This window comes from Manis javanica, chromosome 2, assembly GCF_040802235.1.
Source record: "Manis javanica isolate MJ-LG chromosome 2, MJ_LKY, whole genome shotgun sequence".
NCBI lineage: Eukaryota > Metazoa > Chordata > Mammalia > Pholidota > Manidae > Manis > Manis javanica.
In genome coordinates this window covers 1,863,553-1,998,752 of record NC_133157.1, presented here as the reverse complement: position 1 = coordinate 1,998,752, position 135,200 = coordinate 1,863,553, and the positions used below count along the sequence as shown (strand labels likewise).

The window sequence follows — 135,200 nt, the reverse complement described above, 5'->3', positions numbered from 1 at the left end:
CCCATCCCTGCCCGCCACTTGGAGAACTTAGGCCCCAAGCCAGCGGCTCAGCCACGTGCTCGGTGCTCGGCCCCAGGCCCCACTGGAAGGGCACCCCTGCTGGCCTCCTACTGGGGGAGCTGAGCGGTCAGAGGTGTGACCCCAGGCCCATCTCCCATGAGGACCCCACAGCCCACTACACCCCAACTATGCACCCACTGCCGACCCCTCGCCCAGCATCTCCCTCGCACCCCAACCCTTCCCTCTCCTCCCCAAGAGCAGCAACCATGACCCCCCCGTTTTCTCTGCCTCTAGAGGACTTTCAACACAGCCTCTGAAAGATGCCCGCGCAGCCTCCTCCTCCAACCACCACCCAGCCCTGGGCTGGACCACCTCCAGGGGCCGCTCTCTACACCTCAGCACAGACCCCCCACACCACGGCCCCACTGTCCCCCTCCTGGCCTGCACCCTGGCCCCCTCTGCACACAGTGGATATATGTGGGGCCCAGCAGGACCTCATGGGGTGACCACATGCTTGCCAACAAGCCCCCAACACAGAGGCAGGTGTCGGGGCGCCCAGCGCCCAGGTCATCCCCCCAGTGCTGAAGCTGAGCAGGCTGAGTGGGAGACTGGGGCCCAGCAGGAAGCCACCCAGAGGGCTCACAGCCCTGGGCTCCCCCCTCCAACCCTCCGGGGCCTGCCCCACTTCTGCCCCGGCCCGCGGCCCCCGGGGCCCTGACACCTGTGCAGACGAGCACCTGCAGGCACTGGCTCACCCCACCTGGCCTCCGGTAGTCCCACACCCTCCCCCCTGCTCCCCACCACCCAGCCCCCTGGGCAGGCCCCCAGCGCCCTCTCGCGTCACTGGCTGGCCTGGTACCACTGATCCTGGGTGGCACAGGGCAGCTCCCCCTCCCTGCCCACATGGCAATGGGTGGGCGCCCGAAGAAGCCAGCTCTGAGGGCAGGTCTGAAAGAGGGCAGCCCTGGGCTGAGAAGCCTTCGGTGCGGGTGGAGGGGCCTCCCGGGGAAGGGAAGTTGTGGGGAGGGGCCTTGAATCGAGGTCTCCGTCTGTGGGCAGCCATGAGTCTGACCTCAGGGTCACGGCCCCACATCTGTTCAACCCTCATCACTGAGCCGACTGTGTGCCAGGGCCCCGCCAGGAGCCAGGCTAGGGGGCCAGCTCGCTGGGGACATGATCCCCTAGGGGCTGAGGGTGGGCAGGGACACCAAGGGTGGCTTTTCCAGAATGCGCTCCCGTGAAGCACTCCTTCGGTCAAATGAGTTTGAGGAAGTGCAGGCTCAGCCCCTACAGCGACTCACAGAGCGCAGGCGCGCAGAGGGCCCAGGAAGCAGGAACCGCATCTAAAACATGGTTCCCAAACTTTTTTGGCCAGAATTCCTCTCTTCACTTCATGCTCCTTCACATCCCCTGGAGTGGGTGTTCCGAGGAGCCTGCTTGGCCAGTTCTGTCGTGTCTCCCGGGAGGTCAGAGTGTGGCCCGTCCCCTCCCAGCCCCACGCGGCGCTCATCGCAGGAAAGAGCCGAGTGCCCACGGCTGCAGCCTCACAACCTCTTTCCTCTGCAGCCCATTCAGGACAAGAAATCATTAAACTAACGAAGCTGCTCACACTGTGTCCACGAACAGGTCAGAACCAGACGCAACACCAAATGGATTTTACAGAAAATCAGAAATCGGCGGTCTTCCCTCCAACTCGTCCTGGGCGGGGAGACCCATGAGTGGTTTAAATAATGACAGAAAAGGAAACTCACCGCTGCTGCGGACTCCCCTCTTCAAACAGGGGCCTGCAGAATCCCAGGAAAATTTTTCGACTCTCCGCCAAAGCCTCCTGCCCATGAAGTCACTTCCACCTTGTGAACCGGCGAGGCGGCCTGGAGGGGCAGGTGGGGACCTGCCGGGTGCTGCCACCAGACTGCCCCGTGGCCTCTGCCAGCTCCCCCACACTGTGCCCAGGTCCTTAGCCATGGACACTGAGCTGGACTCCAGGAAAACCTGCAAAAGAAACACTCAGCAGGTGACCCCACTACCTGCAGTCGGTATTTCCTGCTGTATTACATTGCTCTGCATTTTCAACCCTAAGCAGGTATTAGGTCTCAGTGTGGGTGTGGGTGGGTTGGGGGAACACTTGCTTCCATTTGCCATCTGGACACATACCCATCACTCGCTCACCCATGGCTTCCTCTATTCTGCTTAGAGATTTCTCCATGTGTCTATTATCTGTGTATTAGCAATCACGAGCCCCTAAGCCCCCACACCCAGGATGAAGGCATTAGCTTATGGGCTCTCTCCACCCTCCTCCCTGCCCTCCTCCCGGCTAGTTCATTCAGCTGCCTAACTGCTCAATCTTCCACCCTCCCGGCCATTCCAGTCCTCAAGCTGATGCTCCTCAAGGCTGCAAAGTGGCTGCCACAGTCCCAGGAATCACGCCCAGACAGTCTTTTCCTTGAATCTCTTCTCCAGGAAGTGCCGGACTGGTGCCCAAAGCCAGTGGGAGCCGTGCGGAGGAGCTGCAGCCTGGCAGAGGGCCACAGAGTGCCCGCTGAGGACTGACCGACCCACCCACCTGGCGGCCCCCAGGCCCTGCACACCCTGGGGAAGCCGGAGGGTAAGGGGTGGCACTGGCCTCCCTGACTCCCAGAGGAGTCAGGAAAAGTTCTGGAGGGGTGCAAGCACCATGAAGTCCCCTACCATGGGTAGGAAGGGGGCTTCAGAGCCCAGTCCTTGCACACCAATCAGAAGGCAAGCCCTTTCCCTGCTTCCTGCCCCCAGGGAGGGCCATGCAGCCCACAGCAAGCAGCACAGGGAGTGGGCGTGTGGGGACCTGCACAGGAGGCCCCTGCTGGCTTTAGAGACCCCACGTGCTAGGCTGCCGAGGGTCCGGATTTCAGTCCCGACTCGGGGCCACACTTCCTCCTGGGCCCATCTGCCCCCTGGGGCAGGAAGGGACCAGCTATCTACGTTTCCCATATGCAGTGAGAACCAGAGCCGGTTGGTGCCACCAGGCTGGCAGCCGAGCAGCAGGCATAGCCAGACTCCCACCGCCAGGCGTGGCTCTGGCAACCAGCCCTGCAGCCAGGGCAGGAGGCCCAAGGACCCATCGAGCACACAGACTGCCAGCCCCGCAGTTCTGCCACACTGCACGGCCGGCCGAGGAGCAGCTGAGACTCACGGTGCCCGCCGCTCCCACACTGAGAAAGCGCCACACTGAGGGCACAGGGTCCGGCCTCCGGCAGGACACATGAGCAGGCCAAGGGACAGCCCCAGCCTGACTTCCTGTCCACATCCTGCAGGGGTGCTGATGGCCAGCCCTCCTCCCCAAGGTGGTCCCCACACTTGCTTCCAGCTTTTCCTGCTTCTCTTCCATCTTGCTGCCCTGGGACACCCCTCCTGTTATGGGCTGGACTGTGCCCCCCAAATTCATGTGGAAGCCCTGACCCCCAGGACCTCAGAGCACTATTTGGAAGTAGGGTCTTAAAGAGGTGATTAAGGTAAAACGGGGTGACTGGGGGGCCCTGATCCAATCTGCCTGCTGCCCTTAGGACAAGAGGGCATCAAGGCTCAGACACGCACAGTGATGGCCACGTGAGGACGCAGGCAGGGGACGGCGTCTCCACGCCCACGGAGGGGCCCCGCGGCACCCAGCTCTCCAGGCCTCGGCCTCCCAGCACAGAGAGGACGCATCTCTGCCACTGAGGCCCCGTCTGCAGTGCCTGTTACAGTGGCTGAGCAGACGCATGCCCTTCCCAAGGCCTCGTCTCTGGCTGTTTTCTAGGGAACCCCTGTGCCTTGACAGTGAGGCATCCAAGAGGCCCCAGGAGTTTCCTCCCAGATCCTTCTGAGATGGGCCTGGGCCACGCACGAGGCAAGTCCTTTGGAACCGAGAGCCCCTGCCCTGAGCTGGGGATGCCGGCGCTCAGTCCTCGTGGCCTAGAACCAGAGCCCCTCCTCGGGGCCCCCTGCAGCAGAGCAGAGCCCTCCAGCTCCTGCAAGAGGCTTGTCCCAAGTCCCCAGGAAGCCAGCCTTGTTAGTGGCCCTGGCTTCAGCCCCCACATTTCCTGTCCTCTAGTTTTTGTTTGCCCCGAGTCCTGCCCACGTGGGCTTCCTGAGGGGTCAGCTTGGTGGGAAGGAGCTTTATTTCTCAGCCCAGGCCCAGATGCAGCCAGGGGCACAGAGGGCCTTGAGCGGCGTGTGAGGTGGGGACGAGGCAGCCGGCCCGGGGCAGTGTCCCCTGTGCGGGAGCCCAGAGCTGATCCATTCCCGGCTGCACAGCCCCTGAGCCAGAAAGGTCCTGGGTGGACACCTACTGCCCATGGGACATCCCTCCATGGCTCCCTTCCCTCCCCAAAAGCCCACCATCCTTTGCACGTCACCCAAGGTCCCAGAAGTCCAGCTTCCTCCCGGGGATGGAACAGACGGCAGAGAAGGCTGCACGGAGTCTGGGCCATGCAGCAGATGCTAGCCAGCTCAGCCCATCACTGACTCTGCGGCCTCTGGCTCTCCAGCCCCAGGCCCACCCATGGGGTGAGCTCTCCCTCCCAACCCCCAGCACGTGGCACCTGGAAGCTCTGCCTCCTGCCCCTCCCCCATGGCAACCTCCAGTTCCTCGACCACCTTAAGACCTCGCTTTGACATCACCTCCTCTGTGAGTCCGTCCTACCCTGGCCCTCTCGTCCACATCCCTAGGCTGGGCCGGCTGCCCCCAGTCTCATCCCCACAGCTCACCCCATATCACTAGGGTTCCCCCTCCACCCTGGTTGCTGGCCAAAGGCCAGGCTGAGCCCTGGGACCCTCTGTGAGCCTGAAGCCCAGCACTGGACCAGAGCAGCTGCAGTGCCCACAGCCTGGGCTGCAGCTCGCTGGGCAGGCATCCCCCCACCCCACCCCGGGACTGGCTACAAGCCAGACTCACATAGCACGAAGGGCTGTCTGGGGAGCAGAGGTCAAAGAGCAGGTGCTGGCACCTGCCTCTGTGCACCAGGGACACATCGCTGTTCCTCCCCACCCACCCCAAGGGCCACTGCTCCAGGAAGGGACCCGTGCAGAAGGCAGGGAGTGGCAGTGACCTGCCCTGGGGACACTGAGGGCCAAGTCCCCCGGGATGGTGAGCCCAAGCCCTCCCCACTCCGCGAGGCAGATAAAACACAGCCTGTGCCCCCCACCTTCCGTGGCACTGTCCCCCAGAGATGGACCGGGGCCGCCCTTCAATGGCAAAAGGAAGCTGGTGAAATGAATTCTGAGACTAGATTTTATTTAGCCCAGTATATGCAAGTTGTCCACCCCAAAGTGTGATCAATATAAAAATTACTAAATTACTGCTCTGCATTTTTTTCTACTAAGTCGGCATCAGAAATGGGGGTGTTCTGGGCACTTACAGAAGGCCCCTCCCAATTTGGACCAGCCACATCTCAGTGTCCAGCTGCCGCATGGGCAGAAAGGGCGAAAGGCCTCCCGCCCCTGCCAAGGACGGGCAGCGAGGACAAGGAACACGGCAGACGTGCTTTCTTGACAAGACAGGCCAGTGGTCAGTACGAGGGCAGCCAGGAAAGGGGGTGCAGGGCTTCACATGGCCCAGCACTGCCCCTCTCCCCGGGCAGCTGAACACAGATTTCCAGGCTTTTAAAATCAGCAACCTGCTGCCCTGGAGCCCATCAGAGGAAGGCCGAGACTGCCCCCTGCTGGACATGCTGCTCCCTGCACCCCAACCTCTACCGTGGGGGAGTCCTGGCACCCAGTGGGCACGGCTGGCGTTTCTGCCAGGTGAGCTCAGTCTCTGCAGGAAGGTGGCTCCTGCCGCCGGGCTGGGGGCGCGGAAAGAACAGGAGCTACGGGGTGGAAAGTGTCAGACCTCCGGCTATAACACAAGCCCTGGGGATGTGACATGTGTCACGGTGACAACAGTTAATATACCCTACTGCCTTATTTGAGAGTTGCTAAGAAAATTTTAAAGGTTGTTATCACAAGGAAATTAAAATTTTGTAACTATGTACGGTGACAGATTTAACTACACTTACTGTGTGATCGCTCCACAGTACTGACGAGTAATCAAAGCATCACACTGAATGCCTGAGACTAACGTAGTATCATTTGTCAACTACACCTCGATTTCTTTAAAGCCAAAAAAAGGAAGGAGCCCCCGAGGCCTAGTTTGCCAACACAGCAGCAGCACACTGGGACTGCGGTGAGGTCAGTGAGAAGCGTGCTTTTAAAATATTCAATGTAACTTTTCATCAGAATTAATGCAAGAAAACCTACAATGAACAAAATATCACACATTAAATGAATACAGGAGGACCCTTGCCTCCCAGCTCGCCCAGCCCTGGTGGCGAGGCAGTGTCCTCATGAGGGGAAACCACCCTCAGCCGGCCAGGGGCTCCCCCAGATGCCAAGCGTTTTTTTGTGGAAGAGGGTGGGGGTACCAATAGCACAGACAGGGGGCCTCAACAAATGAAGTCCATTTCCCCAGAGTTCTGGGGCTTGAAGACCCAGATCGAGGGGCTGACCAGTTTGGTTCCTGGGGAGCTTCTCCTGGGGTGGAGATGCCACCTCTGCCCTGGGTCCTCACGTGGCCTGTTCCCATGCACGTGGAGAGAGGGCTGTGGAGTGCCCTCTTTTTCCTATACGGGCACCAGCCCTATGACCTCATTTACCTTCCTAATGACCCATCTCCACACACAGACACCTCGGGCTCAGGGCTTCAGCACGGGACTGCTGGGACGCAGCTGCGTCCACGGTGGTGAGCTATAGATACACGAGGCAAGCAAAGGCCTTCTGCTGCCCTCCCTCTCCCCCCATGGTCCCCCTCAGCCACCGGTAGGGTGACTGTAGGCTGGCAGCTGGACCTCAGAACCTTACACCCCCAGAACCTGGCCTGCACCCTCTAACCCTTTGGCAAAAAGTGGGTTAAGCATGGGGCCAATATTGGCACATGCCACCTGCCAACAGGATCCTGGCATCTCCCCAGCTCAGACCAGGCTTCCCGGCCTCTCTGCAGAAGCCAGGCCACAGGGCCACTGGCATGGCCACCCCCCAGCCCACAGGGTCTTCTGGACTCAGGGCTGACCATGGGAGGGGCAGGAGGCCCCTCTCCCCAAGGGCTCTTTCTGCTCCCCTGAGAACCGCAACAGCAGCCAATGGTGTTCAGTGGCCAAGCAGCAGTAACCCCAGGATGGCCCCGATCATGTGACTGGCAGCCTCCATCCTTGCCTGTCCGCGCCCTGCCCCAAAGGCAAGACAGAAAATCGACCTCGGCTCCTCCGGGCACCTCCTGCCAAACCAAACAAGTTTCTGGGGAGATTTCGCAAGAGGATCTCATCTTCTCGCACAGAAGTGGCCTGGGCAGTGCTGGGAGGACTCAGGTCAAGGCTTTCCCTCGGGGAGGCCCAACAGCACCAGGCTGAGGGCAGCTGTGCAGAAACAAGCCCCCCTTCGCAGCCAGGCCCTGCACTGACCGCGTGGGACAGGGGCGGGCCACCCCTGAACACAAACCCCTGACCCCCGGGCTCCATGAACATAATGAAACTGTTCTATCTTCAGCAGCTAAGGCTGAGGGGAGGGGGGGTTTCACAGAAACAGAAACCACATCAGGCAAGGAGTTCTCTGACAACTTCACATCAAGTCATGTCCAGTTTGAACAACCTAAAATTGGTATCATTTTCTACTTAAAAACTCCTATTTTGCCAACTGAGCTCACAGGTAAAGGCTTGGTGGACAGCATTATTCTCAGGAAATAGGGAACCTGCTGGAAAGCTTCAGCGGTCAGAACGTTCCTTCACAAGGGACAGAAACGTGACCCGCACCAGTCCACTCCAGGCATACATGCACCGGAGTGTGTGACCTTTCCCCCCCCACCCTGCTGGCCACCTGCTGTCCCCTCTGCCCAGGCCCTGTGTGGATAAAGTGAAGGTTCCTGTGGCCAGGATTCTCACCTGGCCCTGGTTGGCTTGCTCACTGTACACGTGTGGGCAATGCATCATTACTGACTCTATATAAAGAGCCCTGCCCAGTGCTCTGGGCAACACAGTGGCACGGCTGCAGGAGAGCAGGGCAGAGGCTAGAGTGGTGGCAGCACCGAGAACAGAGGCCCAGAGGCAGAGACCAGCCTGCTGCGTGCAGACTTGCTCTGAGTGGACAGGATTCTAGTGATTGACCTGCCACCGTGGGAATAATGCTGGGTATAACCCTTTCACCCCAAGACATTCTACTGTCGTTTCTTTGGTCACATCGAATCTATAGTGAACTTGCCCAGGGCTGAAACCCATTGGCAAGACACAGGGTGGATTCAGTTCAAGGCTTTCCCTTGGGGAGGCCCAACAGCACAGGGCATCTTGCCAGTGGGTTTCAGCCCCAGTTCACTATGGATTCACAGAGACTGAAGAGTAACAGTGGAATGTTCTTGGGGTAAAAGGGTTTACACCCAACTTTATTCCCATGGTGGCAGGACAATCACTAGAATCCCATCCACTCAGAGCGAGTCTGCATGCAGCAAGACGGTCTCTGCCTCTGGGCCCTTCTGCCCACACAGCCGTCCTCTGGGCCTCTGTCCTTGGCACTGCCCCCCACTCCAGCCTCTGCACTCCTGCGGCCATGCAGCTATGCCAGCATGTTGCCCAGGGCACTGAGCAGAGCTCTTTATATAAAGTCAATAGCAATGTATTGCCCATATGTGTGTAGTGAGCAGCTGACCAGGGCCAGGGGAGAATCCTGGCCCCAGGAACCTTCACTTTATCCGCACTCCACCCCTCCAGGATTCTTGCCCCTCAACCTACGTGCCCTCAATCCTCTGCAATGGTCTCTGAAAAAGGAAGCTGGAACATTGTAACCAAATTCCATAACATCAGAGGCTACAATAGACAAATAACAAAAATCACAACAAATTATAATAACCTTCCAGCCTGAGGAGATCCATTGCCACCAAGTGGTCATCCCGGCTGTAGTCAAACCAGTTCTACTCAGATGAGTTACCCAGAAGGACCACGGGTGGGCCTGACAGTACCCACCTCCTCCAGCCTCTCCAGCGGAAGGTCCTGCAGACACACAGGCCGATCTGGTTGCTTTATCTGCGGCTCTGCTTCGCCCTCAGCGGGCCGGAACCGCGGCTCTGGTCTCAATTGCTGCCGCAGCTCCAGTGAGATTCTATCTGACTTTCCATCCAGTTTCTCTGTCTGCTCCCGCCTTTACCAGATCAACCACATCTGGGCCCTCATGACCCTCATGGGCCCTTTAAATCCCTCCTTTGAGTGGCAGACCGAATTTCCTTTTGCGCTTCCATTGCTTGCGCCCGAGGACAGGAGCTGAGCACGGAGCACTCCCCGACCTGGGGAGGGGGCTGCACCTCTCCTGGAGGAGCCCGCGGTTGCCGAGTCTTTTTTGGGGGGCTTTCCACCAGCTTTCAACCAGGTGGAGTTTCAACCAAGGAGAGGCTGATGCCTCTGGCACTGGCAGGGCCTCCACTCCTCCATTTCTGGGGCCGACGGTCCCACTACACCCTTCACCTGCCGCACGGCACCTGGCAGCCTGCGTGCTCCCTCTCGGGCCACCACACCCTTTGCCATCTCCACAGCACCTCATAGTGACACCATTTCAGTCACCAACAAGTTTTTTACCTCCTCACTGGCGCCTCGCACCTCCCTTGTGCTTCCTGCAGGAGGACGTCTTTCTCCCAGCTTTTCTCACTACTGTGAGACAAAAACTCCCCACCGTCCCCCCAGCCTCAAGGGCACTCTGTGTCTCCAAGGAATTCCCTCTGTTGCGGAGGGCCGACTTCACTGCCACAGGGGCTGCCTCCACCCCTTCCCAGTCTTGGGGTGGGGTCCAGTCCTGTCTGAGGCAAGCCGCGTCAGACCACATGTCCACGGGGGCACACTCGGGGGTCTCCTCGTCCACAGGTGCAGCCGCTGAAGCACTCATCCCATGAGGACAGCCTGTTCTTCTCCTTGGTCAACAGTGAATCCTGCCGATGTTGCCAATTGTCTTGCCAATGGGTTTCAGACCCAGACAAGTTCACTATGGATTCAATAAGATAATGGCAACGGAACATTCTTGGGGTGAAAGGGTTTATACCCAACTTTATGCCCACGGTGGCAGGTCAAGCACTAGAATCCCCTCCACACAGAGCAAGTCTGCACGCAGCAAGCCGGTCTCCACCTCTGCTCTCCTGCAGCCCTGCCGCCATGCCACTGCGTCTCCCAGAGGCCTGGGCGGAGCTCTTTATATAGAGTCAGGAATGATGCATTGCCCACACGTGTGCAGTGAGCCAGCCAACCAGGGCCAGGTGAGAATCCTGGCCACAGGTACCCTCACTTTAATCACACCCTGGCTCCCTCGTGAGGTTTCACCACCCCAGGCAGACAGTCTTGATGCCGGGGTTCTTGTTTGCAGAGTCAAACTTGAACTTCACAAACACTCAAGATAGGAGAAAGCAGAGGCTTTTATTTAGAGAGAAAGTGAGAGGACAGAGCTCCTGGCTCAGGCCAGGAGGGGTCAAGAGGCCCTGGGTGGTGGTTGTCTAGGGGTTTTATAGGCGGTTGAGAGACAAAGGGCTGGGGATGCACAGCTGCTCAGTTGTCTCAAAATGTTTATCTTTAAAGAGACATTAAGTTTCTAATTTCTCTTCCTGGTTATTTACAAGAAATTTACTGCTCTGATTTCCTCCCAGCATAGCAGCTTCCTGGTCTGGGGGCCTATCACTCAGGACTGCCTGCCTTGCTTCCAAGGTGGGCTGAATTATTGTCTGTTAAAGAGTGTTAAGAAAGTTACTTTTTAACAAATTGGGTTTTTAAATGCAATCTTATTTTCAAGATGGAAGCTTTCCTGTTTGTTTTGTGCTTGCTTGTTAAATTGTCCAGGTGGCAAATCACTTTTGCAGGAAGAAAAGCAGCCCCTGGGTAAAGTCCGTAAACTAAGCTGGGCCCCCCAGCAGGCCAAAGGCCATCTCACAATGGATTATCTTGCTCTGTTTTCTCCAGAGGCCCTCCCCCTACGCTAAGCCCAGGGTCCCTTGTCTCAGTCTATCATTTCCCAGTGACACCTTCTGTGAGGGAAGACACCAACCTTTTTAAAAGACGTCTAACAGGGAATTAGTTGCACTGAAATATAAAAATTGCTACTCCTAAAAGCATTTTCAATGATTGCTTAAAAGCTTGAACGTGTGTCGGGAGGGCTTGGGACCGGGGAGACCGGTATTCTTACTTCTCGCTGCATCACCCTCCCCTGGGAGGGGCCCCGAGGGGCTGGCATCGCTGTCCTGGGCCCTGAATGCTGACCCCGGCTTTCTCAAGAGGCCCTGGCTGAGAACCACAGAAACACTCGACCTCGAAGCCGTACTCCAGCCACACGAAGGAAACAGGGGCTCCTGGCTGGGAGGTCGGTCTTCAGACCCCTCCCTAGTCCCCCTACCCAGCTTGCACGCTGCCCTTGTTTACCCTACAAATATTTACTGAGCATCTTCTGGGCGCCAGACGTGGGCACCCATCAGCTGAAACTAGCCTCCAGGTTGGAACATTTAAACCAATTCATTCTCCAGGTGCCTGAAATCAATCATGACTGAGTGCGAACTCCTGAGTCGTGGGATGGGCTAAGAACCGCAGCTCTGTGCGGAGGGCTTTATAATAAACACTTACCTTCCCTTACAGGGAAAACACTTTTACGCCAAAATTGTAATTGCTTTCCCTCCTACGTTACTTCCTGCCGAAATTCAAGTGCCTGCCTCCCTTTTCCTGAGTCATTTCAAGGTGGGCCCCCCAGCCCCCCGCCGCCCCAGCAGCACTGGGTTGGTGCTCTGTGGCCTCTGGTCATGGGCCACCAGTCCGCACCCCCAGCTGTGACGACCCACAGCGCCTCCCGACAGGACCACGTGCCCCCCGGGGGCCTCTTCCCCGGGGAGAATCGCTGGGCGTCACCCCGGCGCCTGGCGGGAGCACCTCACCCGCCTGCCGTGGGAAGGGCGTGGGAAGGGCGTGGGAAGTCATGCGACACGAGCATTTTCTTCAGGGAGGGTCCTGTCCAGCAGGGTGGGTCCCCATGGGGATTTTCTAGTAGCACGTGCTGACAGACGTGGCCCCCATCCTGTTTTCTCATAATTACTCGATGTTCTTCCAGGCTTCTAGTTTTGACAGGCTCCATGATCTCTGACACTTTTGCAACAGCCTCTTGCACTGACCAGTTTGGAGGAATGTGCTGTGAGGGATGCTTTAACTCCGGGCCTTTCACCTACAATATAAGAGGCACGGGCAGGGCACTCGGGACAGGCGTCGCCTCCACACCAGGAGGCCCTGGAGGCCGGGCTGGCACCAGGCTTCATTCTGGACATGCCATCCCGGGTCGCGGCGACTCTTTGTGAAGTTCAGCCGCCTGTGAGTTCCCCCTGCCTTCCAAAGTCCCCTCTTCATCTTGAATTTCCTCCCATCCAACATCTCAGGGTCCAGGGAGTCAGCACCAGGGACCCCAATATAGGGATAAATGACCTTTATAGTCCTTTCCTTTTGTGAAGTACCAGAAAGCGAAAATCATTATTTCTCCCTCCAGGCTTTTACACAAATCAGCATAATTCTTAGCAGCAAGAATGAGAAAGACAAATGCCCCGTTCTTTTCTAAAATAAAATCTAGAGAAATTTGTCCTCTTAGTTTATTCTACTGGGAGTTTGTTTAAATTACTTGAACTTAATAAATCTTCACTATATGTACTTTTTTAAAATGAAAATGCTATCAAAGATACTCCTAAAAACAAGATAACCTCAAAAATTTCTCTCAGGAAAAAAATGGTGGTTGTCTTTAGCTAAAAAAATAAGCCTGAACAGTCTCCCAAAGGGAAGCCATTGTGCTTCTTAAAAACCTTAAATATTCACTTGAAAGGCGTGAGTTTGGGCCTTCTTGGCATGAGCACGGCTGTGTAAACCAGATACCTTCGTCCACCTGGGTGTCCTATAAAGACAACAAGGAGAGTCTTTAAAACTCCACTTATAGAGAAGGTAGGAGACAAGTTTAAACTGCAGGCTGAAAATACACAGAAGGCAGGGGCCTAACTCGGCTCAGGGAAAAAGAGAAAAGCAGCTCAGAGAGGGTGTGGCTGCAGGGCTGGCAAGCTCACGGGGCCCGGGCAGAAGGCGTCTCTCGTAGGTGAAGGAGAGGCTTCAAGGCGAAACACTTGATGGTAACAGACGAGGGGCTGCAGGAAGAGAAGGGGGTACACGGCTGGCAAAAGCGAGCCCGGGCCTGTGCAGCTCCACGAATCAGAGAAGCGGGGGACACACACCATGACACGTCCAGCTGCACTCGCGGGAAGCAGCCCCTCGGCGGCCCAGGGGAGAGCAGCCTTCAGGTTGAGAAGGCGGGAGGGCACCCCAAGCCCCTACAGACGGTCGCACAGAGGCAACAAAGGCGAAAATCAGCAAGCGGGACCGCGGCAAACCAGAGCTCGGCCCCGCAGAAGAAGCCATCAGCAAAACGGAAAGGCGACCCACTGAGTGGGAGCGAACACTTGCAAACATACCTGATCAAGGGGTTAGTATCCAACATATATAAGGAACTCCAAAATGACTCAGCGCAACTCCATAACAAAAAAAGTTGATTAAAAAATGGGCAAAGGATCTGAATAGACTTTTTCCAAAGGAGACATGCAGATGGCCAATAGGTACACAGAAACAGCGCTCTACATTGCCAATCGTCAGGGAAATGCAAATCACAGTGAGATACGATACACTTCACACCTGTTCAAAAGGCTGTCATCTTCAAGACAAGAAATCGCAAGTGTTGGAGAGGATTGTGGAGAGAAGGGAGCCCTTGGGCACTATTGGTAGGAATGCAAACTGGGGCAGCCACTGTGGAAAACAGTATAGAGGTTCCTGAAAAAATTTAAAATGGAACTACTATAGGACCCAGTAATTCCACTTCTGGTTATTTATTAAGAGGAAATGAAAACAGGCTCTCAAAGAGATATCTGCCCTCCCATGTTTACTTCAACATCATTAACAATAGCCATAGACATAGAAACAACCCAGGTGCCCCCGGATGGAGGAACGAACAAAGATGATGTGGTACATATGCAGTGGAATATTATTTGGCCATGATAAAGAAGGAAATCCCGCCATTTCAACAACATGGATGGACCTAGATGGCATTCTGCTAAGATATTATGTTCAGAGAAAAACAAATAATTTATGATATTGCTTATATATGGAATCTAAAATAGCCAAAATCACAGAAACAGAAAGCAGAGTGGTGGTTGGCAGAGGCGGGGAGTGGGGGAAATGGAGAGATGCTGGTCAAAAGGTACAAACTTCCCATTAGAAGATGAATAAGTCCTGGGGATTGGATGTACAGTGTGGCGATTACAGTCAACAATAGTGTGCTATATACTTGAAAGATGCTAAGAAAATAGATCACAAATGTTCTCACCCCAAAAAAGAAATGGTGATTGTGTGACATGAAGGTGTTAGCTAACACCACGGTGATAATCATATTGTAATATACAAGTGTACCAAACCAGTGGTGTACACCTTAAATTTACACGATGTTATATGCCAGTAAAAGCAATGGCTTGCAGGAGAGCTGACACACTCAATGATCAGTAAAGAGAAACAGAGACAGCAGTGGCACAAAGATGCTATTACAAATGTGAAAACAGCACCAAAACTTACTAACAAATGAAGAATGCTCCCCAGACATAGGCTCAATGACAGCATTTAAAAGGATCACAGAGAAACGCAGAGCCAGATAAAGCCAGGAAGACCCAGGGCACATGTTGGAGGGCCAGACAGAGGGAAAGCAAGACGGCGGGAGGGAACACCTCTAAAGATCTGTTTGAAGAAAGATAAGGAAAGGCTCTTTGGGGAAGGTCTAGCGAAATGGCCAAGTCCCTTAATAGACACAGAGAACTCAGGCTGGCCTCCAATTCCTGCACAGCTTACATTCAATACACGAAGACACAGAAAAGCATTGACAGCATCGCCAAGGAGAGAACGGCAGCCTACATCTGTGTGCGTGGCCACAGTGCCAACGCCCTAGAGGCTGGGCCTGGCCTGCGTGTGCAAGAACTCAGGGGCTGTGGAGCCCGTGGGCCCTCGAGGAAACAGCTGGAGGAGAAGCAAAATTCAAAGAGGCAGTGGTTGAGAATTTGGTGGCATTGATGATAGACATCAGTCTATAGATTCAAGAAGGCTTTGTTAGGGTCCAGGACTCCGGGGTTTCCCCAGAGAACAAGCCACACGGACACGGAGATGAAAATCCAAGCAAAGTCTTTATTCAGCCAGCAAGCTGGGGCCGACAGCACCTCCCCTGACACGCGGGCCGAGTCCGAGCTGCCGACCCCCAGGCAACTTTAGGTATTGCTTATATAGGATTTTCACAGCCGTTACACCGCGCATTTCTACAACCAATAATTTTAAAGCACATTCTATATTGTAACCAATGGGAAACATTGTAACCTTTTAGGGAACACGCCAGCCAGTTGCCTGCCCGCTTCAATTGTTATCTCTTGCTTACCCAAGCATGTCTACGTGACTTATCACGGATCATGGTCCCCAGGCTGTTGCCCACCTCTAGTTATCTAACTTAAAGCAGGCGCATTTCTAATAAATAAAAATAAATCTATAGCTAAACATTCACTGTAGTATAATCTCTTTTAAAATCTACAATAAAGAGAATCTCTTAAACAGATGAAGAAATCAAGGTTATTGACTTTTCATGAAAAACAGTGAAATGATATTTTGGAAATGCAAAAAGAAATGAATAGTCAGCCTGGTATTATCAAACGGATGGGGCGGAGGGTGGGAAACTAGACAGTCTTCACAAGAAAGATGCCTAGAACACAGTTATACTAAAAGATTGAAGGGAGAAGAAGAAGAAAAGATAGCATAAAATATTAATCAAAGTAGGTGTAGCTATATTCATATTAGAAAAATTAACTTTAAAACAAAACCATTCCTAGAGATAAAAGAAACTCTTTATATTGATAGATCGATCCTACCAATTTGTCAGGAATATGCAACAACTCCAAATTTGTGTGTACCTGATAAAAAGTCTCAAAATACACAAAGCAAACACTTTTGAATAAACAAAGAGAACAGACAAATTCATGACCTTAGTGGGAAATGTTAACACACCCTCTCTATATAAATAGAACGACCAGACAGGAAATCAGTGTGGATATAAAAATCAGAATATTTGCTCCAATACGGTGAACAAAATTGACTGAGATTTTGTTCCTTCATACAACTACAGAATGCACACCCTTCTCACACACCCTCAGAGTCTAAAAAAACTAACAACAAAGTCTTGAAAACTTTGAAAGAACCAATACCCTGTAGAGTACAGTGAACGCAGGACATTGTATTTTCCAAAAATGGCTACAACCGTATTTCTGTGTCAAGGTCTTCCAGATCCTTGGCCTCCCCAGTAAGAGATGAAGTCTAATTTCCCTTGATCTGAGCCAGGCAGGTCTTTGTCACTGCCTCGAGGACTAGAATCCAGTGGAGTTCGTGCTGTGAGATATCGAAGGCTGCCTCTAAAATGGTGATAACACATCCCACTGGATATCTCTCTCTCTCTCCTCTCTCTCCCTCTCTCTCTCTCTCTCTCTTCTCTCTCTCTCTCTCTCTCTCTCTCAGAAAGGTCGTGCCCTTAAAACCAAGCCATAAAGTCATGAGGACGCTGAGGACACATGGAGAGGTTCTGGCCGAAAGCCCCTGGTAAGGTCCCAGCCGATGGACAGAATCAATTGCTGGGCAGGTGAACAGATGAACTTTCAGGTAATTCCAGCTTCCAGCCTTTGAGACATGCCCACAGAGCCCTACCTAACTTCAAGTCATAAGCAAAATAAATGCCATCACTGTTGTCATTTTAAACCACCATTTTAGGGCAGTTTGTCACAAAGCAGTACGTACCCGAAACAATGAAATCAAACTAGAAATCAATTTTTATAAGTAGGAAATTTGCCCATGCTTGAAAATTACTATAAAACTACATTAACTGAATGAAAAAAATTTAATATATCAAAACTTGTGAGCTGCAGCTTAAGTCATGCTTAGAAATTTATAGCAATAAAAGGTATGTAAAAATAAGTAAGAAATGCTAAATATCAATAGCTAAGCTTTCATCTAAAAGAAATAACTCGGCAAAGAATAGTAAGAAAAGAAAATGGAAGGAATAACACAGGTAATAACAGAAATTAATGAAATACAAAAGCACTTAATTGAAAATTTCAACAAAGTCCAAAATTGGTTCTTTGAAAAAACCAATACCATTGATAAATCCATAGTGAAAAGATGAATACCCGAAAAAAGAGGCAAAGAAAAGGGTACAAGGTAACCAATACCAACAATGAAGGGGGGCATCACTACAGATCTGGCACACATACATGCCAAAGAGAGCAAAGCGACATCCGTACCACTCCACACAAATAAGCTTGAAAACTTTATTAACTGGACAAAGTCTGAGAAAAATACAACTTACCAAAATTTATATATTGATACAAATATATAGAGATTCTAAATATTCCTCAAATCAGTAAAGAGCAAACCCAATAATACATACAAGGAATAATGTAAGACAACCAAATGTGTTCCAGGGATCCCGGGTTGTTGACATTTGAGAAATCTATCCCTGTCCCTCACGACAGTGACAAAATAGAAATGAAAAACCATCTGATCATCTTAATAGTGAAGAAAAGGCATTCAACATAATTCAACATCTATTCATGATAAAAAGTTCATAACAAACTAGGAATCGAATAGAGCCAGACAAAGATCAAAGATTCTCTACCAAAAAATCATACCACAAATATCCCATTGAAAGGTGACATCCTTGGAGAGCAAGAAGAAGACACGGAAGTCTAGTTAACACCATACTTACCCCCAAAAAAGAATTAAATTTACAAGGGAAAAAGAAATTCAACTTCTTTATATATATATATATATATATATATATATATATATATATATATACAGTGCACATAGAAAATCCAAAATAATATGCAGATACTTTATTTGAATTAATAAACAATCTTAGTAACATTGCTGGAAATACATTTGAAAAACAAATCATTGTGTTTCAAATACCAATAACACACAAAAAGTTAAAAATTTTTAATTATACTATTAGAATTCCACGTCCAGAAAGAGGAAGCTCTCAACAAATCAACCGTCCGGCTGATAACAGCTATAAACTCTACAGAACAAACAAAGACAATTAATTACCTGGCGGCTCTGCGGAGAGAACAGTACCAAGGGTTGGTGAGGATGTGGAAAAACTGGAACCTTCACACACTGCTGGTAGGAATATAAAAGGCCACAACCCCTTTAGAAAACAGCTGGTAGTTCCGTAAGTTAAATATTGACTTAAAAAAAGGCGTATCTCTCCAATTTAACAATAAACCCGAGGTCCTAACCAGTGGAATAACACACAAAGGGGATATAAAAGACGTACAGAACAGAAATGGAGAAATAAAATGGTTTCTGTTGGTAGACAACATGATTGTCCAGATGGAAAATTGCCAAGGGCCTCTGTAAAAGAACTACTAGAATTAATAAATGATTCAGCAAGGTCAGAGGACATAAAGTCAGTCAAGAACTGATTTTATTTCCACTTACTAGCAATGAGCAATTGGAATTTGAATTTTTTTCTAAAAAGCAGTGTGATATAGAGCAGCACAAACAACCATGAAATTCTTGGGTATATATCAGACAAATTATGTTCAAGATTTGTATGCTGAAAATACGAAGTACGATGAGAAAAATCAAGGAATGCAGAGATATACCATGTTCATGAATTGGAAGACTTGGTATTGTTAAGATGGCCTTTCTCCCCAAATCGATCTACATGCAATTCCAAACAAATCTCAATGGGCTTTTTTTTTTTTTTAATGGACAAGCTGTTTTGAAGATATACAAGTATAAATAAAGGGTCTGGAATACCCAAACCATTTTTTAAAAGGAAAACAAAGTTGGAGAATTCACACTAAACTTTCGAGACTTACCACTACACTAAACAAGACGATATGGCATTGATGAAATGATGGACATATGTATCGATGGGTCACAACAGAGAATCCAGAAGTAGGCATAAACACACAAAGATATACAATCAATTGATTTTTAGCATTAATGGCAATTTAATGGAGAAAAGACAGTATTTTCCACAAGTAGTCTTAGCACAGTTAGCTAGCCATATGCCAAAAGAAAGGAAGGAAGGAGGGAGGGGGAGAGGTGGAGGGGGGGAGGGGGGGAGACAGACAGGCAGGCAGACCGACAGAGAGACAAACTTGACCTATACCTTGAACCATGCATAGAAGTTAACTTGAAATGGATCAGAGACCTAAACATATATTTTAAAGCTATAAAACTTCTTAAAGAAAATATTACTGGCTTTGAGTTAGGTAAAGATTTCTTACATATGACATCAAAAGTATAAATCATGAAAGAAAAATATTGCAAATTAAAATTTATCAAAAATAAAAAACATCTGCTCTTCTAGCAACACTGTTAAGAAAGTGAAAAGATAATCCACAGACCGGGAAAAAAATATTTGCAAACACGTATCTGATAAAAGACTCATATCTAAAATATAAAGGAATTCCATAGTAAGAACAAAGACGTTTTTTTTAATTAGGTAAAATATTTGAACAGATACTTCACTAAAGAAGATACTCAAAATCTTGTGTCATTAGGAAAAGCACATTAAAACCACAATGACGTACTACTACATGTCAGTGAGAATTATTATAATTCACACACACACACACACACACACACACACACACACACACACACCCTGACAACACTGAGAACAGAGAAGGATGTGGAGACTGGGACTCACTCATCGCTGGCAGGAATGCAGAATGGTTCAGCCACTTCAGAAAACAATTCGGCAATTTTGCATAAACCTACCGTACAACCCAATGATTCCATTCCTTGATATCTACCTGAGAAAAAGAAATACATATTTCCATACAAAGACTTGTACACTATTTATAGCAGCCTTATTTATAATAGCCTAAAACTGAAAACAACCCAAATGCCCAACCGCTGGTGAATGAAAAACTAACTGGTATATCCAACTGCTGAATGAATAAGACATAATTGCCCCAAATTAGAATGTCCACCAACTGCTGAATTAATAAGACAGTAATCAAGAAAGTAAGACAGTGTGGTCGGGCAAATTTGTTTCTGGGAGTACAGAACAAATGTTCCCGTAAATGGACACCTGATTTATGACGAAGGTGGCACTGCAGAGCATTGATGAGGGAATTATTTCGATTAATGATTCTGGGCAAAATAAATGTTCGTATTTTTTAGAGTTACACTATGCAAGATATCAATCCCATGTGGATTGTAGAACTAAATGTGAAAAGCAAAAATATAAAGATTTTAAAAGATAACATTAAAAAAAAATTTTTTTTAACCTCAGAGTGGGCAAAGGAAAAAAAGTTAACCATAAAGGAAAATGTTGGAAACTTTAGCTACCTTAAAACTGAGAGCTTCTCTTCATCAAAAGTTGCCCTGCAAAGGATGAAAGGCAAGCTAGAGAGCAGGATATAGTTGCAATGTATGTAACCAAAAAATAGTCATTTCCAGATTACTATTTTTTAATCTGTTAATAAGAAAAAGATAGTTAACACCATGAAAAAAACACACAAGAGACTTGGACAGGAACTTCACCAAAGAGTGTATCCAGTGACCACTAACCATGGGAAAAAACACTCAGCATCTTTGGTAGTCATGGAAATGAAAATTAAATATATAATGAAATACACCTCACATCCGGTTAATGACTGAAAGTAAGAAAAACTAACAATAGCAATGTTGACAACAGTGTGGGTGAGCTCAGCCCCACAGGCACTGCTGGGGGGAACCTGATGGTAGAACCCCTTTGGAAAACTGGTGGTGTCTCGTAACAGTGAAAAGATGCCCACCATATATGCCCCCAAAAATGCATGGACAAGTTTACTGGCACTCATGCACAAGAACATGCATAATAGTCCATCAGGACAACAACCAATAAATTGTGATGTTCTTAAAGCAGAACTTGACAGAATTTAACAACTAATCCTTAAAAAAAAAACTTGATAAGAGAACAGTTGGATGCTGCATACCTGTCTTCCAGCATCATGCTTTTTTTCATGGAAAGCAGACTTTTATTGAAAGTTTAGGGAAATGGCAGGAGGTGGCACTACTGTATAGGCAACAATTTTTAAGCACTGAATTAGACACCACGGCCCGAGGGCACCAGTGCTGTGTCCTACCCGACTTCCTCACTGGCCAGGACCCTCAAAGGACTCCTCAGCTTTTCCCTGCACATCTCCTCTCACCAGGCGCAGGGTTGCTCTAAGGAGAAATTACCCAGCATCATACAAGCTGGAAAACACTAGAGGACTTTCCACTAAGGTCAAGGACGAAATAAGGGCACCCAGCATCATAGTCTGGTTTTTCCAAAATCAGACCCTGGGAGAAGGACTTGGATGTGGGGAACGTATGTGGGGGCCACCTGAGGGAGCGCACATGGGGCGGGGGGTGAGAACACACCGAGTAGGCGGACTGCAGCGCACTGCCACTGAGGAGCCCGAGGAGTCCGTGCGGGCCCACGGGAAACAGCCCCTGGCAGCCGCCGGTGTTCCCCCGCTTGGTGCTGCTCAGAGAGCAGGGCCTCTGGATGCCCTGTGCGTTTCACACTGCGGTGCTTCTAGTAGAACTCTTTAAAACTGCGTTGGTTTCTTATCAATCTGAGTTTAGTCCTTTCCATTCAGCAGCAGTCACACCCACAGTTCTCTAGATGGGCCTCTCTCTGCTTTGGGCAGGATGGGAAGGGCCCACGGGACAGCGCTGTTGGGATTCTTAGAAGCTCTCCCGTCCATCTGGGAGGATGTCCTAGCCAGTGCCTGGAATCTTTCTGAGGTCTTGACAAAGGAGCTTAAGCTGCCTGTTTGATGTGATCTTTATCCTGTGGCCATTTCTTACTATTATCATCTTTTGCCAGGTGGAGAGATTTGAGATGGGAAATGTTTATAGTTTTTAATCCAGGTGCCTGTTTTCCCTAAATTATGCTTGCAAACAGAGAGGCTCTCATTTTAGCCCATGTGCCTCTTCCTGGCTCTCACAGAGCTAAAAGAAGCCACCTGACAATTTCAGATGCTACCTTGAAATCTTCTTGGCTGGGTCCACAAATTTACCACGTGTATTTTCCATCTTCTCAGTTACAACAGACAACATTTTGGCAATTGTCTAGTGATTGTGTAATACCATTTTTCCCTCAGCTATAGCATTTTTTTACTGTCTTCCCAGACCCCACTAACAATTCGCCATTTTTCCAGCTTTTGCTGATCGATTCCCTGCCACCTTTCTATTTATTCCCAGGGCCTGGTCCCAAAACTAAGGCCACATGCTTTAGGTTTGTGGACAGAAGCCCCCCACTCCGCATCCAGGTTCTGTGTCAGTCAGTTTTTAACTGCATCACAAACCAACCCCAAACCAGTGGCTGAAAACCACCACCATTTCATTTGCTCATCCTTCTCTAGGTCAGCAGTTCAGAGTGGGCTCGGCTGGACTGTTCTCCTAACAGGCTCAGCTGGTCTCATGCACCTGCAGTTAGCGGTTGGCTGGTGGCCGGATGATCAAGATGAGGACCTCGGCTGGGAAGGCTCGTTCCTGCCCCGGGGGCCCGTCGGTCTCCATTCTGCTAGCCTGGACTTCTTCACATGGTCGTCTCAGGGCTCCAAAGATCAGCAAACCCCGATGTGCAAGGACATTGAAGTGCCTTCTTACATCATGCTTGCTGATGTCCAGTTGGCCAAAGCAAGTCACAAGGTCAAGGGGTGGAAATCAACCCCCTGCCTGACTGGACGAGCAGCAAAGTCACTTTGCAAAGGTGCAGGCATGTGGGGTAGAAACCGCTTACTGCCATTGTTTGCAATCTAGCACCCCAGGTTTCCGGCTCAGGGTCAGTGTGGCCACCTCTATGGGATTTGTGAACGGTGGAGGACAAGAAGCTGGCCCAGTTAGGACCATTTTCAGCCCCAGGTACCTATTGGGTATCTAATACTCAACTTTGTAGGGATCTATACCCCCTCCAGCCTGCTGCCCACGTTGCATCACCAAGCTGGCTCCCTCCGGCCTTGGCTTACGTATGTCAGCACCAGGACCCAGACACCCCCACGCTGGAAACAGCAGGCAGGACCAGGGTCCTTCCTCCACAGATGGCCAATGGCCCCCATGGGGCAGGGTGGCAATGAGCCACCATCCCCGGAGCAGCTCCCTCCCCAGGAGATCACGTGTGAACGTTCCAGCGGGGGCTGCAGAGGCCTGCAGTGATGCTCCAGTGTTCGCACCCGTCTCCATGACGGGAGCCTGCCACCAGCTGGCCCTTTGCCGCGGCCCCTCAGGGGGAGCCTGCGGTCATCCTGTTCTTGGAGGGTCTCGTCAACTTCCAAGCCAGTCCTGGGAAAGGAGGGGGTGCGGCTCCACACCAGGAAGCAGTTTGGAAAGAAGAGCGCGCTGGCAGAAGGCTGACAGGCCAGTGCCCGGTGCCACTCCTATTATCCGAAACAGGAACGACAGATCTGGTGGAGACTCATGCTTACCGCATGCCTTATGAAAGGAACCCGTTGATCAGTTTACTGCCCAGTGGAGAGAAGGGTGTCTCCTCTAGTACGCCTCTAACCAATGACAACAGGAGACCAGGAAGCCTCCTACCCTGCAGGGCCCTTTTTCCCGGGGCGCCTCCTCACCTGCACCCCCACTGGACAAGAACCAGGAGGGCAGGGCTGGGTCTCACTGACCAGCTGCCCGCACACCTGCACGCTGCAGGGCCTGCCTGGCAGGGCAGGTGCTCAGCAGGGAGACGTGCTCTGTGGAGAGAAAGGCTGCCTGGGGCTTTGGGGTGCTCGGGGGAGTCTCTCCTATTTTCCTACCTGCACAGTAGGACAGCCGGATGGGCAGCCTGGCCATGGTCCAGATGCTTCCGAACAGCACCTCCAAGATCCACAGTCACATGGACCCAACTTTCCAGAGGGTCCTCGGGACGCGTGTGTGACCAGGGAATGGGGACTGCCCCAGAAGGCCTGGCAGGCATGGTTGTGTCCCCTCAGTCATGTGGCCCCTGCATCCTGAGGGAGGTGCCCACTGAGGCTGTGAACGCTGGTTACCTCCATCATGCCCAAGGGTGGCAAGCACCCTTTAGATTTTGAAAGGTGGAGAGTGGATGTTGTCATTGATTAGAGGCTTACTATGAACCATAATGTCACACGGTTGCCTCAATAACCGTTGGTGGCAGGAACCGTTGCCTTGTTGTACCTATAGGGAAGCTGAGACAACTTCCCATGGCCCCTCAGCCACTGGGCAGCAGGGCCATGACCTAAACCCATGACCAGCTGGTTGAGGGATCCGGGCCTGTCCCAGATTCTTGCACTGTGTCCCCACAACCAGCCCCGCCCTGTGTGGCTTTTCCCTACTTCCAGGTGACAGTTTCATTATAGAAAAGCTCAGGCCTTCGGGGAATACAAATAAGTTAGAAATGGTTGCCCGCCATGGGTGCTTTTAAATTTTTTTTTGTAATTTCAGCTTCCAAGTTTTCCCCAATATGCTGGGGACAGCACTAGAAATGTTTTAATAGACCAGAGATTAAATCACTTCCTGCCCTAGAAAGATGCCCACAGTGGAGCAGGGCCTGCTCCCCTCCGCACCTGTCAGGTGTCCCCACACAGCCATGCAGGATTGTTTTCTTGCAAATATGAAAAGTGACCTAGGAAGACTGGAGAGGACACGGGGGGACACCAGACGGACAGCTGGCGTCGTGCTGGATGGGGGTTGAAGAAGTCGCCCCAGGACTGATAGACTCGAGTGAGCTGGACTGTGGCTCCCGGCCACGGAAGGCTGTTTTGTGTTGTGAGAAGGTGAGTTTGGGGCTTTCAACACAGCCCGCTTGCGTGAATAGGGTCCAGTCTGCAGGGCGGGGCAGAAGTGCAGACCTCAGGTATGTTCGTATGGACGGCAAGTTGTTTACAGAGCTGGGGGCCGGACGGGATGAAGAGGTCAGGCTGCAGGCTTCCCGACAGCTGCCCGGCCCCTCCCTGGTGCCCACTGCACACCACCTGCTGGGCAAAAGAATGAAGGAAGGGCAAACAGTTGTCCCAGAGTGGGTGGCTCTGTCCCTGGCTCTGACCCCCAGGGTCACGATTCAAGACAAGCTGCAGAACGACTGGCCAGACGGCTTCAACACCGTCAAGGTAATGGAGACAAACTCAACTGAATCAAAGTAGGCTGAAAGCCACGGGCAACCTCTGAGGGCATCCTGGCCAGGACACAGAGGACATCACTATGGGGCTGGGCGCTCTGAATGAGTTCTGCAGACTAGGTAACAATGGTGTCATTAATTTCCCGAGTTCTATAACTGCTCTGTGCTGAGGTAGGAGAATGATCCTGTTTTTAGGAAATGCACACAAAACTATTTAAAGAGCATCGTGTCTGCAACTTACTCTTGACTGTTTCGTGGAAAAAATCAAAGCCAGGCCCCGATCTGGGGCCCCAGCCATCTGTCCTGCCGCCTGCCTCCCACCTCCCGCCACCGGCTCCTTGCATTCAGGCTCCAGCTCCTCTGTCCCCTTCCAGACCTCTGTCCTGACGTCACCCTCCCCAAGGGGGCCCCCTTAAGCAAGCCCCGTCCCTCCCACCATGGCGCCCGCCCTTGCCATTTCCCTCAGCACAGGGCTCATGACCTCTCCCTCAGATGGTGTCTCTTCACTCCTTGTTCTTCTGCTCCACTCCCACAGGGGCCACCACTGTGCATTCCTGAGGGATCGCCCCGCCCCCCATTATCTGACTAGGGGCCACCCTCTCCACCAGTCTATGGCTCCCATTCCTTCCCAGCAGGGCCACCATTCATCCATAAGGGCCATTGGGTGCATCGGCCTCCCTTGTGCAGTGAGCACCCCACACACCTCAATGTGGCCCTCCAGCACGAGGGCAGTGGCATGCGGGTCCTACCCCACTACTACTCAACGCCCTTCTGTGGCTCCCCACTGCATTCTGACTCAGACCCAATGGGGCCCCAGCTCCCCAGCCTACCTCACCTCATCTGTAGTGGCCAATTCTCACCGGACTAGCTCCCCACTCCCCGTGGTCTTGGAAGCAGGGCTGGACTCACATTTCAGTGTCACCGAGATCAGGCACATGAAGGCATGAGGCAAACACTCCGTAAGTTCTCTTGCGCTTTCTGTTGGTATCTGTTAGCTCCCCGCTCCCCTCAAGGGCCTGGGTGAGGTTCCGAGGATGGGTCCACACCCATGAGCCTCCCCAGAGGTGGGCATCCGGTGGTCACGCACCTGCCCCGTGCCTGCCGCCACAGTAAGGAAAAGACCAGAAGGAAAAGGCCCCTCCGAGCCGAGCCAAGTGGGTCACGAAGGCCTCTCCTAGGACGGAACCACAGAACGGGCAGGGGGGTGATACAGAAGCCACACGCCTCGGCTCTCCCCACCCCACTCCTCAGTGAGGGCCTGGCACTGCCTTGTGCCCCCCGCACTCCAGGAAAGGCCTGACCAGCCTCTCCCAGGCCCAGGGCACAGGGGGTGAACAGAGGCACCCCTCCAGTGCCAGCCTGGAGAATCTACTTGTTTGGGTATTTTAAACAGCTCTTTGTGGTACAAGTTACCTATCTGGTGTACGCTACAGCCACTTTTACATTCACCACACACACAACCGTCACCTCAGTGATTTTAGAGCCTCTTCATCACCAGAGGAACACCCGGTGCCCTTCATAGCCGTGACCTCCCTAAACCCCACCTGCACCCCAGCCCTGAAAACCTTGAATCTCCCCGTCTCTGGACATGTCCCTACAGATTCTGGATGCCCATCCTTGCACGTCACTCTGGAAGGAGAGCACGCTGCCACCTGGCCTCCCCCACCCCAACCCCGGCTGCAAACATGGAAGGCTGGAACTAGGGTGGGACAAAGCATGCCAAGAGTTACCTGACCAGGCAAAGGTCAATGCTGGCCATGCGGCAGCGGCTGCCAGGAGGAGCCGGCAAGTCCTGGGTGGGCACGAAGCTCTGCTGAGATCAGTGGAGATGTCCTGTCTGCAGGGAACCCAGCTCCGTGGCCTCGGCGCTTTGGGTGCAGCGGAAGAGAATTTCCCAAGGGGAGGACCTTGCCCCTTTAGATGTCAAATCTCCTTGGCTTTTTCTTCTTGACTTTTACTGCTTTTAAAGGAAACCCAATTCTTTCCCAACTCAGCAAATATTGCACTGATTAAATCTAAGACACAAGTCTATGATGGTGACCTTGAATCTGAATATCAAGGACATTGCCGTTATGTGCATAGACTTGAGTTAGGACATGTTTTGTCCAACTTATGAGGGTGCTTAAGGCCCTCCTCATAAGAGGAGGGGCTCCCAGAGGGTCTGTGAAGCCCCCCACAGTACTGAGGACTCTCCTTGAATGCATCAGCATTTACTTCAGCGCTCCTGCCTGCCTCCCTCTCAGACCCCCTCCCAGCAGCAGAGCTGGGTGGGCAGCACACCCTGGGCTCAGAGCCCCATTCGTTCTTAAATAGCTGGCAGGGAAGAGCCCAAAACCAAAGGAAACATAAGAAAGGAAACGGTAGGCAGAGGGGAAATAGGAGGGGAAACGTCTAAGATCCAGAAGGCGCAGCACGGGGCGGAGAGCAGACCTTTCTGGTCCCAGCCCACACGCTCGGGGTGAGGAACAGCTGCACAACACAACAGCGCCTCTTCTTAGGCCCCTCGGAGCGCTGAGGTTGCAGGGCAAGCTGCCCCCACAAACGCGGGAGATGGGATTGGGGAGTCCAGCCCAGCCGGGACCCACCCGGAGGGGAGCCCCGCAGTGTGAGTGGCAGGGACACAGAGGGGCTCTGAGGAGCTGCCACAGGCCATTGTGGGGCAGTGAGTGAGAAGTCCTGGGGTATGGTGGGCAGGCTTCCCATCCAGGAACCCCACCAGGTGCTCCTGGGGAGACCTGCAAAGACACCCGGTGTCCCTGGTTGGGGAGAGGAGGGTAGCCCTGGTGATACACCTGCAAAGCCATCTCCATCCCTGGTGAGGACCCGGCCGTCAACCTGCCAAGCAGCCCTGGGTCTGGGTGCCACTGGCTGCCTCCCCTGCATGCGGCTCAACACAGCCTGTCAGCCGGTGGGCACCCCACAGGTGGCAGCTGGGCCAGGGGCTCCCCCACATGCAGACCCCGTCCCCCGGCCAGTCCTCGGAGCCGCCGTGTCCTCTGCCGGGTGCAGGGTGGCCAGATGGCCCTCTGCGGGAGCCAGCAGCCACCGCCCTACGGCTGGAAACCCCGGGAGGTGCGGGCTGGTAGGATTCTCTTGTCTCCTTCCATTTACATGTGTGAGTCGGAATAGGTTAATACAAGGCCTCCTCGCGGCACAGTCCCCGCAGAAAAGGCAGGGAAGGCAGCAGCCTCTTCTTCACCTGCCTGCCTTCAGGATGAGAAATGTCCCCCCAAAGGGGACCCTCAAAGCTGGGGTTTTAAGTGTCATAGTAAACCATGGGTTTAAACTGTGTGTGAGCCGTGAGCCATTGCAGTTGTCTTTGCTGCTGCTCAAGCCCTCATACCTCATGCGTGTGGCGAGTTCCCCTCATTTTTTTTTTCTTTTTTCTATTTTTGTGAGTGGCCAGCTGGAGGGTACCTGCAGCCTGTCTCTCCCGTGAAGGCAGGTGCAGCTCCACCTCCCCGGAGGTCTGATGTGTTTCCACGCATGAGGGTGAACTAAGGCACTCGGGCACTCTGTAAAGTGAGCGGGCCCCGCCAAGTACGACAGGCCATCCGGCCCAGCCGCTAACCTAACTGAGCGGTAAGTCACGCAGTGGGCCACTGAAATGCCCGGTGGGCCCATGTGGCCCAGGTCATAGCTTCTCCCCCTCTGGGAATGACGGCTGGGTTTGCAGTGGTTCTTGCTGGTCAACCTCCTCACCTTTCAGGACTGGGAGTGTACAGACCGTCTTTGCTGTGCCCAGGGAACAGGGTTTCTGAATGCAGGGCCAAAGTCCAGCAGCTGGTTCCCATCCCAGGGCGCCCCCAGCTGGGCCGCACCTCCACCACACCCGCCAGCTCTCCCCGTGCGCACACCGTCTCGCCAGGGGCCTGGGAGCAGCTCAACCACTCCCCTCCATCCCGGCCCTGGGGTGGGTCATGCGACCTCACTGTACCCCTGGGTCTGAAGAATGAGCACACACACACTCGCCACACTCAGGGGAGTGAAACACGGTCAATCAAAAGCTCACCAAGGAAAACCTGGGGAAACTGTGTGACTCTCTGGTTTAAGGGAGGGGAACCCCCACTTCACCTGGCTCTGTGCCCCAACAAGTTCATCCCTCACCTCAGCTTTTGGCCCCACCACCATGGAAGACAGGTCCTCTGGGCCATGAGCCCCCACCCCAGGACAGGTCCTAGCTCCGGCCCACACACGGTGCCTCCCACCGGCCCCCTCCCTCCCTAACGCGGCCCAGGGCTCTGACCCCTCAGCTCTGAGTCCCGAGTTCCTGACAGGGCTGAGAGGGCGGTGCAGTGCAAATATTACCAGGACAGAACAGAAAACATTCTGAGGTTTGTTTTAGTTTGAAGCTAGGCCCTTGGCACCAAGAGGGGCTTGGCCCTGGCTTCTCTGCTCCCAATGGTCATGTCTCAGCTCCTGTCTTGCAGGGTCCTTGGGTGAGGGACCTCGCATCCCTACCTTCCCCCAAAGGCACCAAACGAACTGCCACTCAAGGAAGCCACAGCCTGGTATCGATCCCTGAGACTTTAGACCATCTGTACCTCTCACAGCAAATATGACTCAGGATTTAAGTAGAGTTCTGTACAAAAATATAAAATTTTCTACATCACCTTTCCAAAACTCAGAGGATATGCAGTAGATCCCCCCCTGCCTTCTGCCAAAGGAAAATGGAAACAGAATTTGGGGACATTTTTCGAGACTGAAGTGTGAACTTTCTCATTTCTATTTCTGCACCAATTCATTCCCCAGGACCCCGGGGGCTAACTCAGGACGGCTCTGGGCAGAACATGTTTCCTGCATCTCATCTGCCATCGCCTTAATCCTGGGGGCTAAAACTCCATTTCAGATTTTCATAACTATGTCTTGTAATCTTGTAATTTCACGACACATTTTCAGGAGCCTCTTCCACTGAATGTTTTGTATGAAATTTCTGAGACGGTTTGAAATAAGTTAACTCTGTGCCTGAAATCTGGGGACAGAGCTGCTGGCAGAGTTTCCAAAGGACAAGGTTCAAGTAGTTGCATCCAAAACAGTGGTGTCCTAGATGGCTTATGGTGGGCACAGGGCAGCTGCCCAGGGCCCCCCGGCGAGGCAACTGTGCTGGCCACAGCTGAGGCCCCTTCAGGCTGCACCCCAGCCCGAAGGACACTCCTGAGCTGAGGTCACCCCCTTCCAGGGGCAGCCCATGTTCAGTGGCCTCTGCACATAAGATGTAAGGCACTTGCCTCGACCAGGACAATCTGAGGAGCCATCTCAGCCTCGACTCCCACGTCCACACCACAGCCAATGCCGCTCTGCGCAGTCGTGGGCCCTGAAGGTGCTCCTGACTCCCGCATGCACTAGTCCTCAAATCCACGCAGGACTAACCTGGGCTCATCTGGGTCCAAGACGTCCGATGCCTGCTGGCTGTTGTCACTTTTGCCTTCTCTCAGTATGTTTTCCCTACTCTTAAGCGGGCTCCCCATCCCAGCCCTGAACCCCCAGATGCCACCAGGCCCTCCAAGGAGAGGACAGGAGCAAATGCCCCCAGTCACCTGATAAGCATAAGGGCCTTCCTTAGTCCCATTCATTTTCTGCAAGGAAAGAGTAAAAATCATTGTACTCTCAAATGAGTTGGAAACCATCCTGCTCTTCCCCAAAAAAAACTCTCTTTCCATTTGTGATGCACGCTGGCTGCACACTGGACCCTCCTGACTCGTCCCAAGGGGCTTTAGTTTAGAATGCTACCTTAAAAATAGTCTTAAAGAAGATATGTCAAAGAAATAATCAATCCTCCCATGTTTTCTTCCGTCTGCTACCTCTATAGCTTTTCTTCTTTCTTCCTAATTACAACCCTTAAATAGAATTCGTGCCTCATATCGAATTTACCGAGTATCATAATTCCTCCAGGTGGTAAAGATGCCTCGAGACAAGTGCTGGGCATAGAAGCCACAGGGCATAAATCTGCAAAGAAGTAAAAAGCTAACCTTTTCAAACAATATGGCTTCTCTCTCACTTACCAACTTTAGATCTCCCTGTATGGCCCCGGAAGATGACTGGTTAGCCAGAGACGGGTAAGATTCCTCAAGGGAGGAACAACCTAAGACAGGCACAGTCGCAGGGGGGCCATCAGGTGAGAATTTGGGGATCAACAGAGGTGAGGCTCAGAACCTCACCCCCCCTGCTTTGAGAGAAATCTTCTGCATCCGTGGATGTCTTGCTGCCCTTGTCTAGCCTGGATTAATACTTAGTCCATAGGCACACACCTGATCATCTGATCATCTACATTTGCCTTCTTACAGCACTAAACTATGTTTTCTACCTTTATCTTGCATCTACCTACCACTTCAGCATTTTATTAAAAATAAAAATAATAATAATAATAAAGGGAGAAATGTGGGATCAACATATAAATCAAGTACAAAAATCAAACGAATATTCATATTTGACCTGATTGTTTATAGTTCATAATGCGTGATCAAAACCGAAAGTTTCTGTGATGACTGCCCTTGCACTGTTCACCATGTAAGAACTTATTCACTATGTAAGAATTCGTCCACCATGTAAGAACTTGTTCGTTATGCTTCAGAAGATTGGAGACTGACGAGAATTAGACTTGAGATGGATTAATGATTGTACATTGAGCATTGACCCCCCTATACTGAATTTTATTGTTGTTAACAACCATTTGATCAATAAATATGAGAGATGCCCTCTCAAAAAAAAAATAGTCTTAAAGTCAAGGTGTCCCCTAAAATGGCAAGTAACAAACTGGGTAAAATTCATGCCAGGAGAATTCTAAGAACCTGACACTCAAGAAATGAAACTGAATAGAGCCATTTAAAGTCATTTCTGAGGTAAGAGATTTTAAAAATTACTGTGCAGATAGAGAATTTCCAAAGCTGAATGCAGTCAGCAGAGCTCCTTCAACTGGCGCTGGGTGGAGCGCATATGGGATGCTCTTTGCATGCGATGACATCCAGACATTTCTATTGTATGTGTCCTAGGAGCTAACTTTTGTATATATGGAAGCAATGTTCACAACTTCAAAAATTGAAACTGTATGAAAGGAATCAGCGGGAAAAATAAAACCTCTCGTGCCAGCCCCCAGCCCGTGATGGAGAGGTGTGTGTGTGCATCCACTCGGCTGGCAGCAGCCACCACCTGCTTCTGCAGCACACCTGGAGGGGACTTCCCACTGCCTGGCTCCCGGGGTGCACACGGACCGCCCCATTCTCTCCCACAGAGGCTGGAGCATATGCATGCCCATCATTTGCTCATTGTCCCACTCCTGCTAGTCAAGCAGGGGTTTTTTGCTTTGAAAAGCCAAGAAGAGTCTTTGCAGAGATGCACCTAGACAAACCGGGTGAGTACAATCTCAGGTCAGACCCTTTACAGAGGGGTCAGTGCACCTGACATTTCCCAGCCTGCAGGGACACCACCAAGTCGGTGCCTGCATCCCTCATTTTCTCCCCAGGGACTGTGACACTTCCACACGTGGAGGGATGATGCCTAGTTTGAGCATAATTATGACAGCATCACTAACTCTTTAAAGGGAAATAGATTGGAATACAGGGCCCACTGGTCTCTCTCAGGCACCAACTCTGGTCCAGGTGTCTCCCAGGTCTCCCTACTTTCCGGAGAGTAATAAGGAGAAGGTCCTTAGGGAGTCTCTGCTCCCTTGACAGGAAGCACGGAGGTCCAGAGGGGGCCAATGGCCCACAAAGGGCCTCAGAGCCGTCAGGAGGACCAGCCACTGCCCTTGTCCCTGTTCCCACCGCTCGTCCTCCTAGGAAAGCAGAGTTACTAACTGTGGTTCTGGAAGTGTCAGGCCTGAACAAAGGGATGTCAGGGGCTCTCCTCCCTCGGGGAGAGAAGAATCCCCCATTTCCGAGTGGCAGGTGAGTCTATTGCAAGAACACTGGGAAGGCAGCCTGGGATACTGGGAGCCTGGGAACCTGCAGGCAGGAGCCTGAGTAAAGACTCAAGGTCCCTATGCCAAAGCCGGGGCCTCTCCCAACAGGAAGGTTTTGATATCACAAGGGGCAGGAGGTGGCCTCCTAAAAGTTAGTGTGTGTGTGTGTGTGTGTGTGTGTGTGTGTGTGTCATTTATCTCTGAGAGAGAGGGGGGGCATTTATTTCTGAGGGTTGCTAGCTTCAAAAAGGAGTGAAGAAGTCAGCTCTCCCTTTTGAGAAACTGTCACCTGCCACACACTTCGGCATTTGATTTCCACAGAAAGCCTTACCTCCTGTCCCCCGCCGTGCATTAAATTATTCTTTTATTTTGAAATTTATCCATTAAATTGACAAACACATATGAAACCACAGCATGGTAAAAGCTACCCTTGGCTTTACCACAAAGCCAGAAACCATGAACGAAAATTTGATAGATTTGGTTACATACAAATTTAAAACTTGTACATCACAAACAAAACGCTAAATCTAAAGTTAAAGGAAAAAATGACAAACTGAAACACAAATGTGATGCATGCGGAGAATATGGTAGGCACAGGCTAAAATCCTGTATCGCAAAAGCCCTGGAGGGAGAAAAAGACACACAGCCCAAGAGAAAAACAAAAAACATGCAAAGAACACAAATGGGCAATTTTCCAAATGGCCAACAGTAAAATGACAAGATGTCCAACATCTCACCAGCAGCCAAAGAAATTAAAAGTAACGTGATGATGAAAGGCGTGTTTTCCCTGAGACTGAAACGGGCTGACACCTGCTAGTCGGCTGGCAGGATGAGAATGGGTCTGCTCACCCAGCCAGTGGGAACGTGCATCAGCCGGGCATCTCTGGAGGGCATTTTGGCAATGCCCAGGGGTGTCTCTTCTAGGAATTTATCCAGAGGAAACAGGCCGCTTCCAAGAGCAATCATCAGAGATGCTCGTCACAGCACTATTTAACAACTATTAAGAAACATGCCAAGATACTTACAGTCTATAAACCTGGATGGTTAGGTTATTAATTGTTTTCCCAAACTTTTGGTAATATTACTCTTATAATGAGTAACACTGTTTATTAAAACAACTCACTGAAGCATTAAAACAATGTTTTGAAGGGTTTCTTGACACTGGGCTCCCAAATCCATAGACTGGTTAAGACTGGGCAATGTGTCCCCCTCTCATTCCGTCAGGAAAAGCCTCTGGTTGCTTGATCCTATGGGACCTCTGGCACTTTTCCAGTCAGGAAATGAGCCCCAGTTCACCTCCCGGGCACATCTAGATCAGAGCCAAGCAGGCCAGCAGGCAGGGTGACCAGCACCTGGTTTCCCTCCCCCTCTTCCACCAGTTTAGCTGGATCCCCACCCGCCCCAGGACCCTGAGCAGCACCTGGGACACCACAGGCCTTGGGCGGAGATCTCCAGACGATTTGAACATAAAATGGAACTGGGAAGACGTGCAAGGTCACAGGGTCAGTGAAGTGAGCAGAAATAGAACATGACTTGCCCTCCAGGGCTGGTCCCGAGAAGGCAGGGTTCCTCCAGCCCTTCCCGAACAGGCTCCTGGTCCCGCAGCCCCTGCAGACCCCAGGCGCTGGTGGCCATTTCCGGAAAGCCTAGGGATGCTCTCCCGGGCCCCGAGGCTCTGGAGCTCTGCGTGCCTGCGGGAGGCCCCGGCACGGCTGCCCGCCCGTTCCCACCTCTGGCTCCGCCGCTAAGTCTGCGGGGCGGGAGGCGCGGGCACACAGCGGCCCTCCGCAGAACCCAACGCAAAGGCCGCTGGAGGCCTGGGCAGCTCTCCTGGACGGAAGGCTGCGGCGGCCCGCAGCTGGCGGGGGGCGCGCAGGGCCCCGCGGCTTCCCGGGCTGCCAGGCTGCGCTCCACCTCGTGCAGACTCGAGGCCGGAACCTGGCCTCGCTCGCCAGGAGGAGGAGGTGCAGGCCTGGCGCCGGGCGCAGTGTCCCCGGACAGTCGGGAACTCCAGGCGCCCGCGGCTCCCGTCGAAGAAACAAGCGGGGCCCGCCGGCGCGCGCCCCCGCGCCCACCTCCCCGCCCGCCCGGGGCTCCAGCTCCGCGGCCGCCGAGCAGGGGGCTTCTGCCGGCCGCCGGCACTTACGCGGCGCGCCGCGGGGCAGGAGCTCTGCAGGCCCGACCCCGCCTCCTGCCGGGGGCGGCGGGGCTCAGACCACGCCGGGGGCGAGGCCGGGGGCGGCCCCGCGGCGCGGCCAGCAGGTGGGCGCGCGCCCGCCGGGCGGGGGTCCGGCCGGGCCGCGCGCCTCCCCCGGAACTCGGCCGTGCCATTCCCATGATGCCCAGCCACCGGGCACGGCTTCCGGAGCGCGGCCGCCGCCGCCGGTAGGTCCTGGGAGGGGGCCGGGGCCGCCCCGCCGCGCCCCGCCCCGCCGCGCCCCGCCTCCCGCGCTGCCCGCCGCGCGGCGCCCTCCCCGGGCCGCCGGGACCCGCGCGCGGCCGGCGCCGAGGCGGCGGCGGGGGGGGGGGGGGGGGGGGGGGGGGGGGCGCGCGGGCGAGGTGAGCGCGGGCGGCGGGAGGCCGGGGGGGCGCCGGCCGCGGCCGAGGGGTCGGGGTGGCAGCCGGCCGCGCGGGGCTGCAGCCGAGCCGGGCGGAGAGGCGGCCCCCACGCCGGGGCTGCGCGCCGCGGGAGGGCGGGCGGGGCGCCCAGGTGAGGCGCAGGTGAGGCCGCGGGGGCTTCCGGCGGGCCTGCGCCCCCGCGGCAAGGCCGAGGGCCGGGCCGCCTCCGAGGGCGGGACCCCCCGGCGCCCGGCAGGCTTCCGGGAGGGGCGGGAGCTGAGCGGCCGAGCCCGAAAACAAGCCCGGGGCGCAGAGCCCCTGGGGGTCGGACCCCTTCCCCGCGGGAGGGGCTCGCGCTTACCTGGCGGCCGAGAACCTGGTGGCAGCTCCGGACGCAGGGACGCCTCCTGGCAGAGGCTGTGTGGGGTGGGCGCCCCGGGTTCGGGCCTGGAGCCGGGAAGCGCCAGAGCCCCGTGAAAGGCCAGGGTCAGCCGTGAGGGGCTCCCCAGCACCGGCAGTGGCGCCGCCGCCTTGCTGGGGGGCACGTCCTGGAGACCTTGTAAAGCCTCGCCTCCCGGCAGGAATGCCAGCCCACGCCCACATCAGGTGGGCTGGAGAGGCATGTGTGCTGCCGCCGGCCGTCCTAACCGGCCTCATACCCTGACCCCGACCCCCTCACCCTGGGGGAGAGCCGCCAGCCGGGAGGTAAGAACAGGAGCTGAACCGTTCTTTGGTGAGCAGAGCAGAGCATTTGGGGCCTTTGGTGCAAGGAGGATGAGCGGCTTTGTCCTCCCTAGATTGGTGTCTAGACTGAGACGCCTGGGTGCCCGCAGTACTTTTTAAATTCTGGCACAATGAGGCTTTAAGGTGCAGGGCTAGGTGTCCCTGGAGGCCGAGTCCTGGGCTCCCGGGTGCAGGTGGCAGTGAAGCCGAGCCCCTCAGCTCACAGTTTTCTGCACACACTGTTGGGGGGGGGGGCTCTGAATGATTCAGCTCATGTAGTTGATTGTTTGAAAGCTGCAAGCTGTCGCTGGAGAGTCCCTCTGAAAGTTTAACCTCATTCTTGCGCTAGTTAATTTGACAATTCGGAAAACTGTTCACTGGGAGTCAGAGCTCTTGTCTACAATCGTCTGACAGTGGTGAACACGGTAAACACGATTCGTAGAGATCAGCGTTTTCCCTTCCCTCGAGTTTGCTACCTAGTGTAGATATCGCTGCCGCCCAGGGCTTTGGGGCTTATCCCTGGGCCCATTTTTAAAGATAGTATTTATTCTTGGTTTAAACTCTTCACAGCCCAAGGCCTGTGTGACCCTCTCATAAATCTCTGCAGTTTTGCAGAGGCAGCTTCACTAACGACCAAGGCAAGGTGGTAACAGCCTCCTCGCCAGTGAAAGAGCCCCCCACCCACTGTTGGTCCCCACTTCTTGGCAGCTATAGGGGGACCTCCCCGGAGGGTGATGCTCTGGGAAAGGGAGATCAGGGCTGCAGTGACCTAGGGACTGGCAGACAGCTCACCTGCTTCCCCATCACCATCCTATGGTGTCCCATCTATGGCCCAGGATAGGTGAGAGTAACAGTGACAAACTGTAGTTATCTCAGGATGAGTGCTCCCAGAAATTAATATGGAGCCCTTAAAGTAGTGCTGTTTCACTCCAAGTAAATAATTTCCTATCTGCAGCTTCAACCTGTGAGTTAGGTATCCCTGGTTGTCTTTCACCCCTACAAAGTCTGTTTAAATAGTGGGCAAGGTGCTACACAGCAGAGGACACCTAATCCCCGAGATGCTTTGCAAACATTGGCTGCTGTGTCACCACACCGAACCTGGCCTTAAAGAGAATTTCAGGTAATTGCAAGAAACTCTTATTTTAGTTTCTCTTTTTGAGCACAAATCAGCAAAAGCAAATGGCTCACTTCTGAAGTTGTTGCAACCACTGGTCAGCTGCTTGTCTTACCTGTTTGGGCATGTCTGTGCCTCGGTGTCCTTGCCATGCTTTCCTGGAAAGCGCTATGGTAGCTTTCCAAGATGTGCTTGTCAGGAAGGAAACTCCAGGCAAAGAAGGATCAACCTCTGAAGCAAAGCACACACACGGGCCAGTTTCAGCCCACCCACCCAGGTTCCCAGGGTTGTGACAGCCTGGCCCAGCTCCATTTCTGGGACAGAACTCAATTTTCCTGTTTCTGTAAGTGCTGCAGAGCTCTCCTCTCGCATCTTGGCAGCTTTGCATTCATTCCAACTTTGGCAGGGGGGGTGGTCAGGAGAGGTCAGAGAAACATGTTAAGAATTAACAGTTGTGTGATGGATCTTGTATTTGCTAATTGACTACTTGCAGCCTGTTTTGTAGCCCTCTCTGCAGCAATGCCCCAGACCTCTAGTGTAAAGGCTGTTTGCAAGCAGGTCTTCAAAGCGCTCCCCAGACTGGCCCAGCAGTTCTGACACAACCAATTAGGTCTGAGGTTTGGAAGCTGTGGTGTAACCACACAGGATGAAAAGCGGTGCATTACTATGTTTGGGGCAACTTCCGTGCTAATTAGCTAAAAATCATGACACGGTCCCATGAAACCATCTGGCAAATACACACTTGATGTTTTCAAACAAAAAGGCTTCAGTGTACATGACTCTTTAAGGACATTTGGAGAGGTAGCTTTGGAATTGCTCACCACGTGACTTTGTGTTTCAGGAGCTTGTTGTTCACGCCAAGAATGAACCTACCCATGAAGTCTCACTGAGCCTGGAGCCCTAAGCTGTTCTTTGTAACCTACAAAGAAGCGTTCGCCCAAAGTGAGAATGGCGGGATGGGGAAAGTGACCCCGTATGTGCTCCTGGGGGCACTGTGGGGGGTGGCCCAGATGCCTTCTCTTGTTGAATCTTCACAGCAGGCCTCCCTCTGCAGCTGAGCACACGAAGGCCCAGGAGGCTGGAGGAACTTCCCAAGCACCCCTAGCCAGCGGGTCGGCGGGTCCTGGGGGCGCTCTCGACTCTCCCGGGCATGCCGTTTTCCTGTGGCCATATGCACTAACAGAGTGGCAGTGTCCTCTCTGCTCCCAGGATGTGAAACAGGCAGAAGAATAAGGAGTCGCCTCTCTGCACATCTCTCCCTGTCTGCTAGAATGTTCCTCATGAACGCCCCTCCTGTGGTCGCTCTCCAGTCGAAATGGGAGGCCTTTGGCCCACCAGGGAGCTTTAGGTTTCCTGGGTGCTTCTCAGAGCCAAAAGAGGGTGTCTCGAGAGCTTCCGTGAGTGCCAAGGTGCAGATGGTCATCAGCACGCTTCAGAGCGACAAGGCTGCTATGGGCATGAGCTGTGATCGTGCTCTGCAGAGAAGCCAAAGGGCAGACAGAGCCCGCGACGCCGCAGTCTCAGCCTGTGGTCCTGCCCCTGACTTCGACACCCCGGGGGACAAAGAAGCTGCAGGCTTTCGCCCCTTGGTGCTGGATTCGGACAGCGACGATTCCGTGGACCGGGACATTGAAGAAGCGATTCAAGAGTATCTGAAGGCCAAGAGTGGAACTGCCCAGCCGGCTGGGGCCACAGGCAGGGACAGCCGGGGCGGATTAGGGGCTCCACAGAGCAGCACCACTTCTGGCCTGTGTCCCCTGAGACCTGCTCCCGGCTCCAGCGCTGTCCCCGGTCGCCGTGCGGGAGCTGCCGAGGACCAGGGCTCCGCTTCCCCAGTCAGTGTGAGCAGTGACGACTCCGTGGACCAGAGCATCCGGGCGGAAATAGAGCAGTTCCTGAATGAGAAGAGACAACAGGAGACCCCCAAGTGTGAAGTCTCTGCAGATAGAGAACCAGACCCCAGCAACAACTTGGCCAAATCGGCGCTTAGATCCAGCAAAGAGCCGGTCATCAAGGCACATCGGCAGGATTTGCCAGGGGCCTGCAAGGAGTTTGTCTTCCGGAAACCTCCCAGGTTGGTAAAGGCCAACACCCAGCCCAGAGGCCTCCGGTCTAAGGTTGCCACCGAACCGAAGAGCTTGGGCAGCACGAAGCCAGCCTCCACCTGCCGTCCTGCAGAAGTTGCCCAGAATAAAGGTGGAATCAAGAGGAACATCGGCCCCGGGAGGAGGGCAAAGCGAGTCAAGAGCACGGCCCTGGGACACGAGGCGTCTGACTCCAGCAGCGATGACGGCATTGAGGAGGCCATCCAGCTATACCAGCTGGAGAAGAGAAGGGAGGCAAGCGGGGACCCTGCACAGAAAACCCTGCCCGGGGAGAGAGGGCCTGACTCCCCTGCGCACAGCACAAGCCACTCCGCAAAAAGTGCCTGGCCCGAAGCCCACGGGAAAACGCCAAACAAGAAGAAGCCAGTGGCCATGAAGGCCATGGACCTCGGCCTCGGTGGCCTTGACCCTGACCATCCCTCCAAGCCACCCAAGGAAACCAAAGCTTCTGCCCCTCCAGGAAATGCAGCTGCCAAAAGCGAGCCTGTGGAACGGGCCTCACGCCAGGCAGACACTTCTGCCGAGCTGATGTGCGCGGAAGCAATCCTGGACATTTCCAAGGCGATCCTGCCGGCCCCCGAGGAGGGCAGTGACAGACCCCTGTCCACTGGCCCGCTCTTTTATCCCGCAAACGTGCCTTCCCACTCTGATGGTGACAGCAGTTCCGTGGACAGCGATGACAGCATAGAGCAGGAAATCCGGACATTCCTGGCTCTGAAGGCACAGTCAGGGAGTTTGCTGTCCAGAACAGAGACCTGCCTGCCTTCTGCCCAGAGCCCACAGCTGTCGCCTAACCCCAGCAGCCCTGCTGGTGGCCTCAAGGCTCCTGTCTCTAAAACCCTGGATCTATCGCTGAGCTGCAGGAGGAAACGCAGTGGAGGTGGCCACCCTGTACAGCCGTCCACACCCAAGAAAACAAGACAGGTGGCAAAGGATGGTGCCCGGGATGCTGAGCACAGCCAGGCGAAAGTGCACCCTGGCCAGGGAAAAGCCAGCGAGCCCTCCCCAAGGGAGGGCGAGATCAGAGGCCAGCCTCTCCCCTGCAGGACGGCCAGGCTAGGTGATGAGCTCAGCGCCCCGGACACGAGGGATGGTGTGTCCCCAGGCCCCGGGAAGGCAGCAGAGTTGAGGAGCATCGACGAGAGCTCTGACGACAAGAGCAGCTCATTGGACAGCGACGAGGACCTGGACACCGCCATCAAGGACCTGTTGCGATCCAAGCGACAGCTCAAGAGGTTTCAGGAACCCAGAGCCGTGTGCAGGAAGAAGGTCCGGTTCAGCACCACCGAAACACAGTTCTTGGATAAGCCTGGCGGCCTCCAGAAAGACTGGAAAGACAGAAGCCCACATATGTTGAAAAGCTGCCTCTCCAAGTCCAAGAAAGACAGCAGGGAGAACACGGTGAAAAAGCCTCTGAGCACGTTCTGCAGAGAGGCAGAGAGAGCAAAGCCAGACGGCAGGCCCCGGGCTGTGCCCCCGGCCCTCTGCCCGTGGAGCAGAGCCTTGGAAGGGAGCTTGCTCCCCAGTGAACTGGACGCCCATGACCTCGAAGGTGCCGCCCCGAGCCCCAGATCCCCGTCCGAGGACAGCAGCTCTGTGGACAGCGATGACAGCATCGAACTGGAGATCAGGAAGTTTTTAGCTGAGAAGGCCAAAGAGTCTGTGAACAGTTCAGAAATTCCAGGAGGGTGCCCCACCACTCTTGGGGCAGGGAGCGCACCCAGGCCAGAGCTGCCAGGGCGGAAGATGCCATCCCCCGCCCTGGCCCTCCAGCCCGGCGTGTGTACTCGGAGCCACTGTGGACGGGGCACTACTCAGCTGCCAGGTGAAGGTCTGAGGTGCACAGGGAGAGCCCTTGTCCCTGGCGGGGGCCCTGAGAAAAACAGCCCCTGCATCGAGCAGGCCTGCATCCCTGCCGCTCTGGCCAGATGGGAGCTGGCACCCCCCAGAAGTGGCACTGCCTCTGCCAGAGGGTCGCCAGCGGGGAGGAGAAGTGTCTGTACTCCCAAAGACCAGAGCCCCCGGCAGGCAGAGCCTGCTGCTGGGGAGCATGGTTTGGGTCTGCGTCCCAGCTGCACTCATGCCAGCACCCTGCCTGTGAGTGCCCAGGGCCAGAGCCCTCAGACTCGGATCCCGGGACCAGACAGGCAGGGAACACCCCAGGCCGGCCTGGCCCTCCCGTGGGCTGACTTCGCCCACCAGGGTTGGCTGCAGAGCCCGTGGGCACCAAGTGCAGACAGTGGGGATGTGGGATGGAAAGGAGGCCTCAGCAATGAGAGGGAGAAGAGGCCGGAGGAGGGCCAGGCCCGGTGCTCGCCCGGCCTGGCCACAGACTCCAGGAAAGGCCTGCCCTTCACAGGCTTCTCCTCACTGCTGTCCACACAGCTGTTCCACTTTGGAAAGAGCGTCTCCTGGGGGGGCAGGCAGGCTGGCCTCTTCAGTGGCCCCCTAAGTCTGCCTCTGCAAGGCCCATCCTTTGCGGCCTTCGGGGAGAGCCCAGCCAGCCACGGGCCAGTGTTCGGAAGCTCACACCTGCTCACCAAGGAGGGTGGCCACTGGCCAAGCCACAAGCTGCAGGCAGCACACAGTTTGCACAACAGGGGCCGCCCAGGCCCCGAGGAAAGCATTTTAGACCTGCGGTATAGACCAAGGTCAGTGGACAGAGATGAGCAGGACCAAGAGGCCTTGGGCAGTGGTGCCAGCGAGCTCAGCGACACATCCGTGGAAGAGGGTGGCAGCAGCCCCTCGGCCAAGGGCAGGGCCCTCAAGCTGTGAGTCGCACCCACATCCTTGTGGGGAGCACATGTGCGTGCGTGTGTCTGCGTGTGTAGGTAATGTCCATGACCAAGGGAGGAAGTGGGAAGCCACTCTGCATAGCCCTGCACATACGTGCCCCAGCGTGAATGCCCTTGTTGCTTAACAGACGTGTCCTGGTAAATATGATTTTTGTAGCTTTTTTGTAAATTATTTAAAGTGTTGTAAAGGATATTTTTGGAAAATGTAGTTGTCAGGTTTGTAAGGGCATTCCTAGCTGCAGGTGTCTGTGGTCCCCGACTAGTCTAGATTAGCCAACACTTTAGGGGACCACCACAGCCAGGGGACCGTGATAGCCCAGGGCCTGCCGGTGGACTGCTGGGAGGCGGCAACTGATGCCTCCACCGAGGATCCTGAAAAAAATGCCCACAGTCCCCGCGGGGAAGCTCCTAGTTAGCACTTGCTACGTGAAGGGCCCCGGTCCCAGGAGGCCAGAGCATGTCTTCTGAACACTACAGTCTCACCTCCAATGGGAAAACCACTTCAAAGCACAAAGGCCCATGAGCAAGTTGAGGTGCGTGGAGAAACCCCCGCGAGGTGTCAGCAGCAGGTCCCTTGGTTCCCGCCTGAGCCTGCGTCGTGCAATGTCCAGTCTGTTTGGTCCTAACAGTTCAATAAACCTCTTTTTATATGGGAGCTGCTGTTCATTTTTGGTCATGGTTGTGAAGGGTAACAGACAGCTTGTGCATTCTGCATGTCTTTTCCTCGATCTGTGCCAGAGAGGAAGCCCTGTCAGAGCAGCTTTATGGGTTTTGGTGCGTGGGCACCTTGGCAACCAGCCACAACACCAGCTCCCTCCAGGGCATGGTGCCTAGTCCAGGGTGTGCTCACGCAGCTGAGCAGATGTTTCTGACACCTGAGGCCTGCCTGTCTGAGGGGGTGAGGACTGTACCCTGCACCGTGGCGCACTCGCAGGCAGGCCCCGGCCTCTGCCAGCACTCACTGTGTGTTTGAGCCTAGCCTGGTGGAACAGGGAAGAACGTGGCACCCTGGGCCTCCTACTTAAGGCTGCTGTAGAGACGGGAGGGCAGCTGTGTCACGTGGGGCTGGGCACTGACTGGTCACATCATGTACGTGCTCTTGTCTGGCACACTGGCGTCGGCTGCCCCAGGTTTCACAACTCACCCCTGGGATTCAGCTGGGATGGACCTGACGCTTACTTTGCAGCAGAATTGAGTAGGTGTTCCAAGATGCAAGGGAACTGTCCACACACAGCCCCAACCTGGGTTTTAGCAGCGATTCACCTCTGCACCCGAACACGGACATTCACTGGCACCCCCAGTCCAGACCTGTCGCGCAGATGCTGTGACGAGGGCCCTGTGGACGCGAGGCTGCTGGGCACCTGTATGGTGTGCATGTGGTGGGTCCACTGTCAAAACATTCACTTAAGTGCTTCCAGGACAACAATTCATGTAATCTATACTTCAAATTTTATTTAATTTTTAGGAGTGCTTTTAACACTCAAAAAAAATTTCTCTTTTTTTGTATAGAAGAGCCTTTTTAATGCTAATAAATCAGTGCTGCTTGTGAATCCGTTTGTCCTCTGCAGGGTGACTGTGCGGGCTGTTGTCATGAGGCCCCCACCCTCAGTGAGTGTGCTTAGCTCCAAGCACCTCTCTGCTGCTGGCCATCCCTGGCTCCCCCAGACCTGGGACCCTTCACACCTTCCTCCCTTCCTGCCTCCAAGCCCCTGCAGCCTCTGCAACACTGCGTTCTGTGTGGCTACTGGGCAGTGCAGACCACAGCCATTTACACATGCTTTGTTTGCACAGACTGGACATAAACCTGATCATGCCAGCCCGTCCCTGGGGCTGCCGACAGACCACGCCAGGAACGCTTTTGCATCCACACGCACACCCTAGGTGGATTCTGGCGCATGCAAGGGCACAGGTCAGAGGGTCCCCGCAGCCTGTCCGGATTGGAGTGAGGCAGGAAAATGGTCAAGGAGGCACCTGGCTGTGTGCCAAAGCTCTGCAGAACCTCCACGGCCCTGGGCCTGACCACGCAGCCACATCTGGCAGAATCTGGGAGCTGCTGCGTGAGATGCAGAGTGTGCACTGCCTGTGCAGGGCGGGGGCACGTGTTACCAGGTCAAGCTGCAGCCACCCAGACCTGCAGACCAGTCCGGCAAGCTGCTCTCTCACTTCCTGGGCAACCATCCGTGCCTGGGACCAGGTATTCATTTCATCTAATGCAGAGAAGGGGAGAGGCCTGATTTTAAGTGTCCAGCGCTCCAGGCTGTGTCACGGTGGTGTAACTGTCTGCAGGAACTACCCCCTTTCCTGGAAAAAATGGGCACATTTCAGAAATCCCAGTCGGGATAGGAATGGGGGCTGGAGAAACAAAGCCCTAGGGGTAGGGGCTGCTGTTCCCAGGAGGGAGGAGAGGGTCTTCCTCTGGAGAATCTGCTCTTACTCCACGCTGCTCAGAATCTGAATAGTCAGCAAGTTCCCCCAAGCTGATGTATACTCGCGTTGGGCCATGAGGCCCCAAATTTAAATACCAGCACTTATCTGCTTATGTAAAAATATGAACAGTATTGCCGCTTTGATCTCCCCCCCCCAGATTCACGTAAGGGCTTGTTTAGAGGGGGGAAAACAGCACAGATTCCACCATCCACATCTGTAAACCACAGCCAGGTCCGTACCAGGCAAGGCTGCTGGGGTCCAGGGGTTGGGGTGGGGGGTGGGGGTGCGGGAACAGTACCTTACTTGTAGAATCTTTGAGGCTTCTGGTATTTGTGTGCTGGACATAGAGGTCTTTTTCCCAAAGTCAATCATATGTTCATATGTATTTGAAACCATTTGTTCTAATTGACTCTAGTTAAAAGATAAAATGGGTGACTAAAGAAATACATAAATATAAATTAAAACACACGGTTAGAGTAAGAAGTTAATGGTTTTAGCCCAAACTGGCAGCTCAGTTAAGTGACTGGTAAAGTGTTATGAGAACTTATTTCTCACTGTTTCCTCTCAGAGTGGAATAAAAAGGCCCAATCAAGTCCAGATCCGCCCGTGGGGGAGGAGGGGTCTCTAGGAACCCCCAGCACCCGGAAGGGTGGCGGGAGCTGGCTTGGCTGCCCTCAGTGTTCCCATCCCCACCCCCTTTTCTGGAATTGCCCTGACTGGATCTAAGATTCGAAAGAACCCCATCCGGAGGTCGGGGGACTGAGAGAGATGCATCTTCCTTTTGTCAGCCATCAACCACGCAAAACACACATCCTCACAGCGTTTGTCAGTCCCGTCCGTCTGGACTCTGCTTTTCCCCTCAACACATAAACATTCCAGTGTGAAAATATGTTTGAAAGTTCACGAAAGGTACCATCACTGGTGTTCTTGTACGACTCGTATGGAGAGCTAGGGGCCAGGTCTGTGGGGTCAGGTGCCCATGACCGCATCCCTCCCAGGTCCCGCCCAGAGCAGGTTCAAGCCCAGGGCCTGCGGCACACCTCGTTCGGACCCTGGTTTTTCCATCTGAAAATGAAGGTACAGAAGGAAGACTTGGCCCAGTGTGAGTGCCAGACGGGGTGATGACATCCAAGTCCCCGAGACAGCAAACCAGTGGAGAGGGACCTGGGCACCGGCACGTGGGTATTAGGGCCTAAGCTGGAGACACTGAGTTTTCCAGAGGACGGGTGTGTGTGTCCTCTCAAAGGCGTTTGTTTTCCATCTTTCCAGACATTTGTTCTTTGAATGAAGCGCAGAGTCTAACTTAATGCTAAGTTGTTCTCCTTAGACTGAATGCACAGAGTCAAGCTTTACGTGTACTCCGTAGCTGCTGTTGCACAAATGGCAGTGTCCTGGCTGGGACCCACTACACCCCCAGGGCCCAATCACAGGCCTTTAGCGCTGGAAGCCCGTGGGCAAGCTCGCGTCTCTTTTTCAGCATCAGCTCAGCCGATGCTCAGCCTGAGCCCTGATGCGGCCTTTGGCTGAGATCTGAGGACTCGGTCCGAGTGAGGTGGCCTCACATGTGTTTGGCTTGGATGAAGCTGTCCTGCTACGTGACTCACCAGCTCTAAGCTGGGAGAAAAAAGTTATTTTGCCCAATGGCTTTTTTTCTCCCCTGGAGTTCCGTGCTTTGCGTAGCCGGCTGCCAGGCAGGAAAGGGTTTCATTCTTCCGGTGGGCTTAGAAACTTGGTTGATATGCATTTTTCCTTTTTTTCTTTCAACAGAGGCTAAACACAGAAGTGTTCTCAGTATTTTGATATTTTTAATGAAGGGTTGTAAGAACTAACTCAGTGTGATGCCTGGAGTGGCCACTGGTTTTCCAGCGAAAGGACATGACAGACATCCTGGCTTCAGGCTCAGCTTGGTATCTTTTCATTACATTTACTGATTTTCCTCTGGAAACAGTTTCCATTCCAAATTGGACACTAAGAATGTTGCCAAAAAGTTTACTTTGGTGTATTAATAATAAAAAGTTTTTAATGAAGAAATGGCCAGTTATAGTGTTTAATTTCTTCCCAATTCTTATGTAAGTAAAATCTCTTTGGGTAAAAATCTCTGTAGACAAGATGTTACCAGTGGCAGGTAATGGTTTCTCCTGCCCAGCTTCATTTCTTCCTAGATTCCCTCTAACGGGCACGTCTGCTCTTATGAACTGAGGGAGGGAAATCTGTCCTGAACAGACACACCATCACACAGAATGTCTCTCTTATTCAGGACCCTCTAGGTCACAGTCAATGGTGGTCGGGGACCAACCACATAGAGATAAAAACCCACTTCACGCAGGTCTTACCCACACCTAAGAAAAATATGTCCTGCCATGGCCTTTTTTTTTTTAACCTTTTTATTGAACATTGTAAGTGAACACCAAGTAGAGAACTCCCGGGTACAAATCATTCCCTTGCCAACCTTGCTTCAATATTTTTTTTTTTAATCTAGAGAGGAAAACATTTTCAGATAGAGCCGTGAGGTCTCTGCCTTTACAACTGGGCACATTCCCGAGGACAAAGGGCGACAGCAGCTCCCGCTCCGCTGGGTGGGTCGGCTGCTGGAGTCAGGATACCCTGGAGGGCCTCAGTCGCAGATGGACGGCTTGTGGACATTGTAACTGGGGTGGAAGTCACGTCGGTCATAGCGGGTGATGTAGTTGTCGGGACCTGTCACCATGCTCTTCTCCACGTGGACGTTGAAAGTATTGTTCTGGAACATTCCTCCAGCTGCGAGTTGTCTGGAAAATTTACTCGAATTTGGATAGAATACCTTCTGGAAGTGAAAAGGGAATGCTAGGGTTAATGACGCATAACAACACTCTTGAGCAATCAGTCCTTAGGTATTTTGGAAAGAAAAAGAATAATTTGTAAGCAAGTGTCCCTGTTCCTAAGCGGCAGAGAGGCTGAAGTGGGCAGGGTGGCCTAGTCTGTCCCAGATCATCCCGATGCACGCCTGATGTCCCGGAGAAACTAATAATGGTGCCTCCTTTCACGATTACATGGCTACCAGAAGGATCGATTATGGGGCCACCTGGGCGAGGCATTTCCACACCTGGGTGTGGTCACAAGCATTACCTTGGGGGTCAGACCCCAAGCGGCCCTACTTCTACTTTTACCAACTGCACCACTAAGGCAAATTACTGGGCCTCTCTGACCTTCAGTCTTCTCTTCTGTAGAAGAGAGACAACATGTACGACAGTGGGCTTCAACCTGGGCTGTGTGTTGGAATCTCTTGTAGAGCTTTAAAAAGATTCCAGTGCCCACACTGCGGCAGGCGAGAGGTCTAGGAGGAGCTGCCCGAGCAACTGGGGTGGCGGTGCTGAGGAACAGTGAGGCGCCCAGGGGTGGCAGTTGCTCCAGCCACACAGCTTAGCAGGTGACCTTGAGGTTTCTGACGTAAGTGGCCAGGACCCCTGCCAGGTGTGTTCCACTGGATGACGGCCATTCTGCAGCAGTGTGTCAAGCGGCTCACCGGATGTTGTCTCCTCGGCAGGAAGCAAGTGCAAAGAGAAATGGCTTTGGTGCATTACTTTTTTAATAGACTTTATTTTTAGGGCAACTTTAGGTCTACAGGAAACTGAGCAGGGTGGATGGAGCTCCCACGTGGCCGCACCTTGCCTCACACCTGCAGCTTCCCCTGCTGGCCACACCTTGGGTTCTGGTGGGTGGCTATGCTACCTCTGGGCCAACACTGATGACTTAGCATCAGTGGAGCCCACAGACACTCAGGGTCACTTTTTGTGTCATCAAGTTCCATGGGTTTCACAAATCCTTATGCAAAGAAAGCATTTTTATTTTCTGTTCCCACCTGGGAAGTAAGCAGCACCGAGAGCTGCTCCCTGGATCCAGTCCACACTCACGTCAAGAATCAGAAAAACGGGCTGCAGACAGAGCAGGTGGGTAAGTGGCGTGAAAAACCTCCTGTCCTCTCGCCTTGACAGTAGCCTGGGGCTTCGCGTCCCACAGCCCAGCCACGAGCTTACAGGATGTACATTTGCACCTGTCAGTGTGTTCATCTTTTTCATGGAAATACCTGATCCCTGGGGAAAACCTGAAATTACTGGATTCTGGGAAAGTGACTGTCAAATGCTCTAGAAACTTTCTAAACAAGTAATCTCCTAGGAGCTCTATGCCCCCTGCAAAACGCAGTTCAGCAGTCATCCAGATCTTTTCAAATGATGAATATTTTGGAAGAAAAACCAACATTGTCATCCCAAATGGGTGGCCCTACTGTCCTGCTTTCCAGTGGATGCTTATGCTGGTACATCTGGCCCTTCCACCTGGACCCAGCAGGGGCAGTGTGGGTTCTAGGAGGCCCCATGGAATGAGGTCAATCTCCAAATGGGGTTGGGGTTCCCCAAAGGCACAGATCCCCCAGTCCACCAACATCCCTCGTCCTCCTGCAACCTAGGCTTCTGGCCGGTATTTCCTCTTAAGGCCATAAGTACCTACCTTATAAAACAGAGTATTATTCCAGAAAGCAAGCAGTTCTTCATTTATTTGCCTCAAAACCTCCTGCCTTAAGTTGCAAGAGTCAGTGTGTGTGTGTGAGTGGGTCCCCTCCTTGAAGGCATCTTGGACAAGCATATGTGGACTTTCTTCATCCTCTACACATCTCATTGCTAAGTTCAGTCGTGTGTGTGTTTCTACCCTCCCTGTTCCTCACACTGTGTGATACTGGAGCTTTGTGCCCCCTCACGTGTGGCCCTTTTGGGGAGCCTGGGGGTTGGCTCCTCCTGCAGACGCCCACCGGCACACACCCTTCCTCGCTCCCCACTTACCGGCATCTCATGAACACTGGGGGCTCTGCTCCCGTAAGCTTGGTTACTGGTCCTGTACACTGAGGCGGGCTCCTTGGTCCTGGGAGATGAGAAACACGCTCTAGTTTCCATTCATTTATTCTAATTCGGCCCAAATCACAGCTGTTTACTATTTGATGGAGATTGGCTGGAAATGCCCCAGGTTGGCAATGCAGCCATGAAGGTGGGCTCCTGTGGACGGCAGGGTTGACATTCCTGGTAGGCTCAGCCCCCTGACCTCTCTGCTCAGTTCTGTATTTCCCAAGGCAGGCCAAAGCCCCAAGTAACTCCCAGGTGGCAAGTGTTGGCCCTCGGGTAGCTGGGTGGGTCAGGAGCGCAGCCTCCAGACGCTGTCACCCGGAGAGGGGTCCCTCCACTTCTGAGTCTCCAGGAGAGAACACACCTGCAGTCTCCACTATGGTCACTGGTTGAACTGGGTGGGCTGTGGGTTCAGACTGCCCATCTCTGCCTCACGTTAACCAGATGTCAGGCAGGGATAACACCTTCTACAACCCTGTCTCTCCTGAAGAAGGAGCCTAATAATAGACCCTGCTCTACAGGGTTGTAGGCAGGACCAGGTGAGGAGGGTAGGGAGGTCCTCACCCCTGCCTGGCTGTGGTTAAGGATTTCCTAGCATGCCCTGGGGGTTGCACTGCACCCTAACAGCTCCAGGTCGCTGACTCGGCAGCATGGTGATGGGAGTGTGGCAGATTCATTTTGCCCAGGGCGTCCTCTTGGCTGTAGCGAGCTGAGGCTTACTCAGCAGGAGAGACGGAGCTGGCACCAGAACCGGGCTTGGGGACTTCCCCGGGGCACCCCTGTTCCTGTGCTGACTGGAGGCCCACTCGTTTGTGCCTCGAGAGCTTTAAGCTGTGCTTTCGCTACCCACTCAGTGGCTCACAGCTGCCGGTGCTTTCGCCTTAGTTAGCCGGGCAGGCTGGGGGCCGGGCGCTCGCGGCCAGGACTGGGCAGAGCGCAGGACCAAGGGGGCACCTGGCTGCCCACAGCACCAGGTGGCCACTCGCCCCTGCGCAAGTCAGGTGTGCCGGGACCGGATCCCACCGTCCTCACCTATAGCCCCGAAACCACGCCGGATTGTTGAACCGGACGGGCAGGTCCGCGTCCACGCGGTAGTAGTCGCTGGTTTTCTCCGGGGGATCCCTGGCCGTGGGCTCCGAGCACTCTGGGGGCCTCTGTTCCGACATGTCTCCAGGCCAACTCTGCTGCAAGCCAGAGGAGGGGCCTCGGCGGCGCGGCGTCCTGTTGCTGGGCGACGGTCGGGTCACCTGACGGGAGGTCCGGGTCCACCCTTAAAGGAGCCGCGCCTTGCGGGCCAGCAGTGCGGGCCGCTGGGCTGCCGAGAGAGGTCTGGAACCTTTGGGCCGAGGAAGCAGGCCTGCGCTTGGCCAGGGCCTAGGGGTCACTTCCTGGGCTGTGTGCCGAGGGTAGAGCCGCCTGCACGCTGCGCTCGAAGGTCGCGCGGGGCGCCCCCATCGCTTCCCCAGATGCAGGGAAGCGGATTTCGGGGCCCAAGAAACCGGTTCGCAGACCACATCAGCCGGAGTTGAGTGCCCCAAGGCCGCTCTGCGAACAAAAGCTCTGACACTTGCTGTGGCCCCAGGGGAGCCCCGTGGCCCTGTGACGGCATGCCCCCCAGAACCCCGTCCAAACGTGGCCTGGATTTGCCTAAGTTTATGGAATCTTTCTATGTCAGTGTTTCAAAATTAAAACGACTTTGGAGAGCGAGAGGTTTTTGGACCGGCCGGAGGTGAGAACGCCTCGCGCTGCAGGGCGAGCCGCCCGACCCCAGTGCCGGACCGGAGTGGTGGCCAGGCCTCCGGGAGGGAGGGCAGGGTGAGCGGATGAGCTCCTCCAGACCGCATTCGCCCGACCCCCGACCCCCGACCCCCGACCCGGGCTGGCACTCGCTCCTCGGCCCTCGCGCGTCCGCGGCGCCCAGCCTGGTTGGGGGCGGGGTGGGGGGAGGCGGGGCACCGAGGTCAGACTCGGGGGCGCGCCGGACCTGGGCGGGGTCCGGGAGCTCGGCGGCGGGGAGCGCAGTGGCCCCTCCGCGCCTGCAGGCGGCGCTGCGGCGAGGAGGCGGGCCGGCACGCGGCGGAAGGAAAGGCGCCCGGGCCCGGGATCGGCAGCATCCGGATCCGCACCATGGCGGCCGCCCCAGCCCTGCCGCGGCTTCTTGGCGCTGGTGAGTGCTTGGGACCCGGAGTCGCGGGCTGGGGCGCGGGGCTGGGCCACCCAGGGCTGCGGGGCCGGCCCAGGTGGGCGCCCGGGGGCGCGGGCACCCTCCTCTGCAGGCCTGCGTGGGACCGCGCGCCACGGGGCTGCTCTCTCCGCAGGTGTCTGGCTCCGGCCGCTGCGGCCGCATCTCAGGACCGCGCCCCCAAGGCCGGCCCGGCCGGGCGGCAGGACGCTGGGAAACGCCGCCGTCCCCGCCGTCAGCCCGCCCGAGGGCAGCAGCGGTAACGCCTGCCCCTGGGCAGGCCGGAGGGGGCCGAGGGGGCCGCTCAGGGCCCCGGGTCGGGGAAGGAATCGTCTGCTGCCGGGAGCCCTGAGTGCCCTGAGCTTAGATGTGGAGCCCTGAAGGATTCGGGCCAAGCGGGGATATAAGGGGCGACCCCAGGAGCCCCGCGGGCTGGGCCTTAGAGTCATTCCCACCCACTTCTGAGCGGGTGGCTCTCCGCAGCTCAGTCAGGCGCCCACATCCGAGAAGGAGCTAAGGCCAGCACGTCCCCCTGGGTGGGCGGGAGGGAGAAGGGGGTCCAGCGGTTAAGGCAGGGCTTGGCTTCTTGGGGCGTATCACTGGACTTCTGAGACACAGAGCCCTCCCCGGACTCTTGGTGGGGAGTGTCCCCTGTTGACTGGGGGGTAGCAGAGCCCCCAAAAGCTGGCTGAGCCCCTCTTCGGAGTGAGGGCTTGGCCAGGTTGACCCAGAAGCAAAGCCATGGTCAGGGCTGGGCTTCACTGCCTCTCCCCCGGAGCCGCTGGGAGTGGGTCTGGCGACCAGGGGTCCTCTCCTCCCCACCCTAGATCTCCACCACAGCATTCTCAGTGAGCCCCTCAAGCACGCCGACTTCTTCAACGTCAAGGAGCTGTTTTCCGTGAGAAGTCTCTTCGATGCGCGGGTGCACCTGGGACACAAAGCCGGCTGCCGGCACAGGTAGCTGACACCCCAGGCTGAGTGTGCCAGTTCCCAGGGGGCTTGGGACCCTCCTGCCTTGGGGTCCAGGACCCTTTTTGTACTGGTGTGTGTCAGTGTGCTTGAGTATGCACCCCCCCAAATGTGATCGCTGAGCCCCCCGCACCAGACTTTGTACCGTGGGGCTCACGGCCCTAGGTGGGGAAGGACCCACTGTTAGTAGGTTCACAGACAGAAGGGTCAGCGGGCAGGCCCTGTGGGCCAGGAGAGGGTTGCCAAGGCCATGCATGTTGCAAGGGGTCCTAATGGCTAACCTTTGCACATGGTCTTTTGACAGCTGTACTGAGAATGAGCTGGAGAGGGAGGTGGGAGGCCAGGGAGGGATGTAGTTGTGCACATCCAGGGAAGGGTGGGCCTGACTCTTGGGGCAGGAGAGCAGGGGCAGCAGCGGGGTCGGGGACAGAAGTGGGGGGAAGCTGCAGAGTACTGCGAGGGTGTTGGTGTCCTTCACTGAGGTGACCAAAGTGAGGGGCAGCCCCAGAGACTCTCCAGCCTGGGTCCTGTGAGGGGGGGCCCCTTGTCCACCGCAGTGCAGAGACCACTCAGGTACTAGGAGGGAGTAGCCTCAGCCCAGGGGCCACCCCAGCAGGACCTTTTAAGAGCATTTGGAGAGGAGCACCTTGGGGGTTCCAGCACTGTGGGAGTTGGAAACAGGCAGTGTGGCTGGAGGGCAGGTGCAGGCGCCACCGTGGGGTGCTGCTGAGACTTCAGGATGGAGGACGCAGGTGGGGTTGGCTGCTCGGCTGCTGACTCACCTTGGTGGGCTCTCGGGCAGGTTTATGGAGCCATACATCTTTGGGAGCCGCCTTGACCAGGACATCATTGACTTGGACCAGACAGCCACGCATCTGCAGCTGGCCCTGAATTTCACGGCCCACGTGGCCTATCGTAAGGGCATCATCTTGTTTGTGGGCCGTAACCGGCAGTTCTCATACCTGATTGAGACCACGGCCCGCAGCTGTGGCGAATATGCCCACACCCGCTACTTCAAGGGCGGCCTGCTGACCAACGCTCCCCTCCTCCTGGGCCCCCTGGTCCGCCTGCCAGACCTCATCATCTTCCTGCACACGCTTAACAACGTCTTTGAGCCCCACGTGGCCGTGAGAGACGCAGCCAAGATGAGTATCCCCACTGTGGGCATCGTGGACACCAACTGCAACCCCTGCCTCATCACGTACCCCATCCCCGGCAATGACGACTCGCCCCCCTCCATCCAGCTCTTCTGCAGGCTCTTCCAGACCACCATCAACCGTGCCAAGGAGAAGCGGAGGCAGGTCGAGGCCCTCTATCGACTGCAGGGCCAGGAGGGGGCTAAGGGCCTGGGTGCAGCTGACGCTCCTTCCCCGGGAGCAGAGGCCAGGCCGGGCTCAAGTCATTCCCCTTGACGCACTCACTCCTCCAGATAGCAACAGCAGCCAGGGCTGTTCTAGGCTGGGGACCCTGCCCCTCCCTGGCCACGGTCCTTAGAAGGCTAGTCATTCTGGGCATTGGGTCCCTGCTACCAGTCATGGTTCCTGGCAGCCAACTGCCCAGGGCTGCACTTGCCTGTGGGACCCAGCAGGTGCAGAGGCACCCTGTCCAGAAAAGTCCCTTCCGGAAGTGCTTGATCCCTGGAGTCTGAGCAGCCTCCCTTCTGCCTTGACATTAGCCTTTTGTATATTAGGAAGGTTCTTACACCAGATTGACTTTTATTTTAAAGTGTAGTAACCCTAGATAGGGCTGCTTACCCCACTACATGGTTTCAGAGGCTGTTTTACAACTTCAGGCTGCAGAGTGAGCCACTCGAAAGGTGATCCCACCTGGGGTGGAGACGGGCCGGGCAGAGCAGGCGGCACAATTCCAACAGGAATAAACAGGTTTGGCCAAACGGCCTGGCCCTTCGGATCCCAGTGTGGTCTCTGCACCTTTGTTTCTGATGCCCGTGGGGCACACAAAATGTGTGTATGCCCTTAGGGTCCTCCGGCTGCCCCTGAGGGTGCCGTCTGCAGTGCTAGGGCTCAGCACTCCTTGATGCGCCCACACCCTAAGCCGACCATCTCCCCTAGCAGTCAGGAATGACAAGGCACTTGCTCAAAGGGGCTTCTGACTCGATGGTGGGCCTCCCCTGGTAGCACACATTTTCCTGGGATGAGGTCTGGGGCCCTTTTCCAGGAACCCCTCCCCATGGCTCCCAGCATTTCTGCTCTTGGTGAATCTGACCGCCCCAAGGGACCTGTCAGTTGGGACATGTCGGGGCAGCAGGGCCTGATGGGGTCTGGAATAGAGTGGGTGGACACATGCCCACTTGTACCACCCTCTCTGTCCTGCAGAAGCACACAGGCCACGAGACAAGTCCAAGTGTGCACCCAGGCTCTCCTTTCAGGGCTGGGTGGGGGCGCCCTGGGTTCCTGGTTCAGAAAGTGCAGAGAACAGTGCCAGTTTGAAACCGATCCATCAGCATCACTTTGATTTGGAAGCCTAAAGTATGAAAGTACAAGTACGGGCAGGTAATCTGAGGGCCTCCCGGGGCTCCCCCCACAGAACATTTCCTGCGTGCAGAGGAGAGGCTCTGATGGAGAGAACACTGGCAGGAGCCGAGACCCTTGGAATCTGAACACAGTCCTGAAGCTGAGGGCTGTAGAGGGCCCACACCAGCCTTCAGAAGCAGGCCATTGGGTGGGATGCATCCTGGGAGCTCCAGGGCTGTTAAGGCCTGGACAGGGCACTGAGACTTGCAAGGAGGCACGGAGCTGATGGTCCAATGGGAGGAGCCAGGCAGAGAACTGTGCCAGGCTTCCCCGAGGAAGGGAGAGGTGGTGTCACCACTGGTGGAGGACTCCCTCCTGTGGGGACTCCCAGCATGCCTGCTGACCAGGCCTGACCCTGCTGGACAGCCAAGGGACCCCGGAAGGGTGGGGTGGGCCCAGGAGCCCAGCCTCACAGGGCCACTATGAGAGGGCCACATGGAGGGAGAGGCCAGGCCTCTGACTCTGCTGCCCACCCCCTACCTCCAATGCCATCTCCTCCATCCTGGGCACCTGGCTGGACCAGTCCTCAGAGGACTTCTGTCAGCCCCCAGACAGGTCTGTGCTTGATCCGGCAGCAGAATGCCAAGTGCGCAGCAGCAGCGAGGTGGGCTGGGTGGGGCTCATGGTTCCGGGCCGGTGCTGGGCCCTGTCTTTGCTATTGGCCCAGGAGCCAAGACTGGCCCCAGACCGCCCACTGCTGGACGCAGCTGGGAGATGTCCCGTGTGGGCTCCTGTGTGGGCTTCTGTAAAAGGCCGTGGGATGGTTCTGTCTTTGGAAAGGCGTGTTAGGAAGGCAGGCATGCTGATCTCTGGCAGTGTCCCTGCCATCTCAGGATCTAGCAGTGCCTACAGTGCCAGTTCCCATACAATCTGAAGATCTAGATCGGTTGCAGAAGGAAAGCCAGGTCCAGAGCTGCTGTTCCCGTCAGCGGCCGAGGTCCCACCCCCAGCAGCAGCCCCCGTGCCATGCCCAGCGCCACCAGGTCCAGTCGCAGCTCTGCATCTAGGACATGATGCGGCAGCTCCATGGGGAGACCAGGGCCGTTTGGGGCCCTGCAGCCCTGCGGGGAGAGCCGGCTGGGGAGCCACCTCAGCACCAGCTCGGAACCACTCGGCCCGCCTCCAGCCCCATCAGAACTCACCTTCCCCTCCCGTCTGTGTGTTCATCTGGAGTTCTTTTTTTTCATCTTACATAGTTTTTTATGTTTTATCATTTAAAATGTAAATAAAACAAAATAAAATTTATGCCTTGCCATTTAAACTGCACACATCACAGACACTACATATAGTGCCGTGTGTGCGACCATCACCACCGGCCAGGTCAGAGCACGTCATTCCCGAGAATCAGCCCTGTCCCGGGGCGCTTGCCCCCCAGTGACCCTCCTCCAGCCCCAGCAGCCCCCATCTGCTCGCTCTCTCTTGCTCCATCCTCTATTCTGGATGTTTCCTGTCAATGGAATCAAACAACAGGCGCTTTTTGTGTCTGCCTGAATATAGGAGGGGACTACTTAATTTCTGTTTGTATTTGAACTAGCATTTTACTTATTAGAAAGGGAAATCCCAGATGAATTAAAGATTAGGCATCTAAAATGAAGCCCTCTTAGTAAATCCCTGCCTAATCTGGGGGTGCAAACCCTGGTCTAAGTGTGACATCAGAGCCAGAAGCCAGAAGGGAAAACGGCTGGCCGTTCCTGTGGCCAAAACAAAAACAAGAAAAATGTATAAAGCTGGAAAAACAACCCAGAAACTGCAAAAGCCATTCCCCAGCCCAAGACCAGAGCAGGTGGGACACGCCAGGTCACCTTCCCCGGACCAGCCCGAGGGACCCCGGCGGCTGCTGGCGGGCTGGGAGCAGAGACGGGCCTCACACCGCCCACTGCCGGATGCAGCTGGAAGGGCCCTGTGTGGGCCCCTGGGCCGGGCTTCTCTAGAAGCCTCCGGGATGGTTTTGGGTCTGGGAAGGCACGCGCCAGGGCAGGCTTGGGGGTGATCTTCTGTCCTCTGGCAGCTCCGGAGCCTCCCTGCCCTCGCCTCTGGCTGCAGAGACTGGCCTGCGTGAGCTGAAGCGTCAGGCCCCGCACTCCCCGCCCAGTCGCAGGAGATGGAATGCGGGAGGGGCAGGGTGGGTCAGGGAGGCACATGCCGAGGGGAGACTGGGCGCCTCCCAACCCTGGCAGAGGAGAGGGGGTGCAGATTCAGGGAGGCCTGACGACACAGCTGGGCGGGGCCTGGCCACTGGCTCGGGGAGTTTGCTCACTGAGGGACTGCAGGCCGCCTGCCCAAGGAGTTCTACAGCCCTTACTAGGCAGCTGGCTGCTTAGGAGACATGCGGCTGCCATGGGGACGTGCCTCTGAACAGGGATTTCAGACAGGATGGGTGGCAGATGCCCCCTTGGATAGGCAAGTGTGAGCTGCTTTCCAGTGCCTGGAGTGAGGCTGGATGAATGAAAAGGCCCCTCTTGTGCCAGTGTCCAGTGCTGGGCCCCCATGCAGGGCACTCACAGTGGACAGAGAAACCTACAACTCCCACAGGCTCAAGCCACATCTCAGCATCCTAAGCTCCAGCTCTGACCCACGGCCCTCCCTGCGACTGGGGGACAGTGGACACTTGAGCCCAGGGTGTGTCCGGGCCAGCTGACACTGTCCTTCTCCAAGAAGGTGCTACTCTGTCATTGCCTGGACTCCATCTGGTCCTAGGGGCACAAGAAGGGCAAGGAGCACCTGGTGCCCACCGTCCACACCACTGTCACCCAGTTCAACAGTGTGGTCAACTGCTCCAAGGACCAGAGCATGACAGGCCAGGACCAGGGTGGTGGCCCAGTGGATCCAGGTGGCCAAAGGAGGTTGTCATAGGGCCAGGGGAGTCCCTCTCCAGAGTTCTGGAAACCATCTCTTCTTTGGGAATTAGGTCTTCGGCCTCCTGGCTGGTCTCCCCTGCTGGGACTAGCTTCCTCTGGGCTGTTGTGTGGATGTGGGGGGAGGGGTTGTTCCTTCCCCAAACCAGCCTAGCCTGTCCTCAAAAAGCCCGGCGCCGCTGTTACTCCTGTCTACACTGCACTTCCCTCCTGTCCAGGACAGGGTGCCGCAGGCAGTGCTCACAGCCAGGTGGTCAAGGAGCCTCCCAGCATTTACGGCCCCAATGGCCAGAGCCAGGAGGCAGGTCTGGACGCACTGTGGGACTCACCGCTCTACCCTCAGGGTGGACGCTGCTGATCACAGAGAACCCTGCAGGATTCTCACGGGGTGCCCCGGCTCTGCGGGCAGCCAGCCCATTTGCCCAAGTTAGCAGTAAACTTGTCAGCTTGTGTGAAGTATCCTGGCCCAGCGTCAGAAGCTTCCCTGTGCAAGAGGGAGTACAGTGCGCTGCCCAGCGCCCCAGCTGCCCCACCCTGTCCATCAGAGGCATCATTTGGGAGGCCCTCCTGGGCAGGGAAGGCACAGTTCCGGGTGGGGATCTTCCAGAGGGGCTCCAGGAGGCTGGCACAGAGGGGAGCAGGTCAACTGGGGCTCCCCAAAGAGCAGGAGGCCCTTCTGCATGGAAAAAAGGGGTGGCCCCAGCTTCATAGACACTCATGGCGGGGAGGTGGGGGATAGGGGTGGGTGAGGGCCAGTAACTATGGAAGACACCGTCCAGTGCTAACCCCCTGGGCACTGTCCTAATTGCCCTGCATCTCATTCAGGCCTGCCACCTACGGGACTAGGTCCCACCGGGATTTCCATTTTGCAGTGTCGGCACCGTGGCTGCGCGGCCTCGGGCACGAGAACGCAGGTTCCCGCTGGCTCTGGGAAGGGCCCCGAGGGCGGGGGCGACAGGTGAGCCGGGGCGGCGCAGCAGCTGGGAACCGGCGCCCGCCGAAGCCCGGAGGCGCCGCCGCGCGTGGCTGGGCCGGCAGGGTTCGCTAGAGGGCGCTGCGTGGGCGGGCTGGGGTGGCCGTGGTTTGGCCCGCGCGGCCACCGTACGCCCTATAAAGGGCGCGGTGCGCGCTGCGCGCTCTTTTCGGACGGCGGCGGTCATGGCGCTCCCTGCGGCAGCGGCTTGGGTCCCCGGGCTGCCTGGACCCAGCAGAGCACATCGCGGGCGCGCCGCCCCTGCGTCCGATCGGTGCGCCCTCCCTCCGCGGCTGCAGGGGCCCCGGGCCCGGCGCCGTCCGCCTGCGCTTCCCCCAGCGCGTCTCTGACCCACTGGCTGCGACCTTGAGGAAGTCGCCTCGTATTTCTGGTCATTTGTTTTTTTGTTTTTTTTTTTGAAGGAAGGGACGGATTGTCACTGCCCATTGGGCCTTGTCTGAAGACCGGGCGATTCCCGAGTACAGTGGGCGGTGGCGTCCCGGTTCAGGGCTCGGCGCGGGCGCCGTCGGGTCCCCGGACTGCCCCGCCGCGGGGGTTCAGCGGCCAGGACGCCATTATTCTGTGCAGCGCCGGCACGCTGGACCCCGCGTGTTTCATGTGCCCCAGTTAGACAAGGAATAAAGGGAAAGGGAAGCGGGTTTCGTGTTTTCTAGAAATAAGTAAACCTGGTGGCAGAGCCCTTGGGAAACCAAGTGTAGCAAACGCTGGCCTGGTCCAGTACCTCTTTGTGGACTCCTGGTTCTTAACGACGTGTGGGTTTCTTTTCCGCTAGGGAGCTTGCCTGTGGGAAACCGGGTGCATGGAAGGGCATGCTGGGCCCTCGGGTGAGTTGGCACCTGGGACGCTGGAACAGATTAGCCCCCAGAGCATGACCTTTTCTTATGAACTAAACCCCTCCTGTGACATCCTAAGGGACTGTCAGGGCCAGCGACCTGCACTGACGTGGAGGGGGCCAAAATCTTGAATCAGTCTCCCACATTCCCTGCCTCCAGAGGCGTTGCAGGTGCGGCTGCCGTGCCACATTTGTGTCATTAGGTGGCAGAGAGAAAAGAGGCTTGTCTACGCTCAGTGTTCTGGCTGGTGAACATCTGGATGATTAATGGTCTGACACGACGCCACATGTACTTCATCACTGGTGTGCGTTTATGGCAACTTGCAGCCTATTATGTAAAAGCTTTTTTGATTCTTTCCTAGCGCTTGGCTGGCCTCATGAGGAGGTTCTGCATTGGACAGCAGGACGTGGGAGAGGACCACTGGAGGGTCAGTGAGTGGAAAATGGGAGCAGATTGCAGTTGGCTAACGTGCTGAAGAGCAGAGCATTGCTTATCTCTCAACGTTGGATCAAAAAAATCGTGGTCCCCAGATTTTCCTTTGGGGTATAGAATAATGCCACCTGACAATCTGAAATGATTTAGGTGCGTTAAATGTTAAGAGTATTCTCAGGTAGCTACTCTGCTCCTTCCAAAACAGCAGCCAGAAGCTCTAGAAGTAGAATTGCGGGATTTTAACGTTACCGAAATGGTTCAGCGTGCCCACTGCTTTCTCCTTCACAGGAGGCGTAAGTCCCAGAGCATCACTAACTGTCACCGTGTGTGGACTTGGCAGTCCGCCCATCAGTACCCCACTAGTGGCTTGCGGAGAGGGTGCAGAACTTCTGAGGAAGGTCCCTCTTGCTGCACTGGGATCCTCCAGTTCAGTAAACGGTGCAAGCACCCCTGGCTTTCTTAATCTCAGGTTGTCGGTGGGAGGTTTGACTTGACGGAGGAAAAGGGAAAGGGGTCCCCTTGTTAGAACAGCCTTCACTTAAGTAGAGCTGTAGATGGCTCGTTTGTGCTACAGTTGCCAAAGTGGTAGGGTTTTTTCAGAATCATCTGTAAGGCGTAGGAAGGTTTGCTGGTTATTCTAATTGTGGACATTTTTGTTATTTGATACAGGAGAAGCCCCTTACCGCTCCCTGAACATCAGCTCACAGTGTGGACACTGGCCAGAAGAACCGTCACAGTCCAGACCAAGGTAAGAGGAGAGGTGAAGGCTGGCATGACCTTCACCTCGGGTGGGGGTGGTGCTTCTCGCCTCCAGGATTGCTGGCTGTGTGGGATTGGCTGCCCCACAGGTGCTGGCCTGGCCAGCACCCCAGGGGCAGCTGCTTGCTGCACCTGTGATGTCAGGGCAGAGAAGAAGTGGCTATTTCTACGCTCAGTGCCCAGATCCGTGAGCACTAAGAATGGTTTGTAGCCTGACAGTCCTCAGCTCTCAGCAAGGCAGCTGCCGTCCCATGAGGGCTGCCTGACATCTGGGAACCCCCGGGGTGACACCATTTTGGTGTTCTTTATCTGTAAAATGAGACCTGTGTGTATAAGCACAAGGTGAGCTGTGGGCACAGTGGAATTAACCAGGAGAGGGTCTCTGCAGAAATGGTTGGCACGGGGTCTGTCTGGGAGGGCTTCTTTCAGGGCCCTTGGGCAGGTGTGACATGCATCTGTGGCCAAGAGCTGCTGAGCTGGGATGAAGAGCTCGTGTCCCGTCCGCTTGTTGCTCTCTGTGAGGCCTCTAGGTCCTGTGCCCGCAGCCCCTGCTGTACAGAGACCCTGGAGACCAGCAGAGCACGTTCAAGGGGCAGGAGGTGATTTGGTCAGGCTGGGAATGGAGAGAATGCAGAGGTCACTCCTGGCACTGTCCTGTTAAGGGAACAAGTTGGGGCCTGTGTGCAGCCCCTTATGACCCTAACTGTAAGTGACGGTCCAGACTAAGGCACTGGGGAGTGAAAGGGCTCAGTTCTTGGGCTCAGGACAGCAGGGCATTCATTTCCTAAATGCTAAGTTTGAGGGTCAAACAAAAGTTATAGATCCATGGTTCTCAATCGAGGGCAATTTGTGTCCCTCCACCCCAGCATGTGGCAGTGTCTGAAGACTAATAGGGAGGAGGGAGGTGGAGGCCAGGGATGCTGCAGCGCCCTTCAGCACACAGCGCAGCTGCTGCAACTGGCACACATGATGGGGCATCCATGGACGGCTTCCCTGGAGTGAGTGTGGGGAATCCAGTCCAGGTTAAAGGTGAGAGGCCTGCCAGGCCCACTGTCCTTACTTAATTCCTCAGGTCCAGGGGCCCAGCCTGGCACCCCATAGGTGACCCTGGAGTAGACCTCCAGATGCAAGCTCGGTCACTCCAGGACCTGCCTCAGGATGGTAGGTTGGCAGGGGTGGCTGGCTGAGGTTCTGGGCCCTCACGCTGGATGTGGGTCTGCTGGGGTCGGGTGGCAGTGCAGGGGATTTTCCTTACTGGTGGCATTGCTTGGTGCCCTCTACTGATTGGGCAGCCAGTTGGCCACCTGGAAAATGAAAGAGAGCCTTTGAAGGCACTGTCTGGGCAAAGGCTGGTGGACCATCAAGGCTCTACCCTGCCACCAATAGGGGGCATTGTGCTGCCCCCCAAAAACAACACTCAGGAGATGCCGCTCCTCGGCTTGTCTGCTGTCTGCAGTATACAGCAGCAGCCTCCAGAATCCAGGCCTCGCAAAGTGCACGCATTGAAAGTTAAACTGGTCCTGAAGCACCTTCTGTATGCACATAGGGGGTACACATGGGTGGCCCTTTAATAAAGGCACATCTTACTTTCTGGGCACATGCATGTGCCTTTGAGAGAAGAGGTAAGAATGTTAGCACGTTGACATTCAAGTAGCTGACAGGGAAGCCACCCTCGGCCTCCGGGCAGTGAAGGTGGGGCAAAGCACCAGTCTCTTGGGGTGGCAGGATGACATTTCAGCTGACCCTGCCGCCTCGCCTGCTAGATATGACTTAGTTAATGCTGCATAAGAAATCGCCCAGAAACTTGATGCCCTCAAAGTTTCTGGGGGTCCGGAGTGGCCTGCCTGGGCAGTTCTGGCTGGATTTCTCCCGCCAGATAGGGTGCAGTATCTGGATGCGTGCCGGGGCAGCATGCTCTGGCTGTTGGCAGGAAGCCTTGGTTACTTGCCACGGGGCCTCCCCGAAGACAGCCCAGGGGTCCTTACAACTTGGTTGCTCCCCCAGAGGGCCCAGGGCCAGCTCAGTGTGGGAGAGCTGGAGGCTGTGGGATATAGAACGGGCTTGTGGCGCCTTTGCCAGCCGGTCCTTGGGGTCGGGTAGGAGCTCACTTGAGGCAGAAAACTGCTCAGGTGTCCTGCGGTCTTAGAGTTGAGGATGTCTTCTCAGTCTTCAAACGTCCACAGGACAGGGTCCATTTGATGTGAGGTCCATCAGAGGCCGGGTGGTGAGCGGAACTCTCAGAAGAGTGGGAGCTGGGCTCAGCGTGTCCCAGGGAGGCTGAGGACTCAGCAGCCATGTGTTTGCATTGCAGAGACCTCTGACCTTCCGGCTCCAACTGAGACCCAAGGTGTTGACCAGGGAGTGTGGCGACCCATCCTGCCAGCCCATGAGGTGCTGCTTGTGGGTTATCTCAGACATGGCTGGTTTCTGTTCACAGATGAGGCCCCTGCTGGAGAAGCCTGGGGCAGCGTCCTCAGGCCCCTGGGAACGCACGCACGGTACCGCAGTGGGGAGACAGAACATGGCTTTGGGGCACTTGTCCACACCCTGCTGCGAGGGCACACAGGACAGGACTGGGGAAACCGGCTCTAAGAAGTGTCTCTGGAGGAACAGAACCACAGGCTTATAATAGCTGAGCAGCGCATCCGCGTTGGAAAGCAGCCCGGGTGCCCAGCCAGCAGATTCTACGCCAACATGGTGGCTTTGCAGGCTGAGGGCGCTGCTGCCTAAGTGTCAGCTGAGACGGCTCAGGATCTGAGAGACCGAGGGAAAGCCGGTGACGGGGACACAGTGGACTGGGGGACATACAGTGCACGTTTGCAGAAGGCCCCAAGGTGCTGCAGCCCAGCTCTGCTTTTCAAAAATGAGTGGGCAGACAGAAGGTCTCCCTGCCGGGCAGGGTTAGTACATCCACCGCGCCTCACGGGTCAGCAGGGGACCCCTGTGTGTGTGACACTGCAGTGGGTAAAGGACACGGCACCCATCTGAAACCCCCGACTCATGTCTGGGGAACACGGTCATGGCCAGCTGCAGGGTCCAAGTGCCCAGTCCCAAGCTTTCACTGTATTCAGATACCTTTCCCTCAAGAGGAAAACTAGATGGGAAAATCATTTTAATATATTTGGAGTTTAGGAATACTGGGAATATGGTGTAATAGTTGAGATTTTACAGTGTGTGTTTTAGGCAAAAGGTTTTTAGAGAAGCCATGTGGGGGGTTGTGCACCTCATTGGGCAGGGCAGGTTGGAATGTGGGCACTCTCAACGTGCCAGCTCCAGGAAAGGGGGCCAGGCTCCAGGGAGCACAGCTTCCTGTTGTGGGTTCGGGCAGAAGAGAGGAAATGCTTGGCTCTTTCCCAAATAACAGACTGTACCTAGAAGTTCATTAAAATGAGTTAAAGAACAAGGTCAGCCTGGATGGTTTTGTGCAGAGGCACTCCACTGTCCTGCTGGCCCACAGCCAGCACACGGTCACGGGACCCTGCTGCAGTCCGGGTGTGGCTGCTCGTCGGTCACTGCAGAAACCAGGGATGAAGGCTGGCACCCACACCCTGTCTCCCGCCTCCATCCACCAGAATGGCTCTGGGAGCCGGAGGGTCAGGCGAGGCTCTCCAGAATGCCTGCTGAGGGCCTCGCCACTGAGCAGTGTGGATGGCAGGGCTGGGCAAGGCACTTGGCACTCACAGAAAAGCTGTTTATTTACATCGTAAGTTCCTCAGTAGTAGAACCCAGCTTGGCAGGGTGGGCACCTGGCCAGCCCTTGGTGTTGAGGCCCAGATCCTTGCCTCTTTCCAGAGAAGGGTCCAGTTGTTGGGAGTGCTTGGGGGGACAGGGACACAAAGGCAAGAGCCTCCAGGCACGGGCAGCCCACAGGGCTGGGGTCAGGAGTACTGGGTGTGGGAGATCTTCTTCCAGAGCAGGGCCTTGAGCTGGCTCAGCACCAGGGCGTGGTGGGCCTCCACCTGGTTGGCCCGCCCACTCAGCGTGGTGCAGGTACGCAGCTGCCTGCCCAGCTCCTCCTGCAGTTCGGTGGGGGCGCCGGGCAGCAGGTAGTCCCGCAGCAGCTCACACACCTTGGCCAGATTTGGCTGGATGAGGTCACCCTTGCACTGCCGCAGGAGCTTGTCGCAGGGGGCCCGGCAGTCGCGGCCAAACGTGCAGTCGGCACTGTGCTCGCAGCGGCGGCCCCGCAGGAAGCGGCGCACTGTGGCCTCAGGTGCCACCTGCTGCAGGTCAGCCATCCTGAAGTCGTGCTTGGCCGTGTAGCCCACATTGGCCAGCGTGGTCTCACACATGTAAAAGTTCCCGTAGGAGCCGTGGAAGAGCTCCTCCACAAACTCCAGCAGCCCCAAGGTGATCTTGGCCCGCCAGGGCCACGCAGGCCCCAGCCACTGCTGGAGGGCTGGGGGCAGCAGTGGGCGCAGGAGGGGTGGCAGCGCAGCCCCGGGCCAGGAGCTGTGCGGGACAGCCTCGGTGACATACAGGTCACCACAGTAGCCCAGCAGCCTGGGGGCATGGTCCTTCTGCAGAGACAGTAATAGCAGGAACTCCGTGCGCTGCAGCAGGGCCCACACCGACTTGGCCTCCGCCAGGGACACCCTGCCATCCTTGTTGACATCAGCCATGAGCAGGACCTGTCCAACCAGAGCAGGCAGGGAGGGCAGGTCTCCCAGGTTCACCTGATGTTTGGAGCCAAGAGAAAGGGGACCGTGTCAGGTGAGAGCCAGCGGGAGATCAGCCTCGCTGTGAGTTACAAGTTGGCAGGGCGCCAGCCTTGTCCTCAGGTCCGTGAGCACAGCTAGGCGAAGAATCCCACACAACTACCAGCTTGGGGGAGCCCAGCCTCCAACTGCATGGGTGGAGAGGACTAGGCCCATGGGAAGCCCCCCTGCCACCTGTGGATGCCCTGCCTGACCACCCCCAGCCCCACTCCCCCCACCAGCGTGGCTCCTGTGGCTTCCCATGGCCAAGTGTCCTCCAGGGTCCGGGAGCCTGGCGGGGGCACCTCAGCACAGGGCCCAGAGCAGGGCAGGTAAGGCCATCTTTCATGTGCCCCCATCCCACTCCCATGTACCTGCAGCTCTCTGCTCTTCAACAGATGCCACCAGGGGCAGGGCCCTCCCTGCCTAGTGGGTGCTCAGTGAAGGTCTGCTTGGAGGTGGGGAGCTAGCCAGACACCTGCTGGCCTGTATGGCCCCACTCAGCCTCCCTCCCGCCTTGGGCACACATCCCTAGATGTGAACTTGACACAGCCACCCAGAGAGACAGCTGACCTTGAGAAAGCTGAGGGTCATCTCCCGGAACTCCTTAATCGAGGTGCCCCGAGTAGGCTTGTCAAACAGCACCAGCTCCCTCCCGGGGACGGTGTCTGAGCCAGCCTGGGATCGCAGGCCCTCCTCGATGCCGCACTTGATGGTCACCGCCTTGCCCTGCCAGAGCCCGCTGTACACCTGGATGGGCCACAGGGATCCTCCGTGCACATGGTCCCCCCCACTACACCTCCACGTCCAGCTCCAGGCCCTCCCCCAGCCTGCATGCTGGGCTCACCTGCTGGCCTGGGACAGAGGAAAGGCAGGCCCCCCATTCCACCTGGCGCAGGCGGCACAGGTCCTGGCAGATGGACCCGGAGATGATGCCCTTGTGGTACTGGTCACACTGAGGACAGGAGGAAGACACCTGGGGAGTGGTGCTGGGGGTTCCTCCCCCACCCTTCACATGTTGCGCCCCTTGGTGGGGGCAGGCTGAGGCTCCCATCAGCATCTGCCAGTTGCCCTGGTTCTTAGACCACACTGCTCAGAGGGGCCCCCAGACCAGACCACTGCAGCTGGTGATGACCAGGCAGCCTCGGGGCACCCCTGAGATACCCTGGAGGGCCAGGGCACCCCCAGCTGGCAGGCACCTTCTGCTCCCTGTGTCTGAAAGCCCCCAGCCCCTCCTAGAGTCCACGGCTACCTTCACCAGCCTATCCCCCACAGTCCTGCGATGCTGCTGAGCTTATCGGCACCACTGCCTCTGAGCAGATGCCCGGTTCACCCTGGCTTTGTGTCTTCCCCCGGCCCTTCTCTGCGGCCCGAAGCAGGAGCAATAGGGCCAGTGACGCCCCGGTGGTGGTGTGGAAGCCCACCCCGTGGCTGCCTATCCTCTGTGCAGGTCACACCTGCAGCTGCCGGAGGGAGCATACCAGCTGAGTGCCGTGGTCGACCTCCTGTAACACGGGGAGGCTGCTCCCAGGCCTTCCAGCCATGGGCATGGGGTGTATGAGGTCTGTCACTCCTGTCCTGCCCCACCCTGGGCCACCTCATTAACCAGACTCAGTAGGAGAAGCTTTGAGCAGTGATTAGGTCGGCTCCAGAAGAGCTGCCACCTCCTGGCCGGTCCCTGACTCGCAGGGGTCGGGGCTGACCTGAGCAGGACAGCAGGGAAGCCTGAGGTGGAGTCGAGCCCCTGCCTGTTGGGAGCTGTGGCACCTGGAGCGCGTGGGGTGAATTCCTGTGTGTGTGCATCACTGTTGCCGCGGAGCCCAGGCCTTGCTGGGGCCAGGCTGGGAGGCAGGAGAAGGAATCAGTGCAGAGCATGGCGTCACCCAAGTGCAGGGAGGAGGGGCAGCAGAGCCAGGGACAAAGAGATGGCCCTGGAGAGGCCTGCACTCCTCTGCTGAGCAGGAAGGGGGCCACTGCGCTGTAGCATCATGAAAATGGCAGCCATTCATCAAGACAGGAAGGGAACAACTACATGCATCTGGCCCACTGTTTCATGGGGGGCTAGCCACAAGGTCCCAAACCCCACAGAGCTGCAGGGCGTTTGGGGTGACCTGCGGGCCACGGGCCACAGCGGTGGGCTGCTCCATTAGGCCCACACTCCCACCCGGCCAGTCCCCAGCCTGCCGCCATGCTGCTCGCCTGGTGGGAGGGGCTGAGGCCAAGTGCCCTGCCATCCCAGCCCGTTTCCCGACCGCAGACTGGGTTGTGGTGGGAACAGCCTGCAAGCCCTTGGCATACTGTGGCCTTGGACAAGCTGTGGAATCCCTCTGGAGATGGGCAGTGCCTCCGTGAGATGGCCAGGTCTCCTCTAAAAAGGAGGTGTCCTTATGGCCCCAGGAGAGCTGAGCTCAGCTGTGACCTCTGGGAAGGCTCCCAGCAGCCCAGGGAAACCCTGCTGGCCAGAAGGCCAGGCACCCTGGGCAAACGGGGACTACAGCTTCCCCTTGTTGGGAGGGGCACAGTCTCCTGCTCCTCCAGTGGCCTCTTGATCCTCTGCACGTTGCGAGGCTCCTGCCAGCACCTGGGTGCTCAGGGGGATGCCTGCCCACGCTCTGGACCTCTCACCATGCCCCGCTGGCCAGTGCCCCCTCACACTCCCCCTCAATCGCTCCAGCAAGGCGCCTGCTGCAGCGCAGCTCCCAGGGCCCTTGGCCCAGCCTGGCCCTCCCCAGACTCTCCCCACTGCTGCCCAGGCAGAGCTGGGCCAGCCTGCACGGGCTCCCTCCTCATGCACCTGCCCTGGCCCCCAGACTGTGAGGCAGGGCCACGTCCAGAACCCAGCTCAGGCCTGGCCCCTGCAGGCCACGGGGGTGCATTTCGGAAATGAATGAGCAAGCCAAGAACACACCAGAGGCCTGAAGGCCCTCCCTACAGGCATGGGTGCTGCGTCCTCAGCGCTGGGTGCTGGCCTGACCCCCAACAGGAGTCTGAGCCAACCACCAAGGATTGGACACCACCCAGCGCTGGCAAGTCCTGTCACATGGGATCTTTGCATCCTGGACCCCATGCCCCTGCCCACGGCCAGCTCTGGACTTTCCCAAAATCCAGCCTCTGCGGGAACTCGGGCAGAGCAGGCCTCCCTGGGCCCTTCCAGGCTGGCTTCTGTGCCACACTGTTCCCCGGAGAGTGGTACCCTCCATCTCACAGGAGGAGGAGAAAATCCACGCGGCCTGCTGGTTCGGGCAAGTGGAGACAGGATCGAAGCCTGGGGTCTCCCCACGTCTCTAAACCACAGCTCCCCCTTGGAAACCCTAGGAGTTCCTGCTGCTCTAGGTCAGGTCCTCCAGGCCCGTCCGCAAGACGAGGTCTCAGGACCCTGGTCAGGAGGGCCAGGCAGGGTGGCAGGGTGGGGTCATTACGAGTCTAGGGTTTGCCAAGGACCCCTTGGCCCGGCATGACCTCTCCAGGCAGTCACAGGGAGTCAGCAGAAGCAGCAAGCCAACAAGGTGTGCACACACACGTCCCTGCACACACACGGTGTGTCACACCGCACCCTCACATGTGTGAACCAAGCACAAGCGCATGCACACAGCACACCTGCGCCCTCACATGCCAACAGGCATGTGCACAAGGTCCTTTCCAGGTGCCACCTTCAGCGCTCTCCCCAGCAGGAGGCTGTGAGGACCAGGCCTCCTCTGCTAGGCCCCTGAGATGACCTCAAGGCCACCAGCACCTGCCCGCCCCTGTCCCCAGCTAAAACATTGTCCCTCCCAAACACCTGGAGGCCATCCCATGTGCTCAACCCCAACGGCCCGCCCACCATGCTCTCCTGGGCACCCCAGCGGCCCCCACATGCTCTCTCCCTTCCTCCCTGCCACCCCGTCTCCCCGACATCTGGCCAGACGCAGCTCTACAAAGCACAGTCAGATCCACCTTGAAATCCACGAGGAGCCCATGTGCCAGCACAGGGCAGGGGCTCAGAGCCTGCTGCCCCTGGAGCACAAGGCCGGCCCTAGGCAACACTTACGATGACCACCTGGCAGACGTGCCCGCGGCAGAGCTCCACGTATGTCGAGTAGTGCACATATGCCATCCAGCTGCCCGCAAAGACGATCAACCAGACCAGGAAGACGTACTTGACCCTGAGGCCCGGGAGCCGGCCCTGGTCAGGGGAGGAGGCACGTGAAGGACATTTCAGACCCCAGCCCTCCTGCCCCGTCCCAGCTTCCGGGCCAGCCCACTGCCTGGGGCTGGGCTGCAGTCTTTCCCCACACTCAGGGCACCCACTCGGGTGGGGGTGCTGCCTGGTAGCTCGCAAACCTGGTGAAAACAGAATTCAATAAGAGGGGGATACAGGGTCCATAACTACTGTGGAATAAGGGTATTTTTAATTTCCCTCCTGTCTTGCCTTCATTTCATAACAACATTTAACCTCCGCACAAGATCAGGCCGGAGAATCACCACACGAGCCCATTGTCTTCTGGCTGGTGGAAAGTTCTGGCTGGACCAGGACCAGCAGGGGGGATGGGGCTTGGAGGCTGCTGGTGCAGGGGGCAGGGCCCTGGCGGCAGTCACCCGGGAAGCCTTTAAAAGATGCAGCCTCAGACACCCAACTCACAGCATACTTATTCCCAACAGCCGGAGGGCGGACACTGCCCGAGCGTCCGTCGGCAGGCGACCCGGAACCAAACTGGGCCGTGCACACCGTGTCACCGAGCCCTCAAAAGGAGGGAATCCTGATGTGCACCACAGCACGCAGGGACCTGGGGACACTGCGCTCCGTGAGACAAGCCCGACGCGGAAGGACAGACCCTGTGGGACTCCACTCCCAGGAGACCCCTGGAGGGGCAGATCCACAGAGACGGACAGAGGGTAGGGGCCCGGGGCTGGGAAGGGCGGGGAGTGAGTGTTCAAGGGGGACAGTCTCAGCTTGGGAAGATGGAAGGTTCTGGAGACGATGGTGGGGACAGCCGCACAGCACGTGGATGTGCCTGATGCGTCTGAACTGCGCACTTAGGAACGGCTAAGATGGCAAATCTATGTCTTGTGTATTTTACAATAAAGAATAAACAAGACATGCAGCCCGCGGCCCTGCTGCCAGAGGCTCTGCCCCAGATGGCTGGGGTGGCCCAGGAGCTGCTTCTACAGAAGGTTCAGGCCCTCTACCGAGTCCCCCTGGCTGGCAGGTGGTATCACTGGGCGTGAGGGTCCCAGATGACTGCAGCAGATGGGCTGGGGGTGCTGCCTCCCACTACCCCCTTCCCCAACCCCTGCCATGGCAAATCACACATCTCTTGGGCTAACGTCCAGGAGCTGAGGAGAGGGGGCTCCCAGGAGCTGCCCTGTGCAGGGACAGAGCCCCACCAGGAAAGGGCCAGGCTCTAGGGGCCAGGAGAGCAGGTGGGCTTGGGGCTGACCTGCCCCCAGAGAAGGAACGAATGCCAGAGCAGGCCGCCCGCCGCACCAGCCAGGGCGGGGGGCTGCCCCCTGCACAGTAAGTGGGCCACAGCTCCCCACCAAGCCTCCAGGCTCAGCCGGGCAGCTCCGGTTATTTTTATGGTTCCACCTCTTGCTTCCCTGCGCCTGTTCACAGGGCTGCCCAGGAGGGGCTGCAGCAGGAGGCCCCGAAGAGCTGGGCTCAGAACCTCAGCGGCCCCTGAAGGGCAACAGGTCTGGGGTGGCCCCGGGGCAGAACGTGGGGCTGGGCTTCAGGCCCTCCTGTCCCTGCCACCACATCTGTTTCCGTCACATTTGTTCAAAATGGAAAACAGGAAGGGACAGAAACAGTGGGTGGGCCTAGGGGGTGTTTGGCAGGACAAGGCTCAGGGACTACAACTGGCAGTGAACAAAGCCCCAGAAGCTGGTGGTGAACAGGGACTTTGGGTGGGCTTCCAGCCCCCGGAAGGCCTGAAGGTCAGCGCTGGGGGGAGGGGGCGGTCAGCCAGGAGGAGAGCAGGCTGTGGCCAGCACAGGACCTGGGGGCTCACCTGGGGATAGACTCAGGGCCAGAAGGCTGCCTGCTGGGCCCACCCCAGACACTGCCATACCCCAGCCAGACCCCCTCCTTTGCGCAGTGGCCCTCTCCCGGTACACCATCCCCAGCTGGCTAGCTCTGATGGACCCCCAGGTCTGATCTCAGGAGCAGCCTCAGGCCCCACCCCTTCCCTGCCCTGATCCCTGGTGAGTCCTGTCTCCCACCCTGCCCAGCTCCTGGTGGGGGTCACGCAGGCGACAGTAACAACACAACAATCGGTGCCCCACAGGCTGGTACCCCACCCACACCAGGGGCTCCAACCCACTAACCCAAGAGGGTGTTTCACAGGCAGAGAAACTGAGGCTCAGAGTGTGTGTGACACTAAGGAGCGACAGGGCTCAAGCCTCTGGGAAACTGCAGAGCACCTCTCCCACTCATCCACCGTTCCTGCAGAGCTCGGAGGCCGGGTGCCCAGGGCCGTCAGCCGGCCGCTCTGGGCCTCTCCCGCAGCAGCCTGGTTGAGGTGCTCGCTGCCGGGCAGGCCAGTGCACACCCACCTCCCACCTCGGGCTGCCAAGACCACCACGCACCCGGAGAGCCCAGATGACACAGATGTGCAGCCCATGAGTTTCCCAGCTCCCATCCCCACCCTTCTCCCTGGAGGGGAACTGAGGCCAGCCAGGCCCTGGGCCAAGGGTACGGCCCTGGCACGCAGTCTCCTGTCCTGGATGGAGGACCGCCCTGGGGAGACCAGGGAGGTGTGGATGGCTCTGACCGGGGCTGTCGTGCAGGGCACTGCGGTCCCAGGGTGGGCTCGGATGCTGACACTCTGATGCAAGCCTGGCTCCCACCTCCCCAAAGCAGAGGCGATGGGTCCTTCAGCTTGACACCCAAAGCAGCCTGGCCCCCTGCAGACAGCAGGCCCCTGGTGGAGACACCGTCTGTCCAAGGTCAAGGTGGGGTCGGCTCACACCTCTAAGCTTGGACCGGCTAGGGGATGGATGACCCGGGGGGAAGCTATGTCCTCCTTATGGCGTTTTAATGTGTCCTAGATTTTCCAAACAGAAAAACAGGCCTTATCATCTAGTCAGAGGCAGGGGGAGCAGCCTGGCGTGACTCCCGGGCCCCGGGGGCTGGGGCGCCGCCCCGCAGCGTCCGCCCTCCGCCGCCCCATCGGCGCCGCCCGCGCGCCCGGCCCCCTGTCATCCCCGCGGCCTCCCCGGGCCCACACATCCCCGCGCTCGGGAACCTCCGCTCCTGCCCCGCGCGCCCCGCCGCGGCCCGGGCCCGAGGGCGGGCGGGCTGGGGGGCGCCTACCTGCAGACCCTTGGAGCAGGGGCAGAAGAGCACCAGGTGCGCCAGGCGCCGCAGCCGCCGCATGGTGGGCGCCCGGCCGGGGCGCGGGCCCTGCTCGGCTCGGCCTCAGCCCCGCGGGCCGGCCCGCAACGGCGGCCGCTCCTCCTCTCCGCCCGCGCCCGCGTCCGCGTGCACGCGGGGGCGCGCGCTCCGCCGACCGGCGGCGGAGCAGGGGCGGGGGGCCGGGGGAGAGGAAGTGGGGCGAGAGGGAAGGGAGGGGCGCTGCGGGGGGAGGGGCCGCGGCCCCGCCCCCGCCCGCGCTCCCCCGGAGGTCACCCGCGGTCACCCGCGGCCGGCAGGGGCCCCCGCGGGGAGGGCGGGCGCAGCGTTCCGCCCCGGGCCGGGGTTGTGTCCGGGCGAGGCCCGAGCTGGGGTCGGCGCCAACACCCACCGGCCTGCGGGCGTTTGCCTGTCCGCCCTTCGGCGAGGGTGCAGTAAAGTGCCCCTCCTTCACCGGGCTCTTCTGCGGGGGCGGCGCGTGGGCACGGCCGCCGCCAGTTGCAGGGTGCAGAGCAGCCCCGAGGGCGCCGCCGGCGCCCGGAGCGCGTCCCTCCTCGGCGAGAGGGTCCTTCAGCGTCCCCCGCTGGGGGACGCTTGGGTGGGCCCTGGCTGGGCGTGATTAAACTTTCGCGTTCAGGTTTTCGCGCGAAGCTCAGTTTCCCTTTCCCTCGGCTGAGCACGAGGAGGGCCCGCTGAGACTGATGGTCAGGGGCACCCGACTTCCGGGCACCTGCCGGCAGCTTTCCAGGCGCAACCCGCACGGGCGCACGCCTCGCAGCTGCGCCGCCTTCTCGCCCGCACATGGTGTGGTCAGTCTCTCAATTCCAGCCAGTCCAGCGGGTGGCCGTGCGGCGGGGTCGCCCCGTGTTTGCCGGGTGCATGTCCCCAAGTGCTGCTGATGTTGATCGTGTTGTCACGTGCTCCGTGGCGACCCGTATATCTGTGCCAGCTAAGTGTCAAATTTTTTTGCCCATTTCTTTTTTGGTATTATTTTTGTTATTGTCACTGAGTTTTGGGAGTTCTGTCTCCTGGATACCAGTACATTATCTATTATGTGATATGTAAATATTTTCTCCCAGGCTGTTGCTTGTCTTTCATTTTCTTAAGTGACTTTCAAAGAGCACAAATTCATAATTTTGATGAGGTCCATTTAATCCGTTTTTTTATTTTCTGGTTTGTACATGTCATGTCTCATATCTAAGAAATCTTTGCCCAAATCAGGGCCACAAAGATTTTCTTCTGTGTGTTCTCCAAGTCTATAATCCAGTAGTCCCCTTCTCGGCACTTCCCATTTCTGCCTGCCTTTTGGTTTCCCTAAGTCAGCCTGGGCCGAGGCAGACGGCCCTCCCCTGACCTGGTCAGAAGGTCAGTAGCAGCCTCAGGCTGCGTCGCAGCTTCCCTAGCCCCCCACAACTCCATCTCCTGGTGGATGCATTTCTGCCTCAGCACTCCTCACAAGGGTGACTGCGGCACAACGATATTTAGAGGCCAGTGAAAATCTATCTGCTAACAAGCTGGATAACCTAGAAGAAACGTACTTCCTAGAAAAATACAGCCTTCCAAGACTGACCATGGAAGAAACAGAAAATCTAAACACACCAATTACCAGCAATGAAATTGAATCAGTAATCAAAAAACTACCCAAGAACAAAAACCCTGGTCCAGATGGATTCACCGCTGAATTTTACCAGACATATAGAGAAGACATAATATCCATTCTCCTTAAAGTTTTCCAAAAAACAGAAGAAGACGGAATACTTCCAAACTCATTCTATCAGGCCAGCATCACCCTAATACCAAAACCAGGCAAAGACCCCACCAAAAGAGAAAATTACAGACCAATATCCCTGATGAACATAGATGCAAAAATACTCAACAAAATATTAGCAAAGCAAATTCAAAAATACATCAGGAGGATCAGACACCATGACCAAGTGGGATTCATCCCAGGGATGCAAGGATGGTACATTCAAAAATCCATCAACATCTTCCACCACATCAACAAAAAGAAGGACAAAAGCCACATGATCATCTCCATAGATGCTGAAAAAGCATTCGACAAAATTCAACATCCATTCATGATAAAAACTCTCAACAAAATGGGTATAGAGGGCACGTACCTCAACATAATAAAGGCCACATATGACAAATGCACAGCTAACATCATACTTAACAGCGAGAAGCTGAAAGCTTTTCCTCTGAGATCAGGAACAAGACAGGGATGCCCACTCTCCCCCTGTTATTCAGCATAGTACTGGAGGTCCTAGCCACGGCAATCAGACAAAACAAAGAAATATACAAGGAATCCAGATCAGTAAAGAAGAAGTCAAACTGTCACTATTTGCAGATGACATGATATTGTACATAAAAAAACCTAAAGACTCCACTCCAAAACTACTAGAACTAATATCTGAATTCAGCAAAGTTGCAGGATACAAAATTAATGCACAGAAATCTGTTGCTTTCCTATACACTAACGAGCTAGCAGAAAGAGAAATCAGGAAAAAAATTCCATTCACAATTGCATCAAAAAGAATAAAATACCTATGAATAAACCTAACTAAGGAAGTGAAAGACCTATACCCTGAAAACTACAAGACACTCCTAAGAGAAATTAAAGAAGACACTAATAAATGGAAATTCATCCCATGCTCTTGGCTAGGAAGAATTAATATTGTCAAAATGGCCATCCTGCCTAAAGCGATATACAGATTCAATGCAATCCCTATCAAATTACCAACAACATTCTTCAATGAACCAGAACAAATAGTTCTAAAATTCATATGGAACCACAAAAGACCCCAAATAACCAAAGCAGTCCTGAGAAGGAAGAATAAAGCAGGGGGGGATCTTGCTTTCCAACTTCAAGCTCTACTACAAAGCCACAATAATCAAGACAATTTGGTACTGGCACAAGAGCAGAGCCATAGACCAGTGGAACAGAATAGAGAGTCCAGATATTAACCCAAACATATATGGCCAATTAATATACAATAAAGGAGCCATGGACACACAATGGGGAAATGACAGCCTCTTCAACAGCTGGTGTTGGCAAAACTGGAAGCAGCTACATGTAAGAGAATGAAACTGGATCATTGTCTAAACCCACACACAAAACTAACTTTGAAATGGATCAAAGACCTGAATGTAAGTCATGAAACCATAAAACTCTTAGAAAAAAACATAGGCAAAAATCTCATGGACATAAACATGAGTGACTTTTTCATGAACATATCTCCCCGGGCAAGGGAAACAAAAGCAAAAATGAACAAGTGACACTATATCAAGCTGAAAGCTTCTGTACAGCAAGGGACACCATCAATAGAACAAAAAGACATCCTACAGTATGGGAGAATATATTCATAAATGACAAACCCGATAAAGGGTTGACATCCAAAATATATAAAGAGCTCACACACCTCAATAAACAAAAAGCAAATAATCCAATTAAAAAATGGGCAGAGGAACTGAACAGACAGTTCTCCAAAGAAGAAGTTCAGATGGCCAACAGGCACATGAAAAGATGCTCCACATCGCTAATCATCAGAGAAATGCAAATTAAAACCACAATGAAATATCACCTCACACCAGTAAGGATGGCCACCATCCAAAAGACAAACAACAACAAATGTTGGCGAGGCTGTGGAGAAAGGGGAACCCTCCTACACTGCTGGTGGGAATGTAAACTAGTTCAACCATTGTGGAAAGCAGTATGGAGGTTCCTCAAAATGCTCAAAATAGAAATACCATTTGACCCCGGAATTCCACTTCTAGGAATTTACCCTAAGAATATAGCAGCCCAGTTTGAAAAAGACAGATGCACCCCTATGTTTATCGCAGCACTATTTACAATAGCCAAGAAATGGAAGCAACCTAAGTGCCCATCAGTAGATGAATGGATAAAGCAGATGTGGTACATATACACAATGGAGTATTATTCAGCCATAAGAAGAAAACAGATCCTACCATTTGCAACAACATGGATGGAGCTAGAGGATATTATGTGCAGTGAAATAAGCCAGGTGGAGAAAGACAAGTGCCAAATGATTTCACTCATCTGTGGAGCATAAGAACAAATAAAAAACTGAAGGAACAAAACAGCAGCAGACTCACAGAACCCAAGAATGGACTAACAGTTACCAAAGGGAAAGGGACTGGGGAGGGTGGGTGGGAAGGGAGGGATAAGGGGGGAAAAGCGGCATTACTATTAGCAGACATAATGTAGGGGAGGCACAGGGAGGGTCGTACAACACAGAGAAGACGAGTAGTGATTCTACAACATCTTACTATGCTGATGGACAGTGACTGTAATGGGGTTTGTGGGGGGGACTTGATGACGGGGGGAGTCTAGTAACCATAATGTCGCTCATGTAATTGGAGATAAATGATAACAACAACAAAAGATATTTAGAGGCCAAGCTTATGTAACTGTTACTACTATTTATTGTCTTACTTGTTCTGTTTGATTATTAGTCATTATTGAGCGCTCAGTGTGCCTTATTTGTAACTAAACTGTATCAGAGGTGTGGACAGATAGGAAAACCAGTGTGGATAGGGTTGGGTCCTAGAGGTGGTTTGGTTTTGGGGGTCCACTGGGGTCTGTGGACATGCCCCTGCAGGTAAGGGACTGCTGTCTTAGGTTTTACATTAGGTCAATGATTCAGTTGGACCTAATCTTTGCATATGGTGTCAGGTACGGGCCACGGGAGGATTTAGGTTTTGGGGATTTTGTTTGTTGGGGCTTCTTGCACGCAGATATCCAGTTGTTCGGGCACACTTGTTGAAAAGATGAGGCACTGTGGGGGTTTTGTAGCCAAGGACCTCCAGTAAGACCCCACCATGTGAGCAACTCTCCCCAGCACCCTGGAGGTGGATTTTCCATAAAGTTCCAAAGGACAGATTTCAGGCAATCCTGCTGGCACCACAGTGACCTCCCTGCTGTCCATGAGCCACAGCTGCGCCCCCCAACAAGAGCTCAGCCTGCAGATGGGGGGCCCCAGCTCAGCCCTCAGCTCTCAGGTGCTCTTTGGGTCTATTCTTCCAATCCTCATCTAAACAACCCTCCATCACAGTAATTCTTGGAATAAATGTTCCCTGTTCAAACTGTCGCACAGCTTCTGCCTCCTGAGGGGACCCCGACTGACACAGGTTAGGTTCATCAGGCATCTTTATAAGCCTTACTGAGACCCACTAAATGCCACACTTTGGACCATGCACCCCCTTGGGCACCAAATGCCCTCAACCAAGCGGTCATTGTCCTCAGCTCTAGGGCCACGTCGGTCCCTGGGAGAGTCCAGGCAGCTGAAGCAGAATTCAGTGAGTGTCCTCTAGGTCTTCTTTGGGACCTCCCAGGCTGGCTGAAGTACGCCCTTGGGGGAAGAAGAAGAACCTGGTCAGGAGGGTCAGGGTGGAATCCCAAACGGCCTCATCCCCACCCTCTCATTCTGCTCGTTGCCAAGGAGGAGACCAAACGGAGATGCTCTTCTCTGGGGGCCGGCCACAGTCAGTGACAGAGCTGCCTAAGGTGCGTGGGCCAGGAGGACGGGAGGGAGTGGAGTAGGAAATCTTCTTAAGTGACCTTTGGAGAAGACCATCCCGATGCTCAGCAGCACCAGGGTCTGTGGGTGGTGGGGAGCGTGGAAGGGCCTCTGATGTGTTGACTTCCAGCCCGCCATGGGGCAGCTTTTGCAATAAAATAAGCACCATCGACTTACTGCAGATGAAGCCACAACATGCGGCCAAGGTGTGGCCCATCAGCTGATCGGCTTGAAATAGCAGCACCTCGCTGAGCTCGTGAGGCGCAGCCCAGGGCCCTGAGAAGTCTAATGGAGCCGGTTTGCCAGGAGCCAGGGCTCACTGCCCGTGGGATGAGTCCCACCCGGCATGCATGGTCGCCTCAGCTTCAGGATGCAAAGCCTGTCACGTTGTACCCCCTCCAGGATATTGGGTGTTGCCATGCACGGCACGGCCCGGTAGCAATGGTGGCAGAGCAGGAGGCGCAGGCTGCTTCATCAGCTTCCTTCTGGTCGTCTCTTCAGAGAGCAGGCCCCACCGAGAGCATCTTCAAGTGACCCAGAAAGTTGGCAGCTGTCATTAAGGTCTATAGTTCATGGTCCCAAAGAGGGTGTCTTCAATCTGTAATTTTCCAGGTGGCAAACTGTATCGGCTTCCTAGAGCTGCTGTAACACGAAATCACAGCCTGAGAGGCTTAAGACAAGATGGATCAGTTCTCACACAGTTCTGGAAACTTGAAGTCCAAAATCAAGGCATTAGTTGGGCTGTCCTCCCTCCAAAGGCCTCAGAGGAGGACGCTTCCTTTGCCTCCCCAGCACCCGATGCTGCTGGCCATCCTTGCTGCCCCTTCACTTGGAACCAATCACTCCAATATCTACCTCCGTTGTCATATTATGACTGCCCCCCATGCTCCTGTCGGCCTTTGTGTCCTCACATGACCTTCAAAGACCCTACTTCCAAATAGGCCACATCCTGAGATTCCAGCTGGACGGGAATCTGGGGGGAACGCTGTCCAACCAAACAGACCAAACAGCTACGTCATTGGAAGAAGCCCAAGAGTCAGTGAAAATATAGTAAGTTTCAAGAGACCCCCAAAACAAAAGTGGCTTAATCAGGAGAGAAGTTTATTTATCTTTCATGTAGCACTCAGTACAAGAATCCAAGTGCTGAGACTCTACATTGTCAGAGACTTAAACTCCTTCTGTCTTGTGCTGGCATCCTCAAGACGTGGTTTCCATTGTGCAGTCCAAAATGGCTGCTCCAGCTCCAGCCATCATGCCCGCATTCCAGCAGGGAGGAAGAGCAAAGGAGAGATGAAGAGCCTGGCTTTCCCTTGAAAGACAGGACCGGAAATGTATGCTAGGTCTGCTCACATCCCATTGGCCAGAATTTATTCACGAGACCTTGTCTGCTGCAAAGAAGGCTGGGAAATGTAGTCTTTCTCTGGGTAGCCACATGTTCAACTTAAACTCAGGTCTGATACCCCCTCAGTCTTGGGTACAAGTATGTCACAGGAAAAATGGAGAAATGGAGACCTAGTCTCCCCCAACCCTGGCAGACTGCCCTTCATCCCACTGCCCCAGGCCCCTGTGACCTTTGGACTGAGGTCAGGGGCCACGCAGTGTCCTTCAGACAGGTTTTCTGGGATGTGTGGAGACAGGGGAGCCCAGTGCATTGTGGGGGCGCTGTCAGGGCCAGGTCAGACCTCGGGAAAGTGATGTCTGCATTGAGACCCAAAAGATGGGTATGGGGGACTGGGGAGGAAGGGAGGTCCCAGCTCTGAGGCAGTGGCAGGTGGAGGCTGACATGGGGAGCAGACTGCTGGGGGGCCTGGATGAGGGGTTTGGACTTGGAGCCTAGCGGAAGGCAGCAGAACCCTGCAGACAGGTGCACAGAACTGGTGACGTGCAGTGGAGAAGCTCACCTGGCTGGGAGAGAGCCTCCGGAGCCTGGGGGCCTGCCTGGGGCTGCTGGGGGTGGGGGGGCCCTGGGGCCCTCCCTCAGTATGGGCGGGGCTTCTGGGGGAGGGAAGGGGGCCTGCAGGCACTTAGGGCCCCAGGGCCACCTCTCCAGGGGCAGGGTGGGCAGGGGCTGTGGAGGCTCACGTCCTGCTGCACCCCAGGGCAGGTGCAGCCCCAGCCTCCAGACCCGCTGCACTGCAGGGAGGGTGTTCAGCAACTGGGAAGAAAATGGCTCACTGAGACAAACTGGCCAAAGAATAGCCACGCCCATAACTGTTTCCACAGTGATTATTTTGGTGTCTCGTGGGGACAGTTAGGCAAGCTTCCGTGTGTCTTTTTGAAAAGTGGTCATTTTGCAAGATGTGTTAAGGGGAGTGTATTTGTCAGCCCTACTGTGTTTATTTCATTTTTAGCTGATTGTACCTGCCCTTGCTATTTGTAAAGTAAAAAGTGGGAATCAGCCTTCCTGTGGACTGACGTGGCACCCCCAAAGCATAGGTTGGAGGCTGAACCCCCAGTGTGGGGCGTAGGGAAGTAGGTTCTTGATTCAGGCTGGCCGAGGTCACGAGTGTGGGCCAGGAAGGGGTCAGCATCATTATGAGAACAGAGCAGAGCTGCCTCTCTCCCCTTCTCCCTCCTCCCTGTCCCCACATAGAAGGACACAGGTGGCCGTCCACAGGCCAGGAGGAGAGTTGTCACCATTTGCTCACACTGGTCTTGGACTTCCGGCTTCCAGAACTGTGCGAAATACACACCTGTTCTCTAAACCACAGTCTGTGATGTTCCGCAAGTCCATTTGATGGAATATTATTCAGTCATGGAAAGGAAGAGAATACTGACACACCGCTACACAGAAGGACCTCGAGGACATTGGGCCATGTGAAGGGACCTGATGCAGAAGGTCACCTAGTGTGTGATACCACCCGTCTACATCGTCCAGAACAGACACTGCCAGAGACAGAAGGCAGATCAGTGGGTGCCTGCAGCTGGATGGGAGGGGGTGGGGCATGACTACTTGCAAGGTATGTGGTCTCCTGGGGTGACGGCAATGCTCTGAGACTCCATAGAGGTGCTGGCCATGCAGCATTGCAAATGTGCAAAGTGTAACTTAGTCGACCAGTTTAAAATGGTTAATTTTATGTTACATGAAATTCATCTCAACTAACAATACAGGGAAGCAAGAATAAAGTAACCTGAGACCTCAACATTCAACAGTTGTTATGTAGCATCTGGGTGGACAGCTTTCAAATTTTAGAACTTTTATTACACGGAAACACACCATCACCCTTAACCCACTGTGTCCACCCATGTGCTTGCTGCATGTGTGCAGGTCACATAAGTGGGGTCACAGTCCCCCAACTTTTCTCAACAGGGCTGGAGTCCTCATTCATGCTCTTGAGACCACATTGTAGATATGTTTGCATTGGATGATATGTGGAAGAAATTGTCTACCCATCAGAATAAAAATAAGCTTCCCGCTGGCATCAGAAGGACTTGCTTCTCCCCCAACATCTTGGACTTTCTGAGGGGCACCAGCGCAGGGCCCTGGCATGCTGTGGGTCCCGGATCAGCCCTCCAGGGCCCTGGGGAAAGTGCCCCTCCTTAGAGGGGCCCAAACTCAGGTTGGAGAGCCCAGGGCTATGGCTTCATCTTCGGGGCTGCACATATTCTGTTTCCCGAACAGACCCTCATTATGTGACTGGTTGCCTCTTGACAGGCATTTAGGATGTTCCAAGCATTTTCCAAAACAAGGCTGGGTGAGTGACCTTCTGGCTAAATCTATGCTCCATGCCTTAATTATTAACTTAGGACAGCTCCTGCAGGTGGCATTTCTGGGTCAAAGGCTTTTAGTGGGCTGCCTTCCTTGACAACACACCCCGTAGGGCAAACCCTGAGAACTCTAGGACGCAGCTGTCCCTGTGGGCTTAGCTCCTGCTGTGACCCCACCCGCAACCCACACCCCATTCTCTGTCAGTCCCCAGCATGCATCTGTTCTTTTCTGCCTCAGAGCTTTTGCAAATGCTGTTCCCTCTGCCAGAATTCCACCCCCCAACCCCAAACCCGCTTTTGGGTGGGCCTCAGCTGAAACAACCCTCTCACAGAGGCCCTCCCCACTTGGCGGGTCACTCTGAGCCCCTTCCTGCTAGGCTCCCCCCTGGACCCTGGGCTCTCTGCAGCCAGGCCGAGCCTGCCCATCCCTCCCATCCCTGCCACTGCTGGGTCCCTCACGCCAGCACAGAGCCAGGCAGGCATGCCACCCACCCAAGCGTGCACAGACACGCACACAGCAGGGCCTGTCCCAGTGCTGGCTGACAGAGCGTAGGACCCTGTGTGACCCTGTAAATGTTCCCCAGGTTGGGAGGCAGCTCTGGGGTCGGGCCACTGACCCACGGCTCTTGAGGCTGCCGAGTCCACGGTCCCCTCTGCCTCCCTGAGGCTGGCTGGAGCTCGGCCTGGACCAAGACCTCGCAGGACCCTGAGCTCTTCCTCGAAAAGCTCCTGCAGGACCAGCGAGGGGGTCTGGATGGGGATGGGGAAGGGCGGGGTGGGGAGGCGAGGGGGGGAGAGCGGGAGTGTTCACGGGGCCTCCCCATGCACAGGCGGGCAGCACGTGGCCACTGGCAGTGACAGGCACTGACAGGCAGGGTGGGCGGGCGGCATGAGCAGGTGCTCAAGGCTGAGCCCTGGAACCCCCGACACACAGGCTCCAGTCCTGGTCCCCCTGCTTGGCCTGTGACTTTTAGGGGTAGCTCATCATCTTTGGGGCAGGCTGTCCGTCTGTAAGGCATGGAGGAACAGTCTGTCCGCAGGGGTCCGTGACAGTCTGCTAAGGAAGTGTGTCCCAGTGTTTGGCGTTGCCGCTGGAAGCTTTTGCTGGGCCTCACCTGGGTGTCTGCTGCTGTGGTATAAGCCCGTGTAGCCTCCCTGTGGAGGCTCGACTCATCCCCGAGGGTGAGTGGTGGCCAGGCCCTGGGGAGTGCCAGTGTGTGACTGCTGGGGCCAGGCTGCTCCCACCTCCTCTGCTCTGGGGAAGCCTGCTGCCATGTAGGGACGATGCTCAGCAGCGCTGGGCCAGGTCAGCGTGGCCAGGAACCAAGGCCTCCCGCCCGTAGCCAGCATGTGAATGCCCCAAACCCAGTTAAGTATCCAATGGCCTCCAGCCTGGCTGACATTTGACAGCAATGTCATAGAGACTCCGTGCTAGGCCCCCAGAGCTGAGCTACTCCTGAATTCCAGACCCACAGAACCGGCCACTTAGTAAGCTGCTAAATTTTGGGGTGTATGTTGCACAGTGACAGATCACTGAAACAAGGCGCCTGTGGAATTGCATGCATGAGAAAGAACCTTCCACAGAAACGTAGTCTGGGAGGAAGGAATGTTGGGTCCGTGCAATCGACCTCCAAATAACCGGGAGACGCATGGATGTAAAAGCAAGAGCGTTTCTCGGGCAGCCGGCATGCTGGGGTGTCCACCTGCGGGTACCGGCGTTTCCACCCAGAGGTGAGCCTGCTCCAATATGGAGATGATTTACTCATAGCTGCCCGGACAGAGACAGAATGTCAGGCAGCCCCTAGAGATTTACTTATGACACTGGAAAACAAGGGTACCGAGCGTCTGCCAAAGGAGCTCAACTCTGTGTAGAGGAAGTCACCTACTTGGGATACAAACTCAAGGGGGGGACGCCGATGGCTATCCCAGGCCAGAAAAGAGACTATTTTCCAGCTACCAAGGCCAGACTGTAGACGGGCTGTCAGAGAGTTCTTGGGGACAGCGGGGTTCTGCCGCCTCTGGATTCCTGGCTTTGCCAAACTAGGTAAACACCTTTTCCCGATGGGTAGAAGCCTTTCCAACCAAGAGAGAAACTGCTGTAGTAGTTGCCAAGAAATTCCTGGAGGACATTATTCCAAGGCACGGGCTTCCCGCTTTTATTGGGTCAGACAACGGACCAGCTTTTGTCTCTCAGGCAACACAAGGGCTGAGCCATATATTGGGGACAAATTGGAAGCTACACTGTGCATATCATCCCCAAAGCTCAGGTCAAGTAGAAAGGATGAATCAGACCATTAAGGAGATTTTAGCCAAATTAACCCTAGAAACTGGCAGTGACTGGGTGACTTTCCTCCCCTTCGTTTTGCTCAGGGTCAGGAACACTCCCTATAGTTGGGCATGACCCCGTTTGAAATCCTGTTTGGCAGGCCTCCCCCGATCCTTACCAACTTGCAAGCTGATCTGTTAACTGAGCAAAATGATAAAAACTTTCTTTCCTCCCTACAAGCTTTGTTTCAGGTCCAAGACACCTTTTCAGTTGGTCCCCATGGCTAACAACTTTGTTATCAGCAGTAGCAGGTCCCCTCTTACTTCTGATACTGGCTCTCACATGTGCCCCTGCCTTATCAATGCCCTCCTCAGATTTGTACAGAAATGGATCTCCACCGCCCAACTCATGGTCCTTAGACCTCAGTACAGGCCCTTGAGTAAGGAAGACCCTATTCCGTTACTTCAAAGATTTGAAGTAGAATAAAACTCAAGGGGGGAATGAAGAATCCTGACTAAAAGAGTCTTGACATAAGCAACTCCATTTTATAAGTGACTTTATTGTGTAAGAGACAGGTCACACCAAGAGGAAGTTACAAGAGTTACAAAAATTTAACCAACACAGTCGCCAAAACTGGCCAGATGCTCCCAGCCAATAGAGAGAAGACACCTCACCCACCCGGCAGTCAAGAGTCAGTAAAGGTCAGGTCATATCTAGGCCTGCTCTGCGCACGGCCCGCTCTGCACACGACCCCATTCCTGTGTATAAAAGAAGAATGAACTTGTACTTTGGGGTCTCCACCTGCGAGTGTGAGACCCCAGCATGCTGGCTGCCCAATAAACGCTCTTGCTTTTACATCCACGCGTCTCCCGGTTATTTGGAGGTCGATTGCACGGACCCAACAGGAGGAGTCCACAAGGCACTTTAAAAAGAATCCCTCAACATCTGGAAAATAATAACAGTCCTCACTCCTCGGCAGGAGCTGGAAGTCTCCTGGGACCAGCTCCACCAGCTCCCCCCTGCCATCGAGGGTCCCTGCTGCATGTGTTCCAAATACACAGAACTTGTGATTCGTGGAAACATCCGGCTCTCTCTTCCCAGGCCGGTGCACACGCAGTTCCTTCTGTCTGCAGCCCTCCTCTCCCGCTTACTGTCCTGGTCTCCGTCCTTCAGCCTCGGGGAGGCCTCCTCCCCTACAGGAAGCCAGCCCTGAGTGCAGCACACCCCAGGCTGCTGTTCCTGCCCCAGTGCTGGCTTCCCGGGTGCTTCCCTCCCCACCCAGAGCCCTGAGCTCCCCCAGGACTGGCCCCTGGCTCGTCCTGTTTTCTGGAACCAGGAGACAGTTCCGTGAGTGAGAGGCCCGGGGCTGCCATAGTGAATTGCCACAAAGGGTGACTTAAAACAACAGAACTGTATTGTCTCAGGACAGAAGTCCTCCAAAATCAAGGTGTGGCCAGGGCCGTGCTCCTCCAGAGGCTCTAGGGGAGGATCCTCCCTGCCTCCCCCTGGGCTCCTGATGGCCCCAGGCATCCTTGGCTTGGGGCTGTGGCCCTCTAGTTTCTGCGCCATCTTCTGGGGCTGCTCCGTATCCACCAGTGTGCCCTCTGAGCAGCACCCGCAAGGACACTGGCCATTGGGTTTAGGGCCACCCAGATAATCCAGGACGATCTCCTTGTCTCAAGATACTTATTTTAATTGTATATACACAGACTAATTTTCCCAATAAGATCCCATTCCCAGTCTTGAGGTATGGATGTAGACACATCTTTGGGGGACCACCGTCCAGGCCCATAGGCAATCAGTGCACTAGACACCCAGGAGACCCTCCCACTGAAAACCAATTAGATTCTGGGTAGGACAAACTTCTGGGATCCTGAGAAGCAGAAGTTCCCCAAGACCTCTGCCAACCAGCAAGCAAACTGACCTCTGTTGGAGCAGGCGAGCAGGTGGTGGGGGGCTGGCCCTGGCACAGCACTTACAGCTGTGCCCTGTGGCCAGGGCCATGCCAGCAGTGGGGCAGTGGCTGAGCCGAGGGCCCCTTCCTGCATCCCCAGCTTTGTGGGGCTCCCGCCAGTATGAGCAGTCTCCCCAGCACCCCTGGTTGAGATATACAGGATCCACAGATTAAGGTCCAGCAAAAATGAGAGGTGGCAGGTGGCCTCGTGGAGGTGGGCAGAGGAAGCGTCCAGTGACATGGTGGAGGCAGGGGTGTGGGCAGGTGACAAGGTGACGGGGTGGGCGAGCAGAGCCCAAAATGCACAGGCTGCCAAGAGGTCTGGGGTTCACCCTCTAGGGAAAGATGCGGGGGTACACGTGAAGGGGGTGGTGCCCTGGGGGATGTGGCCAGCCTGAGTCTTGCCCAGCCCTTCCAGGGCTCTGGGGACTTGCGAAGAGCAGCCACTGCCAGCTGGCCTGTCCATGCTCCCCGGGACAGATGGCCCCAGGATCCTGAGTCCCTGCACCTGTGCCCACTGAGGGAGGTGCCCTCAGCACACAGTGAGCTGAGACAGGCTGCTCCCACCTCACCTCTCAGCCCAGAACCCTTGACAGCGCCTTGGGCCCTGGTGAGGGTGCCCAGAGCCTTCACTTAACTTTCCCAGAGAGGGGGTGTCCCAGACGCCCAAGGACTCCTGGATTTGGAGACCGAATGAGCTTGAACACGGGGAGGAGGGAGGGAATCTGGTCAGAGCAGCAGATGGGGATTTCCTGGTGCTCTGGGGTTCAGCGGGTTCAATTAGTCTCCAAGAGGCCACTGGCAGTGGTCAGGGTGGAAGTGTGGTTGCCCCCAGGCCCTGCACATGCCAGCCACCCATGACTGTGGATCACACGGGGGGTGCTAAGGCAGAGAGGCAGAGGAGGGGAACTTGAGCTGGGGAGCCCAGGAGGGCCTCCTGGAGGAGGGGGCTCCAGAGCTGAGCTCTAGAGGAGATCTCAAGGAGATGATGTGGGAAGCGCTCTCCCTTCCTCTCTCTGTGTCGCCCTGTGCCTGGCTGGAGGAAGGGGAGAGGGGCCGCTGGCGCTGCCCAGGGCTCCTTCTGTGGCCTCCCACCAGCCCCAGCCCTGCGCTGCTCCTGGCTGCCCCACGGAGGACAGCAGTCACTGGCCGCTGTGTGGACAGCATCCACGAAAGGCTGAGCCGTGGCACCTGCAGATGTGAGGACGCGCTAGATGGGAAACCCGGCTGGGCTTACAGCCTGTCCCCAGAGGTCAAAGAGCCACTCGTTTACTTAGTGAGGGGTGTCAACAAGCAGGTACGTTGGACAAAGGCAAGGTCAGGCACTCCTGGGCGCTGGGGTTTCCAGAAAGGCTGTGCCGCCTCCCCAGTTCAGTCCTAATCCCTCATCCCTCAGCGACACCCACGGGACGCAGGAACTCCCCAGAGCAGATTAGCAGGTGTGGACAGCCCACCCCAAACTGCTGCGAGCTTGCTGGGAGGGGTGGGAGGGGGAAGGCGGCACCCACGGGCACAAGTAGGGGACCAGGACTGTGCTTTTTAGTTATTTCTATTGCAGGAAAATAAACATGATACAAAGTTTACCATCTTAGTCATTCCTAAGTGCCCAGTTCCGGGCATTGCGCACATTCACAGGCTGTGCGGCCAGTCCCCCATCATCTCCAGAACTTTCCATCTTCCCAAGCTGAGACTCTGTCCCCACTGAGCACTCCTTCCCGCCCTCCCCAGCCCCGGGCCCCCCACCTGCTCACTGTCCCTGTGGACCTGACCCTCCAGGGGCCTCCTGGGAGTGGAGTCCCACAGGGTCTGTCTTTCTGCATCAGGCTCGTCTCATGAAGCGCGGTGTCCCCAGGTCCATCCACGGATCACGTGAGGATTCCCTTCCCTTTGAAGGCTGAGTAACACCCTCAGTGTGCGTGGCCCCCGTTGTGTGTCTCCGTCACCCGTAGTGGACACTCAGGTTGCTCCCCTGCCCTGAAGTGATGAAGGCGCTGCTGTGAACGCGGGTGTGTCTGTTAGGATTGGAGGAGTCCTTGCTTTCGGTCTGGGATGGAGTCTTGCCAGGCCACCCCAGGAGCGTCAACGCTTACGCACACCCCCAGATTTATCTTGGAGGGATACTCATGATGTGACCAAGATGCCCACCAGAGCCACCACACCAGTATTTGGGGGCATGCTCCATGTCTCTTGGGAGGGCTGGCTAGATCCCAAAGCAGAGGCACGGTGGATGGCCTGGTTCTAGGAGATGCTCGGGGCACACGGTGACGGCAGCAGAGCAAGGTGGGGAAGGACAGGTGTCAGGGTCGCTGTGACAGGGCGGCTGGCACGTGTGCAAACGCACAATGGCTGTGACTGCACGCAGAGTCAGGACAGCGCTTCAACCAGCCCTGCCCTGGGACCCCAGCTTGCCCCAGCCTCCAGCCGGCAGCGGGGTGGGATGAGCTCCCTGGGTGGGGGGCTCCTGGCCTCGGCCTCAATAGTCCTCCAAGACTAACTTGGAGGGGAGGTTGGCCCGAAAGTCTGCAGTGTCCGTGAGATGGCGCTGGTGGGTGATCTGGGGAAGGTGCTGCCTCAAGGCCTTGGGCTAAGCGGGTGAGTTTCCTCTGCGGGAGGCCCACAGGCAGGCCAGCACTCACAAGCCCCCCCGGGGGGCAGGCGCCTCTCCCCACAGTGGAGGCGGGCTCTCCCCAGAGGGCTGCAGCCTCTGGTATGCGGCTGGCACCTCTCCTGGACCCCTGTGGCCTGCGGTCGTGCTGGGCCAGATTCTGGGAGCCTGCCAGGCCTCTCATTCTTTGTCTTGTAGGCCAGGCTGACCCGATTCCCCACCGGCCTGGGCCTCCACCCACACATTAAGGTGATGGGAAGACAAGTCCACCCAGTGACACCCTGCAGCCGGTGAAGAGAAGACAGGGCCTGGGCTTGGCCCTTGCACCCCTGGCCAGGCCCCACTGTGGCTGGGCAGTGCAGCTCAGGTAAGTCAGCCTGTGCGCTTGGGAGGCCCTGACCTGGACTGACGCCTGGCCTTGGCAGTGTGGGTTCCATGGAGCACAGTCCCTCCCATCTGTGACCGCAGTGCCCCTCTTGTGCCTGCCTGGGGGTGCAGGTGAACTCCAGGTGGCTAGTGCATTGAGAACTTTGTCCATTCCGACGTCAGGGTCCTCCTCTCTGCCAAAGCAGGATGGGTGGGGCTGAGCAGGTCTGCCAGGGTGTCCTCACCCCTGACTGCCCCCAGTTTCCAGGGACACCCACCTGTGGGGGGGCACAGCTGCTGCACCACTGGGTCTACCTGGATAAGGAGCTGGTCTTATAAAACCTAGTGGTGGGGGCTGGGGGTCTCTCAGACCCTGGGCAGAGGGAGGCTGCACCACCCCTCTGCACGCACACGTCTGGTGCAGCCACAGCTGGTGTGAGCCCTCTGGCCCCTTTCTGACCAGTGCCCCTGTAGCCCAGTTGTCCACCAGGCCCAGAGCTTGGGACCCAGGCCAACAAGAGGATTTTCGTTTCTTTCAAATTAAAAGGAAAGAATGAACTTTCAGGGCTGAGTGTTGCCTTCGGCTTTACCCCAGTGCAGCCACAGAACAGAATTCCCAGTGTGATTCGTGGAGGAGGAGCCCATGGAGCGGGAGTGCTGACCCCATGCTCCCTGCAGCCTGGCACTGGGAGGCCCCGAGTGTGCACAGAGGCCGCAAAGACCTGTCAGTGCAGAGCTGCAGGGAAGGAAGAAAGGAGTGGCAGGGGGTGGGAGGGAAGGGGAGGCGGCTGGTAGGAGAGGACTGAATGGTGGGGAGAGGAGAGAAGGGGAGGGGCGGCGAGGGGAGGGGTGAGGAGCACCTGTCCCCCCTCCCGCAGTCGCTCCTCCGCTGACCCTCTGCACCGCTCCCGCTGCCGGGGCTGCTTCCCCCCTCCTGGGGTTTGTCCACTAGAGGGCAGGGCTGTCCAGCTGCCTGCAGAGGCCAGGCCAGCTTGGCGGGTGGGCAGAAAAAGCAGAGTCCTGGGGTGGGCACAGAGAATTTGGGCCTAGTCTGGGGAAGGGGGTCACCAGATAAAATAACAGGACGCCTGGTTAGATTTGAATGTGAGATAATCAGCGAATATTTTTTAGTACAAGTATGTCCTGAATATTACATGCTAAAAAGTCTTCCATATTTATCTGAAATTCAAATCTTATAGTGCCCTCTATTGTTATGTGCTGGGCCTGGCCGCCCTCCCGGGACAGCGTGGACGACCCACTGCAGGGAAGCAGCAGCTGGTGGGGCGCAGCTCTGGGCCGAGCTTCTCAGATCAGGAATGGCTCCGGATGGATCACCAGGCCACACCTGCCCACACTGTGACTCAGGTGAATGCTGGCACGGCCGACAGCCAGACAGAGGCAGGCTGGGGTGGGGTGGCTTGGGCCGAGATCCAGGACCTTCCCTCTGACCTCTCACCCAGAGGCACGGGGGCCCACTCACCTTGACTTAGGACTCATTAGTCCAGGCCTCTGGGTGTTGAAGGGTGTGGCAAGGGTCAAAGGCCGGAGAACCGGATCTGCTCATTCCGGAAGGGGCAGCTCCACTGTGGTCTGTGCCGCTGGGCCCCTCGTGTCCACCTGCCAGGCTTCCACTCCCACCACAGCTCCATGCTCCTGGGGGAGTTTCCTTGGTCATACTTAGGTCACGAATCCACCTGAGGCTGTAATGGGTTGGTGGTGGATAGAGCGGCTCTGATTCACTGCCCCATCCCTCAGGGGCTGCTACTCGCCCCAGTGCCTTGGGTCCAACACCTCTCCATCTCGTTTGAGCGAGCGTGCATGCATGTTGCACAAAGGGCAGAGGTGAGAGCTCAGACCCCCCAGCCCCCAGAGAGGGTCTCCATGGAAAGAAGGAGGGCAGGACAGACTGAAACAGCACCTCTAAGGTCCCTGAGGCCGTGCGCAGCCTAGGCTGCACCCAACCCATTGCAGCGACTTGCATTCTCGCCTGTGGCCCTTCAGAGGGACACCCCAGCAGGTGTAGGGGGCCCTGGGTCACCCTAGGAGCACGGCTCTGGGACTGGGAGGAAACCAGGTGGGAGCCTCACCTCCCCAAGTGCCTTCTCCTTCCCACTTGACAGGAGTGGCCGGTGGCCTGCAGAGGGGAAGGGTCCCCCCAGCCAGCAGAGGCAGGCAGAGCTCAGGCCCAGGCCCTAACAGAGCTGAGCTCCCCACCTCCTACCTGCTGCCTCATCTTGCCAAGGGGCCCCCCTCCCCGAGGAAAAGTGAAAAAATTGCTCCCCAAATCGGTGAGTCCGAGCCTCCAGACTGGGTCTGTCAAGGTGCTGCTAAAGGCCCTGCGAGACCTCGTCATGGAGGGGCCTCCTGCCCGGCCACCCACGGTCAGGTCGTGGGAGCAGTCGGCCTGGGGTTATTCCGGGCGGCAGGATTTGCTGTATTCTGGGCAAGGGTGACAGAGACCTGGCCAGCAGGGCAGAGCCCCCTCCTTCCTCCCCAGCCCCGGCCCCTCCCCAGCGCTGAGAGGACACAAGGGCCGGGGCATCTGTGTGTCGCTTGGCTCAGAGAGGCAGCTCCTCCCCAGCAGCCAGAGCCAGGGTGGGCGGGGCAAGGCAGCAAGGCAGAGGGCAGCCCGTCTGCCCTCAGTCCCTGCAGCCCTGCACCTGGCCTGGGCAGTGCTGGGGCGGCTGACTGAGCCTGGGTGCCAGCTGGGCCAGGGGTGAGGCGGCAGCAGGGCAGGAAGAGCAGCTGACAGGCATCTCACACGCAGCCCCAGGCCCCAGGCTCCCGGCATCCTCTTTGCACAGATAAGGAAACTGAGGCCCTGAGAGGAAGGGCTGGTCCAAAGCCACCAGGGGGAGCTGGGCAGGGCTGCCTGGCTCTGATGCTGGGCTCCAGTGCCAGCACCAAGCCCACCTCCCACTCCACATTGCTGGCTGGGCCCCCAGGGTGTCCTCTCTGGGCCCGTGTGTCTCTCTTTCTGCCCGGCTGGGAGAAGCCATTCCCAAGGACTCCTCGGAGCCCTGGGGCTGTGGCCGATGTCACAGGCAGGAAGGCTGGTGGGGTCGCTGGGGGACTGCGCTCCAGGCCCCAACTCAGCAGCCACTCTGATGCTTTCTGCCTTTCAGCCTCTGTTCCCCAGCTCCCGGGTCCTATCTCAGCTGAGCCTGCAATCCAAGTGCTTAGACTGTCTCACGGGCATGAGGGACTGGCGGAGGTGGTGTCTGGGTGGGTGAAAGGGCCTCCCCGCCATGCCTCCAGCTCTGGAGCCCTCTGGGGCCTCGTCTCCCCTCCTCTGTCCAGGGGCGTCTCCCCACCCCTTTCCCATTCTCTTTGGCCTCCTCTGTCACTGCCTCCCAGCCCCGCCCCCAGCCTTGTGACCCAGAAGCTCCGATGGGACATAGAGATGGTGATTTTGCTTTGGCCCGAGCTGGGCCACATGTCCCGGCTCCACGCGCCCTGGCCTGCCAGCACGGCCCTTGCCCTCCCTCCCTTCCTCCCTGGGGAGTTTGGGGCCCAGCCACTGCTCGCCTCAGATCCTGGGAATCAGGCCCAGAGGCCTTGCCTCATCTATTTTTAAGCACAAGCCCATGAAAGATTCACAGGCTACTTTATTTACAGGTGGAAGGATGGCATTGCCTGTGGCACACCCACCAAGGAGAGGTCTGAAGGTACACAGGCCTGGCTAGCCCTGCCCAAGGCAGCTGGCACTCTGGTGCCCCTTCCCGGCTCCGCCCGCATGCCCCCGAGGAGCTCTGCACTCAGCTGCTCCGGTCCCCACTGGCCCTGGCCCTGCGAGACACGCCCTGGCCTGGCTTTCATCCTGGCCTTCCCTCTGGCTGGCTTGAAGGGAGAGAATCCTTCCCCCGCTGAAGCAGGAGGTGTATTCAGCGCCCCATACCTGGGGACAGGCCTGGGACCAGGCGCTCTCTCATCTCGGCCACGCTGGGTGAGACCAGCGTCCCCGTTTCATAGGTGCGTAAACTGAGTCTCAGATGTGTTGGGTAACTCGGCGTTTGAAGCCAGATCTTGGACTTCAAAGGCTGGGTGCCCATCCCTGCCCCGTGTGGCAGGGAGGGGTCACACACAATGCCGGCTTGTTCTCTGCTTCCAGAAATGGAGAGTGTTGGCCCTTCCCTCTGGACAGCCCACCCAACCCAAGAGAAGTACGAAGACCACAGGGCTCCACCTCGGCCCGGCAGAAGGAGGCCGAGACAGACAGGCAGCTGGACCGGTCAGCCTCCGTCCAGCTCCCCCGCCTGAGGGAGTGCCCAGCAGTGACCCTGCCCAGCTGAGGGCTTCCTGGGGGCCTCAGGAGGTGGTGTGGCTCAGCCCTGACTGTGTCACCCGGTGTCATGTGCTGCCTGGCTGGGTCCCACAAATGCTGGGGGGCCTCTCAGCCCGTGTCTGGCAGCGGATGGGACTGACGCAGCGAGGAATCCACCCAGCTCCGTCCTGGGGCTTTGTGGGGACTCAGGCCCCCCGGGGGGGTCAGAGGATGCTGCTGCTCCCGTGCTTGACTCTTTCACTACCCTACCCACTGGCAGCAACCCGAGTGGAATTCATGTCAGTCCCTACTCAGTTGAAAATCACTGACTTTAGAGAAAATCTCTTTCTCAGTTTCTCCACCAGCCAGAAAATTATCTGGTGTTTCTCTTCTAGAAGCAAAGAGCATTAGCTTTCAAAATAGACTTTCTAGTAACATACTGAGGATTTGTTTCAGACCCACGCCTGCCGAGACTGATATGCCCCCTGCCTGGCCCCCAGCCCTACCTCCTTCCCCTTCCTGTCGGAGGAAAGTCAACATTTTCTCTCCACATGTCCCGAGGACAAGGACGGAACTAAGGAGGTGGGATTGGTAACAGTCTCTCCATTTGCCTGAGGATGTGGCAGCATCGTCAAGAACCATAGCCAGGCAGTGGCAGGGCGATGGGGCAGCCAGCCCAGTGAGGGACAGCCTTCCCGGGGCCACCGCGCTGCACGGGGGGTACAGTGACTGAGGCCGGCCTCCTACCCCAGCCCCAGGTCACCTGCTGGCTGGCTGGCTGATTCTCACCTCTGGAGCCCCACTTTCCCACCTGTAAAAGGGGGAGGCATTTGCTCGTGAGAGGGGTATTTGTTGAGCACCAGTGCCAGTGTGTGCCAGGCATACACCAACCCTCGGTGCTGGTCGTACACCAGTGAGCAGAACTGGGCCGGAAGGGAAAGCAGCCCTTCCTGTGGGTTGAGGACTGGATCCCGTGCATCCCGCAGGGACTGTCTGGGGACCTCCGGCTGAAGGCACTGCTAGCCCCCTCTGAGACGCCTGCCCGGGACCCAAGCCCCTACAGCCGCCTGGCTGGAAGGCGCCCTCCCACGCACATCGCCATCCTCTCCCAGAGTCTCACCGTCAAATGCCCCGGGCTGTAACCCCATCCCGCAGCCCTGGGGGGCTCTCAGGCCTCCTCTGGGAAGGCAGTCTCCTGTTCCGAGAGTGGAGAGACAAGCTAGTCTAAACTGATACAAAATGACAGCCAGATGGGCTGGGAGCCGTGAGGACAGAGTGCCCCACTGCCGTGGAGAGCTGGGGACACCCATGAATGGGCTACTGAGTCTGCCACAAGGACCGCCCTCCCTTAGTGCCAGGGATCCCCATTCATCTCATGAGCGAAGCTTTTGTATTGATCAGCAAACAGGTAACAGGTCAGTTCAGCTTCTGAAAGAGCAAAGGAGACAATAATAAGACTTCTTAACGCCCTTAGGCGCTCCAGGCGCAGATGGGCATTTAGGAAATGCAGCAAACACAGGACCCCAGCCCACCAGACTGTGGGGAAAGGGAACTCGGTTTAACCTCAGTCTGCTGAGACCCGATAGGGGTCCCTAGAGGGTGATCTGGCCACGCAGGCAGCCACCTCCCACCAACCGCCAGTTGGTACCCAGCCAGCACTCCTGTGCCCACGCCTCCAGGCTGACGATCTGAGCTGACAGGAACACAATTCCCTGATATCGGCTGCTGGCCCTGCACCAGGGGCACTGAGGTGACACATGGGTCCTGGCACCCAACACAGCACCCGTAGTCCCATCCAGAAACGTCCCCTATTCCTACCGCTCCCCCAGATTCTCGTGGGCACACCAGGCTCCGCAGGGCCAGGTTGCCCAAGGGCCAGCCAGATGTCCTCGCAATTGCCCGAGGACCCAAACGGGCAGGCTGCAGTCCAGGTGGCCGTTGGTCACTAGAGCGCAGTTCAAGGGCCCCTCTGTGTGGCAACCGGGCTGGCACAGGCAGTGGCGTCCTTGGACCGACTTTGGAGCTGCAGTTCTGGGCTCAGGGGCGGCGGCGGCGGGGGCAGCCTGGGGATGGGGAACACAGGGCGGGTCGAGGAGGCCCAGACGGTGGGGCGCCCAGAGCCCAGGCGACCCGCGGCGCCCTAGGGGGCTGGGAGCCGGGCGCGGCGCCGGTGGCCAGGTGACCCGGCGGCCGCCCGAGGGGGCGTGTCTCGGGGGGGCGGAGGTGGGCGGCGCCGGAGCGGGTGCCCGGGCGGCGGCGGCGGGGCTGTCGCGGGGCGGGGCGCGCCGCACCTACCCTTCCTCGGCGCGCGCTCCTCGCCGCCCGGGCCGCTCCGCCCCGCCCCGCCCTCGCAAAGAGGGGCGCGGACGGGGCGGGACGGGAGCAGGTCGGCCGTCGCCCGGGGCCGCAGCCCAGCAGGAGCCCGAGGCCCGCGCCGTCGGGACGCGGCCATGGAGCTGTGGCCGTGGCTGACCGCGGCGCTGCTCGTGCTGTTCGTGCAGCTGAGCCCCACGGTCAACTTCTACGCCAAGGTCGCCCTGTACTGCGCGCTCTGCTTCTCGGCCTCCACCCTGGCCGTGGCCGTCTGCCTGCTGCGCCACGGCGGCCGCACCGTGGAGAACATGAGGCAAGGGGCCCGGGCGGGGGGCCGGGCAGCGCCGGGCGCCGGGGCGCATGCCGGGGGCGGGCCGCCGCCTGCTTCCGCTTCCCCCACTGCCTTCTCCCCGGTCCCTGCTTCCTGCCCCGCCCGCGTCTCGGCCGCGCCGTCCGGCGGGCGCCCTAGGGGAGCGCGCGGCTCAGGGGAGGTGGCGTGGGGCGGGCCGGGGTCCCCGCGGACCGGCGTCACAGTGGCCCTGCGCCCCGCCGGGCGGCGGAGCGGCTCTTCGAGGAGAAGGGGGCTGGTCCAAGCGGGGAGGGGCTCCGTCCTGCTTCATCCGCGGGGAAACCGCGGCCGGAATGGCGAGGGACTGGGCGGCGCGGGGGCGTGGGGCGCGCCGCTCCCCCTTGCCCGCCCTCCGGTGGTGAAAGCACCGGCGCTCCGGCGGCGGACAGGTGCCTCCCCGCCCTTCCGTCCTCTGCTCGGGAAGGAGGCCCCGCGCTGGCGGGGAGGGCTGGCCCTTGGCGTCCGGCGGCACGCCCGCCGAAGGAAGGGGCTGGGGGCTGGCGTTGTCCCCCGAACGCCTCCCAGATCTGAGCAGCTTGACATTGTCGGCCCCGGAGGAGGGCGTCGGGCTGGGCCAACCGTCAGGGTTTGGGGTCAGAGGCTAAGGGGCGTGTGGCTCCTTCTTGCCTTTTCTCCCGGTTTCTGACCCCAGGGGGCCTGTTGCTAACATTTCTCTCTGCAGCTTTTGCAGTGGCCTCTTGGCTGAGGCCTGGTGTGGGGATTCCGTGGTCCCTGAGGCCCCCCCCCCCACACCCGTGTGGTTACAGGGCAGTGGGTGAGGGTTCCTGGCTTCACACCAGCATCGTCCCTGCCCACGGGGCACTGGCCCACAGTTGGCAGGTCCTCCAGGCCCTATCTTCAGGGGTTTGTGGCTTCCTGTGGCACCAAGTGGAGGGCCTGGTGGTTGCTCAGCAGCTCTGTGGTGCCCCGGGAGTGGTCCAGACCAGGGTCCCAGGCGGGGCAGACCCCAGGGGCAGTCCATGCGCTGCCCTTGCAGCAGACCAAATAAGTTCCTTCTGGGAAGGGGTGGGACTTCTTCTAGGGCAGGGAGGCCTCGGGGTCACCTGCCAACTCAGGGCAGGGGTGCCGAGGCTTCAACACCTCCAAAAGCCTGGCCTGAGATTAAGGCCCTAGGATCCCCTGCAGGCAGCAGGCTCACCACCTTAGACTTGCCCCAAGCGGAAAGGGGTGGGGTGGGTCCAGTGGGCAGCTCAGAGGGGATGCTGCCCTCCTAGAGCCAGGCTAGGGGACAGCACAGATGCTAAGGCATCAGGGGACCCTGGGCCTGGCCACCCTGGCGTGCAGGCAGGGAGCAGGACCCGGAGCAGGTTTTCAGCAGAAGTGACAGGAGATCCTAGAGGTGACCCGCCCCTTCCCCACTCTGTGTCATCAGGTGGCCTCCTTTATAAGTGCCTTCCTTGTCTTAAAAGGACTGACTCACTTTTCCAGGGCTGCCTCCTGGGCTTCAAAGCTGAAGCTTCCCAGGGTTCTAATCAGAAGTAACCAGCCGCCCTTTCTGACGTGGTGGCCGGGGCTGGCAGGCCGGCCAGACTAGCGCTCGGCCCTCCCACGCCTACCTGCCTGGGCACGCTCTCCTCAGCCGAGGTGGGCTTGGCTCCCAGCTGCACCTGAGTTTCTGGCCAACTAGGGCATCCCTGGGGCCCCTGGAGGTCCTAATAGTGCTTGGTGGGAGCTTCCTGCCCCTCTCCCTGGACACTGAGGGTAATAGCAGGTATCCCGTTCCCCCCAGGTCCTACAGGAGAGGGTCACAGTGACGACTCCCAATAGTCCCCAGCAATGACTGAGAGTCGGGGTCGGACCAGCAGCCAGGGTGGGGCACACGGTGACCTTTCCCTAGAGTGTGGCTGTGTGGGGGCTCAGGGAGGCTGAGAGTGCAGAGGGGCGGGACCCAGGAGGGTGGAGGTGGAGGTGCAGGGGGCCAAGTGAGCAGGCTCCGGGGCCCCTCATTTCAGGCTCCTTCCTAGGCCAGACATGTCTGGTCTTCACCAGGGTTTCCTGGAGTCCCTGAGCATCCTGAGGGCCAGCTGCTCTCTTCTCCAGCCCCGCCCTGCCTTCTGGGAGGACTCCGTGTGACATCTTTGGTTCCGTGATCTCCACTCCCATGTCTCGAGCACTTACTGTGTGCTGCAGCCGCCCCAAGCTTGGGATAGCGATTATGGCTTGTCCCATTTTACAGATGAAGAGTCTGAGGTTCAGAGAAGCGTCCTGAAGCTAAAGCCCCCGAGGTGGGGAGGGGAGGAGGCGATTGCCAGAGTCCCGGAGCTAGGACGTGGCAGAACTGGGATGCAGACCCACTGAGAGTGCTTTTCATTTTTCCTCTGTGCCCACCCAGCACTAGGGGCTGGGCTGCAGCACCAGGACCACCTTGGGGCTGGAGACCAGGCCTTCCCCAAGTTTTGAACTCTGGGTGGGGGCAGCCCTGCTCTGCCCCCTCCCCTGCCTTCTCATCTTACCTCTGAGCAGCAGTGCCCCCCACCCCCAAGGGGCTCTGGTGTGCCCCTAAGGGAACCTTTGCCATTTAGACTCCAGTTCTGAGTGTGCAAGGAACAGTGGTAGGAACACAAAAGCAGAGACAGACCCTGCTCTGACTGGGCTGGGGGCTGGCACCAGGGACCCCCAGGCTGGCGCTGCCTGCGCGCAGGGCTGGGGTAAGGTGTCAGACTGTTTCCTTATCCTGGGAGGCAGATGCCCTTATTACAACCCATTGCAGCCCAGGGAAGCTGTGTGTTAGAATTGGGTTCAGTGGCAGGACTGGGAAACCCCGATTAAAGTGCCTTAAACCAAGAGAGGTTCCCTCTTCCTGCATCAAAGGACACCAGAGCTGGGTGGCCTGGGGTTCCTCTGAACTGTGGCCCCACCATTCTCAGGGTCCAGCAGACCACAGTTGGCAGTGGGACCTCTGGGCACTGGACTGCATAGTCCACCAAGGGCAGGGCTAGGCTCCTGGCTCCTAGCCGCCAGGGGGTAGGGCAGCTAGGCAGTCTGCCTGGCCCATGCCCACTCAGGACATGGTGGATGGGAGATGAGCATTGTTTCAATCACAGGGGCCAGGGGACTTGTCAGGGCCAGTCAGGTTTGAACCCAGAACAACGGCTCAGCCAGCTTGGCCAGCCACTGCGTGGCCCTGGGGAAATACAAAGATGGGGAGCCTCGTGGCACCTGGGGGCTGGTTGGGGGCCCTGGTCTTGTAGGGAAGTCTGCCGTTACTTTGCTTCGGGTGGGTGGCGATGGGTAACTGTCCTCTGGGTATACTGCTGCATGCCCAGAGGCCAGAGCTCCAGAGCCCTGGAGACCCCTGCTCACCGGTGAGGGTGGGAGAGTTTCCTTGGAAAGCCCTTTGCGAGCTGGCCCCACCTCCTTCCAGCCCCTGGTGTTCACCCCATCCCCACACACCCGCTGTTCACCTCTGGGTGGCTGCACAGGCTGGACGCCCCCTCTCCCAGCACCCGGCTCCTGCCCCCACCCCATCCCATGCTCCAGCTCAGATGACACTTGGAAAATGCCCCAGCTGTGCCAGGTGGCCCCACCGGGGCCTCTTGTCCCCTGAGCAGATGGAGGACTGGCTGTGCTGCTCTCCCAGCAGGGCGGCCCCTAAAGGAGCCCCTCGCTCTCGGGCAAATCCCTCCAGGTCAGCCAAGCACAGGCACGCCTTAGCTGAAAACAAGTGCCCAGGCCTCCCGGGAGCCACCTAGCCCAACTCCTCGGGCTAAGGGCAAAGGTCAGCAGGTGGCCCAGCCTGGCCTTGAACTGCCTTCCAGCTTCCTGGAACAGGTGCTCTGGCTGGGGGAGGGGTGTGCTGGGCCCCCTTGGCCACTGTGACATGGAGTCCCGGCTGCTGATCGTGGAGGGCCCCCAGGGCACCGGAGCTGTCACTGGCTCGGCCTTTCCACACCCTTTCCATTTCACAGGCAGAACCCGAGCCTAGGCAAGTCAGCTTGCCTTGTCCAGGGTCACAGCTGGTGAGAAGGAGCCGGGATACAAACCCAGGTCTGCCTCCCTTTTTGGGAGGGGCCCGGGTGGCCTCAGGCCAAGTCAGGTGGTCCGAGGAGGCCCCTGCCAGGACTCCAGCTTGGACGGGAAGCCTGCTGTTACTTTGCTTGGGCAGCATCCCCCGAGCCCGGGGGGGAGCTGTGATCTTCGTGGTCCTCACTTCTAGGCCGGTGGGCCTGGCGCGGGGGTCAGTGGGGGTCCGCTGAGAGCATCTTCTGCTTGAGCCAGCTGCCCCGTAGACACTCAGAAAGGGCCTGCTCTGGGTGCTCTGGGGGGCACCTCCTTTTCATGGAAAGCTGGGCCCATCAGTCACCTGGCAGTCAGCAGCAGTGCTTCAGGAATGCCTGCCGCCCACCAAACTATTCCCAGGTGGCCTGGGCTCCACCCCTGCTGGCCACCCTGGCGAGGTGGGGTCATGGAGCTGGGGGCTGGAGGACGGTGGGCAGCAGCCAGAGCTGTGTGACTGTGTCCCAGGGCCAGCACCCGTGACACCTGCCCCAGCTTTGGGGCTCTGGCTCCTGTGGGGGAAAGGGCGGGACAGGTCCCCCATGCCCCTGCTGTGATGGGAGGGGCACTCAGGGAATGCAGGGTGTTGGGACTCAGGAGGGCAGGTGCCCAGGACAGGTTGGGCAGGAGAGGGGCCGTGCTGGGGGCTGCGTGGGGTCTGAGCACCTGAGGGAGGGGAGGAGGCAGGGGTCAGAATGAGCTTCTGGAGTCTTCCAATTCCACCTTGAAATCCCCAGCCTTCAACCCCACCCCTAGTCCTTTGCCAGACATTTTTCACATTTTCTTTCCAAAAGCCAGGTTAAGAGGTGGTTGCTGGCCCCTCCTGGCTTCCCCGCTGTGTGATCTTGGGCAAGTCACTTAACTGCTGAGCCTGGCCTTCCTCATCTGTAGGGTGGGTGCAGTGAGTGTGTTCATCTTGTGGGGTTATTACCTGAACCAACCCTAGGCTTCATGTCAAGCCCTTGGCACACTGCTGGCACATAGTGTTCATCAGATGTCAGGCGCAGGGGTGGTGGTGGTGGGGTGTTCCGTCGCACCTCTGCTCTGCCCATGGACTGACAGGCTTTCCCTGTCTGGGCCCCCAGGTCTGGTGGTGCAAGTTGGTGCCCGGAAATGTCTGTTGGCCCCAGGAGCCCTTGCAAAGCTTGACTTCCTTTCTTCCGCTTTGAAAGAAATGATAAACTCCCACCACTTTTGCAGAAAACTTTGAAAATATGGGACAGTAGGAGAGGGTAAGGGGGCACCACATACAGAGAATGACTGTCCTCAGAGGACACATCCATTGCCAACTGCCTCTCCCAGGACGCTCCTTAGTGCTGTCACATTGGCTGCCGTAGTGCCCACTTTGTGGGAGTTGTGGGAGTGCGGAGATCACACTGCATGCATGCAGCTCCTGGGGCAGCCCCTGCCAGCGCCCGTCACTCCCGTCCCGCAGCTCCTGGCCCTGCCAGGCCACCTGGGCTCCTGGCTGGGAGCAGCGGGTCTGGGGAACAGGTGAAAGGGGCCTGCTCAGTACCGCCTCCTGGCTGAGGTTTACACACAGTGTTGTTCACAGTTCAGAAGAAGGTGTACAACCGATCTCTTGTATTAGATACACAAAGAAATACAGGAAGAAAATAGAGAAAAGTCCTTGAGATGGATGGGCGGGGTGGCTATAGAATGGTGTGAATATATTTAATGCCACTGGACATTAAAAATGATTAAAACGGTGAGTTTTGTTACATGCGTTTTACCACAATCTGAAAGGAAGAAAGGAGCCAGCAAATGCCACCACCAGTGAGAACCATCTTCCACGCCCAGATGTGGCCTGAGACCTTTTCTGCTGCTGCTAGGTGGGCAAAGGCCGATGCGTTGCTCTCAGAAGCCACAGGGCTGTGTCTGGCTGTAAGAAAGTGTGGCTCTATCCTCCTCATTTTCCTCTGTGGCAGCATCTGTGAAGTGGACCTCATCTATCTCACCTCCCCCTTGAGGGTGTGTCCTGGGTGAGGGTGGCAGATGGAAGGGACTGGGTTGCTCACGGGCTCTTGCCAGGTGCTGCCTACCTGCCTACAGAAGCGTCCGTCCGGGCCTCCTGTCTCTGCCAGCAGCCATCCAGGTGTTGGGAAACGCCTCCTGTTAATCAGCGTTTTCATCTGTGCTGATTTCAAGGATGAAGAGAGTTTCTTGTTTCAGTTTGCATTTCTTTGATTGTCAGGGACGTTGAACTGTCTTCCATGTTTATTGGACGTGCACGCTTTAGGTTTTGTAGACCGCCTGCTATGCCCGCTCTGGTCTGCTTCGGTCCTCGTAGGGACCCAAGAGGCTTGAGGCAGCCCGTCCGTACACGAGGCCCAGCCCCTGAACAGGAGGGGGACAAATGGGCAGGGCCAGCCCCAGTCTGGGGAGGAAGCCCTTGGCTTCCAGATCTAGGGAGGGATGGCAGGGGTGATCGTGTGAGCAGCCCAGGGTTAGGCCACTGTGCCTCCCTGGGCCTCAGTTTCCCCATCCGCAACATGGGCCAATGAGAGCTGTCCTTCCCACAGAGTGAGGTTCTGGGAGGAGCGGCTGGATGAGTCTGGCTTTCAGGCACAGAAAAGACAAATCCAGTAGGGCCCCCCCCCCCCCGCATGTGGGGGTCAAGCTCAGAGACAGAGCAGGGGTTGGGGGAGGGTGCCGGGAGTGAGTGTTACCAGGTGTAGTTTCTGTTCACAAAGATGAAAGAGCTCTGGAGACGGAGGGTGGGGATGGTTGCACAACAGTGTGAATGTACTTAATGTCCCAGAACTGTGCACTTAAAAACGGTCAAGATGGTAAATGTTATGTGGACTTTCCCACAATTCAAAAAACCCAAGTCTGGCCTCAGGCCAAGGGCTGACTGTTGGGAGGGATCAGATGATGGAAGGTCAGGGGGCAGCAGCCGAGCAGTTCTGGGTCAGATGTTCCCGGGTCAGTGGGCGGCACGCCTGCTGCCACCCACAGGTGATGGGATAGACCCAGGAAGCCGAAGGACAGTGAGTTCATGCCTCAGGCCCTGCCACCCTGTGGGCCGGCCTCTGCTGGGCCCCCGACCTGTCCCGGGTGTGAGCAGAGTGTCCCCGTCGAGAAGGGTGGGCTAAGCCCAGCCAGCACCTGCAGGCACAGCCCCCACACCCATCATGTGCTGTGTTGGTGAGATCTCTAAGTTCCCGGGTGCTCCAGGGCAGCCAAGTTGGGGGTCCCAGGCCACACACACATCCTCCCCCTGGGTGATCTCAGGCGAGTCACTTGATTTCTGGAGGCCCAGGTCGTCATCTTGAAAGGGCACACACAGTAGGACTGCCCTGCAGGGTGGGGAGGTGCAGCCCTACTGTGCTGGTGCCCGCCACACCCCACACATCAGTGGAGGCTGGCGAAGCTCCCCCTTGGCACCGACGCCTTCTTCCTGGTGTGGCACTACCTTGAGGGGACAGTCACTTCTCTGGGCTGGGTCGCCTCCCCCACAAGTGTGTGGGTAGGGCCCAGCTTCCCCCACAGAATGCAGGACCCTCCCTCTCTGTGTGGGGGCTTCCAGTGGCGGACAGGCCCTGGGGGCTCTGGGCCTCCAGGCAGTTCTAGCCGGAGCCCCCCTGGCTGAGCAAGCAGAGCTGTGGAGTTGGGGCTGGGCACCATGGGCAGGCCTCTGGAGAGCGGACGTGAAGCAGGTGGCATCCACTTTGCCAGGCTTTGCTTCTGTCCTTGATCGTCCTGAGGAGGCTGGGTGGGGAGAGGCAGGCCGTCACTCACTGTCCCCTTGAGTGGCAGGACCTGACGGTCTGAAGGGGAAGGTGGGCTGTAGCTGGCCCTCAGGAGGGGGAGCCCGGGGTCCCTGTGCTGCCCTGGGCCCTGGCCCTGCGTGTGCCGCTGCCCAGGCCTCCAGGCAGAGCGCCGTCTCGCTGGCGTGGGGCGGGGGCCGCCACTCACTGGGCTCTCTCCTCTCAGCATCATCAGCTGGTTCGTCCGGTCCTTCAAGTACGCGTACGGCCTTCGCTTTGAGATGAAGGGCCGCCAGAAGCTGGAGGTGAACCACCCCTGCGTCATCATTTCCAACCATCAGAGCATCCTGGACATGATGGGTAGGCCCGGGCCCCCCGGGGCCTGGCAGGAGGGCCACAGACACTGCCCAGTCCCCGCAGTGGGGGGACACTTCAGGGAGGCGGAGGTGGGCCCAGGTGAACTGGCTGGTGAGGACACAGGCTAGGGGGACCTGTGCCTCCCTCTGCCACGGGCTTTGGCCTGGGTGATGAGCTAAGAGGCTGAGTGTGCCCAGCGCTGGGCACAGGGCTCTGCCACACACCCTTGTAGCCAGAAGCTTGGTTTCAGCACCCTCCCTTTAGGTGGGAAACTGAGGCTCAGAGGCCAAATTTGACTTGCCCGGGTAGCCAGGGGAGGGGTGACTCGGCCCAGGCCCACTGCTGGTCAAGGCCCAGGGCCAGCTCCCTCCTCCGGGAGGTGACCCCTGAGCTCTGAGGCGCTTCCCTCTCTCTGCCATGCTGTCCGGCGGCCACCTGCAGGCCTCATGGAGGCCCTGCCCAAGCGCTGTGTGCAGATCGCCAAGCGGGAGCTGCTCTTCCTGGGGCCGGTGGGCCTGATCATGTACCTTGGGGGCGTCTTCTTCATCAACCGGCAGCGCTCCAGTACCGCCATGACCGTGATGGCCAAAGTGGGCGAGCGCATGGTCCAGGAGAACGTGAGTGCCGGGCTCAGGGCCGCTCGGCAGCGGAGACACGCCGGTGTGAAATGGCCTGCGGTCTGGCTTCCTCTGGGCAGAGCAAACCCATCGCTCGTGTGTCTGCAAAGTGCAGACAGGGAGTCGAGGAGCAGCTCCTCAGCTGTCAGCGGGGGCGGAGGACAGGGGGGCTGCCGCAGCAGAGAAAGGAGCTGTTAGGCGGGGTGGGACGCAGCCTCCCCAGGGTGACCCCCACCGCAGCGGCCTCCATCTCGCCTGTAGCTCAAAGTGTGGATCTACCCAGAGGGCACGCGGAACGACAACGGTGACCTGCTGCCTTTCAAGAAAGGTGCCTTCTACCTGGCCATCCAGGCCCAGGTATGCCAGGGCTTCACACTCCTGGGCAGCAGGGAAGGGGGAAGTGGGTGCAAGGTGGCTTAAGGCCGAAGGTGACCCCCTGGCCAGGCTAGGGCCACTGGCACTAGGAGGCCACCTCCTCCTGGTAGGGGACGGGACCTCACTTCCCCGGTGGCACCTGGTCCCTGACCTGCTAAGGAGAGCAGTCCCTTGGGCCCCTCGCTCTGGGCATGAAGGCTGGTGCCGTCAGGCCCAATGACCAGCCGGGAGAATGTTGGGCATCACTACCTGTGCCTGGAGCCCCCCACTGTCTAGCCCAGGGAGGCGGAAGGCCGAGGCAGCTGGCCTCCTGCTAGGCTCTTAGGAAGGCTGTGCTCTGTCCTCGCCGGCTCCCCAGCACCCCTGGCTGGGGCGAGCTTTGGGAGTGGACGACAGTGGTGCTAATGCCAAGGGGGTGCGGGAGACAGGGTGGGGGGAGGGAGCCCTGTGCTGGGGTCAGGAGACCTGGGTCCTGACCAGCAGGGCCTGTGGCCTGGAGCAGGATCAGGCTAGAGCCGGAGAGCGGCCTTTGTGGAGCAGAGGACTTTATATTTTTGTGCTCCTTGACCTCTGGAGGTGCAGTTTGTCCCAGAGGAGTCCTGGGGTCTGCGGGAGAGGCTGGGGGTGCATCCGTCCCCACGGCCAGGTCTTCTAATGGGTGAAGGGCACCCTCTTCCACCCCTGGGATTGTGCTGGGGGGAATTCAGGAGCAGAAGGCCAAAGTCTGAGGTCAGGGGAGAGGGCTTTCATCCTGCCCATTTGGGGTCAAGGTGGTGGCTGGGCAGGAGCCTGCTTTTCTCTGCTTCCCCCGGACAGGTGGCCTCTAGTGCCCCCTGGTGGTGGCCCTCAGTAGGGCCGGGTGAGCCTGCCTCGAGGCTCCCCTGCTAATGAATGCCAAGGGCGTGCGGGAGACAGGGTGGGGGGAGCCCTGTGCTGGGGTCGGGAGACTGGGTCCTGATTCGGCCCTGCCCAAGCAAGGCTGTGCACCGCCTGGGGCTGAGGCCCCTCTATCCAGGGGACGGAGGGCACCCCCGCCACACACCCCAGTGTGCTCTCACTGCCCTCTGCTAGTGTTCCCAGGCAGGAGCCATGGAGAGGGGAGAGGAGACCCAGAGGCGGCCCCGTGGAGCTGGGGCAGCGTGGCCTCAGCCAGGAGACGGATGTCACGCCCCCCCCTCTGTCTCCCCGCTGGGTCGGCTAGACGGCAGCCTGCCTGTTTTCAGCTCTGAGCCCTCCCAGTCCTCTGCTGGTGCCAGGGAGAGGCTCTGGGTGACCGCCAGAGTTAATGGTCACCCCCAGGCATCGCCCAGGCAACTTGACCCTGGCATCTTCCAGGAATACCAGCAGGCACTGCCTTCCCCTCCCCAGAGCCACCCCCAGCTCCCCTGGGATGGGGGAGAGGTTGAGAAGGGCCAGGTCGTCGAAAACACCTCAGTGACCTCCTCCCTCTGGACTAGATGGGGCCTCAGCCCCTTGGGTAATCTTAGGACCCAGCAGGGACACAGGTGTGAACCAGGTGGACATGTGCTGCTACAGGAAGGCTTCCTGGAGGAGGGGGTGCTTAAGTGAAGATGTGCAGGACAAGGTTTTTATGGAATTCTTGGCGACCCAGACATGAAGGGTGTCCCAGGCCCAGGGGGCAGCCCCAGGGCCTCCTGGGGTCCCCTCAGGTTCTGTGGGCAGCCCCAACGCAGGGACAGGCAGCAACTTGCCCTGGGGAATCAGGGCGGGCAGGGTGGGCTGCAGCAGGCCTCAGGCTGCCCGTGTCTGCCCAGGTGCCCATCATCCCCGTGGTGTACTCCAGCTTCTCCTCCTTCTACGACACCAGGATGAGGCGCTTCACCTCAGGTACCCCCCACGACCTGCGCACCTCCCTTTTCTGGCTGGTGGCTGTGGGCCAGACCCCTGCTGCCCAGCGACAAGTGGGGAGGGAGGGGAGGAACCTAGAGGCCTGGCTAGAGGCTCTGGAGCCAGGGAGTGGTGGTGGGCCCATTTCCCCAGTAGGGAGACCGCAGCCCCTGGAGGACAGGCTGGGGGCCCGAGTGCCTGCACTTTTGGCCCCCCAGGATCCCAGGCTGACACTGCCCCACCCCCAACAGGAACGGTCCAGGTAGAGGTGCTGGATGCCATCCCCACCCGCGGCCTCACTGTCGCTGACGTCCCCAAGCTCATGGACACTTGCCACCAGGCCATGAGGACCACCTTCCTCCATATGTCCAAGATACCCCAGGAGAACGGGGCCACTGCAGGGCCTGGTACCCTGCCAGCCCAGTAGCCAAGGCCTGGGTGGGGCAGGCTGGGGGTGGGCAGGTGGGGGCAGGACCTGCTCGGGAATGGACAGGGGGACGCGCTCCCCACCCCGGCTGCTGGATACCACTGCATCCTGTGCCTCCCCCAGCTTTTCGTCTGGGCCCCAGAAGCAGGGGGCCCTTCCTGTCACTGGCCTCAGATCCAGGCCCCTGATGCCCTGAAAAGGAGAGTCAGCTGGAACCTCCCCAAGCTCTGAGGATGGGACCCACCCACCCTTGTGCCTCCAGGATCTGGGTGTAGGGGCAGGCCTGGGGCCTCAACAGGCTGAGTTGCTTAGTCCCCAGACAGCCAGATCTGGGCCCTCTCGCTGCTGCCTGGGCCCACGGGGAGCAGAGGCTGGCCCCAGCCCAGGCACGGCCTGCATCAGGCTCTCACGGACAGCCAGGGCTCGGGGGGGCCAGGGTGTCCCCGTGTTCTGCAGCCCGGGCCTCAGGGCACCCCTGGTGCCGGCCTTGGGGAGTGAGGCAGGGCTGGCACTGTACTTGTCGTTTTATAAATGAACTCTTGGAACTGCCTGGTGGGCTGTGGTCACACAGGGTAGGGAGGGCGGCACAGCCCGGCAGCCCTGGGGTCTCTGAGGCTGCCCCCATCTCCTGCTCCTTTGGAGGCCGTGTAGGAGCCCCCGAGTCCCCGCCCTGCCGCACTGCACCCTTCCAGGGCCCAAGACATCTGTAATGCTTTCTTCAGTGGGTGGGGATGTCTGCCTGATTGCGGTTGGTGGGCATGCTGGGGATCTGGTGGGCACCAGGGCAGGAGCTGAAGATTTGCCCTTCGGCCACTGGGTGGAGGTGGTCAGCTTGTCACCAGGAGAGGGCTGTGTGTGACCAGGATCACCTTCAGAAACCACCTGCTCCCTGCTCAGTGGGGGTCCTCTCCCTCCCACCAGCCAGCATGTTGGGGAGGGGTGGGGGAGGCCCTGTCAGCTTCAGATCGCCCCCCAAATCCATCCACAGACACAGTGCTCCTGAACTCTGATTTTACTCCAGCAAAGATCAGAGGTCCCTCCCCATGCTGACCGGTGAGCCGCTCAGGCGCGGGCTCGGGGCAGGGAGCCCTCGTACCTTCCCCCAGAGCTGGGGGTGACGGCATTCACACCGTGGAGGACCCGCACCCGACTCTGCCCTGTGCAGGGACCCCTTGGGTTAAGGAGAGGGGGCGCCCTCCCCTGCTTGGCTCACAGTCCCCACAGTCAGGGGAGGGCGAGGAGACAGAGTCCATGGGCTGCTGGGAGCCGACGCCAGGGGCCCGGGCCAGGCCAGTCACAGCTCCTTCCCGCAGGAACCTGCAGGTGGGTTGGGCTTGAGGTCAGAGGTCATTGCTCCTCGCCACCTTCCAGCCCAGCCAGATCTGCCCCCTAGGCCTGTGGCGGCCTGGCCTTCCCTCTGGCCTCTGGGGGTGGGGGCCGCAGCACTCACAGGACCCCAGCTGCTCCTCCAGGAAGGAGATCTGCTCGCTCAGAGAGTCGATGCGGTCCAGCTGCTGGAAGGAGTGGGCCAGCAGGCTGCCAGGGTCCGGGAGCCCGTGCTCCAGGGCCCGCGAGGCCAGGCTGTGCAGCGGGGCCAGCACTAACTGCAGCTTCTGGGGCGTGCAGAGGGCCGGGGGGTGGGGAAGGGCCTGTGAGGCGGCCCCACCCGGCTTTAAGGACGGACACCTGCTGCGGACGGAGAGGCTCTGCCAACCCCACCCGGCTCTAGCTGCAGGCCCCGGGATGTCCACCAGAGGGAGCCTCCGCGTCGGGAGAGCCCGGGGAGGGTGGGCTCAGTCGGACCTCACGCAGGCCAGCCTGGCGGACGGCCCCCAAGGCCTGCGCTCCCAGGTCAGAGGAGCTAGGAAGGGTGCCCCAGAGTTTCCGGGGGGGCATCAGGCCAGTGGCCACATGGGGAGGCTAGAGGAACAGTGTGGGGTGGGCTGCACCTGGGGTCAGGCTCTGTAGGGCCCTAGGGAGGGGGCTGAGCGCAGCCCTCTTCTCCTGGGGGTCCTAGTCATCCCTCTGTCCGTCATGGAGACTCCCTCCCCAGGGCACCCCACTGAACCCCACAACTACCCCAGGGGACAAAAGGGCCCCAGCCAAGGCCTCACCTGCTCCAGCAGGTCCACTCTTGACCGCAGCCTCTGCACTTCCTCCTCCACCTGGCCGTCCACTCCTGGGGAGACCCCAGTGCTGAGTCGGGGCCAGGGTCCCCACACCCAGGCTGGTCCCTTACCCCAACAGGTCCCAGTCTGCTGCGGGTGGGGGGCACAGTCCTGGGGACTGGGGATCAAGCTCCCACTGCTGTGGTGAGCCCCCTGCCCGATTCTGGGCCCCGGCTGTCCACCAAGACCGGCCCGGAGGTCTGGGGGTGGCCCTGTGGGCACAGCCCAGCTCCACGGCCCCTGGGCGCCGGGTCCCCACTGTGCTGGCTAAGCCAAGGTCCGTGCCGCGCTCTCGGTGCTGGGCTGCCGACGGCGCATTATTACTCACGGTACGAGTTTGAAGTGTCACAGCGCGTACCAAAAGTAATAATGTCCCGTCGCCAGCGAGGTGCGGTGTCTCCAGGCTGCCCGGCGGCACACAGACAGACCCCCGGGTAGGGACGTTCCTCCACTCTCTGTGCTAATAAGATTAGCCCCCAGCCGCCACCACAGCCCTCCCTGAAGTGCCCTTGAGAAACCACCCCCATCCTTCCTCCGTGCCAGGGCTCCACCCGTCTGCGGTGGGGGGCTGGCCCGCAGCTCCTGGACACAGGCTCAGCCCCACTGTGGTGGGGAGCCTCTCCCCCGATTCTGGGCCCTGGAGGTCCTCCCACCAAGAGGTCATCGCAGAGCTATAGGGTAAGGCCGCCAGCGTGCCCTGCCCCCACCTGCCCATCTCCCCAGGTGCAGGAGCAGGGGCCAGGGGCAAGCGCTGAGGTTACCTGTCCTGGGGCTTGGGGCCACCCCGGGAGTCCCTCTCCTGGGTGAGCAGAGCGTCCCGTCCGCAGCTGGGCTGTACCCCTCTGGACACTGGCACCAGTAACTGCCCACGGTGTTGACACAGCGCTGGGGACAGCTGCCTCCCCCAGCGCTGCATTCATCCACATCTGTGGGATTGGGGAAGGGGCATCAGGCAGGCAGTAGTGCCACACTGGCACTCAAGAGCTCCTTTAAGGGCCCTCCAAGCAGTGCCCAGAGGGCCCTTCCCCTCAAGGACAGCAGGACCCAGCCTCACCTGTCTGGCAGGTGCTGCCCCGCCACCCGGCAGGGCAATGGCAGCGGCCGGGCTGGACGCAGCTCCCTCCGTTCTGGCAGGGTGGCTGGCATATCGCTGTGGGGATGGGAAGGCCTGTCACCAGCCCAGGAGGGTCCCCGTCGGGTGGCAGCCATGCAGCAGGGAGGCCCCCCCCGCCAGGCTGCCACGTCAGCCACCGGCAGCGCCGGGCCGGGCGCCCTCACCTGCCCCGCAGGCCCCCGGGAGCCCGGTGCTCCTCTTCCAGCCGGGGCAGCAGGCGTAGCGAGGCCTGGCGGGGGCCGCCCCGGGGCTGCGGCGGTAGGCAGTCCTGTAGATGGTCCTGCGGGTGTGGGGGCACTTCAGATAGGGCTGCGCCTCTCTGGGTGGCCCGGTAGGTCTCCTGGGCCCATATCAAGTGTTCTACAGACATGCTGAGTAACACACCCCCTGCCCTCCCCATCCAACCGCCTCCCAGGCTGGCTTGGTCCCCGCGCCCTCCAGAAGCCAGGTAAGCCATGACCCCACTCAGTATGTCCCCAGAGACCCTGCTCCATACTGCGGTGTTGAGTGGGGACCCCGAGGCTTGTCAGGAAACCCCAGCTGTGTGTGGCAGAGGTGACCCCTGTACCCAGACATGCCAGCCCAGCAGGCTTCCTACTCTAGGGGAGGCGGATCTAGACCCTGAGGGAAGGCGCTTGCCAGGCCCACAGCAGGTCCAGCTGGCCCCTGGAGTTCTTTACCTGCCTTCCCTCCCCACCCGAGGGTGCTCTCCCAGCCCAGTGCTCAGACTGCTGGTTCAGGAGCCACTGGGAACTTCTGAAATCCTGACTTCTAGGCCCTCTTCCCCACGCAGGCAGGGTGGGGCGCCCTCATCAGGGCTTTACCACCCCCCGCTTTGGCCAGCAATCACTTTGCAAAATTTCAGCACGTTTCTGGCTGGGGAAAGAAGGCTGAGCTGTAGGGACACAGGCATGAGGCCCTGCCCCACACAGGGCATGCGTCTCAGGGCCCCAGCTTGGGCCCCACACACACTGTCCCCAGCCCTCTACCTTCTCAGCCGGGGGTAAGGGATGTCCCACCAGGGAAGCCTTTTACCTTGTAAAGGCACTTTACTGTAGCTGAGAAAAGGAGACACCCCTCCCACTGGCAGTTAAGCCGCTCTGATGTCCAGAGCATTTCGGGGGTATTGTTGCCATCTATGACTGTTGGGAGCTGTCACGGGGAGAGGGGTGCCCACTGTAGTCCCAAAAGCACGAGCAGGACGACTGAGGTGTCAGGGAGGTAGGCATCACCCCGAGTGGATAAGAGCTTATAACCTGCAATGCCAGGCAGGGACTAAGTGCCCCAAAAATGGAAGGGAGTAGGCATGATGGGCAACTCCCCCTGAAAGTGAGGGTGGGGAGCAGATGCCCTGGGTGCCCTTGCAGGGAGCCAGACGAGGACAGCCACCCACTCAGCGTGGCCTCCGCAGGTTCTTTGACCACTCTGGGCCTCGGTTTCCCATTCAGGATGACCTGCCCTCCAGGGCCCCAGGCCTGGAGTAGCAGATGGGGGCCCTGTGTGGGCGGGGCTCACCGGTAAGTACTGCAGGCTCGGTGCCCATCGCAGGTGGTGAGGAAGGGCTGGTACACGCGCTGTGCGAAGGACTCAGACAAGGGGCCCCTGGGGACCCTGATGGCACACACCCTGCGGCTGCAGAGGCAGGGGCAGGGGTCAGCCAGGGGCTCCCAGAGCCGGCATCCTTCCAGCCCTAGAACCCAAGGGAGCGGGAACCTGGGGAAAGGGTTTCCCAGGGTCACCTTGGAAAGGGCACTCAGCAAACGCCTCAAGGAAGAGCTGCAGCACCCCCAAGCATTAGGGCTGCTCTGGGGAGGCGCCGAGGGCCCCCGGCCACTCACCCGCACTGTCCCGGCACCTAGAGGCCCAACCCTGGCTCACCCAGGCCGGTAGATGTGCTCTGTGCCCCCTGCTGCCAGCACCAGGCACCACAGCAGAAGCAGCTTCCGGGGACCCCACATGGCCCGTGTCTCCTGGCGGGACGGCCTTCTCAAGGTGGCCTGCAGGCAAAGCATGACGCCCCCTTGAGTCTGTGCCCCCAGGAGGCTGTGCCCCTGGCTCCACGGTGCCCACGCAGCCACTCTTCGAGGACCTTCCATCACAGCCTCCTGCCAGGGGGACAGCTCCAACAGTCGGGTGCCAACTCCTCCCCTCCCCAACCTGCTTCACCTTGCGAGGCCAGCCCCTCACCAGCTACAGGCAGCCTGCCCAGGGACCACAGAAGGGCCACAACATCCAGGCCAGGAAGTGGGGCAAGGGGCATCTGGACTCCACTGGCTTTGGAGTCCAGTCTGGATGAGCCCTGACGGCATCCCCGGCTCCTGGAAAGTTCACTTGGGAAGGTGGGGGTCCAGTTTGTACCCTGATCTCAGTCCACAAACGGGGTGTTAGTGAGCAGAGCAGGGACCCAGCCCAGCTGGCTCAGCCATTCTGGCCTTCAGTGTCCCCTCTCCCAAATGGGAAGCCAGCCACGGGGGCAGCAGGGGAGCCCATCCAGGGTTCAGGCACTTGGCATCCAGGAGCCCTGACGGCCATCCTCAGAGCGGGGACCTACATTTAGAAGGGGGTCACTCCTCCACTGGGGACTGAACCTGTTGGGTCCAGGGCTCCCAGAACAGCAGCCTCACTGGGCACCCACCTGGCGGGGGCAACCAGAGCAGTCCCCCACATGCCAGTGGAGCCAAGCGCCATTCCTGCCCTGGCTGTGGACTGGGACTAGGGAGGCTGAGAGAGGATTCCTGCGAATGTGAGAAACCCTAGCCCAGAATTAATGGTCCGCAACATGCCCTGAGAACTCGAGGGGGGTTCAGTCTTGGTGGGGGGGCTGCTGTCCAAATGTGCATCCTGCTCCATGCTCTGGGTATCCCACCCAAGGCCCCCAAGGGGCCGGGTTCCCCTGAGGTGGGCCGGCCTGGCCCTGCAGGGCCCCCAGCAGGCACAGGAGGAGGCTGAACTTGTGAGTGCTGGGAGCGAAGCGAGGGTAAGGTCATCCCCTTCTCTGGGGCTCAGTTTCTGCAAGGACACTATTAGGGTCTTGGAAGCCCCTCCTCTAGCTCTGATGGTCAGTCCCATAAACAATGACCACTACGAACAATTCTGGAGCCCTCAATGGTGAAGGGGACAGTGATGCCATGCCTAGTCCACACGGTCACTTGACCACTACATCTCATGGCCCTGGGCAGGGTAGGGAGGCAGCTGGAGGAGGCCTGTGATGGGAGGGCAGGGGGTGTTGGGACTTAGTCTGGGGGCAGTGGGGTGCTTTTCAGCAGTTTCTGGGCAGAAGCACATCCTGCCAGTCAGAGCTGGCTTGAGAAGATGCACTCCGGGGGTGGGCCCTGGGTGGAGCACGGAGTTAGGGGGCAGGCCTGACGATCCAGGCAAGAATTGAAAAGGTGGGGACAGGGGCATTGAGAAGGGGCCCTGCGGAGGCAGAAGTGGGTCGGCGGGCTCAGGAGGCTGGCCGGGTAGGCCAGGGCTGCCTGGACCCTGGGCTCACAGCACTGGGCACCTGGGGGACGTTCATCTCATGCAGATGTAAGCCACCCCCGCACCTTCCCCACTTACTGAAGGCTGGAGAGACACTGGTGCCTTAAAAAAAGGAGACTCAATTTTTGAAAGTCATGCTTTTCCCCTAGGCCGGAGGAAGCCGATGGCGCTGCCCAGCCTGTGCTGGGCTGGCAAAATCTCATTTCCCTTTAGGGTTACAGCCCTGCTGGAGCAGGGAGCCAGGGCGGGAGTTGGCTGCCATGACCCCAGGTTGGTCAGCTATAATGTCCGGTGCCCTCCGAATGTCAGCATGAACCATGCCCACCACCTTCCCTGCACCTGCCCGGGCTGCAGCCCCGCAGCCCCTACCCGGGTCCGCAGAGGGGGGGCTCGGCTCCACTGTGGGGCGATGGCCCTGGGCCCCCCTGCCACCAGGAGGGGTGCCCTGGACGTTAGGACCCCGGTGCTTGGGGCAGGCTGGGTGAGACGACAAGTCTGACTCACGGGGATGCGCCCTCTCGGCAGCCCACCCCACGCCTCCCCTTCCCTCGGCACGGCCGGCTCCGCGGGGGGTGGGAGGGAGGGAGGGGTGACACGGGGTCCGGGGCTTCCGAGGCCCTGAGTCAGGCCCAGGAGGACCCGCAGGGCCCGCCAGGCGGCAGAGGGGCCGCGGTGCCCCCACCCCGACCCCCGCGCGGCCCGGCCCGGTCACCCGGCACCGGCAGGGGGCGCCCTTTCCCAGGGCCGCTGGGCCCATTCTCCGGACCCAGCCGCCGGACCAGGGCCCGGGCTGGGGGTCGGGCGCCCGCGCGGCGGCGTCTGCGCCTCTGGCCCGCTCACCTCTCGGCTCCACGCGGTCGCTCCGCGCTCGGCGAGGCCCCGACCCCCGCCCCCAGCCCGAGCGGCGAGCAGTCCCCGCCTCGGCGGCCCCCGCGCCCCCGCCCGGCGCCCCGCTCCTCCGCACTCACCGCCCGCTCCGGGCGCGCACGCGCCGCCGCCGCCGCCGCCGCGCCGAGGGGCCCCGGCCCCGCCCGGCCGCCCGCGCGGCCCCGCCCCGGCCGCCCGGCCCCGCCCCCGCCAGGGTGGGCTCCGAGCCCCCCGCGCGTCCACAGCGGCCGCGCCCCGCCCGCCCGTCCCCATTGCGCAGATGGGGAAACTGAGGCACGGGGCGGCCGGCGCCTCCCGGCCGGGCAGTGAATCGGCTGGAAATACGGGGCTCCTGACGCACGATCCGCCTCTCGGCGGCGCCGCCCCTCCCGAGCCGCTCCGAGTCCTCGCGGCAGGCGCGCGCCGGCGGGGGACGCAGGACTGGGACGGCCGGCCAGGAGCCGCAGGCCGCTTGGGGAGCCACCCCCCAGGCTGCGTACCATCCCCCGGGGACGCCCATCACAGCCGGGTGGCCGGCTCACGAGGCGCCAGGGGCTGGCTAAGGCCGACGCCTGCCTGGCAGCCCCACGTGGGGTGAACATCATAAGCCCCTAGGCGGTCCTCCCAGGAGACACATCCAGAGCTGTGGCAGAGCCCAGCTGGGCCTTCGCTGCGATGCCAGGCCTCCCTCCCGACCAGTGTGCCAGGTTAGGGCGCCTGCAAGGCCCCTTTGTCCAGGACAGGACCACTCTGAGTGCCCCTCAGGCCCTCAGGGAGTGCCCCCAACCCCACAGTTAGCGCTGCCAACTCCTGGTCCTGTCACCTCTCCCCTCTGGGGCTTCATTTCTGCATTTCCGAGGTGAGCCCAAGTAGCCCCACCTGACACAATGGTCAGGAGCTGAGATGCCACCAGGAGGCAGCAGCCAGCACGGGGCCCAGGTGCAGGCGCGTCCTGCCCAGGAGCCCTGTCACTGGTGTGGTCACAGCAGTCACCCTGTGTGGGACGCTGGGCCTGCCTACCTGGGCAGTTTCTGCCCTGGAACCTGAGGCCAGGCCTGGCCACCTAAGTGTGCGTGCGTGTGTGTGTGTGTGTGTGTGTGTGTGTGTGTGTATGTGCATGTGTGTGTGTGTGTGCGCGCGCGCACATGTAAAACATTCCCAGACACAGAGCATCTGGGGCTTTCTAAGGGACTTACCTAGAGACGGGGGGCTGTGTCATCCCCTGGACACTGGGAGCTGCTGCTTTTCCAGGTGGTGGGGGCCACCCATGCCTCCTTTGTGCCACCTGCCCTTTGTGGGTCTGCAAGTCAGAGACACGGTGTGGGTTAGCACACAGCCTCGGTCACCCTGACTTCCAGGGAGGTGAAGGGGGCCAGGGCCAGGCTTGATACTGCTGTGGGACCTCAGCTTGCCCGTGGCCTAGAGACCCTCAACCCCATGATGGCCTCAGCCAGATGGGCCTTTCTGATCTGAGGCTCGCATCCTCAGCCTGCGGATACACAGGAGTTTCCCATCTGCCAAACGGGGCTATTACCTCGTGCCCCGGGCCCCGGACACTGAGGCTGGAAAAGCTGCTGCGTGTAAAGCCCAAAGTCCCTCTGCAGAGCCTGGGGGGTGGGCCTGCGGTTCATGGGAGAAGGGGGGGACCTTGCAGAGCCAGTAGCTGTGGGGGCATCCGGCCAGGCCTATTTGGGGTGCCCTGGAGCTGCAGGAAGGGAGGGGACCCAGGTGCCTAGACAGAAGCCCCCAGAACGAAACCTCCCCTTCCTGCCACTCTTCAGTCTCTGCCTTGGCCCAGGGGCCTCAGAAGCCCTAGGCAGATGCCCTCAGGCAGGTGGACAGCTGCTGCCTGTCACTGTGGGGGGGCTCCTGCCACTGGGGACCTCAGTGGCCCCTACACCCAAGCAGGCAGCCCTCACTCAGCCCCAGGAAGTGAAGAGTTAAGAGCTGAGCCTGGGGGACTTGGAGGGAGAGCTTCTCTGCCTGTCCCCTGCCCCCATCCTGTCCCTGAAGCTGTGGTCACTTGACCCTGTGACCAGCCTGTGGCCTCCTGACTGAGCAGAAAGAGGCGGCTCGGGTTGCTGGGTCAGCTGGTCCTCACCTGCTGCTTCCATATCTGGAAAATGGGCCTTCCGCTCGGACTGCTGGTGTGGCGGGAAGACAATGGGGATTCAGGCCCTTTGAGCAGGGACTTGGGCCACTCTGGGAGGTGGGCAGAGAGCGTGCTCCCCAGGGTCTGAGGTGGGCTGATGAGCCCTCACTGCACCACACCAAGCCAGTCCAGCCAGGTGGGGGGCTCCTCCTGTCCTGGCATTCATGCTCCCCCGGCATTCATGCTCACCCCGACTCAGAGTTGGCTTTGGGCTCCTCCCCCTGGGGCCGGTCACTCCGGTGGTGGCCCTCCATCACCCCCCTTCAGAGTGCCCCTCCGCCTGGTGGATGCCCTTGGGACAGCTGGGTCTCAGGAGGGGTGAGCTGGTCCCAGGGGCCTCTCCAGGGAAGAGAGCGGGGCCAGAGCGTCGCTTGCTGCGGGGAGGATGTGGCAGAGTCCGGCTCCTTCCAGGGATCCCAGTGGCTGCTGGGCCACCCAGGGCAGGCCAGACTCAGTCCAGACTGGGCCACCCATCAGCAGGCACCCCCAGCCGAGGGACCTTCGTGTCCCACACAGTGGGGATGGCACCAGCAGGAAGGGACATGAGATGGCGGCAGGAGAGCAGCGTGCAGAGCCGGCCCAGGTGCATGCCCAGCCAACAGGTGCTGCGGTCAGTGGGTCAGTGGGGGCCAGGGCATGCTCACCCTTTCTGCCAGCTCCCTGCCCCTCCCAGGCCACCCCTGCCATACCTGATGCTGCCCAGGCCTGGGTTTGGCCATGGCCAGCACTGCTGCCTCCCCGGCCAGGAGTGGACCCTGCCCTGGGCTGGCCACCCCAGGCACCTCCCGAGGCCACCCGCCTGGCCTGTCTGCTGGAGCCTCCATCTCGACCATTCGTGACAGCCTCTCGGGGCAGGGAGCCTCCTCCCGGGGCGAGGAAGGGCGGCTTTTTATGCTCCATCCCGAGTAAATCGGGACTGGGATGGGCCCTTCCCGACCGGACTTCCTGTGTGTGTTCTCCACTGATAACGGGGATCTGTCAGCGAACAAACAGGAGGCCCAGGGCAGTGGGGGGCCTTCCAGGGAGGGGCCTGGCTGAGCTGCCGGCAGTGGTGGGGAGCTGCCCCCTGGGACCTGAGAGTCTAACCCTGAAGCAGCCAGAGACCCGGCTCAGGCCCAGCCGGTGACCCTGGGTCCTGGCTGGTTCCAGTGGGGTGGTGGACATGGCTGGGCCCAAGGCCTCCCCAGTGCCGTGGGGCCACCAGGCCGTGTTAGTGATCCACAGAAGGGACTGTTCATTCTGTGCCCCTGGGCCCTCCCCCAGGGCTCTGCCACAGCCTGAGAGCCTGCAGGGGCCTGGCCCAGTCGGCCCCCAGAAGAGACCTGGGAATGGGCAAGGTAGGCTGGGTGGCCGACAACAGCCCGTTCCGTGGGTCCCTGGGGCCCAGTGTAGCTGGGGGGGCCCCGGGAGGGTAGCCTCCCGCTCAGTTGCAGGCATCCTCTAGGAGGCAGACATGCAGGAATGCTGGTGGCCTTTAGGTGGCCGAAACAGGTCCTCCCTCGGGTTGGCCAGCACCCCAGCCCCAGCCCCAGGGCCCCTCAGGCTCCTCGGGAGGCCCCCAAGCATCAGTCCCTGTGATGGTGGGTAGGTGCCCAGGGCAGCTGGGCAGCTGCTGAGGACACACCCAGACCACACATGTGCCAAGGGCCCTGCGGGAGCGAGGCCATGCTGCACCAGCCCCACGGTCCTCGGGATGCGAGCCCCGCTCCGGGTCATCCCCAGCTGCCCACAGCCTGGGACACCCTCATGTCTCTAGCCCTGAGCACCCACAGCCCTTCCCTCCTTCTGGCCCCACCTGCTTGGGTGTCCTGGCCCGGAGAGAAGCCAGGCAGCTTGGGAAATTCCCCACCCGAATGCTGTGCACAGGAGAGCGGCCTCGCCCACCGGCTGGTCGGTCTTGGTGTTCACAGGATCCAGCTCTCTCCCCACCCCAGGGCCAGGGCAGGTTCTGCCTGAGCACAGCCCAGGGGCTTCGCTTCTCTGGGTCTCAGTGCCCCGTTTATTCCATGGGGACAAGAGAGGTGCCAGCCACCAACGTTGTGACAGTCGAAGCTCCTGCCCTCAAGCATGATTAGTGGGGCCTGCGGGGCCCTCCTTCTGGAAGAGCCCCTGCCCCATGGCTAGAGCTGGCAGGCGGAGCCCCCCAACTCCCCATCCTTCCCCACCAGCCCACAGTGGCCCTGCGCTCAGCCTGCTCACAGTCCCTGCGGGGCCCCACGGCCCAGAAAGGCGGGGTGCCCTGGTGAGTGTGCTCACTACAGTGTGGGGGCCAAGCTGGGCTTTGCCCCCATCACCCAGACCCCAGGCCCAGGGCCCGGCTCCACGCCCCCGGGTGGAAGAACCAGCAGACTTCAGGGCTGGCTGTGTGCGGACAGAGGGGCTCTAAGGCCCAGCAGTGGGAAGAGACTCGCTCCCCCCGGGTGCGGTGGGGCAGACAGGCGGGAGGACCAGGACGGGAGCAGCCCCTTCCTCCCTTCCTGTCTGTTCTCAGTGAGCCCCAGTTCCTCCTCATGCCTCCTCATTGGGCTGCACCCCAGTCGTCAGACTGTCACCCCTGCCAGGGGCTGGGATGAGGTTGGGAGCGGCTGATTAGTGGGCTATGTGAATGGGTTAACAGGCCGCCCCACCCCCACCCCGCCCCAGCACGGGCATGTTAGGGAATGCTCTGGAAAGATTCCCAGAGGTGGGTCACAGGCTGAGAGAGGAGACAGCTGAGCCCCGGGTCCTCCAGTGCCAGTCTTCTCAGTGTCAGCTCCTGGGTGCCAGCCAGGGTGGACCCTGGCCCATCTGATGCCTGCTAGATGTGCGGGTCTCCCACTGCCCCATGATCCCTTCCTAACAAGCTCTGCCCTGCCCCAGCCCCTCACTGGGTGGAGATCTGAACCAATCCAAAGAAAGGAGCCTTGGTAGAGGGCCCCAAGGGACCGGCCTTGCCCTGACCCATATCCGAGTCCTTACTGACTCCTCTCTGCTCCCATCCCCAGAGCCTGCGGCAGGTGCGGGAGGTAGGGGGTCCCGCCCTAACCCAGGGCATGTCACGGACAGGGAGGCTGCCCAGGAGTGGGGTGAAGGACAAAGGTGGGTGCTCACACCCTTTTGGATTCCAGGAGGTCCCACGGGCCTTGAGAGGGTTGAGGCACACTTACTGCCCCATGGGTCTGCCCCAGGGGAGTGCTGAGGCAGGTGGAGCTCACCCTATGCCCCAGGCTGGAGGGGCTCAACACAGGCAGAGTCCAGAGATCCCCCACGGCTACTCTCTGCCCGGCAGCCTCTCCTGCTCCCTCCGATTGCTCCTGTTCAGAGTCCTGGAACATACCACCTGCCTGCAGAGACTCAGTTTTGGAAGGAGCCAGCTGTGCCTCTGAGCTAGGCCTGCATCCCCTGAGGACAGGGCATGCCCTGGCTGTCCGGGCTGTCCACACTGGGTGTCCACTCAGAGCCCTGGGACAGGTGCCTGGCCAGCTTTGGGCATGGGGTCCAAGGTTCTGGTTGGGGTCAAGAAGCTGGTCCCAGCTTTGCTTCCTACTTCAGAAGGCTGTGCCCACGCTGGCCTCAGGTTCCCCATCTGCCCCGTGGTCAGTAGGGCTGCCTCCTGGCCTGCCTGTGAACATTCTGAAGTTGATTGGAAAGGGATCTCGCTGCCTTACCTTCCCAGGTCAGGCTGGTCAGGTGGTGGGGTGTGGCAGAGGTCAGCCACGGCCTCTGGGGTCCTCCTGGGACCCCTCACCGCTGCGTTTTTGGCCTCTGCAGCCCCAGGAGAGGGTAGACCAAGCCCCAGCAGAGGCCAGTGTGGGCATCTCAGGCGGCGCGACGCAGAGGGCACCAGGCGTGGCGTGTGAGCAGGGCTGCAGGCAGGAAAGAACGGAGCACAGAGCAGGGGAGAGATGGGTTTCCTGTTTACCCCTGGAGCAGCCAGCTGGACTCAGGATAGGATGGCTCTGTCCACTACAGCTTCACACTAGATGTGCTGAACCTCCATGGGATGCCCTGGCCCAGTGACCAGGGAAATGGTGCCCCTGGGCTAGGTGAGCAGTCCACACCTGCGTTGGGCCATATCCCCAAGGCAGCAAGAGGTCTGGCAGGGAGAAGGGGATGTGTCCAGTTAGTGTGGGGCTTTAGCTGTCAGCCACTGCCCACCGCCCCCACCGCCCAGTGACTTCTGCCTCACATGTTTGTTAGAAGGGCCCTGTGTTGGACGCCACACACACTGCTCATGAAATGCCCATGATTGACTTTTCCATTCTCAGATGGCCCAGCCAAGGCTCGTGGGGGAAGGAGTCCACCAGGATTGGCCGGTGGGAAATGGGAGCCCTGGGTGTGGAGGCCAGGGCCTGGGCACCGGAGACCCTTGGGGTCCCTTGGCTCCTTCTCCTCACTGGCCCCTGGCCCTGCTTCCCGGACTACCATGCAGCCATGACCACCTTTCTGCTGTGCATCCACTGAAGCTCAGCAGAGGCCCAGGACACCGACATCCCCCATCCTTGACTCCCGGCAGGTCCCCATAGGCTCTGCCTCCAGAGCACGTCCCTTCTGCCACTGCCCCTTCCTGGTCCAGGCTGCTGTGTTTCCTGCCGGATGACCTCCTCCTTGGCTTGCTGGGCCCCCCTGCCCGGCCCCCCACCTGTTCTCAGGGAGCTTTGTGAAGGGCGACATCAGACCATGTGATCTTGCCCCCGCAGCCTGACACCCCCACCCGCGGCATGAGCTCCACAGTGGTGGTCAGGGTCTTGTCGGTCTCGCTCACTCCTGAACAGAGCTGGCCCCTAGCAGGTGTGCAAAGGGTGGCCCCCAGCCCAACAAAAATACATACAGCAGCGAGAGCTTTGTAGAGAGCTGTGCATGGTCACCCGGTGAGCGTGCCTGTGGAATGGCGCTCCGGCAGGGAGGCAGGGCCCGCTGCCTCTCCCCAGGAGCCGCGGCCCCGACTCTCCCAGAAAAGAACGGCTCTGCCTGCCGGCCTCTCCCACCCCACTGTAGGGCCGTCCTGGAGGAATAACTGGTCCCGGGAGTGGCACGAGAAGGGAGACGACCCCCCACCAGCAGCACAGGGCTGCCGGCTGCCCTGACTCTCTCTCAAATGCGATGGCCTGGTATTTAAGGCATTCTGATCACTTTTCAGTAGCTTTGCTGTTTTACTATTTCTTTAGTGTAGGCAGATGAAGAAAATCTTGTTTGTTTTTAAACAATAGATTTCCTCCTTGGGGAAAGACTCATTTTATCAGGGCCCCCAAGGTCCTGAGCCCCATGGCCCAGTTTCGTCTCAGCGTCTCGCCTGACGACGATCTAGGCTCCTGCGGGCCGTGGATGTCACCCCCGCCCCCTGGGAGCGCCCGCCTGACACGCTGGACTGGGCCCCTCTCACAGTCGGGCTGCAATTTGCCCAGCATGGCGGATGGGGCAGTCGTTCACCTGGAGGGAAAAAACACTTTATCTCCCAGTGGGACAGGGAAGTTCCCGCGAAGGGGAGCAGGTTAATGGAGGTGGGCAGTGGTCCAGCCATCCTGTCCCTTCCCCTCCTGCCCGCTGAGTGAGAGCTGGGAGCTGGCTGCCTGAGGCCTGTGGGAGAAGGGGCTGACACCAGACAGGCAGCAGTGGCCCCGCGGGCGCTGTGTGCACGTGTGGCTCCCTGCCGGTCCCCACCAGCCCTCAAGGCTGACACCTCCATGTGACCCATGTATGGAGCAGGACTGACTTCTCAGGGTCACAGACTGTCACTGGAGAGCCTGACCTCGGACCCAGAGCCGCAGCACTGCCTCCTGTCTGGGGGGCAGTGGGCAGGGGCACAGATGAGCTGGTTCCCCATCCCCAGGCAGCACCTGTTGTGACTGCCCATCCATCATCCCAGGGGTCAATGGAGGCCAGATGGCTGCTAGCAGGGCAGGAGAGTCCCCTGCCTGGGGTCAGCATGTCACCACTGGGAGTCCATTTCTCTTGCAGGGTCAGCTCCAGTGAGTTTGGGGACATGAGCCACCCTGTGTCAGATCGGGGTGCGGAGGGCCGGGAAGCCCTGGGGAGGACCCAGAGGTGTTTAGACTCCACCATGGTGGGCAGCTTGTGCCAGGGCCTGTCCCAGGGTTGGGGGTAGGAGGTGTCCACAGCTTCGTCTGGATTCTCAAAGGGGCCCACGACCTCCCCAGGCACAGAGCCCCATGTAGGGCCTCCAGCCTTCCCAGTCTATGCTCACCTGGTATTATCATTATATTTTAATAGCTTTAAAAATGTAAAGAGAAAAAGGTGGGGGTGGGGGGGAGGCAGCATCTGCTGCACGGCCAGAAATCTCTGCTTCCTCTCAGCCAGGAAACAGGAAGCGAGTGTGCGGGGCGATGGGGAGCCAGGCCGCCAGAACAATGGAAACCCCCTCCGGAGGGGAAGGGGAACTGCGTCAAGGGGCCAGGGTGGGGGCGCAGCTGACCTCTGCCCGCTGTGCTCGGCAGGCATGAATCGCTTCTTCCCCGATGAAGAGCTCAAGTGGCCAGTTGTTGAGGGCGTGGCGTGAGGGCCACCTGGCTCCAGGGGTGTCAGGGCTCCCGGGGTCTCGGGGGCCATCTAGCTGCGTCCTCCTTTCCCCTTGGGGTGAACTGAGGCCCAGAGAGAAGAGTGTGGCCTGGGGGCCATGGGCGTGGGAACAGAGCATGGTGGGAGAGGCCCACCTGTGCAGTGGACAGAGGACCCCCCCCCCCCGGCACTGGAAACCAGGCCAAAGGCCACCAAAGGCACAAATAAGCTAAAGCAGGAGGGGTGCCAGCCCAGCTCTGCCACGCTAGCTGATGACCCGGCAGGGCTCCGGGGCGATGGGGATGGCTGGGGGGAGAGGGCCAGTGAGGACCAGGGCCAGCCCATGATTTCTTTTTTATTTAATGTAGCAGCTTTGCGGAGATGTGATTCACACACCACACGACCAGCCCATTTAAGGGGTGCGACGATCCAGAGCTGAGCGGCCATGCTCACCTCCAATCTCAGAACATTTTGATCATCTTAAAGGAAACCCACGCCCTTCAGCTGCCCTCCCAAAGGCCCTCCCTCCTGGCCCCTGGCAACCACCAGCCTGCGCTGTCTCTGGATTTGCCCGGTGTGGACTTTCGCCTCAGTGGGTCCCGTTCTCTGTGGTCTTTCGGGTCTGACTTTCTTCCCTGAGCATCACGGTTTTGAGGGTCATGCACGCAGCGTGTGTCAGTGTGGCCCCTTTTCAGGGCCAAGAACTGTGCCAGCTGTGTGGTGGGCCACGGCTCACATCCCTGCGCTGATGGGCATTCGAGCTGTCTCTGACTTTTAGCTGCTGTGAACACTTGCTTTCAAGATGTGGCTGTTCACGCCTCTAAGGTGCACACCTGGGCGTAGGGTATGGGGTCCTTTGTGGGGCCCCATTCTACCTGCCAAGCTGAGGGCTTCTGATCACGCTGCCCCTGCCTGACCCCAGGAAAGCTGGGAGGGCTGCTCCCGACTCTGCTAGGACCCTGAATGGAACAGGAAAGGTGTGCCCAGGAGCTGGAGGACGTCCCGCAGCCTGTGGGCCGTCCCTTATATGCAGACTTTGAGCTGGGGTCAAATCTAGACCCCGCAGTAGCCTGTCCCTCCCTTGAATGTGCTGGACTGGGCCCTGGAGCCCCTGTGAGGTGCCCACTTCCCACTCTGTCCCTGCTCCTGGGCCGGTGAGACCAGGGCCAGGACAGTGGCACCTCCACCCCGTTTGGGGAGAGCAGCAGCGCTGGGGTCTGAGCTGGGCTGTGTTCTGCTCAGCATTCCCCAACTGCACCGGAGTGTGGCCATGTGAGACGGCCCTGCACCCTTCCCCGGGGAGGACGGGGATGCAGGCAGGCCCCTCCCCGGGCCAGCAGGAATTGTGTGCGGCTTCTGGGCAGGCGCCCAGGCTGAAGGATCAATGCTGATGACACAGAACCATCCTGGCCCAGATACCTCTCAGCCAGGATGCCCCCAAGCCGACACCAGCACAGTCAGGTCTGGGGATCACAGCATCCTGAGCCCACCTCTGCTCCGGACGATGGCCGGAAGCACCTCATGCAGGCTGTAGTCCGGGCAGAGCACGTGCAGCCCTGGGAGAAGTGGGACGGCTCTCTGAGCACCAGCCCCATTGGGTGGGTGGCCCTGCTGGCCTGCTGTCTCTGGGCTGACCATGGACCTGCCCACGAGGACTGGGCCGGCAGAGTGGTCCAGAAGCAGGCTAGGCAGCCGTCACAGCCAGGGCCCACCCCGCTGTGTTCAGAGTGGGGCATGAGTCCTCCCCCCACAAGAGACACCCCTGGGTTCAGGGAGCCAAGCACTGGGGCCCAGGAGCATAATCAGTGAAAATCAGGTTTTACTGTCTCTGGCTCAGGAGGCACAGGGCGTCCCAGCCCCCAGTGCCTTCAGTTCACCCCACCCCCCATTTTCTAGGGAGGACGGAAGGACATGGGCCAGGGAGGGTGGGCTGGTGACGAGGTTTCCACCTGGGAGCCAGAGAGGCAGAGAAGCCGGTGGCCCATGGCTAGGGAAGGACAGGAAGGTCCCACTTATTTACACTGCTTTCTCTATTCCAAAATTAGATTTTTTCACGCATTGGCCAGGCTGTGAAGTAACATATGCTCATTTTGAAAGAGCCAGTTGGGTTTCATGCATAAAAGAACAAAGAGATGCCACCGCACCTCCAGTGACACAGCCTGGTGTTTTCAGGGAGCTACTCTGTGCCCACAATACCCCACCATTTAACGGGGTGCAAGCAGGGAGGATGGCAGAGCGGCTCCCAGCAAGGTGGCCATGGCAGAAGGAAACAGTTTCATCCTTGAAGTCAACTTTGCTGAGGTCCAAGTTGTGGTCAATCCTACAATAAGACACATGTGTTTTTAAAACAGATCTTATTTGTAGAGCAGCTGGAGGTCCGCAGCAGCCCTGAGAGGAAGGTACAGGGGTGCTCCCGGCCCCCAGCCCACGCACAGCCTCCGATGTGGGCGCCCCCACCAGATGAAGCGGGCGGCTTCATGGTTTGGCCAACGTGCTCTGTGGTGTGAGCCCCGCACCAGGATCAACCGCTGGGCACATCCACCCCCCCCCCCCCACTGCCCTGCGGTCACTCTGCCTCCGTCTCGCCCTCTGCCACCTGGGAGATTTGCCTTCCTGCCAGCACACAGTGGTGCCCTGCACTCAGCCCCTGCCCTGGAGGGTTCCATGCTGTGTGTGGGTCTGGGAGGTGTTCCTGCCCACAGTGGAGTGAGATTCCACAGTCCAGGTGGACCACAGGTATGAAAATGCCCTTCGAGAGAAGTGGCCCACAGCTTCCCAAAACGTAAACAGAATCGTCACGTGGTCCAGCCCCACCACTGCTGGGTGTGCGAGCAGGGATTCAGGTGTATGGGCACTCACAGCCCACTATTATTATTCACAATAACCAGAAGGTGGAAACAGCTTAGGTACCCATCTGATAACGAATGAATAGACAGCACATGGCCCACCCACACAAGGGAGCACCACCCAGCCTGAAAGAGGAGCAAAGTATGGACACGTGACTGTGGATGGACCTCAGGAACGTCATGCTGAGGAAGGAGGCCACCACCCCAAATGCCACATGTGTGACCCCATTTGTATGAAGCATCCAGAGCAGGCGAAGCCACGGAGACAGAAACTAAACAAGTTAGAGGGGCCAGGGGCCGAGGGGAGGAGGGGAGGGGGTGCCTGTATGGATGCAGAGTTGGCGTTTGGGAAGACGAGACCATTTGGGAGCAGATCGCGGGGGCAGTCACACAGCAATGTGAATGCCCCAGTGCTGCTGAATGTGCGCTGGAAATGGTGAAAATGGCCTATCTCACAACGTGTGTTGCAGTTTACAAGAACTAATAACAGAATATACCAAAGCCCGCTGGGTTTTACACTTTCAGTGGGTGAACTGCAGGTATGTGACTCATATCTTGATGGCGCTGTTCCACATGCAATGTCCTAGGTGTGCGTCCGGAGCATCTGGCCTGAAGTCCCGCCCAGCAGGTCCTGCCGAGGACGGGGGCCTGTGGGGCTTGGCTCCCTCAAGGTGGAGGCATATTTGAGGGGGCCCCAGCCCAGGAGGGTGAGTGCCCCAGGCCAGGCCCTCTCTCCCACACACTGGGGGTTCCAGAGACAGACACTGGGGCATGGTGCGGCCCCCAGCCCTCTGGGCTCCATCTGCCCAGAGCTCTCTGGGGCCCACGGCCCACCCTCAGGACTGGGGCACCCTGTCCTCAGCCAAGGGCAGGTCCTGGAGTTCAGGGGTGGGGGAGATCCCTTTTGGGGCTGGTGGGGACCCCTGTCTGCCTGGCTCACCAGACCGGCTGTGTGGCCCAGACTCGTGGACACTGCGGGCACTGTGAGGACGGTGTTAGGGGTCCCCCTGCCAAACGTTGGGCTCATGGTGGACGTTCTAGGACGGATGGCTGGTAGAGCAGCCTGGGAGGCAGGTCCCCAGGGGCCAGCACTCGTGTTTGACCGGCCCAGGCTTCCCTGGGGCCTCAAGCAGGGACTCGGGTGGTGTTGGCCCCTGAGGAAGCCCAAGAGAGAGGACTGAGCCACAGGAGTTCTGTGCCGGGGAGAGGGGACTGCCTCCCGCTTCCTCAGCAGGGCCCAGCAGGAAGGAAGCCTGAAGCTGGGCAGCTTGGTGCAGATTCCCGGCTCCAGGCTGGAGCCCCTGCCACCTGGGGCCTCAAACTCCCCCAGGCCCCAAGACCTCAGACTGCAAGGGCAGGGGGAGGCGGGGGGGGGGGAGGAGGGCCACCGGGGCTCAGTCCCCCCGCCCTGGCAGGAAAGGCTGACCAGAGCCAGGGACAAAAGGCGGACGTGCAACAGGCCACATGCGCCCTTATCGGGGCCTGCACTCGCCGGGCCGCAGGGCCCTGGCGGAAACATCCTCTCCGCCCGCCTTCCTGCCTGTGGCCTGGCCACCTCGCAAGGCCCTGTGCAGGGGCGAGGGGAGGCTGGCGGGGGTGACAGCCGCTCCCCAAGGGACTGGGTGGGGGCGGTGGGGCGTTCTGGACTGAGAGCCGCAGAGAGGGGCAGAGTCCCCCTCTGCCTGCCCTGCTGCTGTGTGGTCCAGGGAAGGCCCAGCACTCCCAGGGTGGCCGGGTCCTGGCCCTCGCTGCTGGGATGCACAGGAGCAGGTGTGGACAGAGGGCAGGGTAGAGTTGCCTAGGAAGCACAATTGTCACACCCGCACACTGCACGTCCACTTCACACATTCACTTTACATGTAAGTGCGCCTTGATGAACAACTTCAAGAAAGTGGACACGGGCAGTGGGTGTGGGGGCTCCGCAGGCTAACCTACATGGACCCACAGTCGGTTGTGGGGCTAGGGGCACAGGGACCTCATCCTGTGGATCCTTCCCACCACTCTGGGGCAGGCACTGTGGCCTCTGTTGTCCAGAAGAGAAAACCTCGAGGAGCCCAGCCTGGGTGGCTGGTCATCCTGCCAGCCCGCTGCCCGGCGTCTGCTGTCAGGCCCTGCTGCCCTCCACTGGAGGGGGCTGTGCCGCGTCAGGATGAGGCCACAGCAGTGGGGGCTGCAGGGAGCTGTCCACACTCCCGGCCTCCCCAGAGCAGGCCTGCAGGACGCTGGGCAGGGGGGCCTAGAGCAGCCGGCCCAGCAGCCCTTCACACTCGCCTTCTGGGACCCTCCGCCAACCCCAACCCAGTGGCATGAAACTTGACTGAGGACTGCCCTGCCACTGGAGGGGGCTGGTGAGCCCTGGACCCCAGGCCACATTAGCCATCAGAGGCCTGGCTTGGGGATGCTTCTCAGATATTTGTTCCACCCCAGGTAAAAGTCACAAGACTCCCTGCCTGCCACTGCAGAGGTCACAGGAGCAGGTGGGGATGTTGGGGTACACAGCCAGTCCTCTGGGGCTTGTCAGGACTGGGGGTACAACTGTCTCCCCAGCATATTAAATCCAAAGTTGGGAGTGAATGTCCACCAGCACCAAACCCGAGTCGGGGAGTGACGCTGCTCCCCCGGCATCTGGGCAGCCACCCCGCAGGCATCTGTGGCCATGCAGGCTGTCCTGAGGACACCAGCTATAGGAAGGCACCTAGAGGCCTCTGCAGGGCCCTCCATGTCTGCACAGAGCAGGAAGAGCTGTGGAAGAGGCCTCCTGGGCTTGTGACCCTACAACCTGAGGCTCCTCTTTTGGGTGGGTGGGGCCGGTGGATGGGGAGGCGCTGGCATCCCAGGGAGCATGGGAGTCCAGCCATGGGGCTCAGGTGTGGCTCTGCCCTGGAATGTGACTCTGTGTTGACTGAGATCGGTGACAGCCACGCCCCTTCCGTGGGCAGTGCTTGGCCCAGCATCTGGCAAGAGAGTCCTCGTTGGTCCTGGCTGGTGCTCGTGACCCACATGTCGGAGGGGTGAGGCCCAGCCCGGCTCCTGCCGCCTGTTGTGGCCGACCAGGTCTGTCATCATTGTTGGCCCCAGCTGGGCACATTTTCCCTGTTGAATGGGGTCAGGCTTGTAGCTTGAGCAGGGCTGGCTGGGCCCTGTGGGCAGCCCTACAGCTGAGCTAGAGGTGGGACATGCTCTGGGGCCACAGATGGGCAGCACCAGCATCCTGTGTCACCGAGGCCCTGCTGTGCTGACTGTGGCCTCCTGCCTTCCTCACTGACTCACCTATCTAAGCTGCTCTGGAAGCACCTGGGGTGTTCTGGGGGGCCCTATGGCCAGTCCCCACCATCTGCTGACCTGTGTGCCTGGCTCCAGTGCCTTGCTCTCCCAAGACCCGCCCAGACCCCTGGAAAAGGGCAAGGGTCTTCTGTGACACTCGGCTCCCACCTTCATGCCGGGGGGTTACTGGGGACAGGATCTTGGCGTGCAGTCATCTCCACGCCCCACACCCCAGACATGGGACATAGCGCTCAGGGACAGGTTGCCCACACCTGTCTCTTCCAGGCACAGAGGAAGGAGATGGGGCAGGGTGGGTCCTGGGCAGAGCCTCTGAGCACTGCTGAGCTGGGCACCTGCGGCCGAGGGTGCTTGGCCTGTAGAGTCCACCAGCGCTGGGCGTCCCATAGCCATCCTGCCGGGAGATGAGCCGGTGGGGGCAGACCCCGTGCACTTTGCCCACTGCCCACTGGGTGGCGATGTTTCACAGTGTGGGCTGGGGCCAGACCTCCCAAAGGGTCTGGGGCAGACAGCGACCCCCCTAGCTCTCTGGTGGAACTGGGGTCCCCGAGGGCAGCACACTTACAACTGGGCACACTCCCCTGACAACCTCTGCAGCTGTACAGGGCGGTCCTGCCTGTGGCTTCTTCCTAAAGGTGCGTAAGATGTGTAGGGGTAGAGGGCAGTGACCTCAGTTATGAAGTGGTTCCTGTCCATGAGAACCTGCGCATCACACGTGGACTGCCCCACGAGAGGGCGACGACCCCCTCCCAGGGAGCTCGCCTGAGAGGCTCCACGCCCGAGCCTGGGCCAGAACCCCTGTCCGCCCCAGGGGTCTCTGCCCGAGGACCTGCCGCCTGCAAGGGGCCAGCTGGGCTGGGCCGGGTCTCAGCGTTGCTGGGAGCACGGTGTCCTCCGGCCTCAGTGGGGAGCCCCTGTCCGGGCGCTGGCTTCAGACCCGGCAGCAGGCAGTCCTGGATGCAGTCACGGGGGCTTCTGATCCCTTGACTGTGGCTATGGTGTGGTGTGATCCCCCTCAAGCCCCTCGGCGGGGGTGTTCAGTTCAATGTTTGTCGTAAAATACACCAACATAAAATTTACCACGTCAGCTGTTTCTAAGTGTCCAATTTAAGGGCATTAAGCACATTCACATTATTGTGCAGCCATCCCCACCATCATCTCCAGACCTTTCCATCTTTCCAAGTGGAAACTGTCCCCATTAAATGCTCCCCATCCCACGCCCCCAGCTCCTGGCCTCCACCCTCTATTTTCTATCTGTGTAGATCTGACTCCTCCATGGACCTCACTTTATTAGGGTTCTCCAGAGAAACAGAACCAATAAGAGACACACACACACGCACATATACATATATACAATTTTTTAAGAACAGATTTAGCATAAGGAATTGACCCGTGCAGTTACAGAGGCTAAGTCCAAGCTGTGCAGGGTGAGCTGGCAGTCCGGGGCTATAGGAAGGGCCAAGGTTCATTTCAAGTCTGAAGGCAGGAAAGAGTCAACCTCCCAGTTCAAAGGCAGCCAGGCAGGAGGAATCTGTCTTACTTGGGCAAGTGTCAGGCTTTGTGTTCTATTCAAGCCTTCAGCTGATTGGTCAAGGCCCACCCACATTAGGGAGGGCAATCTGCTTTACAGTCTACAGATTTGAATGTTAATCTCAGCCAAAGAAAACACACTCACAGAAACATTCCGAATAATCTTTGACCTAATACTGGGTACCCCATGGCCCAGTCAACTTGACACATAAAATGAGCCATCACGTTTATGCGAGTGGAATCCTACAGAATTTGTCCTTTTACAACTGGAGTATTTCACTCAGCATAATGAACTCAAGGCTCATCCACGTTTAGCAGGTGTTCATATTTTCTTCCTTTGCAAGGCTGAACGATATTCTGTTACGTGGGTCACATCTTGATTGTCCATCACCTGGACGTTTGGGCTGCTCCCAGCTCCTGTGAATAGCACCGCTGCGAACACGGGGGTGCGAGTATCTCTGTGTCTATACTCCTGGGTGCATCTTCAGAGGTAGGATCGCCAGATCACGAGATCAATGAGTTTTGTTTCTTGGATTATTTTCTCTTTTGTGTTCTTTGGGTTTGTTTTTTCATAGAAGCCATCCTGATGGCTGTGGCCCATTATCCAAAATCAGACTTCAGACATTTCTATTACTCCCAGCAGCTAAGATGGAAAATTCACCCTCCCATTTGAAACAACCAAAAAAGTGAAAGAAAACCAGAAAAATGGGTGAAATAGTGGCTTCCAAGGCACTAGACACCAGGCAGCGTGGGACAATGATTCCTGAGAGATGGGGACAAATGAGGTGAGCCCTATACCTGCCCCAGATCACTCGGGGGTGTTTCCAGGCCATGACATGGGAAAGGGAACTGGAGAGGACCCAGTGCACCCCTGGGTGAAGGTCAGGGGAGGCCAGGCAGCCAGAGTTCATAAGACAGAGTGTTAAATGAGGGATAGCCACCCAGAGAGAACCCTGGATCTGAAGACGGTCCCCTGGAGTATTCAGTGGAGGACTAGCCAGTGCCTGCCTATAAGGGTGTCCCCAGGGGTGGGTGAAGAACCATCTGGAAGGGTTACTGGGAACACTAAAGGGCCACTGATGCCCTCATTAGCCAGGCTGGAGAACTCTTAATTCCCAGGACACTGGGTAGAGTCCTCAGGAAGGGCTTGTCTCTGCAGTGGGGAGTAATGAGCTCTAGACTGGCTCTCTCTGGACTCTCCTGAACGCCCTGAGAGCAAGGCTCAAAAGGATCACGCTGCTCCTGGCAATACAACTGCCAGAACATCCCAGAACAAAGCTCAAGGAGACTTCCAGGAATGCAAATATCCAGCACCCAACAGGGAACACTCGCAATGTCTGGCACTCAGGCAAAAATGTTCAGGCGTGCAAGGAAGCAGGGAGACCTGGTCCTTGGTGAAAACAGGAAATCACTCAAGACCACCACAGAGTTGGCACAAATGTTACAACAAATAGCAGAAAAGGACACTGAAGCAGTTATTTTAGCTATATTCCTATGTCCAAAAGTTAAGTAGAACCCCAATGTGATACCACCCCACACCCACTAGGAGGGCTATTATAAAAAAACCCAGAAAGTATTGGTGAGGATGTGGAGAAACTGGAACCCTTATGCATTGCTGGTATGAATGTGAAATGGTTCAGCTGCTGTGGAAAATAAAATGGTGTTTCCTCAAAAAACTAAACATAGAATTACTATATCACCCAGCAATTCCACTCTTAGGTGTATGCCCAAGAGAACTGAAAGAGGTATTTGTACACCCGTGTTCACAGCAACATTATTCACAATAGCCAAGAGGTAAAAACAACCCAGGTGTCCATCAACAGATAAGTGGGTAAAGAAAACGTGGTTCAGCCATACCAATGGAGCATTTCTCAGCCTTAAAGGGAAGGAGATCCCGGATAAGCCCTGAGGACATTATGCTGAGTGAGATAAGCCGGTCCCAGTAGGACAAACACCATATGATTCCACCTCTGTGAGGGACTGAGGGTAGTCACATCCATAGACACAGAAAGGGACTTTTTATTTAATGGGGACAGAGTTTCCTATTCACCACATGGAAAGTTCTGGAGAGGACGGTGGGGACGGCTGCACTACACTGTGAATGTACCCGATGCTGCCGAGCTGTGCACTTGAAGAGGGTTAAGATGATACATCTTATGTTATGTATATTTTGTCACAATTAAATATAATATATATTTTTTAAGTTAAGTAATGGACATGGAAGACAGCAGCCTAGATGGCCCCTTCAGGCCCCTTCCCACATCCCCTCGCTGTCCGCCCCCCGCCCTCCGGTGTCTGTCAGCACAGAGGAGCTCTGCCAGCACGTGGACTCTGTGTACGTGGAATCCATGCCTTCCTGTCCCGTCTGACTTTGCTCAGCCCTTAGAACCGTAAGTCACATAGTCAATGTCACTATCAAGACTTGCTTAAAACACACGAAAGCCTGGACTACCCCAAGACCAGATTTCAAACTTTGAGAAAGGTTTTTGTGCAATTAAGAGCTGGTTATACTTGGTGTAGGATAAGCAGATAAACTCAGGTAAACCAGTCGGGGAGCAAAGGCTGGGGCGCAGAGCTAGGGGGGCTTGGGTAGACGGAGGAGACGCCCTACCACAGATGGTGGCCGTGGGGACCTTCAACTGGCTCCGGGCCCCAGCGGGGACAACACAGGCTGAGGACACTTTCAGTGTGACTTACGAGTACAGTTCGGAGAGCAGATACGAATCTTGTCTGGAGCCATAGCAGAAGGCCAGCCGGGCCGTCCTCATTGTGATGTTTCTGGCCCACGTGCTTCAGTTTCCAGGAATGGAGTCTGACTCGACTAACCTGCCCCCACCCCTGTCTGCCCTGCCCTCCCATGTGAGTGCAGCCTACATTTTCAGGGTGTTAAGAAAACTTTTTATTGTAGCTTTGACTTAGACTCATACAGAAGCATCGAAGATACTGAGGACAGTTCCCAGGCCCCTCAGCCCTGGTTTCCAATGATAATCACCTTACATTAGTCACTGTCAGTGACGTAATGTGAGTAGGTGATCATATCCCAAAGCCTGGACCTCACCCAGATTCCCTTCGTTTCCCTCATGCCCTTTTCCTGTCCCGGGGCCACATCCAGGACCCCATGTGACAGTCAGTCATTGTGTCTTCGTGGGTCCTCGAGGCTGTGACAGCTTCTCAGACTGTCCTTGTCTTCAATGACCTTGACAGCTTTGAGGGGGACTGGCCAGGTGTTTGTAGAATGGCCCCCACCTGGGATGTCTGATGT

The 135,200-nt window shown here is 57.9% G+C and overlaps 7 protein-coding genes, 2 long non-coding RNA genes and 2 other non-coding genes across 72 annotated transcripts; 6 read left to right on the top strand and 5 right to left on the bottom strand.

Moving 5' to 3' along the window:
- Positions 1–19,232: 19,232 nt before the first annotated feature.
- LOC108410267 (uncharacterized) lies at positions 19,233–35,329 on the bottom strand. Of its 3 annotated transcripts, XR_012125157.1 has the most exons (4): positions 35,259–35,329; positions 26,946–27,083; positions 26,125–26,389; positions 19,233–25,072 (listed from the first exon to the last, which is right to left on the bottom strand). It is a non-coding gene; the product is annotated as an uncharacterized lncRNA (long non-coding RNA). The 3 variants fall into 3 exon arrangements; XR_005058391.2 differs by lacking the exon at positions 35,259–35,329 and having other exon boundaries at positions 26,946–31,207; XR_001856463.3 differs by lacking the exon at positions 35,259–35,329 and having other exon boundaries at positions 26,303–26,389; positions 26,946–31,206.
- Positions 35,330–35,362: 33 nt separating this feature from the next.
- Positions 35,363–43,973, top strand: PPP1R26 (protein phosphatase 1 regulatory subunit 26). 4 transcript variants are annotated; one of them, XM_037007733.2, is made up of 3 exons: positions 35,817–36,376; positions 37,350–37,514; positions 38,350–43,973. In XM_037007733.2, the coding sequence occupies exon 3, from the start codon at positions 38,780–38,782 to the stop codon at positions 42,386–42,388; it is 3,609 nt and encodes a 1,202-aa protein (XP_036863628.2). In that variant the 5' UTR covers positions 35,817–36,376; positions 37,350–37,514; positions 38,350–38,779; the 3' UTR covers positions 42,389–43,973. The 4 variants fall into 4 exon arrangements, with proteins under 4 accessions (XP_073077951.1, XP_073077953.1, XP_036863628.2 ...); XM_073221850.1 differs by lacking the exons at positions 35,817–36,376; positions 37,350–37,514 and adding an exon at positions 35,363–35,497; XM_073221852.1 differs by lacking the exons at positions 35,817–36,376; positions 37,350–37,514 and adding an exon at positions 35,649–35,671.
- Positions 43,974–47,194: 3,221 nt separating this feature from the next.
- Positions 47,195–51,432, bottom strand: PIERCE1 (piercer of microtubule wall 1). 2 transcript variants are annotated; one of them, XM_037007732.2, is made up of 3 exons: positions 50,736–51,432; positions 49,647–49,725; positions 47,195–47,635 (listed from the first exon to the last, which is right to left on the bottom strand). In XM_037007732.2, the coding sequence occupies exons 1-3, from the start codon at positions 50,867–50,869 to the stop codon at positions 47,450–47,452; spliced, it is 399 nt and encodes a 132-aa protein (XP_036863627.1). In that variant the 5' UTR covers positions 50,870–51,432; the 3' UTR covers positions 47,195–47,449. The 2 variants fall into 2 exon arrangements, with proteins under 2 accessions (XP_036863627.1, XP_036863626.1); XM_037007731.2 differs by having other exon boundaries at positions 47,198–47,638; positions 50,736–51,430.
- Positions 50,868–54,770, top strand: MRPS2 (mitochondrial ribosomal protein S2). Its single transcript, XM_037007729.2, has 5 exons — positions 50,868–50,940; positions 51,706–51,870; positions 52,022–52,144; positions 52,713–52,842; positions 53,657–54,770. Exons 1-5 carry the CDS (start codon positions 50,868–50,870, stop codon positions 54,264–54,266), a joined length of 1,101 nt encoding a protein of 366 aa, XP_036863624.2. The 3' UTR covers positions 54,267–54,770.
- Positions 54,771–59,344: 4,574 nt separating this feature from the next.
- LOC108389706 (uncharacterized) lies at positions 59,345–73,241 on the top strand. Of its 25 annotated transcripts, XM_037007723.2 has the most exons (8): positions 59,363–59,607; positions 60,010–60,061; positions 60,432–60,501; positions 60,791–60,940; positions 61,172–61,250; positions 62,334–62,422; positions 63,573–63,608; positions 63,699–64,664. In XM_037007723.2, the coding sequence occupies exons 2-8, from the start codon at positions 60,047–60,049 to the stop codon at positions 63,851–63,853; spliced, it is 594 nt and encodes a 197-aa protein (XP_036863618.2). In that variant the 5' UTR covers positions 59,363–59,607; positions 60,010–60,046; the 3' UTR covers positions 63,854–64,664. The 25 variants fall into 25 exon arrangements, 8 of the variants coding, with proteins under 8 accessions (XP_036863618.2, XP_036863616.2, XP_036863619.2 ...); XM_037007721.2 differs by having other exon boundaries at positions 60,791–60,928; positions 63,573–64,664; XM_037007724.2 differs by lacking the exon at positions 63,573–63,608.
- LOC118970515 (small nucleolar RNA SNORA17) lies at positions 60,219–60,349 on the top strand. The gene has a single exon (XR_005058563.1). It is a non-coding gene; the product is annotated as a small nucleolar RNA SNORA17 (small nucleolar RNA).
- On the top strand, positions 61,348–61,482 carry LOC118970513 (small nucleolar RNA SNORA43). Its single transcript, XR_005058561.1, has one exon. It is a non-coding gene; the product is annotated as a small nucleolar RNA SNORA43 (small nucleolar RNA).
- DIPK1B (divergent protein kinase domain 1B) lies at positions 64,938–73,445 on the bottom strand. 2 transcript variants are annotated; one of them, XM_037007717.2, is made up of 5 exons: positions 73,250–73,444; positions 69,986–70,120; positions 66,806–66,913; positions 66,532–66,708; positions 64,938–65,937 (listed from the first exon to the last, which is right to left on the bottom strand). In XM_037007717.2, exons 1-5 carry the CDS (start codon positions 73,310–73,312, stop codon positions 65,140–65,142), a joined length of 1,281 nt encoding a protein of 426 aa, XP_036863612.2. In that variant the 5' UTR covers positions 73,313–73,444; the 3' UTR covers positions 64,938–65,139. The 2 variants fall into 2 exon arrangements, with proteins under 2 accessions (XP_036863612.2, XP_036863615.2); XM_037007720.2 differs by lacking the exon at positions 69,986–70,120 and having other exon boundaries at positions 73,250–73,445.
- An 11,902-nt stretch (positions 73,446–85,347) lies between these two features.
- LOC140846187 (uncharacterized) lies at positions 85,348–96,422 on the bottom strand. Of its 12 annotated transcripts, none has more exons than XR_012125124.1 (3): positions 96,284–96,422; positions 91,205–96,051; positions 85,348–85,557 (listed from the first exon to the last, which is right to left on the bottom strand). It is a non-coding gene; the product is annotated as an uncharacterized lncRNA (long non-coding RNA). The 12 variants fall into 12 exon arrangements; XR_012125111.1 differs by lacking the exon at positions 85,348–85,557 and adding an exon at positions 85,571–90,002; XR_012125109.1 differs by lacking the exon at positions 85,348–85,557 and adding an exon at positions 85,571–89,918.
- On the top strand, positions 96,294–108,546 carry AGPAT2 (1-acylglycerol-3-phosphate O-acyltransferase 2). The gene is made up of 6 exons (XM_037007716.2): positions 96,294–96,614; positions 104,604–104,737; positions 105,176–105,351; positions 105,613–105,708; positions 107,502–107,574; positions 107,826–108,546. The coding sequence occupies exons 1-6, from the start codon at positions 96,439–96,441 to the stop codon at positions 107,999–108,001; spliced, it is 831 nt and encodes a 276-aa protein (XP_036863611.1). The 5' UTR covers positions 96,294–96,438; the 3' UTR covers positions 108,002–108,546.
- A 452-nt stretch (positions 108,547–108,998) lies between these two features.
- On the bottom strand, positions 108,999–121,614 carry EGFL7 (EGF like domain multiple 7). Of its 20 annotated transcripts, XM_073221683.1 has the most exons (11): positions 118,475–118,662; positions 117,735–117,777; positions 116,830–116,933; positions 113,162–113,280; positions 112,799–112,996; positions 111,448–111,563; positions 111,224–111,337; positions 110,931–111,095; positions 110,116–110,180; positions 109,452–109,690; positions 108,999–109,318 (listed from the first exon to the last, which is right to left on the bottom strand). In XM_073221683.1, the coding sequence occupies exons 4-11, from the start codon at positions 113,239–113,241 to the stop codon at positions 109,126–109,128; spliced, it is 1,170 nt and encodes a 389-aa protein (XP_073077784.1). In that variant the 5' UTR covers positions 113,242–113,280; positions 116,830–116,933; positions 117,735–117,777; positions 118,475–118,662; the 3' UTR covers positions 108,999–109,125. The 20 variants fall into 20 exon arrangements, with proteins under 20 accessions (XP_073077784.1, XP_073077806.1, XP_073077779.1 ...); XM_073221705.1 differs by lacking the exons at positions 117,735–117,777; positions 118,475–118,662 and adding an exon at positions 121,433–121,614; XM_073221678.1 differs by having other exon boundaries at positions 117,735–118,662.
- Positions 121,615–135,200: the final 13,586 nt, after the last annotated feature.

Excerpts from the sequence above, each read along its gene's own strand:
- PPP1R26 (XM_073221850.1), top strand. The coding sequence starts at position 38,780 with ATGTTCCTCATGAACGCCCCTCCTGTGGTCGCTCTCCAGTCGAAATGG.
- MRPS2 (XM_037007729.2), top strand. The coding sequence starts at position 50,868 with ATGTCTCCAGGCCAACTCTGCTGCAAGCCAGAGGAGGGGCCTCGGCGG. Across the intron at positions 50,941-51,705 it reads CGTCCTGTTGCTGGGCGACG|CTCGGCGGCGGGGAGCGCAG; the intron begins GTCGGGTCACCT and ends GGGGTCCGGGAG. Across the intron at positions 52,843-53,656 it reads AAAGCCGGCTGCCGGCACAG|GTTTATGGAGCCATACATCT; the intron begins GTAGCTGACACC and ends GCTCTCGGGCAG.
- PIERCE1 (XM_037007731.2), bottom strand. The coding sequence starts at position 50,869 with ATGTCGGAACAGAGGCCCCCAGAGTGCTCGGAGCCCACGGCCAGGGAT. Across the intron at positions 49,726-50,735 it reads GCGTGGTTTCGGGGCTATAG|GACCAAGGAGCCCGCCTCAG; the intron begins GTGAGGACGGTG and ends CTCATCTCCCAG. Across the intron at positions 47,639-49,646 it reads CCAGTGTTCATGAGATGCCG|AAGGTATTCTATCCAAATTC; the intron begins GTAAGTGGGGAG and ends TTTCACTTCCAG.
- LOC108389706 (XM_017648158.3), top strand. Across the intron at positions 61,251-62,333 it reads CCGTCACAGTCCAGACCAAG|GTCCAGGGGCCCAGCCTGGC; the intron begins GTAAGAGGAGAG and ends TTAATTCCTCAG. Across the intron at positions 62,423-63,572 it reads CCAGGACCTGCCTCAGGATG|AGACCTCTGACCTTCCGGCT; the intron begins GTAGGTTGGCAG and ends TTTGCATTGCAG.
- DIPK1B (XM_037007717.2), bottom strand. The coding sequence starts at position 73,312 with ATGCGGCGGCTGCGGCGCCTGGCGCACCTGGTGCTCTTCTGCCCCTGC. Across the intron at positions 70,121-73,249 it reads CCTGCTCCAAGGGTCTGCAG|GGCCGGCTCCCGGGCCTCAG; the intron begins GTAGGCGCCCCC and ends TCCCCTGACCAG. Across the intron at positions 66,914-69,985 it reads ACGTCTGCCAGGTGGTCATC|TGTGACCAGTACCACAAGGG; the intron begins GTAAGTGTTGCC and ends TCCTGTCCTCAG.
- AGPAT2 (XM_037007716.2), top strand. The coding sequence starts at position 96,439 with ATGGAGCTGTGGCCGTGGCTGACCGCGGCGCTGCTCGTGCTGTTCGTG. Across the intron at positions 105,352-105,612 it reads AGCGCATGGTCCAGGAGAAC|CTCAAAGTGTGGATCTACCC; the intron begins GTGAGTGCCGGG and ends TCTCGCCTGTAG. Across the intron at positions 107,575-107,825 it reads GATGAGGCGCTTCACCTCAG|GAACGGTCCAGGTAGAGGTG; the intron begins GTACCCCCCACG and ends CACCCCCAACAG.
- EGFL7 (XM_073221674.1), bottom strand. The coding sequence starts at position 113,295 with ATGCTTTGCCTGCAGGCCACCTTGAGAAGGCCGTCCCGCCAGGAGACA. Across the intron at positions 111,564-112,798 it reads CGAGCCTGCAGTACTTACCG|GACCATCTACAGGACTGCCT; the intron begins GTGAGCCCCGCC and ends CCACACCCGCAG. Across the intron at positions 111,096-111,223 it reads GGGCAGCACCTGCCAGACAG|ATGTGGATGAATGCAGCGCT; the intron begins GTGAGGCTGGGT and ends CCAATCCCACAG.